Genomic DNA, 109324 nt, shown 5'->3' with positions numbered 1-109324 from the left:
ACAATTGCTCCACATACTGTATTTTCTTTTAGTCTTTGGCTGTAGTAAAGCCCATCAGTGCATAATCCAGTGTAGGCAGTGTTCACAGTTGTACAATAGGCTTAAAATAATGAAAACAATGTGTGGAAATCCAGTTTCTGCATGAGTCACGCACTGATACAACCTGAGCCGTTTTGTTTACATGCTGTAACACCAGTGATGGTAAAATGATTCACCAGGCTTTTAAATGAATCATTAATCTCTCTGCTTATAACTCTGCGATGTGTTCTAGATAACATCTTTACACTACGTGAAGTATTTCTATCATCAGATCCAGCAGAACCAGGAGCTGTTACTTATTTTTAGACATGAAACAACAGAAATTTAACCGTAGAAGCAGGTATAGAAAAGTCTTTATTGCTTGTGTTGAAGTTGCATGTAGCAGTTATTGTGTTCACATTTAAAGAGAGAAACATCATTTTCTACTGCAATAATAATAATAAGGATGATGTAACTTAACAACATGTAAATGATCCAGTGTGCTTCAACCACTGACGTACTCCTAACATTTTAACCAATTCAACAGAATCAACTTAGCTGGACCTCTAATGTTGATGGAAGTGGTTGTCAATAACCACCTTTATAATATTCTACTAATTTCAGAAATAAACATTGGTTACAAAAGTTACTCGAGATCTGGCATGTCTTCATATCCTTCTTGTTCCTCCAGTTGCCTCTGCTCCTCTAGCTTCTTCTCCTCCTCCATCGCCCTTTTCATCTCCTCCTCCACCTCCTTCCTTTTTAAATTCTGCATCTCGTCGTCCTTCTTCTTCTGCTCTTCATTGTCCCTCTCCTCCTTCGTTTTATTCTGTGGGGTGTCGTATGCCCAGTCGTCGTCCGAGTCGCTGATGTCGTCGTCTTCGATGTCCCAGTCGGGCTGGTACGACTCAGAGACTTCGGCAAAAGGGTCCTCTACAGGCTCGGGCTCTGGTTTGTAGTTTGGGTCCTCCAGTTTGCCCCACGACACCTGGTCAGCCTTACGAAGGGTGATCTCCACTTTAGTTGGGACCATGTTGACCGAGCTGTGTTTCACGTCGATCACCTGAAGGTAAGAGAAACCAAAGAGATCAATCAGATGTGATCACATTGTGCTTAATTTGTTTTTGTACAGTTTGTTTTGTTTGAACGTTTACTACCATATTTGTCACTTCTTCAATGCTTTAGTGATGACGCTGCAACCAGATATTACGTTTTCTATTAACACGATAAAGAAAAGATAAGGCAAGGATAAGATAAACTCCAGTATAGCTTTGAATTTTCATTAGGTTTAATAATTTTTTTCCTTAACCCAGAGATATTTTTGTGTTGCCTAAACTTAACTAGAGAGAGTATTATATTCACATGCTTTGTGCGTCCATCATCAAACCCAACCACCTGCCAACCCTAATTCCACTTAAATGTGTTGCTTCATTCAATCAATGAAGTCTCTGAACATAACCAGGGACTATGGTTCACCTAAATGTACTCATTTTTATGGGTAGATGATGTGTTGTTTCCCGTAGACGGTGTTGTTTGCTGACATATTCTGCAGGTACTCACCCCCCAGAAGTGGAACTCTCTCTTGAAAATCTTGTTGTTCTCAAACTGGATTTGACATGAGAGCTACAGAGAAAAGGAAGACAAAGATTACACATTTAAATTAATAAGTAGGGATGGCTTTTAATGCAAACGTCCATCAGAAGAGTTATTGATCTGAGTTAGATCCTATTTAGCTGATTAAGCCTGGAGGCTACACCTGTGCTTAGCCTGTATCCCTTTAAGACTAAAAATTAGCAAAAGAAAATCTCAGTATCTAGGAGGTTACTATTTCTAGCTAGGTTTAGAGAATACATTTTTAGACAGTGCTTTACATTTTATAAAGTTTCTAATGATATATTAGCATTAGTTAACTTTAGCTAAAGAAATTCTTGGAATGTTTTTCTTTTGAAGTTTGTATTGCTAGCTAATCTCCTTTCTATTTAGCTAGCATTAGCTTCCTTATGATTTTACTTTTGCTGTATGAGTTTACTAATAAAAAATAGTGTGCTATATCTATATTAATCATGTTTCGTTTTGCATGGGCAAACAGACTCAAGAAAGAGTTTTTTTTTTGTACTCAAATGTCCTATGGAGAGGGCTAACGTTCTGTTTAGTGTCTTCCATCTTTATCAGTTCATTCTGCTGCCTGTCACTCTGGATCAAGTGTCCATTTGCGCATGCGTGGTGCTAACTGTACTGTACAGCTGCAGATGGGTTAATTGCGTTAAATTTAAGATAAATCATGATGATGGATTAATCCATGTTAATGGGTTAATTCTGACAACTGTTAAACAGTGCCATTTTCTGACATCTCATCTCATCTCATCTTCCGTTCCGCTTGATCCTGCACTTGCGGGGGTTGCTGGAGCCTATCCCAGCTGGACAGGTCGCCAGCCTATCGTAGGGCCATTTTCTGACATGGCACTATTAATTATTTAATATAAGTGGTATAATCTTTAACTAATGACTATTTTTCCTTATACAGCAGTAAGAAACGAGTCGTGTAGGATTTTTTAGCTAGCAAAATGCCTTTATGAAGAACTAAACCTTTCACAACTGGAAAACTTAGCAGAGACAAGCTTCTTGATGTACATGGTGGCCCTACATAGACATGTTCTTGAATGTATCTGTTACACTCACCACCGTCCGGTTGGCCTCGATGCTCGTGAACTCTGGGTTTGCGTTTTTAGCATAAATCGTGACGACTACATTGCTTGCAGTCTGGTGCCAGTCGTGTCGACACGCCACCTTCTTTTTGTCCTGTAAAGAATCACATGATCATCAGTCAGTCTAACCCTAAAACCTTTTACGCACAACCAGATTGGATCCTTTTGAATGAGGGAAGGGACAACAAACGTTTTTCTTGACACACTTTTCTGCAACAGAGAAGAGGTATTTCAGGAACAACTTCAGTGAAGCCAATTTGAGTTTGGAAACACAACATTTTGTTATGGGCTGTCGTATCGAATACCGAGAAAAAAAATATCTCTGCATTCCATTAGATAGTCTTACAACCAATGAGATCGATACTGTGATGAAAATGAACTCCACGGTGTTCAGATGACACATAAAGCTCCACAGGACCCTCAGATCTTTGCTGGAGCAAACGGAGAGGCTCCAGGCCAACTTTCCCCCACTATAGTTTTATGGGTGGGGGTAGTTCTGGCTTGTTTTCTGATCAAAAAGCACAAAATGATTCAGAATAAACCCTGTACACTAAACACTAGGTCTCGTTAAAATGATTCTTGGTGTGTTTCAAAGATATCTTATATTTTTTGGCCCCTTGCTAACTTTAAAGCAGTCTGTCTGCCTTGTTATACGTTCTCCAGGTGATGGTGGAGGTAGTGCATGTACGGTACCTGCTTTGGGACCCAGCGGTGTTTCCCTGTGGTGCAGCCCTTCTGGTCCAGGAAAGCATTGAAGTCTGTCGTCTTTATGCAGCAGCAGCTCCAGTACTTATACCTAAAACAAAACAAGGGTCACACTTTTAACAGCGGCACCGCTCAGGGAACAGAGAAAAACACCACGACTGATCAGCATGTAATTACCCTAACAGCAGATTAATGGAGAAAATGAAGGGAGGAGAGCAGTTGTAGTCTGTAAACGTGTCCTGATCTTTAATTAACTGTCTGATCTGTATTTCTTTCTACATTCTAGCTTTTATGTTTCTTGCTCTGCATACTTCAGACTGGTTTACATTCCATCTTTGTAGAAATCCTCTGATCGTTGTTTGAAAAGGGAGCTGTGCACATAAAAATTGTAATTATGATTTCGCTACAGTGGATTAGACTTTCTTTTTTTTTCAGCAGTGAATGTTTTCTTCTTACCCCTCGTGGAAGACGGGACCTCCGGGGTGGTAGGTGCAGACCTCCTTGTCTGTCTCTGGGCCCTGGTAGATCTGAAGAGACAAACACCACACTAATGAACGCAACGTAAAGACCATCTGATCAATCACGAAGTCCTAAAGATTTATGCCCCAGGCCATCAGTCACATGATAAGGTCACCGGCCAAACGTGATCCTGTTTGCATTCACTGTTTCTCAATCTTGGGATTGTGGGCTTGATCGGGGTCATTTGTTGCAGGGGTGGAGTCAGAGAAGGATTTAATTGATAAAGACGGATTTAATTGTATTTTTTCTATATTTATATGAAGTGAAAAGCTGTCCAGACTTCTGATACCTCTGCAAAGACTATTTATTATTATTATTGTTATTATTATTATTATTATTAATGTTCTTGTGTGTGTACACCAATAAGAGTTTTAACCAAAGATTGGCTGTTGAAATTTGAGCATTACATCTAATATGTTTACACATTTTTTTTATGTTTTATTGTAATTTTTTTTTAATTAAATAAAAAAAAAAATCACCTTATTTATCTATTTAAAGCATTAGAAAATTGGTGATAAATGCAGAAATGGACTAAAAGTGTTGCCTGACTTTTCCACTAGATGGAGCTCTTAATAAAGATTACAGAGACTGGAGCAGCAGAATGTGTGTGTTTACCTGTATGACTGTTTTTGTGAGGACCACTTACAGAGTTTCAAACCAGGACAGGGAGGACACACTTTCTGACGCTGTTTTTTTATTAAAAATGTTAACTACGTGAAGGCGTCCTCACAAAGGTACGAGCACAAACGTGTGCGTGGAGGCGACGTCCGTCGGCGTGGGTGATGAATTTGACGACATTTGCTGATGTCAGACAGTGGACTATTTTGGTCCTCGGCAGAAATACCACAGAAGTTACCCACTCGCACGACGAAGAAACACTCACCGTTTTGCATCCTGCGTTTTTGCAGCGGGTCCCATGCATGACAGTCTGATTCTCTGGTGGAGAAAAGAGAAAAAAGCAAAAATAAAAAACGTTCAGATACCCCATTTATTAAATCAGTTGAAAGTTTATTTAAATAAAAACACTTGAGAGAATCTGGCTCAAAAAATGAACGCTCTGAAAGCAGCTTTCTTGATTTCTGTTCTTAAAAGGTTGAAGTATACTCAGTGCACAATTTTTATGACTTCTTGGGGCTCAATTCTTCACATGGGTGTTGATTAAAAAAACAAAAAAAAAACAGGGCTACTTCACTATTTCTCCCTGTGCTCTGCTTCTCCAAGCTGATCAGCCAATCAGACTCATTTCTGCGGCCGACCTCCTCCAGTCCCCTCAAGCCAGGTCAAGCCGTGAGAGTTCAGCTCTCCTCCTCATTTCCACCACCACCACCAGTGTCTAGACCCCGAGGCTTCTCCTACGCTGAGCACAGCCTTATCTGCTCCACCTCAAACACTGTGGACGTCACGGATGGCTCTAATCTCCAAAGACTCCACATCACGAAATAAACCTTTTCTCGTTCACTCGGAACAAAGTCTCGCCTGGTTGAAATGGACTGAGCCCTCACTTCCGCAGCAAGCATTTACTCCACGTGTGCAATTAGCAAAATCCTATTAGTTGCGGTCTCATGTTTTTAGCAGCGTGAGAAGCAGAGATGCGTTCAAAGACAGAGAGTGAAGTCTGAAAACTGACCTATCTTCTCGTTCTCCGCTCTCTTGCTGATGTCCAGTTTCTCCAGAGCCTGAGCCAAGGACGCCGACACTTTGTGGGGCAGCTTGACCATGGGCTCCTCTGAACTGCACACACACACACACACACACACACACACACACACACACACACACACACACACACACACACATTCATGTTAAACACACATCAGCAACCGGTACATTATCGTTTCAATTATTAATTCCTGGGATGCTGCCGCTGCCCTCAATCTGACCTCTGTGCATGAGCGAATTAATTAATGAATGAATGAATGACTGCGGCGTGCATGCGACTAACAGGGAGGAATACGCAGACTGACAGAGTTTAGGAGAGCGTGTCGTGACAGAAATGAGAGCTGAATGCGAGCTACAAACACACACACCTGGGTCTCTCTTTCTGCAACTTCTCTGCGGATTTGGGGCCCTGGTAGATGATCTCTTGGCCATTGATGTGTTTAATCCCTCCCTTATCTGACGACACCTCCGGCCTCAGAGGCTCCACGGGCTTCTCGTTGCTGTGACGCCCGCGGGTGCAACCCTGAGTTCAAGATAACAGAGGTCATATCAGAGCGGTCGGAGCAGTCAGAAATCCTTTGGAAGGGTTTCTGCTTCCCAGTGGGACACACTCAGGGTGGGACCAGAAAGTTATTTCCTTCAAAGAGGGAAAATAAAGAAGAAGACTGCACCGTCCAATGTGGGAGCTTAATATACACCAATCAGCCACAACATTAGGACCACTGACAGGAGAAGTAAATAACAATGACCATCGTTCAGTGTTCTGCTGGGAAACTTTTGTTTATACTTCACATTGTATGTACCGGTACCATGTACCTACCACCTAGACCAGACCAGATACCCCCACCCCAATGACACTCCTTGATGGCAGTAGGATGCAGCCTGACACAGACACACGCGCACATACACACACGCGCACACACAAAAACACTAACAACTAAACAACTAGAAGAAGAAGAACAGCACAAGGTGTTGACCTGGCCTCCAAATTCACTAGATTCCAAACTGATCAATTATCTGTGGGATGATCCACAGAGGCCCCTCCCCTCAACACATAGGACCCAAAGACCCCCACTAACGACATCCTGTTACCAGACACCACAGGACACCCTCAGAAGACCCATGTCCATTCTCTGATGAGTCACAACTGTTTCGGAGGCACAAAAGGAGACCGACACGATATTGGCAAGGTGGTCATAATGTTATGCCGGATCGCTGTATATTGAGTTGCAGCTGTATACAAAAAATAGAAAACTACACGGTTTAAGATAATAACAAAAGGTTACTCAGAGTAAAATAGTCATAATTGAGTCATTCCCTCAGGTTTTAAATGTTTATGAGCACTTAAATAATAAAAGTTAATGCCTGTAAAAGTCTCACGTTACATTTACGTTTACATGACTATAGATAGATAGATCAACATATTGACGTGGTCATTGTAAGCATAGTTCACAGGCCAAAAGAGTGTGGACACCACTGGAGTGATAAGAATCGATTCTTTTTCTACAAGACATTAGATGAATTTTGTCCAACATCTAAGTATATATTCATCTAAGACACAAACATGTGAACTTTTCCTTTAACTAACTAAATAAATTAACAAGTAATAAACCAAATGACTTCCTGTTCACAACTCTACCTGTTCCTACACTTTTTTAAAAAATTTTATCCATTTTATGATCCTATTTGACACTGCTCACATTGATAGTGAGTTTTGTTTTTGAGTATTTGAATACTGATAATAGTTTTTTTTATTATTATTATTCAGTGAGGAGGCACATCTCTCGTTTAATCGGCTAAGCAGCTTTGATTAAAAAAGCATCAATATTCATATTTAATGATAACACTCAGCTGTGATTTGGCACCAGATCGATCCCCGGCTCGAAATCTAAGAGCATTTTACATGAAATAGTTTTCCTCCGCTGGCTTTTACTTCCACCTGATTAAAGTTTCATCAGAGCAGCTGAATATTTTCCCCCACGTCTCTCCTAAACCGCAAACACTGTGCAGCGTTGGACCATGAGCCCGGTTACCTTGATGGAGAGAAACTCTGAGAAGTCTGTCGTCCTCTTCTTGCAGCAGGACCAACCCTGGAGGACAAACAGGTGAATTATTCTCATGAGGTGGTTTGTCTGCGATCAGATCAGACCCAGAGAAAAGTGGTGATCAGTTTACCTTCAGAGCGTCGTGGAAGATGGGGACTCCCGGGTGGAAGAGGCAGGAATCTATTGGAGGAAGAAGAAACACAAAGTCAGTCCACATATAGACACACACTCAGTCAGCAGGGTGTACCAGCTGTTCACAGGGTCACTGCAGCTCACAGACACTGTCCCATATAAGGAAGACGGTTGCTAGGAGGACAGCCATGTGGCTTATTGTACATGCTATGCTATGCTATGCTATGCTAACTCTCTCACATGGACACACACACAACTTTTTTTTTTTTCGGCGTTGCGCAATTCAACACTTCAACAAATGCAGTCAACAAATCTGGTTCCTGTTCTCAAAGAGTTCTCGGATTAATCTCTAAATCCTAAATGTCTGTAGGTTGCTATGCACATTTAGGATTCAGAGAATAATCCGAGTACTAGTACTTTGGATTAATCCAAAGTACTACTGAACTACTATCTAATTACACTGTAAATCAGTAGAGCTGGTAGAGGCTTTTGTGGTGATTTCTGTCTCTGAAAAACTCCAAAAAAGACCAAAGATTGTCCCCTTCTTGGCTCCTTTTCTCAACAAATGGGGAGAATAATCACCTGAGGGAATCAAGGCCAACAATTTATTTGAGGCTTTTAAACCAAACTAAAAACCAGTGAATGGAACACGAACTGTCCTGAGCTGAATTTAAGAGTATAAAGGGACAGAAATGGTCGGAAGTGTCTCACCATCTTTGTTCTTGTCGGTGTCAAACTTCTCTCCACAGCCTTTGTTGTAGCACAGCAGAGTCATGTCGGCCTGTCGGTGTGTGTGTCTTCTTCTTCTTCCTCGCTGTACACTGTGCACTTGTTTCTTGTGTTTGGAAATCTTCCTCCAAACCAGTAGTGAGGCTCCGTCTTAATACCGTGGGAGGACCTCCAGAAGTTTCTCCAGTGAGGCAGAAAAGAGAGATCCAGAAGGAAGGATCTCTTTTGGAGAGAGGGAGAAAAAAGAAATCCAGAGGGGGGTCTCTCTCTCTCTATCTCTATCTCTCTCTCTTAGGCTCTGGCCTGGCTGAATGAAAGCTAAAAATAGCAGCTCACCTCCCTCCTCTCCACCCACTCTCAATTTACAGCTGTCAAAACTTATCTGGAGGTGGGGGTTGACATTCCTCCTGGTGAGTGTCGCCTGTCACAAACAGGCCCGCTGTGACCTGGCAGCCGCCACAATACGACTGACAGCTCTGGGATTTCTGTCACTTTCTGCGTCTGGATCCTCTGCAGGGTGAGGGAGGTTGTTTTCCCAGGAGCTGCTGAAGATGCTGAGAGACATTTTAATTCCAGGACCAGACACTTATGTGCCAGACGTTACTGGCTATATTCAGGTGAAAACACTGATTGTGCTTCAGAAGAACCGAACCATGGGCTCTGTGACCTCCTCTACTCTCCTTGTAAGGTTTTCTATCAGTTTGCTGAGTCTGGCTGCAGGGGCTAAAGGAGCCAAGGGACCATAAACCAAAATTAAAGGTTAAACAGTTGGTGAATTGGAAAGTCAAAAGAAAGAATCTCCTAATTGCAATGTGTTCGAAAACTGTGTTATAAGAGCTACAAGACTACTCTGAGTAAATGTAAAATAAAATGTACCATATGTTATCATATATATATATATATATATATATATATATATGGTATATTTAATACATATATTAAAAGATGATAAATGTACAAACTTGAGGACATGAATATCCATATATTGTGTATATTTATCAGTTCCCCAATGAGCAGCACAGTTACAGTTCAATATTTGATTCTTGTTCGGTTAATCGGTACATTAAAAGAAATATTAAAGTTATGTTTGAGGTAGTGGTCCAATTGTAAGAAATGCAGCACGTGACAAATTGTTGCTTTTTAATATTTTTCCGTTTGTCTGAAAAACTTAGCTAACATAACAAGTAACAAGTAACTAGTACCTACAGCTGCAGTTCCTCAAATGGCCACTAGAGGCTGTCTCCAAAAGCAGGCCGATCCCATAGACCATATAAATATGGATAGCATGTCCCCACTTCCTTGTGTCGGCCAAACTGATGCTATCAACTGAGGGATACAGCATGGCAACTGGTAGCCATCATGAGGTCACATACAGTTCAGTGTCAAATAACTAAAGTTAAACATATATCAGCATTATATTAACTAGCTAAACTATCCTTGAAAATAAATTATATGACGAATATTTTAGTGTTTTAGTTTACCCCAAGTTCCATCCACTAAGGCCACGTCCACACGTACCAAAATGATTTTTTTTTCTCCAGTTTTCCTTGGCGTTGTTTTGAGAATTTCTCCATAAACATCGACCCACTGCAAATTCACATCTAGTTATAGAAAGGCCTATACGTGGCACTGTTTCTGCTACAGAACTCAGACAGAGGGGGAGCACGTACATCAACTCTGCACCCCGTATACAAATATACAGTCCGGATTACAGGCTGTAATCCTTTTTAGCTCATTGTATTGGTGAAGTAACAGCATATAATACCCCAACAAGGGTCATTATCTGATGCAGCATCATCACAAGCCTGTAGTCCACCACTGATGTGTTGTTGTTATGAGATGTAGGGAGCTGGGGGTGGAGGGGTGGGGTGATGACATCATCATGTTCGTATCAGGCATTCCAGTCACTGAAAAATCCAGATCCATCATGCTGGCTGGCCTAAGCATGCAAAAAAATCGTATTCATGTGGACATGTCTTAACATGGAGGGGTGGAGTTTATGACCTATATTGCAGTCAGACACCAGGGGGTGCTATAGTTGCTTTGGTTTCACTTCTGAGGAGCAGTTTTTTTTTGTTGTTGTTGTTGGTTTTTCTTTTTTTTTTACAGTGTATGGTCAGTCCAAATAGACCTCCATGTTAAAATGTCCAACTTAACAACAGAAATAAACATGTTTACGTGTCGTTAGTAGCAATTTCTCCATTCATGACAACAATCTGGGGGAGGAGTTTTATATAACAGTATTAGCAGTTTATTGAGTATATTGAGACATTATGTCAGAATAATTAAGGGCAATGCTAAACTATGATACTTGCTGCCCGACTTAGCTCCACGCATTGTTGTGCTAGTCTGCAGTTAGGTGGAATTGGACACTGACAAGATGGCAGCCGCCAAAGACACCACACTGAGCTTCAAAACCCCACAGGGAGGGTTAATCCATCTTTACAGTCAGTGGTTCAGACTTAACAAGTTAGGTATGACACATTATTAGTTGCTTTAATGGAGCAGGTAGTGTATTTTATTTTAGAGCTTGCTCTTTTCCTTCAATGCTAACCTAAGACAACTGCCTTCCGACTTCAGCTCCAAACATGCATAACATTGATTTTCTTGCAAAAGAATGACAAATGTAAATGATTTCCTTTATTAAAATCAAATTTCCACAGACATTTTCTGTTTGATTTTGATATTTTGAATTCTGTACAACCATCAACGCACAAGACAGCAGCTGATTCCCTGTAGCTTAAGCTAACATAGTGTTTTTATATACACTTGCCTTTTGTAGTTTTCTGCCAGTTTTCATTCTGATTACATGGAGACGAAGTGCCAGCTGCAGGCAGAACACAATAAATTATTCCCAGGCCAAAACACTTGTTTGTCAGGCATAGGACATTTTGAGCAATAGACATTTTATGGAGGATCACTTTGTCATAAAAAAAAAAAAAAAAACACCACTGAAATTTATGGCCAAATGCATCAGCATCGGAGAGCACACCTTCGGTTTCGTTATTCAGTGCTCAGCAGGGGTCAGGAGGCAGAAACCCGCGTTTAAATCCCTCAGCGTGGGAGTGTTGTTGTAATAACAGAGAAAGGCAGAGAAAAATCAGGTTCATGTCAACATGTCACAACAGGAGGAGATTAAACACATGCAAGCAAACAGGAAAACAGCTAGGAGATGTGTGGTAACTGAATGTTTCCCACGGTTGTTGCAACTCTGGGGTATTTAAAAGGTTCTGTTTAAGTCTTGTTGGCATATTTTGATTAGAGAGGTGCAAAAGAAGGATCAGATTAAAGGAGTGAAAAGTCTTCAGATGGGGTTGTGTTTAACACGAGAAACTTATGAACAGACTCCTGCCGGGGCATTCACAACGTTGCAAGTGGAAATGTTAGATAAGGTCACGAGTTATGACATGTTTGCTGATGTTCTCAGAAAGTGAAAGTGAATGTTCAGCTTAGTCATAAGTTTTCTTTTCATTTTTTTTGTGTCTAAGGAGAATTTGGTCATTCCCAACAACCCTCAGTCTTTTATATTATACTTCAACGTCTCCTTCTTTAAATTTCCCAATTGTTAGCTTGCTAAACTGTTAGCCTGTTAGTGCCTTCCACATGCCAGCAGTTATCTTTTTGCAGATTTCTCATGGCCAATGCTTTTCAATTGCACTAAGTGTACACTACTTTCCAAGTCACAACTATTTGAATGCAGCATTCTTAGTAGGAAGCACATTTAGTAACCATTAAAGAATGCAGTAGATGCAGAATCAACCACAAGACAGCATTGCCAGATCGGGTGGTTTTGTGCCCTCAGCCCTACTGACGCTCTCTTTTCCCATTTTTGTATGCCACTACATCTTGTCAGTGTCTTGTCAGACACTAGGTGTGTTTTCTGAAATTTCGATTAAGTACAATCACGCTTTGTAAGTGTTGCCATTGAAAAGTGTTTTGGGGATGAGCTGTAACTCTCATAACATCTTGTCTTGCAATATCCCATAATTTCACTTTGAAGAAGACTTCAAATGAACTAGTAACATGATCCTGGTACCCCCCGCAAATGTGAAAAAAGTGTTTCCATTGAACTTTTTCAATATACTTTCATATCGATACATCTGAAAAACCACCTCATGAGAGCGTAAAAGAGTTTTACCAATATTTGAGAGGTTTTTGGAATTTCCAGTTCCAGAATTACCAGTTCTTTGTATTCATATTTAGCTTTTGGGCATTTCTAGAGGGAATGGAAATGCAGCACCTGACAAAATGGCCACCGTCTGAGAGAGCACACTAAAGCTTCAATACCATACTTTCAGTACCCTGTGGGACAGAGGCTTAGTCCGTTTTTATTTGGTCAGTGGTCTAGACCAAACAAGTGAGTCTAACATATCAGTTTTATTTTGCAGGTCAAAGTAGGTTTGAATCAAATTACATTCATTCAGTATGAGGCACTACTTGACAAAATGTTGACCTCATGATTTGGATGGTTTTGTTTATATTTTTGCCATTATTTGGACAACTTTTGGACTGGAAGCCATTAGCCATATCTGGCAACGACGCCACATTAACTAATGTAAGCAAAGTGTTTAGCTAGCAAAATGTGTAAACATGTAAATGTTGCAAATCCAGCCCAAAAATAAAGAAATGTTCAATGTAATCATGGTTTATTAGCTGTATAAATCAAGTCATACTTTCCAAATTCCTTTTTTCATTTTGTCAACAATCTTGATAGACACGTTTAGCTTGCTAGCTCCTCTGTTGACCATATTTCCCATCAAATTCAAGGCAACAAAGAGTCCAGTGAAAGCAAAGGCAAGAGTCGTAGATTTATTTCTTTGCAGTTGAACTCTCTTGACTAAGCATTAACTCACAATTGATTTTCCCATGCTAGAATGCTACATAGAACAGCTCTGAAATAATTACTCGCAAGCTAACAACACTGCATTAGTGTATAGAAAATTTGTATGGTATTTGTTTTAAGTGTTGTCAACATGCCAATGCACTTTTTCATTCAGTGAAAAACACAGTGCTTTGTGTGGATATGGGTCGACTAGACAGAGGTAGCTTGTGAATAAGGGTAATTCTAGTTAAGCTAGCTAAAACGATTGTCTTGTAAATCACTCATTTAGAAAAAGCTAAATGATATATGATTTGTCTGTGATTAAAATTGGCTTTAAAGGTTTTAGTAGTTAGCTGACTGTTAATGTGAGCTTTAAAACTTTTTTTTTCCCAAGAATGAACAAGGTTAAAGAGAAACTGTAAAACCAGCTCAACTCAAATTTAAGAAACTTCACTAGTGAAAAATGTTGAATTTTATGCTGGGTGAGTTACAGCAAAGGTTGAGATCTCACTCGAAGATGCTCACTTATGAAAACACATTCCCAAGCCCTGCGGTGCTGCAATTAAAACTCACAAGCTTCACTGTTTGACTTTTTCAAAACTGTGAATTTTTTATAATCCAGAGACTTTGAAGAACATTCGGTGTGCTTGAGACTTTCCGGCAGCTGTCAAGAAAACTCCCAAAGAAGCGGTGTTTAGGAATGGAAAATGACTTTTTATTTCTTCAAAAAAAGAGAAAGAAACAAATCCCTAGAATAAACAAATATACTGCTGTAAAATAAAAGCCTGTGATTTTTGTCAGCTGTAACATTTGTTTGCCTTTCCATGCTTGATACAATCCATATATTTCTGCTTTAAATAAATAGAAAAAAATGTACAAAGAGATGGGGGGAGGGGAGGAGACAGAAGAAAGAAAGAGAAACAGATTAAAATGTGTACTCTGCTCAGAAAAAAATTTGGCATCACTGAGAATTCATGGCTGATCCTGATGTACGGGGAGGTCTGCAGCCCTCAAAATCTGCACCGTCTGCCCGTTTAGCCCGCCCCCACCGATTAGTAATCATACCAATATACTGCTGTAATAACGCTAATATGTTTCATGTTTCAGAAAAATAAATGAAAAAGGTTATGAGAGTATGTCTGTAAGCTCTGTGTTGCGAGTGTGACTGTGTGTGTTCGTCTATGTACAGTATAGTGAGGCAGCAATCCGAGGGTTCTTACCAAAAAACACAGATGTAGAAAAAACGGAACGTGCACAAGAGATCTTTGATTCAACAACTCGCTGACAGGAACAAGGAGGCTCGTCCTTTCAACGGCCTCCGTTCATTTTGCGGGGTTTCGACACGTAGCGCCCACATGGCGGCGCACAAACCTGCTGTCGCGAGTAACAAATGAGAGGTCTTTGGGAGACGTGAAAGAAAAAAAAAAGTAAAGTTTGGCGCTCTGTTTTGCTACAGTGGCTCGTTTGTCGACGGTACGAAACAACTGTCAGATTCACTCAGAAGAAGTGATGAACCTGCTGTCGTGGACGGAAAAAAGTCAGATCCGTTTGTCCCATAATGTCGTAGGGGGTGGTGGGCGCCTGACGGACGATACGGTTTAAAAAAAGGGACAAGAGGAGAGGATTTATCATCATCATCATCATCATCATCATCATCATCATCATCATCATCATCATCATCATCATCATCACCATTACTGTCATTTCATGCTTTTTTGGGAAAAAAAAAGGACAACAAACACCGACAACGATACAACCATGCACTCACTGACCCCGGAAAAGGAGAGATGGCTCTGCTCTCCAAACGTCTGACACACTCGGCCCTCAGCAGACACATTTTAATATGACATCAAGGTTTATCTGCATGTCCTTCTCCAACAAGGTTCATGCTACAACAATGCAGAGAGGCGGTAGCGGCTTTGAAAATTGAGAGAAGCTCCGATACGTAGCCACAAGGCTGATCCCGGACTGAAGCCAGATGCACCGGGTCAGTGGGCAACACCAGAAGACAGTGGGAACGTCTGAGTTTGAGGGAGGGGAGGGCCGAAGAAAGAGCCTGCATGCTCGGCCAGAACTCCTCCCTTAATTACAAAATGACCTACATGACAAAGCTGTGATAATTACTGGCACGCTAAGGAGATGAGCCAGTGACATCTACCCCCCAAAACCCCAGCCATCTCATTTCCTATGCTCACTCAAACATTTTGAAACCACTTCAGACACACAAAAAAACCCGTCGCAACAAGCAGGACTGGATTCCATGCAGACAAATGTTACGTTTCGTAAAAAGGGAAAGAAAAACTAATAACTGAGCATTTTTTTTAATCCTCTCATCCTCACTTGCTCTTCCTATTAGAGACAGTGAGACAGCTGTCCTAGAATAAAAAGAAATCACGATCTGATTTCATACTGGCACCAAAGCGAGCAAATTGCATTTCTTGGTTTTAGAAATGTGCGAAGTGATATTATGATGCACATGTCCACTAGGGGGCAGCCCATCCCAACTCGGAGATCCTTTAAAAAGGAAAAAGAAAAAAAGAAACACCTGAAAGAATTTGGATTTATTGACGTAAATGGACAATGTGGACGCCAATATTAAGGTCAGTTTGGCTTCCTACACTCAGCTAGAAAGTCACTTGTGACTGTTTTGCTGAGATTCAAGAAGTGTGCGTGACAGCTGGTTACCAATAAAACCCTTTAGTGAAGTCTTCAGAAGTCTAACGGAGTCCAGAACTGAACTTCATCTCAACTGTCCCAGAATTTCCCCCATGCCTACTAAATACAATTTCTAAGTTCACTCAAACAAGAGTTGGCTGACTCTTGTCAAACCTTCCAGCGGCTAAACCTACCAGTGTTAAGGTAAAGGTCATATCCAAAAACTGCTTGGACTACTGGAAAAGCACCATTTGTCTCTCCCATTTTGTTACAAAACACCTGGATATCCAGGCACATGATTCGCTCTCTAGGTTTGGTCAGAGACAGTTTGTAGGCTGCTGACATCGTAGCGGGAGGTGGAGATGGATGGACGGTAATCGAGACGGGGGGAATGACGTGAAAATTATCTACCGAACACTGGAGCGATGTTAACAGCAAGAAGAAAGCTTGAGAAACGCGAACCACAAAGCCTGAGAGCCTCTGAAAGGTTTCAACTACAGCTAAAAGACAGAGACATCAAGAGAGAGAAAGAGCTATAGTTTCTAGACACTGGCGGAGCAGAGGACGAGGAGAAAAAGCCTGCTGCCGGAGGTCTTCCACGGGCTTCAGGGGGTTAATATGGAGAGAGGCTAAGCTAACACAAGACGGCAACAAGAAGCTTCTATGAGCATATCTATCCAACAGCGACAGTGATGGTAGGCGCAGACATTCTAGACAGAAAGTGGTTATTATAACTATTATTTTTTTACATATCTACACATACAGTGACGAAACAGGCTAAAAAAGCATTCTAGATACTGACCGACTAGACCAGAAGAGACTGAAGCGAGATTCTAGAGATTTCACAGCAGAATGAATGATGAGTTCAATACGTGACTATCACTGATGGGTGGAGATGCAGGATGGGGACCAGGGACGGGACTACAAAAGAAGTTCTTTGTTAGAATGGCAGGAGATTGAGTTTTAGTTACCCGCCAAAGTGGCTGGTAGATTAGACAAACGTGTTCTATAGTAAAACCCCAAACTATCTCTACAAACTTCAAATCTCTTTCTCAACTTTTTCACACCAGAAAAACTGGAAACAGCTCTACTGACGGCAGGAGAGCCGCTTAAGTGCAACATTTTTTGCATGTGCATTTTTTTGCAACAAAATTTAGATAATTTTTTTTTGTTCGTTTTTTAGAAAAAACTAATCCAAGCACATCTCGTGTCAAACCAGTTGGCTCAAAGTTTATAACGTGACCCTCAGAAATAGCCCTCAATGGAAAAAAAATAAATGTGGACACACACTGAGATGTGTTATGCACACATACACGGACAGTCGAACTCATGGGGACGGATGCTTTGGCTAGGGAGTGACCACGACCTCTTTTGACGTGAGTCATATTTCTTCCCCAGTATTTCTTGGAACCCCAGAGTGAAGGCGATGCCACGAGTTCAGTGTCGTTTGGCTCTCGGCATGGTCAGAGTCGCGCTTGTGGCCGCTCACTTTGATTCAGTGCAATTTAAAGTGATTTCAACTTGATTCAGTAACATTTAACTCAGTCGCTCAGTGCTGCTGTCATAAATCATTGGCACATTACATGGATCTGCCAAAAGCCTGTACCTAATGAAAAAAACTCTTGTTTTAGAAACTCTGAATCTGGTTGGTGAGCTAATGAACACAGAAAAACAGATACACACAGGTCATCAGGCAGTGAACAGGCTTGGCAAAATAGAAATACCCTTTTGTTAGATTTTACCATCACTGAAACTGGCGGCAGTCAAAAACATCAAGGTAAACTTGTATGTCTGACTGGTCCAAGGCCTCGTCACACCAGGATTAATACAGAAACTGCTTCACAAAAGTGGGGATTGGATTGTTGGCCAAAATACATCGCCGCCTTCAAATGTCGCCTCTTGTGGTATTCACAAACTGGTAAATGGAATTCTTCTGTAAGGTCCAGTAAAATTTGTGGGACCTTACTTTTGGCAGAGGTGGATGATAAGTCATACTAATTTTCACCATATCAGATTGTCTTTGTAATTTTAGAATTAGGTTGGAAAATGTTGATATGTTCATATTTCTGAAAGGCTCCGCCTTCCATTACGCGTTTCTAACATTAATCTACCCGGTTGTTAGCTTGCTAAGTGTTAGCCTTGTTGGCTAGTGGAAGCCAGCAGTTGCCTAGAAACAATGTTCTCACGACTTACTGTTGAACATCAAACATTTTGTGATGACACCCATGTCTTCACCACAAGCTCATAAGTTCCATTTGAAGGCAGAATTATTTTCTCTTTGGTGAACAAGCTAAAAAAAAACTTGCAAATAGACAAAAAGCTAGCAATAAAAAAAATTTCTCAACTCATATTAATCCACCCCGAACAGGGACAAAAAGTTACCCTGTGGCCAGCTAGTTGTACTAGCATGTTACTAACTAGCTTGTAGCGAGTGTTAACAGTGAGGGTAGGGTACAGCTTACCAGCTGTATCAAGTTTCCAGAACCAAATAATTCAAATAAAGTATGAATTTTGCTGGGATGCTTTCTGGTGTGACTTGGCCTTGAGAGAAATATATTTTTGAGAAAAAGTTGGGTTCCGTTCTGTGTGTAGCATGTTCTCAGCGCTAACCCCTGCCTCTATGTGTGTATCTGTAGCTTTAGAAGAAGGAAACAATGCAGTATGAGTAACAAAGACTTTAGCTCAAAACCCATAGCAACAAATGCTCAACTACTATTAACAAATGCGTCAACAAATCGCTGTACAAGCCCCGATAACACTCAGGAAAGTTTGGTGAAGAAATAGAGCCTGAAAAATACAAAGGTATCCCAACAGAGCGGAAAATTACAGGAAACACACTTGAGAGGATTTGCCAGTAAAATCTCTCGTCGGGTGGACAGTCGTGGACGCAGACAGTGGACGAGGGTGGGGATGGAGAGGAGGTCGGTTGTGAAGGTATTGTCTGAAACAACTCGCACACACTCATTTTAGAAAGCGCACACACACACACTAAACAAACCCTTGTCCCCTCTCAAGTGCCCCCAAGTTGCAGGCGGACAGTAACCCAGAGAGGACGATATAGCACCAGTATGAAATAAAGCTAATTCTGCAGCAGAGCCTCTCACTGCAGTCAGGTTAAACATCCTGACTGAAAACCAGAGGTAGGATTTCCTCAATCCCCTCCTTTGCTCCTCTCCTCACCTCCATCTGTTCTTCCCCTCTTTCAATCTCATCCATATTCCCTCTCCTGAAACATCACTCCATCAATTTAAAACACAAATCAGACGATAAACATAGAGAAGCAACACACACGCGCGCACACACACACAAGGAGTTGTTTCAGACAACAACCGGCCTGGATGACATCTTCCCCACCGTGTCCCTACATCCCTCCATCCTCCATTTTGTCATCTTCTCCAAATTCCAACGTGAGTTTTGGTGTCGGTCGGTTATCTTGTCGCCTGTCCGTCTCTTTTTTAGCTTGATCAAATCATTCCTCCGTCCATCTGATCGTCCTCTTGTGTGTTTTCTTTTGCTGTTTGTTTGTCGCTTTTGGCACTCTGCTTCCCCCCTGACTGAATTACATGAACTGCATCTGAACAGAGAGAGAAAGAGTGAAAAGCGTGAGTGGGGAAATGATTAGTTTTGATCAGTTAACACCGAGCTCTGCTCAGATGGCAGCAACAACCGTCTCAGCAGGAGTGTACGTACGCTGAAACGCGAGGTTGCAGCTGGGGCAAGATAAAGACACAACATGCATGCTGAACAAGCTTTACATTTGTTTGAATTACGGAATAATTTCATCCCGCCGGGCTTCTTGAAATACCTCATCATGTTTTTTTGTTTTCCCGTTGCCTTCCATTCATTCGTGGCTTTTGATCATTTTCAGTCTGAGATTTTGTACACATTCTCCAACAGCTAATTGGGTTTAAAACATTTCTGCAAACAATTTCTTTATGGCAAAAACATTTGGAGATAATTATTTTACACCCAGCTAATTGATTTGAATAAATTAGTTTGGACTCCAAACACACGCGACTTAACAGACATTTTCCTACAGCTGTCGATAAATCGTCAACATTATGACTTTGTCATGTCTATTAATGCCTGGTAGAGAGCTGTTATAATTGGTTACGAAGTATTTATGATCCAAAATCCATTTACCTGAGCTCCGGGCATGGGTGCGAAGGGGTTAGTGGGTCTGAGAACAGGCTGGTTGTACATCATTGGCTGAGGAGCCATCACAGGTACCCCACCCATCTGACCCATCTGGGGAGGGACCTGGAGAGAGGTGACACACAAAGATACATTTACAACATGGAAGTAAATGGGTTTATTCTCTAATCCGTTTCTGGGTTTATGCTGATGATTACATGGCACTAATAATCTGAATAGGTGTAACCACCTCAGTCAGATGGTCTGATCAGAAGGCAGGAATTGTCAGTCAATAAACATCAGACAATCACAGGGAAAATATTAGCTCCTATGAACCATGTATGAATCCTGATATGATGGTTTCTCCCTGGAGGGAATAAATTCATTCTTTCCACTCGTGTGAATACCAAGTCACCAGTGTCCAGGTATTGTGCTAGATGTTTTGGTGTAAACAAAGACATCCAATCAGCTCTCTTCTATTTAGCGTCCATGTAAGCACTTAAGATTAGTGATGTGCGTATCGATACTGAAATATCAATGCATTTAAATAGCAGGTCTTTATGCTCTAAAATCCATTCTCAAATCAAAATATTGATACTTTTGATACTTCAGTCATTTGAGGTAATGTATATCATTAGTGTGAGTTGTGGCAACACAATAAATCTTGTGAAACACCTCAGGTTAAACCACAACACAGAATACGAGGCGTTTATGATGAAGAGAGCACAGAGTCAGAATTAAGATGCAAGTTTTCATTGTTATAGTAGTTTTGATTAATTAAAAAAAAATGTCCAGACACATTAGGGTGTATGTGAGTGTCAGTATCGGACCTGTGTCGCTGGTACCAGCCTGAATTTTACTACGTATTGAATCAGAAAGGAAATCGGTGGTATTGAACATCACTGCTTAAGATGGAACGTGATCAAAATAATAATTCTCAGGTGAAGGAAATGTTATCTCCGTAAACGTTGCCAAAATTACAGAAAAATCACAGAGATGAAAATACAGGAAAAATATATGAAAGAAACGAAGAAAGGAGCAGAGAAGTAGAAGTAGAGTTGCTCCATTAATGAGTACAGCAGTCTGTGCTCTCGTTCAATGCCACGTTTTTCCAGTGTGTAACATTGCAGACTTGCTGAAAGCTCTAAGGCCACACTCCATGAAATTAATTCTTCTTCCCTGGATCGCTACTTTATATCGGTCAATACACGAAATGCAGGCATCGGAGCTGGTACTGGGATAAGATGAATAGTATCGGAACATCTCCAGTGGAGATGGAGTGCACAGAAACCTGCCATAAGATAAGTGTATACTAGTTTTTAGAATATGCTTGTGCACCTGCATGTTTGCATACTCACCATTCCATACACAGGCACTTGCGGTGTGGTCATGGGGAAAGCCATGGGCGCTGGAGCCTGGAAGAAAACGAGAACACAGGAGTCAAGACAACAGCATGAGTATAAAAAGAAACGCACCTGGCAACCGTTCTATGGCTTTTGTTAGCGACGAAACAGCAGTAAAGACTGAATTTTAGAGCGAGGATCTCACACAATGAATAAAGTAGCAGCAGTCTACTGTATGTGCAAGGAGAATACATTTAATGCCCGACAACGCAGCATGCGGCCGGGGTGCTTAGCGGATTCCCACTGGGAGCAATCATTACCACTGCGTTAAAAGGGGTGGCTCAATAGGACAGCGTCTGGCCCTACCCCGCTTACTTCACAAATCAAATCCACTACGGCTGAATGGGCTCGATTTCAACGTGACGGGCAAACCTAAAGAGCCGCTGTTTACAACCCACGCATATCTGCATCAAACAGACCATTTCTGCCCGGCAAGTTGGTAATTTAAAGGCGTTAGCGTCCGCGGCACATTACGGTATTGGCAGTGGGGGAAAAATCAGTTTACAAGATGAGACGGGCGGAGGGAGCACACAGCGCCTCCGTGCACGACGGGAGCATTGTTATGAGCAGATGTAGATTCGTAGGATCCTAAATGCTCACCGAGTGAGCGTTTGAAGATGTTACAAGGTGACACCAGTGTGACTTTCCCTCACATTTAATTGTGCCCTATTTCTCTCAGTCAGGACGTGCGACCGTCTGTCCTGCAGCAGGTCAGCTTTTCACTCAGAAGCCCCAACGTTATCAAAAAACCCTTAAAATCAACCCATACAAACACAATGCTGCCTTCATGGACCTAATCCATCACTCTATATGAGACAACTGTGGCATTTTAACTTCATATAGCCACGCTCACTGAAGGTAGTATTAAAACTGGGGCTGAATTTCTCCAGATGGATGTTTTGTTCTTTGTTGAGAGTTCAACACAGAGAAAGAAGGCAGCAGTAATTAGTTGTTTAGTAAAGTCATTTATTACCTCAGCAAGATGATGGATTACATTAATCAAGGCGATGCAAAGTGTGTGTTGAGAGTTTTATGGGTAAAACATAAACCTAGCATTATCCTTTAATTGCTACTTATGCCATGACACCTTAATCAATGTTTTCATCAAAGCCGGTTCATACTGGTTGGTTCATATAGAGTTTCAGGACAAAGAGCCACAAGTATTTCTCCTTATTTTCACATAATTAAGCATGTGGTGAAAAGAGACTTACAATTTATTTCACCTTATTTTGTTTACTTTTTGGAAAGATGTACAACTTTCCAACAATAAAAGTGTAGTTTTATTTTATTATTATTATTTTTTTAAACTAGAACCCTAAGAAGTAGATTTATTCACCTTTACTCATGGTGAACACTGGAGGTACGTCATGGACTGTATATAAAGCTACGAAGCTCTGAAGAGACAGTTTGCAGCTCAGTGTGGCGTTTGCGGCTGCCGCCATCTTGGCTGGGCCCGGGTAACTCAAAATTAGCCAAAAGGTGCTTGTAGCTTAAAGCAGCCATGCCCTCAATTATGCATCACTTTTTGCCCCATTAAGAAAGTTGGACATTTTAACCTGGACGTCTATGGTAACTGACTGGCTTTTGAAGGCAGCCTTACGTTTCTGACACTTCATTATTTTTATTTTTTTGGTTGATAATATTACCATTACAGGCTGTTTTTGGATCAGAACACTTCTTTTGATATATACAATGCATGCAATATTGTGATGCTCTGTTAAACCTTGCAGCATGATGCATTGCCTCATTTGGTAGTTTTGTGTGTCGTGTGGGATGTCGAGGACTGCAGCATTTTGAAACCGCTGTAAAAACTGAGCCAAAGCAATCTGAAACACTGTAGCGTCGAAGGGAACATAAGCAGAAGAACTGGTTTTATGCTAAGAGGTGTAAAGGAAAGGTGAACTGATCGATGTGATCGAGCCGCATCTGCTTTTAATTCTGGCCCCTGTAGAGAGAGCTGCGATCATAAACATGGATCAAATTGATCTCAGAGCTGCCAGTAAACAAGACAATTCAGCCAAAGCACGTTCAACGCTCGCTCCGTAATACACCACTCCTTTCACGGTTTTACTATTTCAGAATCAGAATACTTTATTCCTCTTCAAGGGAAACTGTTTAGAACCCTGATTAGAGATTAAATTGACCTTACTGTCATTTTCACCTTAAGCGCCTGTTAATAAGCAGCTGTCTTCAGGTTGTCCTGGTCCGTGTGTCTTTACGGCTGCGACAGTCATTTTGAGATGTCAGAGAGACAAACAGAAGGTTTGATGGCGTTTATGCACCTCTACAGATTCTCTTTTGTCCACCTGTCTCAGCTGTCGACCATCAATGCATCATGCTTCACATGTCGTTTTATATCTGTCTGCCGTCTCGTGGTGTATTCACTTTTTAGATTTCTCCACATCGATCATTCAGAGCTGCACGGCTGAACTTCTGCTATTCCCTCTGCAATCTGCTCTTCTTTCTTCGTCTTCCCTAAACCAAACTTCTGACCTTAAGCCATCTACAAGGTCGAGTGAAGATTAGCTAAGTGAAATGCGTCGCTGCGTCTCTGGTTGACATTTTAAGTATCAAGTCAGCGGAGACTGTTGCAGTCGTTCCTTCTGGCGAAAATCTCAAAATGGTTTACTTAGAATGCGTGATGCATGACAGTGTATTTCTTCTCTGTTACCTGTCTTGTCTTGTATAGTCCTTTCACTCGTTCTTATCACTTATTTATTACATCTTGGCTTATAGAGGCTAACACTCAGAAATAATATCTATTCTTTTTCACACTAACAACTGGTTTTTAATAGTATTCTCTGTCTCTGAACTTTATTCAGTCAAAGCTTTTGTATTTTTTGACTGACATGGCTGTCACCACTGACAACATCATGTAGGGATTTTTGTCTTGTTATTGTGTCATCTTTTTAGTCCCCACACCTAATTCATCTTCTTGGTCATCAGCGAGAAACAAAGTTACAGCCAATGTTGTTGGTTTGGCATTCATTTCACCGCATTGTGGTCCTATTTAAGGTGATTACAAAATGAGCGCACAAATGTGGGTATAGTTTCATTTTGAAAAGGGCTCAGTAACACAGCTAGCAGAGTTCACAGCGCATTTGTAGCACCCTCCGGGGGCTAAAAATAGAGCCGACGCAGAAATGCCAACTACGATCACTTCACCTTTTAAAGTGCCTTTAAACATTTTTTCCCCACAAAGAAGCACTGCTGTCCTAAAAATGAAAACCCCATGAAGCACACAGAACTATCAAATGAGACTGTAAGAATTATTTTAGCATCACAATAAAATACAATAAATACGCAAATAAAGGTGTTGGGCAATTTAACCTACAGAAATCAGTATTTGAAAACATGTAAAGCACGAATCACTTTCATTTCATGCAAAGATACTGTGTGAGGAAATGTGTGCAAAAAAATAGAAAGTCCCAACAAGGACGTGACAATAACTGACCACGTGGGGTCGGCTGCAAAGGTAAGTAAATACCAAGTGGCGACATCCAGCTCTGATAATGAAGCCCATATGGAAGTGCAAAAAACTGCAGTACATCGAGTGGCCTCTTGAGGCTGGCTCCAAAAGGGAGCAAATCCCCGTAGACCCCCATGGTAAAAAGCCCAACGTTACAGCATTATTTAACATGTTTACAGCCTGGTACTGTAAAAATGGTTTGTATGGAGGATGCTTTTTTTTCTAACTCATTTGTTTATTTTTTATAAATTTTTTTTATTTTTTTTATTCTGCATAATTAGGGACGTTCCCGCTTTGAGCTAACAGGTAGCAGAGAGTTGGGTGGGCGAGTCTCAACACCCAACAAGACCCACCCACGTCCATATTTGGAATATCCGCATGTGGGTGGAGTAAAACTCATCAAACATGGCGACCGTGGGCTCCGCCCATTTCGGGCTTTGTTTTCGAGGTTCAGAATCCAATGGGTGACGCCATGATGGGTTTGTGCATAATATATACAGCCAATGATAAATCCCCATAGACGTTCATGTTCAAATGTTGGACTTTAAAGCACAGATAAATATGTTTACAGCCCAGTGAATAAAAAATATTCATTTCTATAGCTTCCTTTTCCATTTATGACTACTGTATGGCAGTGTGGTCTGTTATATCAGACTTTAAATTCATCCATAATTAAGGGTCCTGAAGCTTTGACTGACAGGTAGGTGACTTTTAGGTTGCTGGCTGCCTGCCTTGAAGTCAACCTCTGCTCTCAGCTCCACTCATATTTCCCCTCTTTCCACATTTTTAAACGAGCCAGGAGTTGGGCAGAGACAGGCACGGCCAAGATGGCAGCAACTTGAGGAACCACTTTGAGCTTCAAAAAACCCCTATGTGGCACATACACTATATGTAATATATATGTTATGTTTATTATGTTTATGTGTGTTTATATGTTTATTATATATGAAAGTGTTCTCTTACCTGCCTTTAAACGCATATGAACTTAAGTTACATCCCATTATAATATATGTGTCTATACATATATAAATATATCAATAGTAGTGAGGAAATTTTACGACTGTGCTTGCATCCTATCACAGTACAATGCTGGAGTTCACTGAGCTTCATGCAGCAGTCTCCATGCCTAGAAGCTGGACTGTTTACACATGTGGCCATGGAAGCGATTGGAACACCTGAATTCAGTTATCTGGATGGGTAAGTGAAAGCTTTTGGCAAAACATACTGTATTTGTTGCTACAGGATGCAACAGCGTGGTTTGTTCATGTTTTAACTTTTTGACAACGATGGAGCTCCATGGGATGAAGTAAAACAGGCTCTAGACTAGGCTTTTTTCATTTTGGGGGATGTCACAATCTCCCAAAATATGGGGGACCAATAAAGCTGTTGTGACTCAGAAACATACAGTGCAGAGGAGGCTGAGGGTCGGGCACATTGCACCACGATGTGACTGCCTGCTATCAGTCGATCTGCTTACATAACTAGCAGACACAATTAGCGTGTAGCACAGAGGTAAGGAGGTTATTTGTGGAAACGGGGCGAGCAAAAGCCTCAAATTCTTTTTAAACACATGAATAAAGAGGAGGTGACGGAGCAAAGATGGAGAGCAAGATAGCGAGGGGGAGGTTAGGAGAAGATGTTTCAGAGCAGCTTGTTAAGACTTGTCTTACTAAACAGAGATAAGTACTTACATAACTAGTATAGAACATTCCATTCTGCATCAGGACGCAACAAGGAAAAGGGACAAAAGACAGAGAGAGACAGAGAGGAGGGAGGCAGACAAAGGAGGAGAGACAAAGAGGGAATGAGAAGCAATCGGGACAGGAGGCGAGAAAATGAGAGGGAGATGATGAAAGAGGGATGCAAAAAGGTATGATGAGGTAGGAGACGAGGTAAGAGGGTACAAGAATGGGGGAGGGAAGAAGTTAGGAGAGGATGATGGAGAGGGAAGAAAATAGGAAACCATGGGGAGGAAAGAGTAGAGAAGGCAAGACAGTGAGAGAAAGACAACGGGTAGAAAAAAGTTAAAGAGAGGTTAGAACAACCGCGTAAGCAAAGAAAAGAAAAGAAAAAAAAGAACACAGGGTCACCACACCAACGTGCAGATGTCAAAAGCAGTGCGGCGAAAACAGGTTGAGCAGATGACAACACAAAACCCGAGCCACGGTAAAACAGAGCGAGCAAGGGCAGGAAGGAAGACGAGTGGATGACGGTGCAAAACGGAAGAAGAAAGACACGAAGAGGAACGAGCGGGACAGGAAGGAGAGATTAGAGAGAACGACAGCACGGGTTGAAGGGGGGGCGGCGAGGGAAGAAAGAGAGGATCAACAGGAGAGTGAGAGAAAGAGAGGAAGCGGAGGGTTAGTGACAGTTTGCCGTCGTCAGCCAGAAATTGTAGAGCAGAGATCAGGAGGACAATCAGTAGCTGCCAAGATCAGCACACACACACATCTACAACCACAGACACAGACACACACGCACTCAACCACACACTCAGCATGCACTGGCAGCTATTTACTGCGTCAAGCTAATGTGCTCACACACAGCGGAACTTTAAGAACAACACACTGACATGCACACGGACAACTCCAGGCCTGATGCATTGGCAAGGTGTTTGGAAGCATTTCAAATTCAAATCAGACAGGAAAGTGAATACACAAACATCTGGGCTCAACATTTTAGTCAAACGTGGACAGAACCAGGTTAGCTGTTCGCCCCTTCGTCAAGCCTTCACGCTAGGCTAACCACAGTCGTACATAACTGGAGGTAAATTTTTAAAATTGTTAACACAAAAGGAATTATAAGATGAGTGGTTAATTAGAATTCATAATAAATGGATTGTTTTTAAACATTTGGACAGAGGCAGACTAGCTGTTTTCTGTGACTGTGGTAACCTAAGCTAAGCTAAACTAAGCTAAGCTAACCAAATAGTGTCACGTTTCCCAAAATGTTAAAGGGTTGCTTTTTAATATATTCAACACTAAATTTCCCTTCAAATTAAAGTTTCTTTCCATAAATCTATACAATGTCTCATAAAGATTAACTCAATGGCAATTGAGTCAATCGATTGACTCAACTGAGCCTCGTTTTCATAGTTTTGGGTGGCATTTATGAAATCTGGAACCAGGTGGGCAGCTCGCACACAACAATGGACGTTTAATATTGACAAAATGGATCGTCAGTTTCCCATTGGGTTTGTTTTATCTTCCAAGCAATTAGTACACATACAGATACTGTATTTATGCCAAGGGAGACCTTCAAAGAGCTGACCTCATTAGTGGAGGTCATCTGAAAGGTCTGAGTTGTAGTGCAAGTTGATAAAGTTTCTTTAATGAAAGGGCGAAGGTGAATATATTTGTTGGTACTCTTATATCTGAGGAGAGTGTTGATAATCCCAAAGGTCTCATCCTTTCAGTATGCATTTCCTACATCAAGTTAGCCTTTTGTAAGCTTGCTAAATAGTTAGCATAAGTAGCTTCACTCTCCTAGCAGTGGTGTTCCCATGACTTACAGCGGATGTTACCACTTAAACAAGTATTTTGTGTACATGACTTCCCAAATTCTAAACACAAGCACACAAGTGTCATTTGAAGGCAGCTTAAGTCTGGCTAACTTACATACTTTCCGTTTCATGCTGCGCTAGACATCTTATTACTAATGTAGCAACAGCCATAAATCTCAGAAAGTGAATCTAAAGTTATTATTACTAATAAGTGCGGTGCCCAAACAATGAAGAGAAGAAATTGCGTTAAACCGCAGTTATTTAAGAGTTTGAGGACTTACAAACACCTTGACAAGTTCTTTCTCAGGTTGTGCAGCTAACTACATGTCCAAAGTGCGTCTCTGTGTGCTTACCACATGTGGTACAGGCATGGGCTGTGGGGCCATGGGCGCAGGGCCCCACTGTGTTGTTGACATGGTCTTGTTTTGCCAGTTCTGGCCACCAGTCAGCTTCTTCTCTCCAGGTTGGTTCCACTGCATCTCTGGCCTGCAGAGGACAAACAGAGCAACAGGACGAGCTCACCATCAGGAGATTTCATTTTTTTTTTTTTCATTCATTCATTTCATTTTCACCCGCTCTTCCTGAGACTAGTGATTCTACACCACAAGCAATACTTTTCTTTAAACTCATTTTTTTTAATTCCCCATGCAGTGCGGTGTATCAACAATTTTATGTACTCAGAATATTGCCAGAGCTGCAAAAACACAATGCAATTCTTTTTCCTTTAACCGTCTACAGAAGTACTTTGTCACAAATACATTAAACACTTCATGATGAATTTGATTTTGTTCTGAAACTCTTGTTGCCAGGGAACAGCAGAGGCAAGTGCAACTGGAAGGAGCATATCTTCTGCCACTGCTTAAACTGTCAAACCTGGATTACAAGCGCAACAAGAAAGCCATCATCACATCTCAAGAAACTCACTTTTTGGCTGGGGTCCCACCAAACTGCAGATCTGAGGAGGCGTAGAAACAGAGAGAGGCTGAGTGATCGTGGTTAAAAGAAAGAGACAGGAGGGTGTTTCAGACTACGACACAGTTTTTCTCTTTAAATTGACTTTCTTTGCAACTTTCAGAGGTTTCAATTTAAACTCCCATTTAAAGACAGTGTGAATTTTCACCAAAGAGCACAGATGCTAAACATGATTCAAAATGAGAAAGAAAAAGGAAAAGGTGTAACATAACCATGTAAAAGCAATAAAGATGTAAGAAGTTGTTTTTTGGTGTAGTCCTTTATGTTCTAGCTACATTATGCTCAATAAATAAGAGTAATAACAGAAAAAAATGTGGTTTACAGTTTGTGTACTAAAGGCCAGTCAATGTGTTATGTAAGTGTTCTACTCTGGCTGGTTGAGAGTGGATTTCTCTTTGTTGACACATTCATGTCTCTTCAAACTCACTGCCCACGAGGTTGGCCAGAGAGGAGTCGAGGTCGTTGGCTAGCAGCTTTCCTCCGGGATGGATGGCCATTTGAGGAGGAGGAGGTGCGCTGTGTGTGGGGACTGTAGGCTTTAACAGGTCTCCCAGAGCATCAAAACCTGTGGGGGGAAATCAACTCATGTAAATGAGCTGGGCAAAACAAAACAAACCTGGGCATTTTTGATAAGGAGCCCTGCTCGGAACATTGCAGTGAGAAATTAACATATGGAAGTGTCATGCACACAGAAACAGAGGCGGAGAAAAGCAAGAGAAACAGGTTTCAAACTGAGTTTCAGGGGGCGGCAGACTTGACCGCTCACTAACCTTTTCCCTGAACAGCAACTGTTCAATTAGAGCCTAGCAACTGTAACTAGGCACAGAAGGCTCGCCGAGCTTTGGTTTTATCCATATGTTGAGGTTATTCAAGTTATTCTGCATTAAAGTGCAACATTTATCTGGTTTCTTCTGGTTTCCAAGTTTACTAGCTTAGGTAGTATTCAAGCTATTCTTTGGCTAAATACATGTCACTAGTATGATAGTTTTAAGCTGTGTACGAGGTGGCGCTGAATGCTGCTATCAGCATCCTGTTGCTAATGTAAGCGTCCAATGCTTTATTGGATTTACAGAGGTCAAGCTACTCCAGGCAACATTAGCGAGGACAGTGTTTCTGTCCACTAAATACAACACTGAGTCCAAATTCAAATCGTCTTTTATGTTCATACAGCCAAACTATCATCATGCTATCTTAAAAGCCTAGCTAGCTACAGAGGATATACATGGCTAGTGGCTTTAGATTCTTGCTTTTTACTCTCGGTATGAATCCACGGACCCGATGTTTCAAAAGTGATGGTAAATTTCAAAGTAAAGCTGTGTCTGGTTTTGTAAACTATATTATGTTCCCTGTGACTGGCAACAGCAGCTGATGCTGGTCTCAGAGTACCGGAGTTTCAAAATCTGTTAGGATGTCATCACACACACACAAGCACAACCTTCACAGATATTCTCCCCTCTAATCTAAAACTCGCACACACTGCAAGATTTGAAAAGTGCCAGGTCAGAGAACATTGAATGCACCAGCTCATGTTATCTCGCTGGAAAAAGGATGTAAACAAACCAAACACTGGCTGTAAAGCTGCTGAACCACGCTGGAGTCCAGTAGGTAATGCAAGTGCAACATGGATTGCCAAACACAAATCAAACCAAAGTAAGAGACATGACTCTATGATTTTTTAATACTATGCAGTGAGAAAGAAAGAGAGGCTACAGTTAAGACTGTGGATGGGAAGATGTTTGGGGAGATGCGTCCAACAGGAAAGAGTTTAACAGTCAGAAGCCTGGTAGCCAACCTTAGCAATGTTTAATGTCTGTGAAGGTACTCAGTCATCCAGGTCCTGGTATATCCAAAAAGTATTGCTTTAAAAAAAAAACTAGGACAGCAACTGGACTGGTTGAGTTCTGAGAAGATGTTTCATCTGAGTAGTTTCTTCAGTCCTAAGGGTTTGGTGGAAAGTTGAGGTCTAAATAGGAAACTCTGGGTATAACCTATCAGAAACTTGCTTGACCAAAAACTGGTGCACCAGTTTAGCAATTTTCCACATGATCCATGTCCACGTGAATTCCTTCTTCTCACTGACTATTGTGGAAGAACAAATGTAATCATCCAGATTCTAAATCATAACAACTGTGGACATCCGGGTGAATCTGTAAATGGTCTAAGGGCAAGTCTACTAAAACCGCATAATACAAATAATCTGGGCCAGACTTCAATGCTGACCACACTGGATTGCTACTGACACAATTATCCTTAAACAGTAATCCAAACATACCGTAAGGTACGACAGAAACTTTCAATGGCAATGGCAAGTCTGTAAAAATACAACGAATAAATGCTTGATAAGAAAGTTAGCAAATGCTTCAAAGTTTTCCGATGAGAAGGCATTTAATTGTAACGACGGCCGACTCAATTTCAAATCAGATTTTTCCAGTTTTCCATTTGCAGCTGAAAGATTTTAATGAAGAGGTTTTGATCTGAGAATATTGCTGAGTTTCCTGAATGTGAGCCTCAATCTCACCGCTTGCCTTCCTGTTAATTGAATTTTTTCGGACCTATTTTTAGTGCTTACCTACAGAGGCACTTCCTGTTTAATGCAGACCTGCTCTACACAGACCCTGTTTCTCACTGTCATACAGCCGCAGGACTGTAATCCCTGACTCAGTAGCTTGCAGCAGTCGTTCTAGATGATTGATTTATCTGTTCGCGGCCATCATGTACACACTCCACCTCGGAAAAGTGATTAGTTTTGAACATGTAACCGTGCGACTGTAACGGTGTGCTGTTCGGTAGGTGCAAATGACAGGAGTAATTTCCTGTGTTGGTGTGTGTAAGTGCTGGTGTTAACAACTTCCCCTGTCAGCACCCATTCAGCTAATGGCTGAGAACTACTCTGCAGCTAGAAACCGGAAGGTGTGTGTAAGTGTGCGCAAAGAGGAAGCGGTGAACATGGCTAAACAAAAAAAAAAAAAACAAAAAAAAAAAACAAGTGAGATCGCAGGGGAACGGGAGGTGAAAATGATTTATTTAATGTATGAGTAGGAATTCAACCATTGTTGTTCAAAAATCAATACCTGGAGAGGTGAAGACAGGAGTGTGGATACAGAGGAGGAAAGCAACACGTATGAATGTTGTACTAGTGTAAATGTACAGTGCCTCTGCAAAACACTGGAGAAGGAGATTGGGGGGAGGGGGGAATAATATTTAGTTAGGAAGCGGTGTGTGGGTTTGACAGTGGTGCTGACACAAGAGATTCAGAAAGCACTTTTCCTGCTAGCTTAGCAGATGAGAGAAAAGGAGGGAGAGGTCGGAGAACATACAGATGCAGGAAGAAGTGGAGAAAGGCAGGAAGAAAGAAAGAAGTTAAGGAAGTAGGAAAGAGCCCGTGTTCTGCTCCCTATCTTTTTAATTCTCCTGATTTCTCACCCATTGCCGACATTTCCATTATTGTTGTCACTGTGATGAAACACTTGGCTACGTGGGTGACTTTCCCGCTTTCTCCTTTTTGGTTTCTTAAACCACCGTGTCAGTGAAGCTCGGTGAATTAAATTGAACCCAGAGAGCAATAGAAGGGAAGCAGAGATAAAGGGTGAGGGGGGAAAGAAAAGAGTGGAAAACAAGCTCGTTCAGTAGATCACACATACTGCAGGGCAACGAGGAGAGGGAGAAGGAGAAGAAGAAGCAGCAGAAGAAAACAGGGGTGGAGACGGAAGAGAGGGATGTGGTGAAGCGAGCACTAGGAGATGTATTGAACCGGGAGGATAATGATATCAGTGTTAGCTTAGCTGTTTCAGGGATGGATCTGACAGTCAATAGAGTTTAAGATCAAAGTGAAGGGAGGAAGGAAATCCATGCCAAGGGTTCAACCCCCAGTCACTGGTAGTTGCTACTGACAGATCCAAAGAGAAATTTAAAACAGGTACAATGCTGGCTTCATCGTACATGAGTGTTCCTTTCTCAGTTTATTAAGCTATGAAAAGAGCTCTACAAAAAGCAGCTCTAGTGGAGGTTAACCGGCGCGCTAGTGGGAGCTGTGCTGGGACAGAAGTATCATAGAAGAAGAGGGTGATGAAGGTAGAGAAGTAGGTTTCTTTTTTCTCCTAGCACAATTACAATTTGCTAAGTTATCATGGACAGGTTAAAATATTTGGAAAATCTGTTCATTAAACCAAAGTTAGCTCCCCGGCTCACTTCGTCAATGCACCAGTAAATAACTACTATTCTTACAGTGCATTCACGTGACCAGGTTCATCTTAAATTGAAACATTCATATGTTAAAACTGCAGTTCCTTAAGTGACCACTTGAGGCTGACTCCAAACGCTCATAACCTCCTTGTTGAAATGTCCAAATTCACAGCACACATAACTGTGTTTACAACTGCATACGAAAATCAGTTTTACCTAATTTCCAGGTCACTAACCTTCACTCTAACACATGTAAATTCTATCAAGACGTGACGTTAGTAGTAAATAAGTGTATAAGGTGGAGCTGCCTCCGCTCCAGGCACGCTCCACCTCTTCACCTCAAGCGGCCGAGGCTAGCTGCCAAGCAACCTAAGGACTTGGCAGCAACTTTGGAAACGTAAAAGGCATAACAGGGTACGAATCCCTATTATTCCAGCACCATATGAACGCACTAGTACTACAATCAGAACTCAGTAAAGTTGTTGTTTAATTCTAACATTACCTTCTCTTAAATTCCAAACAGGCAATACCTGAGTGAGGCATTCAACCACAGCAGTGTTGCTAAGAACTTGTCTTAATCTTGTGCTGCTTTTAGACTTGAGAAATGTTACTTGATTAGAGTTAAAGTGATATTGGCTGATAAGTTCTAGGAGGTTTAGTTTTACTGTAATTTCGTCACGTGTTGGCGGGGATGACGGTTAACAGTGAGCAGAGATTGAAATAAGAAACAGAAACAAGCATCTGTAAAAACCTAGGAACCTGAAACCTCATGTGAAAGGACTGTCAAAACACACCAAATAACAGAATACAGGAGACGTGAAGAACGAGTGGCGTTCACTGCCCTTCAGAAAAAACACGTCTCAAGAAAAAAAGCAGAAATACAGGAAAAAAAAAAGTGGAGGAAAAAAATTCAGACAAAGAATGCAGACCTTGCAGAAGGCACAGAAGAAAAAAGGGAAGGACGTCTAATTGTGGACGTAAGGAGGAGGAGGAGGAGGAGGAGGAGGAGGAGGAGGAGAGCAGATGGAAAGGAGTTGCCTGGGTGATTCTTGCCTTGTGAAGTGTGATGGGGAGACGGTTAGGCAGCGACAGAGAGAGAGATGAAATTAAAGAGAGGGAGGGAGAGGAGGAGGAAGGTGGGAACGGTGTGAACAACAACAAAACAAAACAGACGAGCAGAAGCAGACAGATGGGACGGAGCAAAACGGCAGAAGACGCACACGCTCCTGAACAAATATACACCAACGTGCGGGCGCACAAAAATACACAGAGACATACAGAATGTGCGCACACACAAACGCGGGGAGATTTGTGAGGAGCTGCCAGTGGCCCAGATGGTGTATTGGTGGTTGTAGTGGCAGCTTCAACACAAGCTCTATTAATAGACAGAAGTTAGACTGTCCAGAGCCAGAGCGAGGCTGCATTACTGGAGCCTCCGACTGTTAAATGTGAGCGGAGCAGAAGCGGCTGACGGGGCTGCCCGAGACCAGCCAGAAATGAGGCAGACGCCGAGGCCACGGAGGAACACGGCTACGCTGGCACGCGTCTGCAGGAGCAAATATACACCTGTGTAAATACAGCTAATCCTCCAAATTAAATTATTCACATTTCAGATTCATTACGCATGATTCCAAGATCGACTTTCCTCCGAATCTATTATTAATGACCCGGCTCTGAATGGTAATTCTGTTTTGATCCTAACAAGTGCGAGCGGCGCGCGGCCGCCGGCGTGAAAACAGCTGGCCGATTAATCCTGGCACATTTCCAGTAACGCAAATTGATGGGTGCTGTCACACTAGCTCAGGAGGTAGAGCAGTCGGTCAATAACCGGAAGGCGGTTGGCGGTCCGATTCTGCCCCAGCCCTAGTCTGTCTGCTGTGTTCTTGTGAGCTCTCGCGTGTTCTTAACCCACTTTGCTTCCAGTGTGAACTCCACCAGGGTATGAACCATGTTGGGTGGTGGCTGGAGAGGCCGTAAGCACGTTGTCTGCCCTATGGCGGCTGTGGCTACTACCACCACCAGGGCGTGACCGTGTGAGCGGATGAATAGTGTATTCTTTAAGTATTCAGAAAAGCGCTACATAAAACCAACGTATTATTAATATTAACAGCACCGAGGCCTCACTCGCTTGTTAGTGGATGAAAGTAACCTTCATTTTTCAGCTCTAATTAATTCAAATAAATTCAACTTGTTCCCATTTAACTTCCTCTGAGCTCCGTCGGTGTAAACCTACACCTCTTTCTGGATTACTTCACGATAAGAATAGTCTTTAGGTGACCTCTGCAGGCGCTCGCTCTTATCTGCCGCTCCTCCTTCAGCGCTAACTCGGCATGGCTTAAAATAATACGCTTTGCAGGAGCATCTCAGGACACAAAAGGGCTGAGGGGCCCTGAGATTGATTGTGTCAGTCGCTGAGAGGTTAAAAGAAAGTAAGCTAATAAGAGGGCTCGGAGCCAGGGGCTCGGAACCCGCAGCGCTCGAGAGCCGTCAGTCCGAAGCTGTTGCCATAACCACAACAACAGAGGGCGAGGCGGCTGGAGAACGGCTTCCTACACATCGTCTCCTCCGTTCAAGACTTTATTTTGCAGACTGGCTTTAAAGACTTCGGTCGGCCTACAGCTTCCAAGTAACCCTTTATCTTTCCAGGATCATTTCACGAGTGATAATACAGTGAATAAAAACACAACAATTGAATGAAACTGCAGCAGATTGATGGAATATGTAGATTAGTGAAGATCTGTTTGCTCATACTTCAGTAGGAAGAAATGAAGAAAGGATTGGATACCAAGGAAAACCAGGTGTGGGATCAGTTAACTTCATGTTCAAACAAAAGTTATATACTTAAAAGCACTGAAAAACTACTAACAGCTTTCTAGTCTTAAAACTGGCATTTTCTCTGTGCATTTGGTAATAGTTTTTAGTTGGAACTGGTCTACAGGAAGAATTTTCAAGTGTTTTTCCTGAACCTTCCACATAATCAATAACAAATAAGCCACAATCAAGGTTAAGATAGACTTTTAAATTTAAAGTTAAGTGATCCCTTGTCCCTGGGGTAGGAAGTTCTTCCGTAGAGTTAGTGCTACCGTCGTTATAAGAAGTCAAACAACAGGATTAGCATCCGAGCCAGAAAAGCTAGAAACACCCACCCGGCGGCAGGAAACGGCCACAAGCTGCTGGATCTGGTCGGAGGGGTTAGTTAAATGCTACGCTCGCGCTGCCAGCAAAGCCAGAAGGTTTTAGTTTTGAGTCTGGCTCCGTCTGGACAGTTAGAGGGAGAGGGCTTTACCCGCTGCAGGTTGGAGGCCGTTGTTACTGGGCGCGGCCTTATTCCCGAACACGGCATCGAAATCTACGGCCATGGCCGAGGCGGGCTGCTGCAGATGCTGGCTCTCCAGTCCTGAGGAATGCAGTTAAATATGACTGATTAAGGCCCAGATTGAGCTATTTCAGCTGCAGTTGGAGCAGCTTTATGTGACACACTTATACGAAAGGAAGCAGCCGCAGACACATATAGCACACTGATGTTGGAAGGACCAAAGTTGCTGGTGTTTATCTAGCAAAGATTCCGCCACCTCCGGCTAAACTAATCCCGTTAGATTAGGAACGTGGACACTGCAGTCCTCAGAGCGCTGGCATTGTTGTTGCTGAGTAACGTGGGATTCTGTGCAGGATGCTGGGGATGTCAAGGCTTTCACAGGAGCGTTAAGCCTGCGCGCGAGGAAATTCTCCCGTGCACCTTTTGTTTTCTCGTCCTCATGCGCATCCCCGTTGAGGATTAGAGCTCGGAGCCCCGGAGAGTAGATGTCTTAGTGGGATCCACTAAAACAAGAGTACACAGCAAAATCCGCCGCAATCATCGTCTCAAGCCGCCGTTCAGGAAACATGACGTGGATTAAGCCCTTCACAAAGGCATTCGGTGAAAGTTTATTCTCTTGTGCGACGTAGCCGACGAGCATCTCGCCTTGTTTACTTGGGGTTGGTATAAACATTAGTTCTGGGTGATCTGACCGTAAGTGGCCAACTTCCTGCACAACGTACTGACGACACTTTTGATATCCAATTGCCTTTGAACACATTCCTTTTGGAGTGAGAGCACACAATTTGTCCTGGCCACAAGAGTAACACATGAAATTACTGAGTGTGAGTAGAGCGGTGTGTCACGCCATCACAAAATAAGTATCGGCATGTACACAAAGTAGCCATGTCTCCGGAGCTGTTTCTTTCACTGATTTAGTGTCATTATTCCATCGTATGTATGTGGTTCCCACGTCAGATTGGTAGTCTGAACTGACTGCTGACAGTCTGAAAGCACACCGAGGCAGGTCGACCCGGCTCACAAAATCCCATGTCAACCCGGTATTTTCGATGTCAAAGCGGTATGAGAGACTTCACAGCTCATTACACTCCACCTTTTTCTCTGTTTCTATGCACGCACAACAAACAGGGCTGTGGTTCATGGTTCAGAAACGACAGTAGATAACAACCCGTTGTTTTGAGACAACAGCTGTTTGCACGACAATCTAGTAATGTGGGAGTTTTTTTCTTTTCTTTTTTTTTTTACTGAGATAGCAACTTGTGATCAGATCACCCAGAATGCTAAATACCAAATGTGACCAGGGCGACAGCTCTCATGTTGTCTGTGAACGTTCTCAGTCGTCCAGGTCATGGCATATACAAAGACACTGAAGCAAGGGCAACTGCGTTTGTTGGGTTTATTGGTGACATTTTAGCTTTGTCAGTTCTAAATGACATGGGCTGTTGGGGTTCTATTAGGAACGTCTGCCAGGTGTTGGCTGTAGCTTCACATTTCTTGTACAGTCGTTCTCCACCGGAGAGCAGCTAAACCAATCCTCTTGTTTGAAATAGTCCCTCGGACAAAAAGAAATACGTCTCTTTTCTACTGCCAGGCTAAAAATGTCTCCTGCGTCCGAGCTACTGATAATGTTTAAGGCTGATGTCTAAGAAGTAGCTCTGACTGTGAAATCTGGCCAAAGTTATTTATTTATTTATTTATTTTTAAATGGCTTCAGTATAATCCCCTGTCATAAAGCTGTTAATACCGCACACAAACACAGCTTCCAGATACATCTTCGGGCGTCGTTTTGATTCGAGACGGCAGCTTTTTTTTTTTTTTTATTTGAATCGAACCCAAGCGTGCGGGGGCAGGGGTGGGGGTGCACCGTAAAGCCGAAGCCAATGTCGGCGCTCAGAATTTCCTGCCGTGGCCGCGCTTTCCACGCTGACGAAGAGGGAAAGCTCAGAGGATCTCCGCTGACATTTCCTCTGACTGGTTTATTGAGCTGCTACACACAACAAAAACGCTGTGTGTTCTTACAAAGAAAACACCTGCCCACAGACGGGGCTGTCTGAGCGCAACTTTAGCTCCAGAAGAAAAGGGGAGGGTGACGAAGGCTGGATGGATGGCTTACATAAAGACACCAATGAATGGCTGGTTGATTGGTTGGACAGATGGATGGGCAGGCAGGTGAATGATTTATACTGTGTACATTTGAGCCTGTGTTTGTCTAAGTAGGCGCCTGACTTATTGCAGTCATATACTGTAGTAGGCATGTGTGCGTCGCCGCTGGTGGCTTCACATAAAGAAATGCAAATGTGTGCACAGGTTGTTCACTGTGTGTGTGTGTCGGTTACGCACCTCCCCAGGCACTGTTGGCGGTGGAGATGGAGGGAGTGCTCTGCACAGCGGGGATGAAGGCCGGCTGAAGATCAAACAGGTCACTGTTCAGATTGGGCACGCTGCGGAGAGAAAGAAGAGCGAGGGGAGGAGGGGAGGAAGGAGGGAAGGAGGGAGGGAATGGCGAAAGAGGAGAAGGAAACGGAAGTGCGCATGCGAGACAGAGAGAGAGAGAGAGGAGAGATGAAAGAAGCGATGGGGTGAAAAAAAAGAGAAATCAAGTGATTAAGTTGGAGTCGAGGAGAATAGAGAGACACAGAAAGACAGACGGAGGCAGAGTGTTAATATTTAATCAAATGGGCATAAATAGCTAGAGCCGCCACTAAAAATGTGCGTTTGTCACAGATAAAGATTAATCCTAGCTCTCTCTCTGAGGCGCTGTAAAAACCTTCACAGAGCAATAAAACAGTTAGGAGGCAGTAAATCCAGAGTGTTACAGTGTGTTGAGTCGAAACTCTGTCCTGATTATCAAGAATTAATAGTCTTCCTTAATACCGCTTTTTTATGTAGGAGAAGAAATCTAAAACACATACTGACTTTACATCTATTTTTATATATATATGCATATGTCAAGTTTCATTTTAAATCATCCCACGCAGCGATCGTAGAGTTAAAGCTTTTGTGTGCACCTGTTGGTAGACAGCGTGGAGCTGAACAACTCTTGAGCTGGCGTGATGTGGTTGTTGTTGTTGGCGCTGCCTATCGACTGGCTGCTGGGGGAGGCAGAGGGTGGAGTCTGCATGCTGATCTCCTTCAGGCGCTGGTCCTGGAAAACACGCGCAAAGCGGCACAATGCGATCAGGAAGGTGATGGGTAAACAGGCGTTTCCCAGTCAAATGAGGCACACTTCCAGTTAGGCCCGGATCCCGGAAACCGTCACGTTACATACAAAAACACCTTAGAGCGGGCATGGAGACAAATCAGAAAGGAAATAGCAATTCAGACGCATAGACCCATTTAATTTCCGTGTTTAGAGCACTTAAGTTGTTTGGAGATTCCAAGTGGTGAGTCACGGTGAGTAAAAAGACACAAAGGAGACGGTTACATTATCTGTAGCCAAAACCTCCCTGACTCGTGGAGGCATGGACTCTTCTAGACCACTGGGTGTACTGTGGTGTCTGGTGCCCAGACGTTAGCAATGGATGATTTTAAATCCTTCTTTGTCCAGCACGTCCCAAAGTTGCTTGATTGGACTGAGATATGGGGTGTTTGGAGGCCAAGTCAAGACCTAGAACTCACCTTGTTCCTCAAACTGTTCCTGAAACGTTGTAGCGTTGTGGCAGAGAGAATTATCCCGCTGAAAGAGGCCACGGCCGTCAGGGAATACTGTTTCATGAGGGCTGTACGTGGTCTGCACCAATGAGACCCATGGTCTCCCAGCAGAGCATTATACAAAGCACCACACTGCCTCTAGTGGTATCCTGCTTTTCCCCAGGTACGCAACGCACACCCAAGGAATTGTGGGTGTGTTTTAAATGAAGACACAGGTCTTCTGAGGGTGTCAGGTAACAGAATGCTGTTGTTAGCCTTAGAGTGTCATTGCTATTGGATGGAGGTGCCTCGTCTGGTCTAGGTGGGTGGTAGCAACATCCACAGGATTGTCAGGCCTAAAAGTTTTCCAGCAGAACCCTGAATTGTCACAAGATGGTCAATGATATTTACTTCTTCAGTCAGTAGATTTAAAAAATGCCAAAGATGCTTCATTAACACAAGACATAATGAAACTTAAGAACTAACATCAGAATCTTTTTTATCGACCTAATGCAAACCAGAAAGCTGACCTTGGTTTTCACTGTGTACCACCCGCTAACAAACAAGAGCAGCAGGAGTATTTACTTGGACATGCTGCAAAAAATACAGTCTAGCGGGCTGAGAAGTAGTTCATTAGCCACTGCATTTAACTGAGTGAGTTGAAGAACCCATGTAAACTTATTGTGAATAACTCGATGCTAAAGGAGAAAGTTGTCCGCGTTTTGGTGATATCGCATTACTTTTAGGCAGCAGATATACGAGTCAAAGCCAGAACAAGCCCTAACTGAATTTCCAGAGTCAGTTTATCGGTTGGTTTCGCTTGCCAAGGTTGCCTGATGGTGTCGGATGATAGACCATTAGTTTAAAACTAATAAGGTTTCTGGTGCATTTCTGTTGTGAAGCTAAAAACCCATCTGAAAACATTTGACCCCAACCTGCCGAGACCCAGGTGTTTGTGAAATGCCGACTAGTGTTTTCTCCGGTGACAGGTTCACAAACATCGGCAAAGTGCAGCTACACCGAGTCAGAAAGAAAAGCAGCAGCAGGCTTTGAATTTGCTTTTAGTTGATGAGTGTACCTTGGAATGTCTTTTATTTAGTTCAGGCTAAAAGCTGCTGATGTTGGCGTGACGACTACCAGGTAGGAAGCTGAACTGTATAATACGGTGAAAACACCAGAGGTTATTTTAATTGCTGCTCCAAGATCATCACTGAAGCACTTTGAAGGTGCTCCTACACATTGGTGGCAGCAGAAAATCTCTTCGCATCCTCCTGACTTTCATTTCTTGCATGGATTTAAACATTTTTCTCCAGGGTCAATGCAACGCAACGTCTCATTTGATTCTGTAAGACACCTTTTTTTTGTTGTTGTTTTTTTCTAGCAGTTTGTTATAGAACTTATAGATTTCTTATAGATGTTTAGCCTGGAAGCATTGTTTGGAATCCCACCGCTTAACAGATTTTGACAATTTCTGTTGCCTTCACTGCCTATACTAGTTCTTCTTATCTGCTGCTACAGCGACCTAGTTTCTCTACAGGGATCAATACATTTGTGTCTGATCATGTGGGAATTTTGGAAATTCCCCCCTTTCAAGGCGTGGACTGTTTTGGTAGACAAGTAGCTTATGGCAGTAGCAGTTTATGGCAAAACAAAGGCGTAGGTGGTTATTATAATAGACGGCTACAGAGGTGAACAGAAAGCTTCTCACGGTGCCTAATAGGCAGTTGAGGCTTCTGTGTCAATTTGACGGCATAGCTACACCAATAGCCCAGACAAAATGCAGACCCTAGCGCCCCAGAAATGTAAATACGTGTTGTGTTTTTCCGCTTCAGTATTTCCAGCTGGTTTTCCATCTCCGCAACTTTTTGAATTGACTGTTTTGAATCAATGCAGATGGAACACATGGAGGAAAGTTTAACTGAGGAGGTGCAGGTCTATGGCAAAAGTTCAGTGAAGGCTTCAGTTGCCATTGTTAAAAGTAAAGCAGGAAGTAGGAACAAAAATTAAATGAACTGGAAAAAAAAGACACAGCATGGACTAGTGTTTGGGTGGCGCTTTTACACAGCAAGTCAGACTGGCAACTAGCACCCAAAGTACAAATGGCTCGTACCAGTGTAGGCTTTGTAGCCTACATATGTAGACTACGTATGAAGGTTACACCATCTAGTCCCGCAGGCTACATACGTAGGTTTTCGTAGGCTACGTACGTAGATAACACCGTCTAGTTTCATAGGCTTTCGTGGGCTACGTACGTAGGTTACGCCGTCTAGTTTCGTAGGCTTTCGTGGGCTACGTATGTAGGTTACACCGTCTATGTTTCGTAGGCTTTCGTGGGCTATGTACGTAGGTTACACCATTTAGTCCCACAGTACTTTAATGGAACCTTTAGTCTTTTTATTTACGCATGGCCACCCTGGTATTTTAATTCTAAACTTTAAGGAAATATTCCAATTCACTTTAACTTGCACCGTAAAAGGATTTGGGGGCTTTGAGGAGATTAGTAAACAGAATCTGGTTCTGCAGCAGCCTCAGCCAGGGCCCTCTTCATTTTAATTCTGACAGCGCAGTGAAGGAACAAATGGGAACTGCCGTTTTTGTTAGGGTTGCAGCCCCAGCTGGACAGTAGCTGAGAGTGTTTGCGTGTCTACGTGTGTGTGCGGAGTCCATATGGATGCCAGAGAGCGCAGACAGCCGGGCTAGAGTATCTGGGCGACCCCTGCTAACCCCAGCTCGCTCGCTCTCTTCCTTACTCCGCTGTGTTCTTGGTCTCGCTTTATCTTCCCTCTCCTCTCTAACTAAACCCAGAGGTAATCAGCGGACCTTGGCAGAAACAGGGGCAACCAAGGGCACAAAGTAAACACTGCGCTAAAATCCAATCAGACGCAAACAAACACAGCAAGGCAACACGTAGAGCGCCTAATCTGTCAGGATATACACATGCTTCATAGACACACACAAAGCTTTACAAGCGATACCGGCATGAACACATCCTGTAGCTCTGCAGCCAGGATGTCACCACGCCAAACCGAGCCCGCCGTGAGCCTGCTCTAACTCAATTACAGTTTGCTGGAAGGCAGGACTCCCAGGGAGCCGGAGCAAGAAATGTCAACACATTTTACACTTGACTTTTCTATTGCTCGCCTTGCCGCCGAGACTCTTGGCCTTTATCCTCAACTGGAGTTCACGGCAACATTGCAGCGCGAGCCGTCATCAGTCGCCAGCGTCATTTTCTCACGTCAGCGAGGGCTCGCGCCACGGCAGATTCGCAGTTTATTCTATCTCTCTCTGTGAGCACAGTCACAGCGTGGTCTTAATTCTAGGGCAATGGCTACAGTTACTCTTATCATGTTGAGCTGATTTTTATGATTTGAGAAGATCCCTGCACACACGGCTGCTTTTCTTCCATTATTATTATTACTATTTTTTCATAATGTTAATTTAATCCTTCCTTTCTCTTTTCTTAACAAGACAGTTTAACTAAATAATGAGTTTACACAGAGTTTGACAGCACTTTTCCTTTATAGTATGGCCAAAATCTTTATTAAGGGTGCTTTAAGCTTGCCGTCTTGTAAAAATGCTAAATTGCCTAAAATGGGGAATAAGGTAAAATGAAATGATCATCAGAAACCCTTTTTATTGGTCCGATAAAAAGGAGAAAGCTGACTTTGGCTTTTTCTCTGCGCAAAACAGCAAGAATATTTGACATTCTGTGACAGATTAAAGCTAGCAGGCTGACAAAGTATTTATCTACTGCAGTGAACTGGGGGTTGATGAACCCTGTAACTGTAATGTAATTGTGGATTAGGGAAAATCCACACTGATCAGCCACAACATTAAAAACCACTGACAGGAGTGCGATTCAGTGTTCTGCTGGAAAACCTGAAATTAATTTGTTAGATGTTACTTAGACACAAAAACATGAAGAACAGCACAAGGTGTTGACCGTACCTCCAAATTCATGAGATCAGAAACTGATCAAATATCTGTGGGATGATCCACAGAGAGCCCTGAACCCATAGGACGCAGAGACCTCCCACTAACAACCTCCTGTTTCCAGACACCACAGAGGACACCCTCAGTAGACCTATGTCCATTTTCTGGTGGTCTTTGAAGTCCCAAGGTGGTCATAATGTTAAGCCAGATCGGTGTACATGTGGAAATGTGTGCTGATTCCAGAGGTCTTGAAGAGAACTGGTGAATATGTGGTAAAAGCTTTCCCCGTCTCCAGCGGGAGCTGAGAGGAATCTGATAAATTGCCTGAAGTGATGCCACTTGAAAAGTAGTTTGGAATAGGGGAGAGGCGCTAAGTACTTGAACTGCTGCTGCCGGCCTTTCAGTTTGCTACAGCTCACAGTCTGACCCCCCGATTCTATGGCGATTTGGCCAAACGGGTTACCTTGAGAGCCTGCAGCCTGGCCTGCTCCTCCTCCAGGGCCTGCTGCTTCTCCTTCTCGTCCATGCGGCTGAAGGACATGCTGGTGGAGGAGAGAGATGAGACGGCACTCGACAGGGTGGATGCTCTGCAACACAGGAGACGAGGGGGGAAAGCAGAGCAGATGTTTCTCTTTTTGGAGGGGTAATCATGAAAAAAAACAACTGTAAAACATTTCCACATTTCAAATATGGATGACTTAAGATTTTGCGTAACGCTTTCGGTCTAGTAAAATCTGATTCAACTGGCAGGCAATTAAAATGTCTACCTGGTGTCTGCATTCAGTTCCTTAGTCTTCTTTCCCTCCAGGGAAGCCAGGTGCTGCTCTAAAGCCTCCAGCAGGCTGCTGGGGGCCTGAGAGAAGAAACGAAAGGTATTCAGCTACTTTTTTGAAACTCCCTCTGCATTACTGCTCCTCTCACACGCACAAAAGCCCGCCTACACGTACAGTCACACACACACAAACACCGAACCCAGAGTTAGCTGGTCTCACAGGAAGGTAACAGAGTGCATCAGGCTCCAAGAATAGCCATGGCAACATGCAGCAAACACTCACACTGTTAGCAGGAGACTCAAAGGAGTAGGGGAGAACAAAGGAGGAGGTTGAAAAACAAAGAGTGAGGGAAAAGGTGGAGAGCAGAGGAGAGGCCGTGCCTTCTTCTCCTGACTTCACACGAGCACCGGGTGATTATTCCCATGCCGTCTCTTCCCTTTGCTGCGTTTGCCTCTTTGTGTTGCTTATCTCGCCGTGGCCCCTCACTCTGTGAGGTCCTGTCGTACTTGCAGAGTGAGTGTCAGGATGCACTCATCACCTATGATTGGTCCTAAATCTCTTTGGATTTATTCAACAGGGGTTTTGACATTACACTCTTAGCCTTTTCCTAATTACTTGGGGAATAGGAGAACAAGTGAGACCGGGAGTGTCTAAAAAGCTCTTTGTTGTACGATGACATCCGGCGGCGGACCTAAATTTGAGCTCAACTGTTTTTGGAGTTAGCGAGCAGGTTACTTAAGGATCGTTGCTACGCTACTAAAGATAACACAGTTCAGCTGCAGATTCAAGTTCAGCTCCGACTCTTGTCTCCCGCCCTCGTTAGGCGCCTTATTAATGCTCAGAGGAGCACGGGGAAAGAAGAGGGCCGAGGGGGAGCCAGACAGCTGCATTATTAAATGTGCAATCGGTGGTTTTCTTATGCACCTCCACAACTTTACAGAAACAGCTCAGCTGGCTATCGGCTGAAGGGAGAGGTGGGGAGAGTCTTCCGCTGTGAAAATATGACAACGTCATGTCTGACTCCCCATCCGCAAAAATGCGGAGTGTGCTCGCGAGCACGGCTGCAGACGCGAATGCAAACACACACACATATTTGGGAGGCGCTTTGGCTGCAGCGTCCGTGGCTGGCTAGACGGTGGGCTCTTGCCAAGCTGTTGCTTGGTTGTTAAAGAAACAGCAGCTCGCAGAAGAGAAAGAGCCCGGCTTTAACTGTCACTGGGTTTGAATAGGTGCAAAGAAGACCTTGTGTATGCCCCGTCAATATTAGCTCACGCACACACAGAGCACGACCAGACTGGCTCCTTTTGTAAGAAACCGAGCGTACCATCTTAAGGAACTTCACAGCGATCACTCTAACTTCGAAAGGCACAGAGACGGAGGAAAATCCATCACAAAAAAATAAATAAATAAAAGGCGGTATACGGTTTTTCTCCTCTCTCATGCTTCCTTTTGTGGCAGCGATTCCCCCGTAATGCTCGGGTCATTCGCTATTAAAGCACCTCCGCCATGCAGGGTGAAGGAAAGATGCCGTGCATGACAAATATGAAATAAACAACATCCAAGAAGGACGGTGGAATTTAAATGAACCAGTCGTAACCCCGGTGCAGGGATTCTTTCATGCAGATGAAGACTGAGGGGCGGGGGTAGCGAAGCCTCATTTTCTATTCATGAGGTTTCATGGCCTTTCGCTTGTTGTGCCGGGGCTCTGCAAGGCAGCCACCTGAGGCCGACACACACATGTTGTATTGAGTCGACACCAGATTACTCCTCACCGGGAAATTAAAAAAAAAGAAAGAGAGAGCGAGAGCATGCCTTTGAGTGCTCACATTATGAGCGAGATGTTCATGCAGGGGGGTTAAGCAGGTTGAAGGAGGTAAGCAGTACAGTGTGCAACCCACCACCTACAATGTATGATCCTTTTGTTTTCTGCGACAGCAAAGGGAGAAGAAAAACGTCTGCTTAAAGGCTGGGCAGTTTTTTCAGCAACCACACAGTCCATCCACAAGCTGGTAACTCCCAGCTTTACACTCTTATAGTTCTCTAGTAATGCATGACCAAGGTCACGTTCCACTGAGGAGCAGACATGTATCCGTTGGTGTCTGCGTGTGGGGGGAGTTTTTACTTTGAGGCAGAAACGCACCAAAGCTGTCAGCTACGTGTCAGAGTTGTCAATCGATGGCTGCGGATAATGATTATTTTATTATCAGCTAGGACTGCAGCCGGGGAAGCTTTCCCTCTGTATCCCTATGCCTGAGCGACTTCAATTCAAACTCAACGCATCTGCCAATACATGGTAATGATATTTGAACTCTCTGGCAGTCACTTGATCTGGCTGTCTGAGGCATGGCCCAGACAATGACACTGACAAAGAAGCTGCATTAAATTTGGAACAGGCACATATTGTGGCTGTGTATTATGAAGTAAGTTTGCAGATCTGCCAGTTCCAATCACTGCATACCCAGGTATTATTCTGCTGTATGCGTGGATGAAATGACGATTTAACGAGAATTAATTAGCATAGGCATGCTAACATGCTAATATTTACCAACTCAGTTAAGCGTACTAAATTGTCAAATTATCTAATTAGAAATCAACCCACAGTATTTAACAGATTGTACATACTGACAGAATCAAACTGGAAAAAGATGTCGGCCAGATGATGCCATTACATTAAGTTAAGGGATCATCAGTGTGATTATAATACATCGTCTGGGACCATGAATATTTACACCAAATTTCATTCCAATCCTAAATAAACAAGCAAGCACCGAGGTCAGTAGATCTTTCAGGTCCAATCAGTGCATACCCAGTTATTATTTTGATGTATAAGTGGATGAAATAACGGTTTAACAAGAGCCTTTGAGAAATATTAGCATAAGCATGTTGCCATGCTTATATTTACATCTCAATTTAGTGTGCTACATTATTATCTTATTAGATAATTAGCAACAAAGCCAAAGTACTTAACAGATTGTACATACTGACAGAATCAAAATGGTATCGAGACAGATCAATCAAAATGTCGGCCTGATGATGGCGTTAGACCAAGTTAAGGGATCATCATCAGTGTGATTAGAATTCATCCACTGGGGACCGTTAATGTTTGCACCAATTCTCATTCCAATCCTAAAGAAACAAGTAAGCACTGAGGCCAGTAGATCTGCCAGGTCCAGTATCATTTGGACAAATTAGTCTGTGAAATACCAACGAACTGATAAACAAGAGCTATGCTGTACATTGGAATAGATGAGCTTTGAGAAAATCAAATAGAAAGTTCCTAAGATTGATCATATAAATTTAGCATGTTAGCACCCTTCTTCTCCAAGTCCAATCTGGCCTATAACTGCTGCAAGAAAGCAAGAGGACCCATTGGCTTAAAAGGCAACTCTTAATTTCATACACCCCAAGGTGATGACTCTAAAGTGCTTGTTTTATATGAGCACCCAATGGATAAGTTCACAATGATGTAAATTAGATATTAGCACAAAATAATCACATTTTAGTAGCTGGAAAAGTATATTTAACAAGCTGTAACAATTAGTTGAAAAATCAATTATTTGTGTGATTGGTGCTTGAAGCAAAATCATCAAATAATCTCCAGCTCCAGATTCTCTAATGCAAGTTTTTGTGACTATTTCCCCGCTTTATACCAGTCCTGAACAGTTGGTTGAACAAGATAAGACATTTAAGGAAGCTACCTAGGGCAGAACTTTACATAAATTAATTAAGACAACTGAACAGATGAATGGATAATGAAAACAATCATTAGTTGCAGCATTGTTGCTCAGCCATTTCGGTCCGCTGACTCCAAGGACATGGCTTCTAATTTATGAAAATCAAAGAAGAGAAAACAGACAAAGCAACAAATAAAAAGTCATTAAGCTGAATTTTAAACGTGTCTTGGACATTTTTTTTAGCCTCTTGTGTAACTTCGTCTGTCAGTCTTACACAGAAATTGCCTAAGAGTCCATGTTCACGAATGAACCATGAGCTTCGAGCAATTCCAATGAATTCACAAGCGGATAAAAAGGCATCGTTATCCTTGGCGATTGAAAGTAATGCTGAAGTTTATTCCATTGAAGGGTCTTGTTTTTTCTGTCTTTGTTGTTGCAATTATCCTTATTTTTGTGGATTCAAGGTCTAACCAAATTAATTGTTTGCCTTTGTTGAGGGTTTTTACAACTACATGATCGGGCCTGCTGATGGTGCCGTGTCTAAGCAGACCAGCTTAACAGGCCTCAGTCTGTTGTTGGATCCATAATGACCATTTAGGAGGTGAAAGAGAAGGCAGGAAGGCAAAATCAATCAAACCAGAGGGGAATTGCTGAGATTCCGAACAGTAAGACGAGGTTAGACGAGATGTTTTTTTTCAAATAAAAACGAGAGTGAACAGGAAGGAATGAGTGAACGATTTGTAAGGCAGGGAACACAGGTATAATGTGAGGTGGAATGGAGGTGCGGAGTTAAGTGTGAGTCAATGGATGGATGGATGGATGGATGGATGGATGGATGGATGGAAGGATGGATGCACAGAGGGAGCACATGTACAGCTGAGGGAGAAAAGGTGAGTAGCAAAGAGCTGGAATCAGAAAGAGAAGTGGAAGGTGAGATGTACACTGACCTGTGAGAGATCTGGGATGTCACCCTGATCTATTCCAACTTGCTGTCGTCAAAACCAAACAAATCAACAAAATAAAAATAAAAAGGGGGGGAGGAAGGTAGGTGGGATAAAATGGAGAAGAAAAAAAAACAAAAAGAAGGGCAGGGTCCAATTGGAAATAGAAAAGATGAGAAAACAAACAAACAAAAAAAAAAAAAAAACAGGGAGTCATTACTTCATGCAGTGGCAGCGTCAACATAAACGACAACAGAAATAAACAAGAAAAAGTTTGACATCTGGATTGGCTGCTGAACCCGAACCAATCCTCACAGTGAATGACGACAATGACTGCACAGTGATAAATATGTCTGACCGATGATGGAGAGCGGGCATGAGGGATGGCGTGATAACGCTGAACACACTCATAAAAGGACAGTTACTCGGCAACAGATAACATTTGTGTCAACATTTTGACTTTTCGGGACACTGATGAAGAACATCCCTAGCTAAATTAATTAATTAATGACCATCAACGCGGCCTTGGTCTTCTTTCTGAAAACCTTTATTTTCAGATTTATGCTTAATGGCTGGTAAAAGTGTGCTCCTATTACTTTAAAGATGATTTTTTAAAGATCTAGCTTTTACTTTTTAGGTCTATGGATGGATTTCTAAGTATCCACATAACATTCATTTGTCATTTATAAGGAAATGACACAACAAAACACCAAGGACACATTTTCTTTTGTGTGAATCCTCCTCTCTGATGTCAGTAATTAAACATCAACCATGATGAGAAAAGTATTTAATCAAGGGAAACATGAATTAATAATAATAAATGGTCCTTTTCACTGCAAACATTTTGACACATCACAAAAAAGCTGGGGCAGCAGTAATGCCAGCTAATTCAGTTTAGCTCCAGTTATATCTGTACTGGTACGGCTTAAGACACTTAACTCTAGAATGGAGCCATCGTCAATCAAGGTAAGTTACGGACACACCAAACTGGCATTCAAGAACAAATGCCAACTGCATCGTATAACGTTTCCTAACACCAAAGCCGGACGTGCACCTTCCACTAGTATTTCCGGCTTCTTCCGCAATTTTTTAATTGATAGTTTTGGATCAATAAAGATGGAACACGTCAAGGAAAGTTTAGCTGAGGAGATTCGGAGATACAGACATTTGTATGATTCATCATCTGCAACATTTCGGCAAACCTTTCAGTTCTTCAATTTTTGAAAGCGAAGCAGGAAAAAAGACACAATGCTGCCTAGCGTTTTCAGAGCGCTAGCCAAAAGATTATATCATCTACGTCCCGCAGAGGCAAAAAACGCGCTAAAGTTCCTATACCTGCGTGAAAGGAAATAATTCTCTGCACCAGCAGGTGGCAATAGTCTTAATTCGGAAGGGGAAACAGGAAGAGGTGCTATTAGCTGCGAGGCTAGGAAGCTAAGAAAAAAGCCACCAACCGTGATACTGAGCTGACTTCATTCTAGATGATCACATTGTTGAGAAATTATTTGTTAATGTCCAAATAGGATAACGACACCAATTGAACAACATCAACTGGGTGAAATGTTGCAGACAACTAATGCAAACAGTACAAGACACAGCAAAAAAAAACTATGGTTATAGATTCTAGCCCAACTCTGGCCAATGGTCAACCGGTGTTTTTCTACTTGGAGTCAAAATGTCTGCAGTGAACAAGGCCCCAAGAGTCAAAGTTTCTCTTGACATGGTGAGCAGTCATCTAAAAACAAGCCTGCAACACCAATATCCAATTAAACTCAAATTTGTTAAAGCATCCGTATAACGTATATGTCTGGGGTCCTAAAATGATGGCAAATAAATGGTTTATCTGCAAAACTGTGCACTATGGTACAACATTTATTTAGATGACATTTTATAGATGTCCTTTAAGACTGTGGATTCTTTTAGGGTTGAGTTCTGAGAGGTCCCTACGACTGCCAGTTTCCAGATTTCAAAAGCCCTTGACATGTGTGAGAAGTTTAACAAACAAAACAAAAACAACTCATTACTTATTCACAGAGTGCATCTGTTTTTTAATTAAGGGCCCTATTTTTCTTAATTGTATGAGTAAAACAGACAACACTTAATTGTCCAGGGAGCTCTTCCAGGCCTAATTATAAAAGACAAAAGAATCTGATCGGGACTATTTATTTTTCTAATGCCGAGAATGTGAAAGCGGCAGTGTTTTCTTTGCTGAAGTTACAGTAGCCGAACATTTCAAGACTGCTGAAATAACGCAGGATTGGGGTGGGGGGAGAGGGCACAAGAGGAGGCGGAGAAAAGAGGGATGATCCGTGGGCGCTGGGAGAAGGGGAGCCACACGAGTATCCATCTTTGTCAGGGGGAGAGGGAAGAGCGAGGGAGAAGAAAGGATTAGATGGAGGAGTGTGGGGAGCAGAGGGAGAGGGAGCTAGCGGAGCGGCTAACCACATCCTCCATCTTAGGGTTATTTTGGGTGCATATATATAGATGTATGTGTATAAGTGTTTGTACAGCAAATGTGAGACAGTGGGGGTAAGTTGGGCGCGCTTGTTTGAATGTAGCATTGTAGCAAAACGGTGGCAGTCCTATTAAAATACACTGATTCTGAGAGATTTAGCGATACTGATATTTCATATCATATAGAATAAATGTGGAACAAGTACTTTTTTGGGGGGGTTGCAGATAGTACCTTTTAGTCCTACTACTTATAAAGACTTCTATCAGGAAAAACATAGAGAGAAGCAATTACTCTCAAGAAACATCAATAGATTACTCGTAGTTTGTTTTGAACCTGTGTTTTTATGCTTTCTATGGCAGCTTCGTGACATGCCACGCCAAAAGACATTTTAAGGAATTGCAGAAGATGCTTCGATAAGATGGATAAGGTATTTCCACAAGTGAGCAAAATGTTTCCATTTCCATACACATATATTGTGTTTTTCTGTTGGCCTTCTTTTGTAGATTTGCTGCCCGGATGTGACAATGTCGTCACAAAAATACTAACTGGCAAAGACTGAGAAGCATCGACAGATCGAACAAATCAACAGTGAGTGGCGTGAGGGACTTCAAAAACTCAAAAGCAATCCTTCAGGCTTGGTTCATGCTCGACTGTCGTCTGGGGCCGAGTTGTTGGTGAAGGAAAGTGACATTTCTGGGAAGGTGCAGGTAATGCTCTGCACCCTACAACACAGCCTGGTACATAACTATACATCGACCTTTAGTTCTTGCCTCCTGATAGTCACACAACATTAGGCTAGTGTTAGCTGGCTAGAATGTTACCTAACACTGAAAATAAATCCAAATCAGAAACTATTTATAAATGGTTAAAGTCATCTTCAAACTTCATGATACTGATTTCATGTTATTTATACAAAGTTCTGTTTATGTCATATTTACCTCTAGATACACAGAACCTGACTGGTCTTCTTGGTGCGTTCATTTAAGTGTTTATTGGGTCCCAAAGTATAGTAATGAATAGTAGTAATAGTAATAGCTGCAGTAATAGTAATGAAACCTACGGCAAAGTTTTACATGCATCTCCCCAGAAACATAGGTACATGTTGCAGCGATGCAGGCTGCAACTCCCTAATGCGTCTTAGGGTTTCTTCAGACCTTCCATTAAGATTCCATCCGGGAGATCCGATCACGTTAAAGACGGGTGTGAACACCCTCAGGACGCATTTGAGAGATCTGATCTCTGACCACATTTGGAGGTGGTCTGGCATGCGTCGACATTCCTCTGGTAGTGTTAATGCTGTGCGTCGTAGCTCATGTTATTTACCTCACTGACTCAGAAAAAAAGGGCCATTATTTTTGAATGATGGCCTGAAAAGGAAAAAGCATATTCTGGCCTTGTAGCCGTCATAAAACAGCTCTGTGGTAGAGATCCATTAGAGACATCCGCTGCTATAATATTGTACTGCGCCCAAGATTATGTCCAAGTTTATTTATTTTTTAAAATGCAAAACTGAGTTCAGATCTGGAGACGCATGTTAATGACAGATCTGAACACATGTACCTGAAGCTGCCCACTTGTGATCCGACAGCCCAGACTGGATCTTAATGCAAGGTTAGAGCAGGCCCTCAGTGGCCAGGCAGTGATACCAGCGCACAGCTAGCGTAACCACTTAGAGCACACGCTCTGTGTAGACTCGCTGTGGGAGTATAAACCAAGCCTGGGTGCGATCTGGACAAGAAACTGAGAAAAACACTTTGAAGAAAGGGGTAAATCTGATAGGGAGTTGCTTTCCAAAAATGAATTCTGAGGGCAAAGTACTTAAAAAAAGAACCTAAAAAATGTATTTACCTCGAGTGTGTGTGTGTATTTATGTACGTGTGTGTGTGTGTGTGTGTGTGTGTGTGAGCGGGTGAGTATACCTCCGCCACTTTGAGGAACTCTGACAGCTTCGTCATCCTGTAAAGAAATTTCTTGTAGATGTCCAAGGCGTCTTTACACTGGTTCTTCTTCATGTCAAAGTATTTCTCTACAAACAGACAGAGAAAGAGAGCGAGAGAGAGCGAGCGAGAGAGAGAAATGTAAAGATTTAAAAGGAAAAAGGGGGTGGAAGCGTTCAAAGGAGGGAATGAGGAGGAAGGAGAGAAGAGGCGGCAGCAATCAGAACACCATCAGGTGGAGGCGATCAGAAGCATGTGGCAGCTACATGACAGCCTGTCAAAACCTACTCTGCTGCCGTGACAACCAGACTGCGTGTACATATGTGTGTGTGTGTGTGTGTGTGTAGCTGTCGGGGTGAATGTGTGGACACTATACTTACACCTCATCATCGGTGACACATCTAGGAAAGAGCGCGCCGGTCTGCTCCGTGTTTACCTGTGAGTGTTCCTATGTACTGAGACTGTGCGTGTACAAGTGTGCGTGTGTTACCCAATAGGTTGATGACCCCTTCGTTGTAAGCGGCAAACAGCCTTATGGAGTCTTTGAAGAGCAGCATGAAGGCCGAGTTGATCACTCCGTTGGTCAGCTCGTTAGGGTTGGCCTGGAGAGAAGAGAGGCAGAGGCAGGGCGTGAGGAGGGAACAGAGACGTCTTTCCAAAGCTTTCGAGAGGAGGAGAATATCTCTATCAAGCACAAACATCCCTTCCCCGACACCTCTCCCCCTTGGCACGAAGCAAAAATATCATCACACACGGAGCAAATGTCAATTTAGTTTAGGTGGGAAGAAAAACATCCAAACACACACAGGCCGGCTCTGAAGTGGAGCAGGCATTCAGTCTGCATTCCAATGAGAAACCTCCATCAACATCCATTTTTATCGCTCTGGCACAAACCACAGTACACCCACCAATTTCAACAAATCCCCACCCAGTCCCAAGCACACACAAAAGGGAAATCTGTGGCCATAATGTATCTTGTTATACTCCACCAATGAGCGCAGGGTTCTAACTTTTGCGAAGACTTGTTTCAATTTCCGTTTTGATTGGAAAGCGAATCAACCACAGCTCCGACAAGGTACGCGCACGTGTGCGTGCGTGTGTGTTAGTGTGTGTGTGTGCGTGCGTGTGCGTGTGCGTGTGTGTGTGTGTGTGTGCGTGTGTGTGTGTGTGTGTGCGTGTGTGTGTGTGCGTGTGTGTGTGTGTGTGCGTGCATGTGTGTGAGTGAGACGCGCTCCCTACCTGGAAATCCAGCAGAGCATCCAGCTGGTTCTGGATGATGGGCAGCGTCTTGATCAGCTTCTCTGTGTTCATGGTACGCATCACGCCGTCAACCCTGACAGGACGGGAAACAAGCACACACACACCGTGAAGCCGGGCACCTGGCGGAGGAGCAACCTATGCAAATCTGGATGCAATTTAGGGACGTTCACAATAAAGTAACCAACGGAAAAGCTTGTAAAACTGTAGACATTCACCACTTATTCAAGTGCAACATTTATTGTCGCCTACTGTGCAATCTCCTACCTGTACTTGTCACTTTGGAACATGCCAATTCCTGCCTATTATTGTTCTCTCAATTGTAAATAGCCTTCTAAGTTTTTAAGTCTATTTTAAGTTTTAAATTAGTATATTTCTATTTTGCGTACCTTATGTTTGAATCCCAGGCATCTAATTGGTTTGCTCCATCTGCATGTCACTCTACTTGTACACTGACAATAAAGATACCCATCTAGCTTTTCAGTTCCAAATGCATGGTGGGAAGTTATTATATGACATGAGAAAATGCGCATCTGACCAAGTACAGTCCAAATACCCAGACGTGTACCTGGTCTGCTCATTTTATTGAGGTTATGTTAGAAAGTAACTTTGTTGGACCTTTCGCAGCCAGAATGCCTTTCACGGGCTGCTGAGTGTACACCGAGTACACCATTCCTGAGAATGTACTTCGGAATGAGAAAAGTCCAAGCTTTTCTGTCTCTACCGAGTCATTCAGGCAGATGGGTCCCTCCATATGAGTTGGGTTCTGCTCAAGGTTTTTCCTTGCCACCGTCGCCCTCGGGCCGAGTTTCACACCTGATTTTATAAAGTGTCTTGACACAATTTGCACTGATGCTACGTAAGTAAAACTGAACTGAATTTAACTGACTTAAAATGAAGCTAAATGAAGCTAATTTAATGAAGTGCTCATCTTTAGTACTGATAAACACCCACATTTTTTATTTGAAACATCTGTGGATGGTGCCTACCTGACACTAGGGTCAGTTGCCCAGTGCTCACTTAAATTAGAGGAAGTTGTTCAGATCTAAACAAGACATAGACGTGGATAAGTAGTTCTATCCATGTCTGTAATGAAACTCAAACAAGTCTAATTGCTTTTGTTTGGTTTTTCGACACGCGCCTCCAAACCCAACCTCCAGAAAGGAAAAACTATTGGAAAGCAATTTCCAGTTGAAAACAAAGGCTGTGTGAGGAGGCATCGTCATAGTTTGATGCGTTTAAAACATTATGTTCATGTGCTGCCTGCAACGCTGTCATTAAATATTTATTTATGTCATTTTTTAGACCAAAGAGTTAATACCACTCCCTTGGTATTGTACAAAACTTGAACTAGCTGCTGGTTAGCCTAGTTTGGTTTAGCTTAGCTTGAAGATTAGTCTGAACCAATGGTCAGAAAATCAGCACCTCTTAAACTTCCCAACTGACATATTTGTTGATTTAATCTGAAATCACACTTTAAATGAAGTTCTAATATAACTGGAATATATGGAATACTACTACTACTACTGTATAACTTACTGGGATTATGGTAATGTTTAAGGCATTTTCTTTACATACATATTTTTAGAATGGTTCATTGTTTGAATGCTTGGATTGATTGGATGGTGCATTCACGTGATTTTAGGAAATGTGGAAACAACGCTACAAACTAAATTTTATGTTTTTTGCACAACGCATTTCAAAAACTAAATCAATAAATATTTCTTGTATAAGCACAAAGAGCAAACTGTAAGAGGCGGACATCTTGCACCTTGTAATTGACTAAAAGGTTTCAGGAAACTGTGGGTTACTTATGGTGTCAACGTCTCTGACGATCATGTACCGAAATTTTCCCAGAAATTTTTAGCTGTTAATCTAACTTGTTCGTGCAAATTTTCAGTCAGAAATAAATATTTTAGACTGTGACACAACAAACAATCACACCAATGTGAAATATGTCCCATTTAGTCTGGAATGCCTGAACACAATACTGTAAAAGGTGACGTGAAGTTTAACATCTGCAGCGAAAACTACTGAAATCTTTCTGTGTTTATGTCTATTGCATTCTCTGACTGTAGTGCCAAAAGATAACGACTGCCTCCCACAAGACGAGTGTGAAATGTCGTCATTTTGTGAGTGAAGTTGACATTTTGTGCGTGTCCACCCCTACCCCCTCTTCATCTTGGTGAAATCCACAGCCACCAGTCTGTAGGACATGGCTTTCTCGTTCAGGTAGCGACTGTATCGTCTGATGAAGGTGGACATGTCGTAACCTGGGAGAGAAAAAGAAAAATTGTATTCCCTGTTTTGGCTTTTAAATCCTTCCCCTTAATAGTCCTAAACATTCTGGTAATGTCCCTTGGAGCAAATCTGTCCCATCTGGTCCTTTGAACACAAATGATGCTTTGATTATCCTTTGGAGAGTAAAATGTGAAGGGGTGTTATGCGTGGTTTACCTTGCAGAGCGCCCTTATCCAGGAAGTTGTTCAGGTTAAACAGAGTGTTTCTGGAGGCCAGGTACTGGATGAAACGCTGAGATAAGAAAGAGAAACGAACAAAAGTTAATGCTTCATCAAAACAAGGTTTGGAGAGCACTGATCCAAAATAAAGTACACATTCACCAAACTAATGAAGCCTAAAATAAACCTGAATTTATTGGATGATGCAACTTTTTCAAGTAACACTCTCACTCTCTCTCGAGGGACAGAGAGTGAGTAACCGTATACAGTCTGAAAAAAACTCACATTTTCTTCTTTTAACCATTAGCAAAATCAAGGTGACAGAACACACAAAAGGCATCTATTGTCAAAGTAGCAATGTCAAAAGTCTGTTATTAATTACCATCTTAATTTAGCTTGTTTGCATGCTAATATAATTTATACATATTATAATGTTTAATATATATAATGTATTTAAATACAGCCAAGGCGGTTTGATGTGTTGTAGCGTTTGAAGATATTTGGTCGTAAACCAGGTTTACAAAGTGAAACGATTATTCTGAACGCGTGTCTGTTCGCCTTCCTGCAGTGATCAGGTCAGCTGCACAACAGCTAGGTTCGGTTTCTTGATCCAACACACCAGCAGGGTGTTGCTGCTTTAGATGGTTTAACTTCAACTGCTTGCGTTACCTCAGGCTGTGCTGTCTATGCTTAAAAATTAACTTCTCTCCTGCTGCTCATTTTCCAGTCATTCATTAAGGCTCCTTTTGCTCCCACCGAACTGGTGAGGGAGGACGAATGGCAAACCAGACAAAAAATTAATTAACCTTTGGGAAGCGGGAGAAGACGGGGAGCTCAATATAATACGTTATTATGTAATAACACCTTGCAAATGTTAATGAGATCAAATGTGGGGCTGAAACTTCTGTACAGAAAGTGAGTATTTATGTAACCGCGATCTTTTACAGACTTTTTGACAGCCTTGTTTATATTTGAACATATTTCCACTGCGGTGTGACAGAACAGAAACCGGATCCCTCTGCTCCTTCCCTGCCAACTCTTAACACTAGTTGCTTGTTCATTTTGACAGATCTGATGTCACAGAGCAGGTGTTGGAACGGATTTACTTCCTATTTTCCAGGGAAGGTTTGCTCAGTATGGCTGTTCTTTTTCAAGCACAACCTTGCATACATTTACACATCCTCACACTGTTATTCTGGGAGGGGGTTCGGAAGGGGGGTTTGGGTCTGTGATTTACTGTTGGCCATTGGTCAAGGCAAAGTTTTTTTCGGAGGAAGTTTTTATTTGTTTTTTTGGCAGGGCTTGGGAGCACCTCAGTGTTGAGGTATTAATGATGGAGACCGTCTTCGCTTTCTCAAACTCGGAATATTCTGGCTAGAGCTGGAGGTGCAGAACTTATTCAGGCCTTAGGGAGGACCACAATCCCCGAGCAGGTGCTGGTAGGCCACGCACAATTCCAGAAGAACCACATTTGAGTCTGCAACTGCTGTTCTGTAAGAGACGAGCTACGAAAAAGACGGCAACGAGAGAAAACCTGGCGCCACGAAATACACCAAGTCCAGACCAGTCAGGTTATGGCAAAATTACTTTCACTATTGAAATATTTAAGATGCGAAATGTACAAGAGAGTTTCCTAGGCAACCAGAGCTTGAAATGTCCACTAGCCACCAACTGTCGGCTTCAAAGAGATGAGCGACAACTTTATCACCTCATTTGTGGACATGGCTTAAGGTTCTGTCAAACCAAGCCATGTGAAGACGTCCCCCCACAGGTACTAGTACGTGAATAACAAATAGCGTTTGAAGTGTTTATAAAAACAATATGTTAGCGAGAAATAAAGCCTTTGAATTAAAGACCTTGGGCTGAGTAGAAAAAAAAGCAGCACTTTGTGCAGAATATGGAAAAACGACCGAAACCCTCACATCATTCAACTGTGTGTGCATTTGGAAAAACATCCACACGAGTGCCAGACAGTGGTAACTCAACCCTGAGCTTTCTCCACTGGCTAACTGAGAGGGAGAAATGCCAATATCCTTCAATAATGTGCCAAACAAAATCACCATTTAAATTATGTTAAAGTATCTGAGAGGGACGTCTTCTAAAGAGATGGTTTTTACAATGCTGTGAGGCATTTTCAGCTCACATAATTTGTCAAAGGGATCCAGCAGCATGCCGTTATTCATCATATTGTAATGACTAAATTGTAGCTGCTCCCATTACCAGTCAACAGTCAATTCTGTTGAGTAGTAAATCTGATTTTATTGGTGTTTCATATGACTGAGTGAGAAGTAGGAAGCTCAACACTGGCTAAAACATTAAAGAAGAACATAAAGCTCAAGTCTCTAGCTGCTGCTAATTACCTCCATACACACTGCAGCTGATACATTTATATCTAGTCTTTTCCTGGCCGTAAATCTTTTCAGTAAGTGTATACGCTTGAAAGTTTCTATATTCATTTGTAGGTCCAAATATTTAACTACTAAGAAATGTTTTTAGAGAATGACTGCTGTAATTTAAAGTAAATACTGAACACAATACAATCCAACTGCAGTAAAATTCCATTATTTCCAAAAGTGTAGAGAGTAGAAACTTGGTCTTAAATTTGGACTGAAAAGACCTGAGATTAACCTGGGCTCTGTCTCTAATGACTACACGTGAACTTGCATGCAGCTCCCATATCTCAGTGCAGCGGGATGTGTCTTGGCTCTCATCCATGGTTCTGGGAACTCAGGCCTCGGGCTTCCTAAAATCATCTTAACGTTAAGACCATCTCTGTTCAACTGACTTAAAATGATCTGAGATTTGCCAGTTTGCCAATTCCCGATCTGGCAGAGAACAGCATCAGAGTATCTAAGAATGTGTGTGTGTTTGCGAGCGCGAATATGCTTGCGGGCATGAGTGTTTGCTTCAGCAGCGCTGACGTTTCCAAGGCCTCTGGGACTGTTTAAAAAGGAATAAAAAATGTGATTTTGCTCTTGTCCTTTTTTTTGTGTGCATGGAAACACATCGGACTGTTAAACTATTCACACCGTCTCAAACAACTTCTCCCATATATGGTTTAAATGTCTGTCCACAGAAGGCTGACCGCTGATTTTTATGGGTTTTCAGACGAGTGGGGCTTAGAGTTGGGGCTCGTTCGATGCACCGCTGCACGTAGACAACGTAACTCACGTACGTAGCCTGGGCCAGTGAGAGCCATTTTTACATGTCTGGCTCGTTCTGTAACATCACCACCAAAACATGAGTCACACTGCCTTTTTTTGCCAGTCGAATTCATTTTTGTTTCTACTTCCTGCTACAGCTTCTACTTCCTGTTTCACTTTAAACTACGGCGAGTGAAACTTTCACCGACAAGCCATACAGATGTTTGCATCTCTGAACCTCCTCAGTTAACCTTTCCTTGATGTGTTCCATCTTTATTCATCCAAAACAATAAAGTTGAAAACTGCAAAGATGGAGACGCAGCCGAAACACACTTCTACAAAGCGGTCCAATCACAGCTCTGGAACTCATTTCTGAGAAGGTGCACGTCATTTACGGCGCTAGGGCCTGCGTATGTGTCTGCGTCAACTCAAAACTATTTGCAAGTAGCAGCAAGCAGCATTGTTTAAGCTGTTTAGTGCGTCTGAAGATTAATAACGATGTAATATTTCACCAGCTACTTCAAATGCTTTGATAGATAGCACATTCTTGGTTTATATTAATATGACTTTAAAACAACTGGAGGCACTGCCGATTGGTTACAGATGTTCATGTTCCTGTTGAATTGTCTGAAGAACAAATGGCATGTAATTTGCTGTCAGGTTCTGCTACATTTAAGGGTAACTAGAAAATGTCAGCGTGCTAATATGCTGAACGATGAAGGTAAACACGGTAAACACATGCAAAAATCCAACGCGTTAGCACTGTCAGTGGAATTTACGTTGCCATGGTGATGTTGGCTTTCAGATTAAAACGTGTTAGTGCTTAGATAGAGAGTCAGAGTCACTTTCAGCGCTGCAAAATGTGTCTTTTTGCTTGTTAAGTGGCTGTTGGTATTCATTTGGCAATTGGCAAATGCTTGCACCCTTTCATCTGAATGTGAGTCAGACATTGTCTGAATGTTCAAGAGTGTTTCTGAGTCAAAATAAAAGCCCTGGTGATAACGGAGGAACTAAGACACGAGGGTCACAGATAAAGAGAGGAAACAAAAGCAAGAAAAAGAGCTCATAAACTTCCTAAGCTCTTGTTCTCTGCCTCTTCTTGTGTGCCGGCTGCTCCGCTCCTCATCAAAAGTCCATCTGACGAGAGCTAGCGTTCCTCCCGCTGGTCTCGCACTCCGAGGCGGAGGCAGAGGGAACCCACACAACACGCATGGATATAGTTAAAAAGGAGAAAATCTACAAAGGGGCAGAAACACTTGGTGCAGAGCGAGACAGGGAGGGAGGCTCGGAAACCATCTGAGCTGCAGATTATTCAACAAAGGCGCTCCCGAAAAGACGACGTTGCGTTGAGAGGAGATTGAGATTTTGAGAAAGGGTCTAAGAATAGAGGAGTGAAAGGAGGAGACAATGAGAAGATGTACAGAGATTGCGGGGAGGTAGGCGGAGGTAGAGAAGCAGGTCGGCTCAGCTTGTCAAATAATTCATGTTAGCATATCGGAGAACAACCTCATGTATTATTGATACATTTAGATCTTGCCTCTCTCTCACCCTCAGCTGTGAAACACAGCTACACATCTAGCTACCAGCATCCGGCTTTCACCCATCCTCATCCTCTTCTTCTTCTTCCCTCTGTCTCTCCACGTCTTTCTCTCATAAGTGCACAAGTTGGTGGTTTCCCTAGTAACCGATCACCATGGCCTCAGCACTGACCTGCAGTGATTTTCTCTTACTCTATTAGTTAGCGTATGCAGAGGAGAAGCCAAGGCTGGAGCTCCTTAGACTGCAGCAGAAATCCAACAGCAAACGGTGGGAGGACTGAAAACCTGAGCGTATGTTACTTGGTAGATTTCTGTGCTTCTTCTTTTCTAACATTCTGTGTGTCCAAAAGTATGCAGCCAGCCATGGCCATGACCACCGTGTTATTGGTGGCTCCAGCAAGGGGAAATCTTAGCTGCCATGCAGACTTAGAAACAGCCCAGTGTTAAAAAATGTAGTGGGTTGCAAGGGTGGGTTTTCAGACACTGGACTCAGTCCACAAAGTTTTCGGTTTGAGGAAGAAATCCATGAATACGAAGCAGGATCCACGGTGAAACAAGCTGCATCAAGTAATTAAGAATGGATTAAATTTCTCACTATAAATTGGATTTCAACATTTCAATCGAGCACAACTTGAGGCCTAAGTGTCAGCGAAGTTTGGTTGAACAATGTAGTCTACTGTTGGGCGTTGGCACAGTGACACTTCGGTAGGCAGGGACAGTGAACCAAAAACCTCGCGATTAGTTTACAACCCACTAAACCTACCTGATCCACAGCCGCCCTGGCCAGCGTTCCATTCAGATCTTACCCAAAATTTGAACACATTTCCAAAAAAACTGCCAAAAAGGCGTGAATATTACAACATGTTTCACTCCATTAGCACTGGATGGAAACCGTGCTCCTCCAGTCACGCTATTTCCCGTTAATTTGTCAGAAACAGAAGTGTCCTTGAGCAACACTGAATCCCACGTTGGTCCCACTGGTGTGTGAAGGTGTGAGTGCTTTATGCGAACGAATGGTAGCTGCGTCTGACTGTAAAGCGCTGTGAGTGCCAACAGGTAGAAAAGCTCTATAGAAATAGAAGAGCGTTTACTCGGTTCTGTCGGAATTTGACTGAATAAAAAACCCTGAAGGAGTCAGTGCAGAAGTTATCAGTGTTTCAACTGAGGCACGGTAAGAAATGGCGTATTCAAGCCCCGTAGCATCATATAATCCCTTGGGAAAACACTGCATCGAGTTCCTTTAAAGTAGTTTGGTATCATTAGAGCCATTATCTGTGTACCCAGATCTGACATTTTCATGAGAATCAACTATTAGTCAGACGTTTGCGTAACATTAAGTCAGATTTCCTTTGTGTAAGCAGAGTCCGTTTCCAAGGACTCCAAGGACCACGCCACCCCCTGTCAAGCTGTTATGTGCTATTTGTTACACTTTTTTTGTATGACAAAAACACGCAAATGTAAGAAGAAGTGACAGCCACATCGATGTGAAACTTTAGGGAAGGAGCGGAGGATCTCGCTAGAGGGGAATTACGCTTCACAGGAACGACGGGGAACACCACCAACAACGCGTTGGCTGTTATTTGAGAGCTACAAAAGTATTTTCGGTTCGTTATGACACCACGGCAGGGTAAATTAGACTGTGGCAGACTGCCATAGTCTTGGCAGTTACTGGGAAACGCCGCAGTTGATTGCTTTTGATTGTGAAAGTTGTCGCGTAAAGAGTGAAAACGAAAGAGTCCACAGCTCGCCCTTGGGCCCATTGCTGTGAGTTTAGGAAATATGGAAATAATGCTAGACGTGACGCCAAATGCATTATCAGAAAGAGCGTGCCATCCGCCAAAATAACTTCCTAACTTTTCCTACTCTTCATCCACATTTTTGTTCAACCAAGTGAAAGTAATGAATGATTATTACTAAACACAAGCATGTAATTTGCCCACAAAAATCGGCACTGCCTCCATTTGGATTCTTTTCATCTCTCCTCCCTTTGGTATAAAAATCCCAGAGCAGCTGAGTCAGTAAACACGAGTGTGCCGTGTGCAGTCCTCCTGACGTCACATTACATGATATCTGGGAAGCTACTGCTCAGCCCTCTTTGGACCTGCCAACGTGTCCACAAAGTCAATGAACAACTACCAGCGTAGGAATTATTGATCCTGGTAGGGAAACTTTCCCTGAGCTTACACAGATTGTGCAAATAGCTGCAAGTTTTGGGACTCACTGTCTTGCCTCAGGATATTCCGGCGGGGAGGGGGAAGCATGGGACCTCTGGTTAAGGGGCTCAAATAACACGTCATGTATCTTCTAAAGTCGCAGAATATTGTAAACACCTGTTTACAGGAATAGAGAACGGTAGGCTAGGGCTACTTATCTCCCAGCAGAGGTCAGGGAGTGCACGGTGGAATTATTTTTGGCTACAGTGCTGGACTTCTTTCCCTCACACACACACACACACACACACACACACACACACACACACACACACACACACACACACACACACACACACACACAGACAATATCGTTAGAACTGACTGCAAACCGAGTTCCAATGTAAGGTGGTGAGTCACACAAAAAGAATGAGTCGTGATCGAGCCATGTTGAATGAAAGCAGCTCTTATGCAAGCAGAGAAGCACACACAGTCACACTCGCACACACACAAGGAAGCAGGCATGTAGACAGACACCCATATGCGCACGCAAACTGCATTCTAATAGTTTAAAACCTGCCTAGGAATCTACCCCCTTCTTCCATTTTTTCCTCCTTCTCCTCTCCCTTTCTTCTACTGCACATTTCTCCCACTCTTACGCAATCACACATTTAGCCCCTGAATCCAATCAAAGTGTGAAAGAAGCAGGCTCAAAGAGAAGCTGGGTGGGCGCAAGGACGATGGGATTAAATAAATACGTCTATATTTTAAATATGTGTGTGTGTCTACAAGGTGACGAGGCTAATAGTGTGTGGGCTCCTGTTCTCTGGGGAGCAGTTGTGTCTGCGAGGTCAACGATGCAGCCAAGCGACGTGAGTCATCATTTAAAACGCTAATGTTCACACACACCGTGGGTGTTTTCTACCTAAAGCCCAGAGGCTCTGGAAAAGGAAACCAATCCAGGAGCGTTGTTCCTCAAATGGCCACTTGAGGCTTGCTCCTAAAGCGAGTCAGTTGCCACAGGCCTACATGTGAAAATGTCCAACTGTGTAGCATAAATGCGCAGGTTTACAGCCTGGCAGGGTTACAACTTTTCGTCCATTTTTGGACTAGCTACGAGTTACGTTTAGTGCCTACTAAATGTACTGCAGGCTACGCCAACTTGTGCGTTGGCATTTCTGCATCATCGCTTAAATGTTAGGCCGAGGCTAATCACTTGTTAAGGCATAGGCTGTGGCATAGGGAACAAAGATATGGTGTCCCTACAGCATAAATCTGAGGCAGAACCATAAATCTGGCCGAGGGCAGAGTCAGGCAATGCCAAGATGACGACTTCCGGAGCTACCACCTTGAGCTTCAAAACTGCTTTTCGGGGAAACCTTCAAGTGGCATCCCTGAGGATTCGTTAATCTTTAAATGCAGTCAGTGCCAAAAGAGTAATGTTCATGTTTGTAAGTACACATTTGATTCAGATATGTGTAACGGTCCACCAAAATCTTTTGGAGGCATTGAAACCTCAACTCTCATTAGCATGTCAGTTAGCAGAAAATGTTCATTTTGGAAGAGCTGGGTTCATCTGGGTCATCTCTAAATTCTGCAGCAAATTGATTAAGAATCGGCTTCACTTCCGATGTTTGACATGATCAGACTTTGTCTCAGGTTTATCGGTACTGTAGTATTAAGATAATTGGATACTGTCCCAGAAAGAAAGTAACAGTAATTAAGACCTATTGCCTTAATACACTGTAGATCTACTACAACTATTAACTACCTACAACAGAATGGAGTGCAAATGTACTACAATATGTTTGACAACCGCGTAACTAAACCAATATCATTATCAGCTTATGTATACATGGATGCCATAGGTTTATTAAACACTGGAGCACAAAACTGTGCGTGTCCTTCTCTTTTATTTAGCTCGACTATATTGGAAATCTGAAAAAGAGAAAAAGAAAAGAAAACCACTTTGGTAAAGATAAATAAAAGCTTGGGGGTCATGTTTCCACTGCTTTTCTATTACTGGATCCCTTTTAACCAGGGATCAAAGACAATTAATTGCAATGTTTTACGTGCAATTGTATAGACTGGTGGCACCAGCAGAGTTAATTACAGTTCAACTAATTAAACTCGCCACTTGAAGGGGGAGACTAGCAGAGGGGGTGAAAAGTCTGCTCGCAGGCACAGAAAAGATGCCCAACAATCACAGAATCGCCTTGTAACAGCACGAGGAAAGCCGAGCATCAAAGTCGCTGTTCCGCGTGTGCGCATTTTGACAAACCGTGGAACATTAGGAGCTTCACTAGTACTTCGGCAGAAACGTTGTATCACCTCCCACGGAAAACACCACCACTGTGAGTGAATGGGACGCTACAAGAGAAAAAAGGCCTCTCGGGATGCACTGGGGACGAGCTTTCACACTTTGGGAAAATAGCTGAGACGTGCTGGTTGTAAACAAACGGGGTCTTTATTCAACCTGAAACCCCACGAACTAATGTGCCGCTGAACACCAGTTGGACAAAGCTAGTTAGAAAAACAAGCCGAAGATTGCATTTCACGTCCAGTCCAATAGAATAAATTAGCCTCCGGACCTTAGGAATTCAAACCTCAACGCATCTGCTGTGTCTAGTTAGTTGCAAAGCTATGACTGGACAATCCCTGCACTGGGGATGGGTCAAATTAAAAACCAGATCAGTATAATTTCAGGAAATCAATAACCAGAATCAGTGCAAAACACAAAACAAAAAAATAGACGCAGACACCCCTGACTGGGAGAATCTCTCTTGAGCTCGTTGTACCCTGTAAATTTCTGGTTGACTAAGCCCGATGAGCACAGTAAGACGGCCACACACAGATAAAACCGCACACACACGCACACACATTACTTTCATCTATTGATCTCACAGATGCAGCCAATTTAGTGGAGTTGGAAAAACTTGTTTATCTGCTTGAAGGAGCATAAGGAAGTGTGCAGCGACTGTGTCAGCTCATCGCGGGTCACCCTGGAGTTTTCACTTTTCAGATAGGATGTTTGGGTATCCGAGATAAGCCAGGGCCCGTCAGAAACACACACACACACACACACACGCACACACACACACAGGTCAGAGATTCCGCCGCAATCTCTGCCTCGCTACTAATCATCTTTACGTCTGCACACCGGTAGCTGATAGGAAGCACATGTGCGGTGACTTTGTGTACGTGTGCAGTCAAGCTTTTCAGATTATCACCGGTGACCCCTATCAGAGTCGCGGCGACCTCTCCGACACATGCACACAAATGACATCCTCCCTGCCCCGCGATCCCTCGGACGCAGCGCTTGAGTCAGCAGCTTTCTGCACCTCTCTTTTCCCCTCCGCTCTTTCCCTTTCCTACTCGCTCTTCCCTTTCGGCCTGCCCTCGGAACAGCTCGCGCTCAGATCTGTGCCTCCGTCTGCGTCCTCACCCACCCCGGAGGTGGCGGTGGCGGTGGCGGCGGTGGACGGGGGAGTGCAGTGATGAGAGTGATGACAGTGCTTCGGTGACGTCACCGGGACTAACGGGCCGTTTGCTATCTGGGACAGTGGCGGCGGCGGTGGCGAGGAGCACCCGCGGGGCGGCGACTCACGCTGCAACTTCACGTATTCGAGCGCACAAACAGCACACCCCGCTGTTCCGCCCGCCTGCCCGCCCTCCCTCCATCGCTGTCCATCCCTCGCACGAACAAAAACACTCACACAGAGAGAAAAGGAAGGCAGCGTGTCCTGCCGCCGTCAGCACTTTCGGCGGCGTCCTCGCCACACCGTCCCCGACTCCTCTCACGTCCTTAATGACTCCCGCACTCCTCCCTCCACCTTTCCATCACTTATTTGATGCACTCCATCGTGTTCCCGTGCTCAGTTTTGAGTCGCGGCTCTCCATCCTGATTCCCGACGCGCTGAGGTACAATCAATCAGGCCGTAATTTTTCCTCGCTGACACTTACAACTCCGCCGCCCAGAAGAAGAGGGGATGATGGGTGGGATTCCTGAGTGCACGGCGTCCTTGAAAACAAACTCCCACAAAGAGGGTTTCACAGCGCCGTGCTAGCGTTTTACCTTGGGGTCTGGCAAACCTTTAGGCTGTGACATTCCTCGAAGTAACAGCAGTCTGAGGAAAAAGCTGAAAACTATGAGGGCGCTTTAAAAAGGCTGCTGCTGCTGGAAAATACTCAACAGGCTACGGTGGCAGGGGTTTGATTTTTGGTGCTGTTCAAATGCCAATTTATTCTTAGTTAACCCAAAACTAATCTGCTATTGATTTGTCACGACTGCACAAACTCAGTTATTAGAGTCGAAATTATTTTATCTATTTATTTTTTGTCAGTGACTGTGGTTAACAAAGATCAGCTATAAAAAAAATCTCAAATTATATTCATGTTTCCTAGGATACGAATATTGCATTGCAGCAATGCCTTGGCTTTTCCCTCTAGGACTACCATGAGGCCAACATTTTAGTTTTTTTAGCTAGTGACTCAGCAACTACATGTGTGATTCTTTTTAAACAGTTCGTAGTACCTAGAGAAAGCAATCCTAGGGAAGTTTTATCTACATAGTGTGAATAACAATAGAAATTCTAGAGCTGCAACAAATGCTTATTATTTTCCAATTGGTTTATCTGGTGATCATTTTTTTTATTAGTAGATTAATCTGCCAGTAATTATTCTAACCATAGACTGTATAAAGAGGTGGAACTGCTCCTCAGAAGTGAAGCCAAAGCAAGTAGAGCTGAATTAAAACACTAAAATACACGTGAAATTATCTTTTTCCAAGGACGGTTTCAGACACTTTAGACAGTTAATACGATGCTGATGCATGTTCAAGTGTCATTTTATTGGATAAGTTTTGTTTTAGTTGGTTATTAAATGCTATGGAAACAGGATTTGGTATAATGGCAACTACCAGTTCCCATGCCAACCACTCAGTTTGTAAAAAAAAAAAAAAAAGAATTCAAAAAAGATAACTACAGTGGGGCGGTGTTTAGCTCAGTGAGTAGAGCACCCGCCCCATGTGATAACTAAGTGTATAATTGGACATCTCCTTGGAACTGTTGGGGGCAGACCTGAGCCCACAAAGTGTTAAAGGAAAACGTGAGTGTGGGCAGGTGATCGATAACACGGCTCCACGTGGCTCCACTCTCAGACCAGACTCTGGCTCTAAACTCACAAGATGCCGCCATCCGCACCCCCAGGAAAATAGCATCAGTCGGGCAAACGCCAGTCCATGATTTTAACTGATGTGGATTAATCTTTTGGATAACTACTAAAATATAGCAGAACCTCCTATAAATGTTATTTATAATGCCATATTTGAACACTTAATCTAAAACTTAATGATACTACTAAACAAGAGAAACAAATTGCTTACAACTTACACTAGAGAGCAGCGCTACCATGCTAGCGATTAGCACAGCACATGGATAAAGTGAACTGTAAGAATGATGTTGTTCATCCAGTTTTTCTTCTGGCATGAACAGAATATTACCTTTCTGCTTTTAATTGAAGTTTCTCAATAATTACAGTGATTGTCATTAAATTTGGTAAAGATGTTATCAGTGGCACTTTACCCATAGCATTTACATTTGTCCAAAGCACCAGCTTTTGACTAATCATCAACTTAACACTGTGTGTTTATAGTGAATTAGTAAATGTTAGCATGTTGGAGAACGCCTTCTACAATAATTCTTATCTCCAAATTAATATTTTGCAAATGTGGTGTCTGTCCAATGCAGGTATACATACTTTTCTGTGTTTACAAGTAGATTCCGCTGTTTCCAGGTGATTTTATGTTGAACCGAAAGCGCCGCCACACATTTAAGAAAATTAAATTTAATATCTTATTTTATGATTTAGATCGAGAACAACTCCGCTTACAGGAAACAAAGCTAAACAAAGCACCACCAAATATCCCATTACCCACAGAAAACGCGTGGATCTATAGTTCTTGCGGAATCGGTTGCAAGAAACGCCGGAGCAGAAAAGAGAATCAGGTGGATTATGTATCAGAAACAGATTTGAAGAAGTGCTTAGCCTTTCAAAAAAAAAAAAAAAAAAAAAAAAAAACGATTTTTAAAAAACTTCTACATGACCCTATTTTTCCATTTTCACAAGGAATGGTTTCTCGTCCCGTCATCCGCTGGATCGCTACCCAACGCTTGTAATTCCTCAAGCAACTCCCATGTTTTACTGCCATGTCTCCTGTGCTCCCTCTGCCTGTCTCTGTTTAAAGCCTAGACCAGGCCTCGGCTGGCCTGCATGGTCAAAGCATACACTCTCCCTGGGGAGAAACCCAGCAGCCTCCCCAGAGGGACGGGATGAGAAGAGGTGGAAAATGTCTCTCTCAGTCATTGTTTGGTGTTTCCTGCTGGGCTGTTTTTGGTACATATTGGCCTACCGTACAAAGCCGAGGCACACGCTGACAAATGATAACAACCCAGACAATGGCCAGACGTCGAGCCAAGGGTAGACATCCCTGACTGCAGCTAAACCTCATCTGTCGGTGAAGCTGGAAAGTTTAGACTAGTGCACTTGAAACTAAACCGATGAGTGAAAACTCAAAAGCCTGCAGCTGTGTTACTTTGGCATGTGCTCCCATAAAAGCTTTGTGGCAGGACAAAAGTGAAATAGTGATCAAATATATTGACAGACTCTTGATCTCTCGCAAGATTCACAGTGTCATTGGGGAGCCGGCCAGGATTGCTTCTTGGCAGGGAGGGAAAAACTGGAGGTGAAGAACTGAATGAGCATCGATAGCTGCCGCACACACCCGCAGAAAACGTTCTATTACTCTAATCACGATCCTGAGCTCTCTAACAAATATGGCAGCTGAGGGGAAGAAGAGATATTAAAAGTTAATACACATGCTGTTTGCTCTGAATGGTAAATTCCCACATTTGATTTGAAAGCGGGGGCTGAATATGTGCGGAATAAAATGGACTGCGTTTAAAATGGCTGCGTTCTGCTGACATCCAGACGAGCCAACGATGAATGCCAACAGCGCAGCTCCATTTAAACGTGTTCAGATATCATCGTCCGATTGCCATTCGGTTGTTGACCACAGACTTGGAAGCACAGGGAGGAGAGGAGATGCAAACATTTGCAGTCGACATGCATTTCACCCCAAGCACACGGCATTGCTGCAGTCCTCCCTCTCAGTGAATGTCTGATGACATTCTTAAGGTAATAATACTTGTTCTCCACCTCCTTCCTTCTCTGCCTCCCCCTTGTTTCCTTACCTCCTCCTCTCGTTCCGGTCTTTTTTACTTCTGTAAACAGCTTGGATAACCTGGACATTTTTATGTCCTAAAACATATTCTTTTTATTTTAAACCCAGAACACGGAGTCCTTGGGAGACAGAAACACCCTCATGAAATAATTTCAGGTTTTAGTGGCTCTTTAAAGCAAGGTCACCCAAGAAAATATGGGTTGTAGCATTTATCTTGCTGAAAGTGATACAGGAGTGCTTTGACACATCATAACCGTCCGTCAATCTGCTTATCTGAGGTTGGGCTGTAGGCTAAGTGCGGTATTCCTGACGCTCCTTTATCTAGCAATGTATTGGGAGTTCATTATGCAAGACGATCCTAAGTCAGACAAGCTATATAAACTCTCCAGTGGGTTCTGGCTCTTCAAAGGGGGGTATCCTCACCAGATGGATCAACTGGACCCCGTCAATGCGAAGGAGGAGCAACTCCCTGTGAATGTCCGAGCTCTTCACCCTTTTCTCTAAAGCTTTGGTGGCAACCTGCACCCGGTCTATACGGAGCCGACATAGTAGGGGCTCATGCATCTGAAAGCATTACTACCCAGGAGCTGCTGGGTCCGTATTAAAGAAAACTAGATGGCGACTAGTAATTGAGTTGAGTTTCACTCTGTACTTCACCTCATGTTGGATTTTAAAGTAATAAATGTGGATCAACAGTTACTTTCACTGCAGTCACCGCAGAGACGTCTGAGTCGATGGAGTGTAGGAGGATAAACAAGGGAAAACTTTCTGCACTCGACCGACTGCACAGACGCGTAAGGGAACCTGCAAAAATCAATCTCAAACTGGTCTCAGATGCAGGCTGTAACAAATACGCAAATGCGTATGATTCGTGAATTTGGGTGGTCAAAAATACGCGTTTTAATTCACGCCTACCGACCAAGCAATTTTGAATGTGCGAAACATATTACAAAGAATACTATAAAGCACAGAAGTTTTCTGGTGGGTTGCTAATTAAGGCAGTCGACAGTCGTCACATTTATCTGTGAATGGAATTAACAGCTCAACAAATGTAGCTAGACATCGTCATCCAGCTGTAGCATCATCATGGAGTTGGACATACTGACTTCAGACACATATACACATATGTACACGTGACTATGTTGAGTTCAGTGTTGGTGTTTAATATAAAGTGATGAGTTATCAGCAAAGATGTGTTTCCCCGCCAGGAATGATATATATGGATATATATGACTTAAAGCCTAGATAAGCCAGTTACCCAGTGACACCTAAACGCATTTGTGGATCTGCATGTCTCGCAGCGTGGAAACAAGTCTCAAAACTCTGTTCGTGTGTTGCCCGATCTGATCCGTAAAAAAATCCCCACAGAATAATACAAATATTTACTGACATTGCCATGGGCCCAGATGTGAAATTATTTTGCACATGTTTAAACTCCTCAGTAGTTACACGTGAGTTAAAACACTCAGTCGTGCCCAACTAAATTCCCACACGTGAATGGTCTGACGTCTGTCATCTGTATGGGAGATTGTCGCTCATGCAGATAACTCATAATGAAAGATGGTGTGCTGTGACAGATTCCCCGCACCTGAAACGCTGCTTTGCAAGCAGCTGTCGTTTGGGACTTGGCGCATATGTGAAATTATTTTGCATGTGTTTAAATTCCTCAGTGTGTCTCGGATGAGTGGCGAGACGTCTTCTCAAAACTCTACGGCTCATTTTGGATGTACCACGACCTGGATGAGCTTCTTCACTGGTGGAACTGACAGAAAGTAACTGCATCGCGGATAAAAGCGGCCAAAATGACCTTCTTCCGTAGGGTGGCTGGGTTCAGCCTTAAACGTAATTTGGTTACAGCGTGGGTTTCAACACTTGACTGTGTGTTTTCGCCAGACACTGAAGAAGCTACTCGAATGAGTGGTGAAACGTCTCCTCAAAACTCAAGTCTGTAACTTAAAGGCCGAGGCCAGCCACCCTACGGAGGAAGTTCATTTTGGCTGCTTTTATCCGTGACGCTTTTCTTTCAATTACCACCCAAAGCTCATGACCGTAGCTGAGCACTGGAATGTAAACGGACCGGAATGCAAAACTTTGCTTTACAGCTCAGCTCTGTCATAACGTGAACCAACGTTCTTCAGTAGGCCTCTGTGACAAACGGCAATCTCCCTCCGTGTCAATCACCACAGCCCCTGCCTCGCGTTGCGCATGCACAATTGTAGTTGAGTGTAAACCTTCTTCGCTGCGAGAGCATTCATCAGCGTAAGGCCGCCACGCGCCGGCCAAGATGCAACCGGTCAGTGTGTTGATCTGAAAGGGAACGTACAGTCTATTGACCCCAATTCCGTGGGTCTGTGGTTTCTAATTTTACGGCCAGATTTCTCTCAGCTCTGACTATAATGGATGGCACGGCCACGAGGGAGCAGGGACACCTGGCCGCTGAGCCTCAGTCAGCACCAGCGTCCTGACAGGCCTGATGAATGCAGGCTGATGAGTACACACTCTGGCTCCGCTACAGCCCGGAGCCTCGCTCCGCGGGGCGACAAGAGAACGGCGCCCACTGTAACTCACCGTACGGATGTTTGGATTTCCATATGGGCGTCGCGCTTTGTTAGGTTCAGCATTTTATACCCACTGAACAGCAGCATATTGGCAATAAAAAATTGCATTTTAAATATTCCATGAAGTTGAATTATTTGTGACTTTATTGCCCGCTCTACGTTTTTAATTTGTAGAACAAGATTACTGTGTAGCGCCAGACACTGACTTATCTACCTGCTACAGGCAAACGTGAAATATATAATCTAGCAACCGGCGCTAATAGTAAATCATTTCTGAATTGCACAAAACACAAAGAGACTGTTTAAAATAACCACTTTACAAAATAGTGGAAATGCAACAGAGCTATATTAATAGCCGTAACTCAACTAGAATTCGATTTTTTCCTTATCTGCCTCAGCAGAAAACACAAACACAGTGATTGTGAGCCGCTTGTCGGCAACGCAGAGATTGGGAGGTAGCATAACGTCGCTGCGGATAACGCCGCAAAGCCACTCCAGGTGAGACATCAACTTCACAGGGGTTCAATCTGACAGCAACAGCAAGGAGATGAATCAGCCCGGAGTTCGGGAATACCTCCCAACCACTTCTCGCTGCTCTGCAGTGACCTACTTAGCATGATTTGAATCATCAAAACGCTCGCAGTTGCTCGGGGTCTCGTTTAGCATGGAGTTACCAAATGATCTGAAGCCTGTCAGCGGCGTGCGAGATCGCGGCTCACGCAAGTAAACTGATTATCAAAGATGGCAGTTTGTCTCTCTTGCACCAATACCACTAACATAACGTCTAATTTAGCTGTGCTGCGACGGATTCTCTGGACCTGAAACGCTGCTTTACAGGCAGCTGTTGTTTGGGCGTCGTTGTGCGTGGATGCTTCTATAGTACGCCACGGTAAAATGATCACACACCGAGCACTTCCTCTGAAGAGAGGAAGTTTAGATTAGTGCAATAAACAATGAACCACCAAAAGGAAGCGTTACGTAATGCCATCACCAGTGATCTCAGCTCAACGGGGAAGTGATGCTTCCCTATATCGACGGAAATTAAAAGGAATGTTACTCAGGGTGTGTCAGCTTTCGGCTATGTTTGGCTATTGTGAGAATTCAGTAGTACACAATGAAATATGCACTTGAGCTTAATTCCAGGCCCTTTCTGAGCTCATTGTTAGTACATTGTGGTTAAATTAGTAAATGCTCTGTTTTATTAAAATAGAAACGACCTTGGCGAGAGTTGGAGAAGACTGACGCCACTCTGATGCTAATGGAAGTGAGTGGTTAGCTTAGCTTCAACAAAAACAGAAAGCGGGGGAAATGCTGTGTCCAAGGGTGACGAAATGTAACAATAAACATCTCTCATGCCGGGCTTAGATTACAGGAGTTCTGGGCTGATTTGTTCCTCGTTTCCCGACAATCGCCACAGAAATCTGTCCTGGACTTTGCTCTGTACTGAACTGAACCATAGATTATCAGACGATGGGAGGGTTTACAGATCTGTTCCTAAACCTTAAACCCAAACTGCTCCCACATTCATCAGAGACGCCCCATGTAAAACCAGTTCGGTAGGTAGAAATTACAGGTTAAGTTATGACTGTGTTGGTACTTTAACAACAAGTAAGGGGATTAAAGGCAAGTTGGTGTAACCTCGCTAACTGAATCTGTAGCTGAATTTTTTTTTCCCCACCGCAAACCATTACAGAGTTACAGAAATTTTTGTTTTAGCCTAATTGCTGACTGACAAATTAGCCTACAGGTGCAGCGCTGCCACCTACTGAGCTGGAGTATGGCTCAGTGTATTTATAGCAACATGGTTCAGTGCTCCCTGATCTGGCTCGATCAAAAGTGTAGTGTGAGCAAGCTGGAGATTTGAGAGAGGAACCTCTGTGAATGATTTTTAAATTTTGCAAATTTTAAGTCAGGAATTTAAGGCGATACTAAATAGATTTAGAGTATTTAACTATATATTAACAAAACTGGCATGACAGCAGGCATCCTGATGCACATGTCCACTGCATAACATTTATACAGTCATACATTTTTATGTACGTAGAATTCATCTCACAACAAAGCACAATTTGTTTGAACGACTGTACTCACGGAATATGAACTCAAAGGGCACGAGTCCATCAGAATATCAAAGTACACTTTCATGTAAAAAGGTATTGGGTTCTATCGGGAATGTTTTAAAGCAGATAATATATGAATTATTGACGGCCTACAGACTAGATGATCAGCGCTAACTAGAGGAGCGTATTTGAAGAACAAAGCTCTGCTTCTAAGGGACTACAAATGAATAAAACTACAAAGAGTGAAACTACAAAACTCTCCCTGTCAAACGCTGCCTATACACCGAGACATTCTGTTGACACGGTTGTTGATCAGACCTCATCAGAATCAATGAAAAAAGCCAACCCCCCAACAAAGCTGGAGTTGTTTCAATTTTAATTTCAGATTATTGCCTTTGAACGCCTGTAAATCCATGGAGGGACTGCATCATTCTTCCAGCTACCAACCGTGTTTTTATTAAGTTAATTTATTTCATTATTCATTTGCGTCTATCTTTGTCCCCCATCTTGCCTCCAGCACGTACCGAGCTAATTAATTTCTCCGCGCTCCGCAGCTATTTCAATCATTCACGCCTTGTGTCCAATGTGTACATCCTCAGTAGATGCCGTTTGCATTCCACATACATCAGTGGCCGTCCCACTCCCCTTATTGTTAATCCAAATGCTGATTAGGCCATGAATAAAAGATCCAGTGCGCATGTTTGTATTTATGAACGTGCGGGCGAGACAGGGTCGAGCAACAATATCACTTATAGATGTAGCCCCGATGGCCTGGGGGGCTTTTGTGCGCGTGACTGTGTGTGTGTTTTGTGCTGCCTCCTACCTCGTTGCCGTACATCATGAGGTGGTGGGTGGTGATAAGGGCTTTGAAGACCACCACCCAGCTGGAGTTGGCTGTGCGTTCAAACAGCGTGTCCGCCAGCTGGGGAATGTTCACGTTCATCTCATTGGTGCAGTGGATCAGATCTGGGTGAGGGGAAAAAAAAAAAAGACGACAGAGAGTTACACAACAGCAGACAACAAAGGGGCGGTGGTGAGGGAGGCTCCCGAAAGATAACCCAAATTCCAGCTGGAGGAATGTCTGCAGAATTCTCCATAAATTTCTCGTCTTTCAGTCAACTCCAGCGCTCTCTTAAGGGCGGACACTCAGGTGGCATTCATCCATTCACCCAACCTGGAGGGAAACGGAGCCTTCTGAGCGCGTGGATGACGAGTTCCGAACGTGGCAGACTCGCAAATCAAAAATAGGGAGTGCTCACTAAGATGTCGTGACATTGAAAAGTCTTTAACAGCATTTTCTGTAGCACAGTACACCGGCGCCTTAGCTTTCAAGTCATGCTGATGTATTGATTAGAATTCAAAGCCAAGGCCAGGGGTGTGATCAGGAGGCAATACTTCATTGGTGTTTAACGTTACAACATTACACATTTCATACTGTCTAAGGATTGACAGAAACTACAATGATTAACAAACAAGGAAGCGGCTGTACGTGTGTCTGGTGGTCGCATTTGCCAGGGTTCCGAGGAAGTTCCGTGTCGAGTTTTAATTCCCTTGACATATTTGGACTAAAAGGTGTTTTCTGTTAGGCTTTCACAAAAGTATGCTTTCATCACTTTTTGCTTATTGTATTTCCTTAGATAAAATCCACCATCCACCCTTTCCCAAAGGGCATGATCTCTACACTACACTCTAAATTCTTATCATCTTCCGGCTTTTCGCTCGATCGCGCCATCTTCCTCCATCGCGCCATCTCCCTCTCTTGAAACACGTTGGCAGAAGTCAACAGTTCACCAACTGCTGGTTCCAAAGGTCAAAATAAAATGGCTTATTCTGATTATTCCCTGGGTTTCTTAAGCCTCATCCACACATTAAGTTACGCACTCGTTGCCAATTAGTTGGCAACTGGCGGATGCTCGAGGTTCCCAGTCCCTAGGTAACACTCTTGCACATTTCCCACCCTAAATGTTTCCAAATTAATCTAACAGAGCATAGAAACACTCTTACAGCGCACTGGACAAAGCTAGTTTATGCTTCAGCAATGACAAATCAGCTACTAGTTCACAGACAGGCCTAGGAGTATTTCAATCAAACATTATGGATCGCCAAGAAATAGATCTTTTGGCTGTATCACTTTGTGAAAATACTTTCAAAGTTGTTGTTTGCATTAGAGTTTACATAGCCCTCCATGCCAATTATGAGCATCAGTATGGTGGTAGGAACCAAAGCACTGGGCAACGTTTCCTCAAGTTAAATGTTTAGCGAACGCTATATTTTTGCCATATTTCCGTCGGTTGTACGAATCCTGCCATTGGTCGTAACATCACTACTACCTAACTTAACATTTCACAGTGTCTTGGACGACGTCACATCATTGCCCGTCTATTCCTGCGTGTGGCTCCTTTTGTCTACTATGAAAGCAAATGGATTTCTGTGATGTTGGACTGCAGAAGACATTGCCATCACTTGTCGAGCATTTTCAATCTTTGAAAAATTTGTCTCAGCTGGAAGATTTGCTGACATTTTGTTGACTAAGGGACAAATTGTGCACTGGAAAGGGAAATAACAGGTTGGTCACAGCCCAACGACAGCACCACGCGGTACCATTCATTCATTGAATCTTCACCCAATGCCTATGAACCTCTTGGACTGTGTCAAATATGATCTGACCAGATACTAACAACTCTTCCCCACCTCACTGTTCTCACCACTTTAATGGAGATCGATCTGAAGTGTGCTCAGGTCCCCCAGCTTATTATAAAGATCCAGTCTCTTCACTCTCCACATGCAACACAGCGAGCCTCTCGAGCTAAGACATCAATACAGATTCACATGGCAAAATTGCTCATTCACACCAGAAATCAGGTGTTTTGGGTTTTTTTTTTTTTTTTTTTTGTTTGTTTCTTTTCTCCAGCGTCCTCCACCCATTTCATTCCTTCGTCTCTACTTCCGGCCCCGCTCTCTCTCCCCATTCTTTGTTCCTCACCACAGGAGATTATGAGCTGCCGACTCTCGCACCTGGTAACTAAGGAAACAGCTTCTCATTAGGCTACCGGAGAACTGTAGCAGAGAGGAGCCCGTCGGGAGGCTCCATCATCATAATCAGGTGCGAGCACGAACACGAGCGGACGTACACACTCATTCAATGAAGCCCATCTTCACTCTTACCCTCACTCACTTAATGCATTATCTCAAGTACGTTGCCCACACACACGCACATACAGCAACAAACACAGCTGACTTCCAGTCCGGTATTATTCTCAATCATTCATCGTGGCTCCTTTCCCTGCTTCCCCGTTGAACACACACGACAGGCGCTGGGCTATTTAGTCAATACAAATGAGCGTCCAGAAATGTACTACAAAGACACAGTACAGAACAATACATCCATTAAGCCGTGTTTAGCGGCGTGAATGACAGCAGAGCAGAGCAACGTTTAGCGGCTAACAGGGTGTATCTGAATTTCAAATGGCTCAGTATGTTGAATGAATCCTTTCAACGGCAGCTCTGACTGTTAGCCTCGCCAGGCCCTTCTGCCGCTCCCCGAAACCCTTCCCCTCGCCTACTGCATCACTGCATGACATTATGAACGCTGATTGGAAACAATTAATATCTGTGAACTGGAAACGGGAAATACGAGCGACTGGTGGCTTTGTTAATGAATTTGCCGGCTCACTAATCGCCTGTGTTCTCCGTCTTTTATTTCTTTGCCGCCACCTTTTTTTTTTTCTCCCCCCTTACGTTTTCCACCCGTCCATCGCAGCTTCTTTTTTAGCAGAGCTCATGTTTTTTCATTAGGTCTGGAGATGGTGGGAGAGAACTAAGAGAAGGACTGATGAGGTCTGGGGGGACGCGAGCGAGCGAGTGTGTATGTGGGCAAGTGATAATGTAAAGAGGGTACATGTGCGGACTTAATCAGGCAGAGTGGGAAGCATCAGATGCCACTGATCTCAGAGCGGCCAGAAAGGAAGGCGAGGCAAACTGAGACAAACGGGCGGGGGGGATAAAGAGATGGGGTTAAGAGAAGGAAAAGGAAAGGCCGGTGACAGTACAACAGAGAGGTTTAAAGAGAAAAACCAAGGTGAAAACAGACAGATGCCTGATCAAAAACAGACGAATAGTAGAGCGGTAGACAAATGAGAAGAGCTAATAAGACATGTGAGACATGAGTGTCTCTTCATCCAGACAATTTGCGGGAATCCACACACAACTCAGCCATCTTCCTCGGCTCGACTTATCTCTGCTCTCCTTTCCTAGTGTGGCCCGCCGCAGCAGAAACACAGCAGGGAATGTAATTTCTTTTTCCCTCACACACACTGGGCAATTATTCTGACCGCGAAAAAAAAGAAAGAGAAAACATACATGAGATTCACTCTAACAATCCTCAACTCAGCACACTGAGAGCAATTACTTGCAGCTTCACAAAAAAATCTCACCCGGCTGATTAGCGCTCACACGAGCCACACAAGACAGACAACAGAGGACCATGCAGGCAGAGACTGGCTGCATGGGAAAACGCTACACACTGTCAAAAGCCTTAACAAGTGTAGCAGTCCGGAGACAGCCCTAGGAAAATTTGGTTGCACTGTATGGACACAATTGGCTTGCTTTGCATGAGGTTAGCCAAGTACTGTTAGAGTTAGCCTGGGGATTCTGTAGGATAATGATACGTCGTTACACAACATGACTTTGGTGTCAACAGATGATAGTTAACCCACATGAATCCCAAAGCCTTTAAAGGGCAAGGAACCATATTTGGTTACTTCAGAACATGTTTTAAATTGCTCCCTGTGTGTCTGAGTGAGGTTAAGAACCATGTGGTTTTCATTCAGTCAATCAGAGAAGATCAAGGAAACATCCTCAGATCAAATGTGGTCTACAAGGCCCACCTCCGCATGAACCCTGAGCATAACGACTTTATTAAGTACCATGAAGCAGAGGCCTAGTTTTGTCTAATGTGATAATGTGCATGTTGTGTTTGAATCATGTTTACCACTTGAGGGCACAGAGCCATTATGTTTATTAATCTAGACTTTTTTACGCAAAAATGTAAAGATTTGAACAATTTCACAAAAGTGAAACAGTCTTCTTACACCTTACAATAACACTACGGTTGAAAATTAGAATTTCCAAGTATTTCACTGAGTGCCCTATAGAGGGTTAAGTATGAATGTGTATGATGTTGATTAGAGTGGACTCATGATTATGGAAGTAGCAAGCATTGTCCTTAAGCTAGCTTAGCTCTGAATACAGTCTACAAGTAAGGGACAACATAGCTACTCTAGCTTTCCTTCAAAACTCACTAATCATCACTGCCTTGATTACTACTAGTTTCCTTTGAATTTACTCTAAACTAGCTAATGAGCTTTAGCATCATACTTAGCATGCAGATGAATGAGCGGTATCAGTATTCTCAGGTCTGAAGCAAACAAGCGACTTTCTCAAGATTTTGAACTAATATCTTAAGATGTTGATGAATTGGATTTTCGAGTTGACAAATAGCCAACCAAGCATAAAATACGCTCACCTGGCTCAATCTCCAATTGTGGGAAACAAACTCAATTTATGAGTTTTAATCTTGTTTCTTTGATCCTTATGCTGAGTTATCTTAATCATCACACTTAGCATTACATTTCAAACAATTGTTTTAAAATGTTGATGAATTGGATTTTATTTTATTATCAACAAGAGTTGTCTATATTCAGACACTAGATTATCTTATCATATAACCCAGCTGTGAAAAGATAGGAAAACCCATTTCCTGGCTATTCCACGACTGTGAAAGACATTTTTTTTTTTAAAACACAGTAGTCTCACTTTATATCATGTAAAGGCCTAACTTCTATTGTCTTTGTGATAAGCTAGCTGCCTGCTAGATAGCACGCAGACATGTAAGTAAAATCAGTTTTCTTGTGCAAGCAGCAAACAAGCAAATTAAAAAACAAATCTTGAACTATTCTTGCATAAGGTTTCAAGCACTGTCCATATGCAGGTACTTAGCTTTAGAAACTTTAGCAAAACACTTTTCCTAGCTCTTCTGTAACTGCAGAAACATCCACTGCTATAGCTCACAATATTTCACTACGTATCCCATTTACCTCCAGCTTCCATCATCTTTACGCTAAGCTAGCTTTGAACTAAGCTAATGAACATATCTTGATGAATTAGATTTCATTAAGGAATTAACTTATGTTGCATTGATTTGGTCAGATTTTAAGTGTCTATGTTTCCTTCTTAAATTAAGGAGGACGGTTGTTCCCTTGTGCCCATTAGCAGTGTGACTACCTAAGTGGCACATTCACACACATACTGTACATGTTGGAGGAATGACCGCTGAGTAAATGTGATCTCATTCCTAACAATGCCCTCCTCTCTTCCCCTGTGGTCTGAGGTCTATTGTTACTAGTCCACTGTCCTCTGTGGCCTTCGAGCGAAGCACAGCCGACCAGAGACTTCCTGGTACCGAGGGACCAGTGGTAGAGCTGTTGGAATCAGGCTCGGGATCTGATCAGGGTATGTGTGCTTGCCACGGACAAAGCGAAATCTGTCGATATTTTGTAGTGCAGTCATTTAACTTCTGTGAGGTTATTTTGCCAACAAGCATCTTCAATCATGAACTGCAGGGAGCTCTGAGAGAAGCAGGTGGTCAGATCAAGCAGAGTAAGAAAGGTAGTAGGAGGAGGAGACGGAGATCACATCTGCCCAGCTGGCTACCTCCTTTCTGTGCTCTGCTCCGGTCTCTTGATCAACCTTTAAGTCCCGCCATATCCACCTGCTATCAGCGGAGGCACACATATACTTTCATCTCTTCTGATCTTAACTTTTTAAAACAAGTTCTCTAATTACCTGTTTGTGCTTTTTCACTCACTCTGGTTTTCACTCCGAGCCTCTTCCCTCTGCTCTCCAGCTTTAATTTAATCCATTTCAGCCACTCTGGATCAGATGCCAGGCTATGACACAATGTGCCGGAAATGGCTCAGAAATCCCAACGGCCCACAAGTATTAACTTCAGTTACCTCAGTCATCTGAATCACAAGAAGTCATTATTGATATTGATGCAAACTAGCACAGTCTTTGATTACATGGTGGATCTTTTCCCAACTGAAAGGCATCATCAGTCTTTTTTCTGCAGCCTTCTGACAATGATGGTTAACTGAAGACTGGTTAACAATGCCTACAGCATTCGATTGTTGGCATTTGTGTCTATTGCTATTCTGCAAACACATGGCAATGAATAACTATGAAATGAGCAGACATTTGTGTTTTAGCTTTTTGCTAGCTAGCTACGTAATACCGCAAAATTAGCACAATCATTTATATGAAGAATTTAAATATGGATAATAACTGATCAAAACCAATGATTTGACAATAAAATGGTTGCTGCATCGCCTTCTTGACAGGAAGGGGCATGAGTGCCTTGCTTCCGGTGCTTGACACGGTTTGATCTCCACAGTTGAGTCCCTCCAGAGACCCCAGAAGGAAGGTCAGGTTCACATAACTGGAATTCCTGGACGAGGGTTATCTGGACAACTCCTAAGGGGAGATTTTAATCTTTTAAGGAAGTGTGTTCATAGGGTGCTCGGTCAAAAAATACTTAGAAAGGACACATGACTGCTGATGTAATCCCTAAAAACAATGCTGCCCTACCGGAAAGTGATGTTTGCAGAGTTACTACAACAGCAGTTAGTTTTTTAGTTTAAACAAAGAGATATAGACACTTAAATCACAATTTTTTTCTATTTACTGATCTCATGAGAGATTCATTTTAAGGTTTCCGATTTTACCAAGGTGTTCAACAATATCACATCTGTCTTTCAACGTCTTCCTCAAGACTCAGGCAGGGGCCAACAGCGATGTGGCAAAGACATGTCACAGAATTGAAATGAGATTCAGAAAAGACAGACAGAACAATCTTCTGAGACAGGAAGTGCTAACCTCAACTTGAACGATTAACCAATGGGAGCAACTGATAATTTTGATCCACATATAATGCAAATACAGAGTTCTCTAAGGAAATGCCGTCCAAGACTTTGTTTCCTACTAGGAATGACCCAATCTGTGTTGGGCCAATCAAGGCAATTAAAAAAAAAAAAACAGTTGGATCGGACCAGTTTCAGGTTTCAGCCAAGTCCATAAACCAAAACCACATCCCGGTAGCGTCACAACTTCTCTAGCAATATGTTCATACTCTGCTGGTATCACCTAAAAACCTAGGCAACCAGAAGAACGTCCAACTGTCAACTAGAAAGAGATGGACGACAATTAAACTGCTCTATATGTGGACGAAACTTTAGTCATCCACCTGAAGGGCGATGCTTCGAACTACTCAGCCACCCTGCAGTCCACAATAGGGAATTGGGATTAACGAGGTTTAACAGCACTGTCAAACGACCAAGGTTACTGCTGCAAAGTTGACCGACCTTCATTCAAAACCTGCACAGGTACGGAGTTAACAGGATGATGTACAAGCTGATGAAAAGACACAGAAGGCACCATGAGGAGTGCGGCCCCAATCTGTTAAAGATTAACACTTCGCAGTATCAGCACCTTGTCTGGCATGTACTAGTAATCTCCTTCTCTCCTCTGTCTGTCTTTGTGTTAGGGACTGTAGGAACGTGTTTGCCTCAAAAGAGGATTCCCCATCCACCCCTCCTTTGCTCTTTCTTCCCCTCTCAAATCCTCTTGATAGGGAGGAGAAGGAAGAAGGAGAGAGAGAGAGAGAGAGGGAGAGGTGTGAAGAATTGTAAGAGAACCGAAAATCTGCTGAATTTGAAAACGCATTTTTTTCCCCTTTCCCTTTTGGCTTTACAACCAACTAGGCCAGCATTTTTAAAACCGAAACCTCTACGAGCGCTTCCTGTAAACACACGTAAGAGTGAGTGAATATAGAAAACACCAATCTCATTTTATTGTGTTGACAGGGGAAGAAAGGCTTCTCCATCACATTCAAAGGCTCGCTGTCGCATTCAATTCTTTCCATGATTGCTCTCTTTATCGCCGATGTAGCCAGTCACACAGCCGGCGTCATTCCATTGATCCGTGTTGATGCCGTCGGAATTATGCTGTGATTTGACCGACCGCCACAGTGCAGCCACACGACGAGTTACTGTTCCCTGTAGCTGTGAGGTTTCATTTATCCCTGTACAGAAATAAAACAGCTGGACCCTGGTTTCCAGATAAGGCTGCTTGAGAAGGACCCAAAAATGTGGTCTCGGGTCTTTGTGTTTCCCCGTCGTCAGCGTTGATTTGGCCTGTTGTTGAAGACATTTCCAGAGCATTAAAGTCCTGTAATTGACTGCCTCAGAGTAACAGCACAGGAATGGCACTTCACCTCGGTTAACGGGATGCATTTATGAGCCTCGGTCGAATCAATCAATTTAACTGTCATTGTTGAACCGTCACCTTACAGGGAAAAATACACCAGAGGCTCTAAACGCATACAAGGCAGCAAAGGCTGTGACTGTGTCTGTCTCATTAATAGAAGAAGGGGTTTGAATATTTGAGGAAAATAAAGAATACTTGGATTGCAGAAATGTTAACATGTATTTGGCGCATTTGTTTTTATTCACCTAAGAGTGGACTTCTGCTTTGTCTTATGTAGTTGTGTTGTGAACAGCTTTGGTAATAGGACAGAAACACATTGTGATTAGAGTGTTTATCCACCTTTTTAAGGCTCTTTTAAAGTACCACTGGACACAGAGAGAATAAGCTACCCACGTAGCCTACGCCAGTGCGAGTCATTTATGTGGCTCACTCTGTAACAACGCCACCCAAACGCTAGTCAGCGCTGTGTCTTTTTTGTTTATGCGTCCTGCTTCGCTTCAAGAATAGCCACGGAAACTCCTGCTTAAAAAAAGAAGGACAAGTCGCAACACAGTTACGTTTCGGGGGAGATGCTACGGCGTTAAGGTCTGCGCTGACATTGTTGCAAGGCCGTCCAATTAAGTATAAAGCGCGCATTCAGTTTTTCTAGCTTTAGGCTTTTGGATGCTGGGAACACCATTGGGAATTCATCGCTGTTGAGCGTTTCACTGTCAATATCTTCACAGACGCAACAGTGTAATCTTTTATTGTAAACAAAACCGACTCAGATGACGTATATGACGACGTATGTCGCAGTTACTCATTTGGTCCATCGCCGAATAAAGCCCGACTGCCGGATTTCACTTGGCATAATTAATTCTGAACTCCACACTAAATTCCCCCACTAACATTTGGTGTGCGGAGGAACTTCTGGCTGGCTTTTCAGACCATACAAATAATGAATTATCGGTGAAAATCTGGAAAATATTTGTAGTTGCAGTTAGATACTCTAATTAGAACCTTGTGTCACTTCCAAATAAAGAAATAAGGCAGTTAAATTGTAAATCATGGGAATGTGTACCCAGAGAGGAGTCACATTGATGCAAGACTTACATGGGAAGACAAGGAGGACATATGAAAGAAGGGAAAAATATGATACACATACATATGGGAGGAAAGGAAATGTAGAATTACAGGGGAAGTGCAGAAACTAAGACAGAATGTCACCAGGAGTTGGTCTATTAATAGACTAGGTCTGGTTCTACAGCTTTAATTCTGCCCTTGAGGTCTTAAAGAATAGCAGTTTCTCCTCTCTTGTCTATGAAAAAGAGACAGGAACAAACTACTTCCTTTCTATTTTCCAACTGCACTGTTTCCATGGGGGGATTCAAAAACTAATAAACTGGACAGAATTGGAGTCTCAGAGAAGGAGAGAGAGAGCGTCTTCGTATGAACGTCTTAGGGGAACCGGTTTCTGTCAGGAATAAAACGGAGTGACACCAGCGTGGAGAATGGCAGGCAGGTACACAGACAGATGTACATGCACACAGGTAGAGTACGGGAGGGGAAAATAAGCAGCTGAACTCAGCCAAAGGCTCCTGAGAGAACACGGCTAAAAATAACCAGACATCAGAACGGGATGGGAACAGAAGCACTGAATGTTCCCAAACACGCAAACACACCAACAGGCCCATTACAAACCATGTACTACCATTATCTGATACATTAAATGCGCTGTAAAATGAGCTTCCAGTGTTCACTATGAACGGTATAGTGTACAGCATTCATCAAGTGTCCCCCATGAGGAGGGCCGTACAAGCACCGTTACATTTCCCTGGAAAAATACAGGTTAATAGGAACTTCCTTAGGGTTGAGGTAACTACAGTTTTTTTTCTTACCATCTAATGGATGATACTCGTAAAATTAATTCTTGAAATAGTACGGGCTACTAATAAACCACGCAACAGGAACATTTTATTTTCGATAATCCAGGAGGTTTTCACTACAGTTCATCAAGACAAAAATGAGTGAGGGTTTATTGTTCCTCTCACTGTTAAATTTTAATATAAATGTTGGTTGGACAGAATAAACGAACATTTCAATACAACCCCTTGGACTCTGGAAAACTGTTTGGGGAAAATAAGTTTTAAATGTGATAACTACTAGGTGTAACCCTAGTTTCAAAAGTGTTTCAAGACCTTGATAATGTAGAATTCTGCGAGCCCACCCACCAAATGTTCTTCAGATAAGGCACTGCCACATTTGTCTGTTTCACACTTTTAAAGCTGCAATCCTTAATGGAGTAGAAACACCATTTCCTTAAAAAAACTTTGAAAGGCATGGAAACATAAGCAACTTTATATAAATGCATATAAAGAAATCCAGTGTAAAGACTCTGCGTTAACATATTTCCTTTTAGCTTTTGGTCTTCACCACCTCCCAAAACATATTGCTACTTGATTTTTATTATTATTTTAAGAAAGCTTATGAAGAACATCAAAACATCACTTCTATACAGTCACCTTGAAAGGCCATACCAACATATCTGATTGTTAAATTTTAGATAGCTGCTAATCGACAAATCCAACTTAAAGATCCCACACACGCTCTTCTTTTAGCTCGGTTTTGGTCTCCACCACATGCTCAAAAATATATTTTGTGCCCAGGTGCTGGTGCAGTTCTGTACAGTGGGTTTATCAAATCAAACCTTTTTTTTCCCTTTGAGGAACAGTGACAGAAATTTGGCAGAAATGCCAAAACAAGGCATTTTAACAACATGGGTGTCAATTCTCAAATCTTTAGATTACGTGCAGGAAGTTAACTAGGCACTAGTTAATCAATATTGACCTCAAGGGAGCATTTATAATTCAGGTGTACATGTATGGACCAGTGACGTTTTTTGCAGAGGACTCAGTGACAAGAAACCTTGTTACAAAAGTCTGCCTTCAAAATTAACAGTTAACCAATCAGGAGATGACTAACTTGATTATTTCCACAATAATAAGCACTAACATGAGGGAGGAAATGTGTGAAACACAAAAGAAAATGAATTACGCCAGGAATAACATGGTTAAAGTAATAAAACATACCCAGCCAATCTAAATCCAATTAAGGTTTTAAGTAATGTGACAAATATTATGTAGGTCCTGAATTATGCATTTCAATCTTAAGAAGCAGGCTTGCACTGCTTCTCTTCCGAGTTGTGTTATAGCAAGATTGATAATGCAAGCGCATGCTAAAAGTGCTTCAATGTGAACTGTGCCGTGATATTTGCTCACTCAATCACTACTTGAGCGTGCTGTGGGTATTACAGACGATGTACCATGTTTGCAACCGATTCCATGCGCACTCAAGGAGACGGAAGCACTGCCTCAAGACTCAGACACCATTGCAATTTCTTCCTCTGCCCACACACACACACACACAATCACACACGCTCTCGACACTTCGCGTCACATGCATTCCCCTGGGCTTGACTTGAAACAAACGTACCCAGACAACAGTCAGGAGTACGCCGTTTTCCTGCCTGGTAGTCTAAACTGGGCCTATCTCTGCTCTGCAGCCAGGGCGGGGCTGTCCGCTCTGCTTAGATAGCATTAGACTCACCTACAATCACTTAAAACACAGGCGACCCTACTAGGCTGCTGACCAGCTACACCCAGCAGCGGGTCTATCAGGGCTGGAATCAGTGTAAAACAAATAGCAGGAAGTAAGCTAGCCTTTCTTTCTGGAACTACACTGAACCCTTTCAATTCTCTGAATACTTTCGTTAGTGGTATTCAGTGAATGGCAATAAATCACTCCATGTGTGTACGCTGTTTCAAGAGAGCAGAACAGGACAGGATAGACAGGGCAGACTGACAGCTTGAAGGTCACACTATAGGAGGAATGAAAATTTTAAAGTAAATAAATTGATCTTACAAGTCAAACTATGAATGGAAAAGGACAAATGAACTGAAATGATACTGTAGCTAATGTCAAAAACATATTGGACATATTTGTGGAAACAATGTCTGAGCTTGAGGCCAGACACATGAAGTTCACTTCAATGTGTACGACAGTGTGGAATTTCCTCCTTTTTTCTTTCTTTTCCTTCCTCTTCCAACAAGCCATCACAGCACTGTATATCAACAACATAGTGTAGTTAGCTTAGGTGGCTAACCTTAGCACCGATTCTCTTAAATGTCATCTCAAAACCTGCTAATGTTAGCCTAGCTGGCTTATTGTAAGGGCTGATCGTATTAACTGTCATTTTAACACTTGCTAATGTTAGCCTAGCTCAGGTAATGCTAGCCTAGCTGAGTAATAATATGACTGATTGGCTTTAAAGTAAAACCAACACCTCATTATTAGCCTAACGATCCTAATGTTAACCTAGCTGAACTAATATTAGGCCAGTTGAGTTAATGTCACTTCAACACTAGCTGATGTTAGCCTAGCTCAACACCTAATGAACGATTCCCTTTCATGTGAATTCAACAACTGTTAACCTAATTACCTAACGTTGGCCTAGTTCAACTAATGTTGCCCATTCTGGGTGCCATTAAAACCAATTGCTTTTAATGTCACTTGAACACCTGCTACCGTTAGTATAGCCAGATAGCATTTAAAGTGACTGACAATTTGTTGGGCTTATGTTGGAAACCTGTAACAATACAGTCTAAAGGTAACATGAAGCTGAGACAGCTAATGTTAGCAGAAATTACTAGTTTGTTCATAATGTTTACCACACTTGTCAGGATTACAATTACCAGTTTCAACATTCTTCTATAGCAATGGAGCCGTACATCTATCAACAATAACATAGGACGTTGGGACTTCACAAAGGATAGGGTAACCCTCTAGTTGGTGAATGGAAGACCAATCAGAAGGGCAATGAAGGTTCAGTTCTCTTTAATGTCACTTCAACGCCTGTTAATGTTAACCTAGCTGGCTAACGCTGGGACTGACTTTCTTTAATATCATTTCAACACCTGTTGAGTTTCTGGCAGCTCTTGTCAACCCTGTGTTGTGTTTGTCCAATACAGAAAAGAAGGAGCCTAGTTAGCAGACATCCCTGCTCCTTAATGGTCTAGTTTTTGTAAAACTCTTGCCAAATCTATGTTGCCTCTTCAGTCACACACAAGCGAAAGATATTAAACTTCAAACATCCGACACAGTCCACATAAAGTCAAACTCAGTAAACTATTACTATTCCTAAACTTCACCTGAAAAATCCTGTCTGTAGCCCAGACAGAGCCAGTCAAAGTGTTGATGGGGATGGCTACACTAGCACCACATCAATTTGTCATGTAAGTGTAACCTAGTTGTACGGTCTGGCTAAAAACAGCCTGACACAACATGAAGTCAAAGGACATGTGGGCAAGCAGCTCAGCCAGCTGGTAAAACTGCTGTGGCATGTTGTATTAAGCTACTATGAGCTTAGCTGCTACTGAAAATGGACTCAATAACAGGAAAGAATGACTAAGAAGACAAAAAAAAAGCTGTGGGTAAGAATTGTTCTAAAAAAAAAAAAAACTGCCTGGAAAGGGCGAAGTGACTACATGAACGACCAAATAGTCATTTTGACTTTCAGTAATGAGTGCTTGACATTTTGCCATGTCATCAGCAACCTTTGGAACTGTTATTATAGTATGAAAAAAAGAAATTTGGTCATTGCCTGTACCTATGCAACCTGCTGAAGTCTATAGACATGAGGAATCTTAATCCATGTGGGCAGACTCCCAGTATAGTATTAAAAAGAATTGCTGGCATATCCATTGTCCATCTTTATGTTTGTATTAGGGTTGTGACACACCAAGCAATTGCCACTAACCCGCAGTTTAAGCGTCTGCGTTAAGCTGCAGAGCTTACGCAGAGCTGCGATTGGTTTGCTTGGTTGTTGCGTATTTCCACTTAGCATTTCCAGCTCTCTCTCTATCTCCAAGACGTTTTGGATCAATAAAGAACCGGTAAGGTTAACTGAGGAGGTTTGGAGATACAGACATTTGTACGACATCGTGTTCAGTGAAACTGTGACGTAACTCAACCAAGCGAAAGTTTAAGCGAAAGTTTCAGCTGCCATTGTTGAAAGTGAATCAGGAAGTACATACAAAAAAGACACAGCACTGACTAACGTTTGGCTGGTGTTTTTTCAGAGCAATTGTAACGGACGAGCACACAAGTATAAAAGGCTCACACCGACGTTGGCTATGCGCAAAGGTTTCCGTGTCTAGCTCCTGAAGTACTCTAAAAGCGCCTTAATTGGCCAATTCATCATCTTATATCAGTGGCAGAGTGCATCAGCGGGAGAGGCGAAGACACAAGAGTCAGTTGTCATCTTTGTGGTGTGATCAAGTGAAACTTTTTAGTCCAGACAAAGGCAGCTTTAATGGTGGTTTGGTCCGTCAGGCCTTTAGGCATATCTGGCCTTTTGTCGGTTTTAAATCAACACACTCACACCAACTAAACTGTCCAATAAAAAACAGTCAAAACAAGACACAAATTAGTTTGTACAATTGTTGTCCAGCCATCATCTAAACACAAGCACAGGAATAGCCACTGGTTAGCCCTTCTCACATTCTCTTGCATATCAATTGTGTCATTGTGCGGTTTATCAGGCCTGGAAAGTTCCCAAATCTGTCAGACCCAACACTTCCATTTCTAATGTGGGAGTTTGTTGACCTAGTTTCATGAACTTAAACTTAAAGGAGCTTCATCTTCTTCTTGAAACTTCTGTTTTCATACGCTCTCATCGGGTTTACCTATATTCGAGATCGTCCCTTGGGTATTTTCTCGATCACAAAGCCAGTTGGCCCGTTGACGTCCCCTCAATTCTCGTCTTCTTTCCGCTCATTTGAAGAAAAGGAAAAGCAGACGTTTTGGCCATGGAAGGCAGATGTTCTAGAAGAATCTCATTGACAGTACAACAGCTGGGAGCGAAAAGAAGCGGGGACTGCTGCATCACTTAGCAACCATTAGTTCATTTACACCTCCATTTATGAGACTCCAATGACTCTCACATGACTACCAAGTGGCTCTCATGTGATGTCAAGGTGTGAACTGTTCAGAGTGAACGGGGGTGTTGGAAAAACTTCACCCGAGTCATCCAGGGAGGCTGATAAGAGACTGGAGCTCAAAGTAATTCGTCCAGTTGGCATTATTTACTATTATTAGACAGACTATGCTACTGCCTGAATTACTAGGAACCTTTACTAGAGTCTTAATCACTACTTCTAAGAAAAGCTAAATAAATATCAAGCACTGGACTGCATGAACAAAGGTTGTAAAAACACCACCAGTCGATTTCACCATCCAACTGAATTCCACTCAACACAAGCCAGTTGGCTGGTTTGCTGCCATGACAACAGAGTGCCGGTGAAGGGGAAACTAGACCCGAGTTTAAATGTCACAACTTCTCTGTAACAGCTGTACGATGGGGAAACAATCAGCGTCTCAATGATGCTAAGGAGGAAAGAAGTGGCCTCCCAAGTGTGCGTGCATGTGTGCCATGGCAATCACTTAGCAGCTTGGAGCGGCTGGACTGAACGCACAATATCTCTCACCTTGACGACCTGCAAAATGCACGCACAAAAATTACATATCCCAACACAATGTGAACCCTCCTCATTGACTTTTATGACGATAATCTCCATAACTAGAAGAGCTTTTATTAAAACGGATGGGAAGAGCTCGTCATTTTCGCCACTGACTCACAGCTGAGGTTAATTGAGGTGGACAGCCCCCACCATAACGCTAAATGGCTTTAAAATGGCACTTATTTTCACCAGTGGTGCATGAATGTCACGGCTGCTCCGGCTAACAGCCCGCCCTCCGCTCCGAACCCTCACACGCTCACTACTGGGAGTGCTGAAAGGCGTCTGCCAGGGTTATTTGGTTATTGGGTCTAGATGCAAATATGCCAGTGAGATCATTCGCAGCTTGCTGTCAGACAGCCACAGCTGTTTGCTGTGAATATGTGCCAAGACGAGAGCGATAGAACACGGGTTCATATATGCGTGTGTAGGCAGGGATTAGGTGCGTGAACGATAAAATACAACAGATACAGTGAGCGACAATAACACAACTTAGCAGTGTGAAAGCCTGACAGGTTCGCAGTTTCTCCTCTAACCACCGATAACTGGTCCAGTAGGAACACAATTCACCAGCTAACAAACGTGTCAGCTGTTAGCTGGTCGGATGGCTGGCTCACCCCCAATTACCCTCCTGCCCATGCTCAGGCCTTGTTCAGACCTGCAGCATCCCCATCTAGCCTACATCCAGCTAAGATGCAGTCATCCTGGATGCCTTTTAAATACATCATTAGTGGCAGTCTGAGATTAGATTAGCACAGTGCCGCAGACTATGACAGTTATTTAGCAACTCCCCATGGTTGCAGATTTTGAAACTGTAAGGGTTGCAGCATTTGGGTGGAGGTCAATGACTCTTTCATACTGACTAGCTGTTAGGGTATGGATTTTAGTAAATAGACACCTAGTCCTAAACTAATGAGCCAGATAAAACATCGGGGACCTGTGGTTATTTTTTGTAACTACGGCAGACAACAAAATGAAGTGATTAAATCTGATAACTTTACTTCAGCCTACTCAACCTTTGCCTAACCAATCCTAATTGGGAAATGTAGGACTTGTCTTGACTCAAGTTACACCCTGATTGTTATTCATGATTTTGTCACATTGGTTTATTACTTATGTTTAAGTAAGTAAGTCTTAACCAATAAGGCGACTGACAGATATAGAGTACACAACTACACATTTGAGACATTTTAATTCCAGACATTATGTGGTTTCTGCGTCTTGAACGAACAGATTTTTTGGTATTTCTCTGACGAATGTCACTGTAAACCCAAAACGTTTCCGGTTTTGGACTCTTGATCAAACAGAACAAAATATCCAAGGACACTACAGTTGGTATTTTTGACAACTGATCGAGAAAAAAAAAAGAAAGAAAAAAAAACTGGCTGCGTCATTATTTGCTATTCCGGGTTATTTGTGTATGGCACACATTGTGACCAATTCATGGAGTAATGGACGTCGTGTCAAGGACTCAAATGTGGACCTTGACACTATGCCTACACTACACCTCCCACTCAGCCCCTCCATATGTGAACAGACCCTTTGGACAATACATACCTGTTACGGCCAGCTCATTAACTTAGTGGATACTTGGATCAGCTAGTTGACTCAATAGTGATGGAACACACTCCCTGCCGGCCTCCTATTCTTGCTAAGTGACCGACAAATCGACAACCAGCCCGGCTGACAAACATACAGTATGACCTGTCTCCATAACTACCAACAACACTATGAAGCTGACAGCCTCACAAAGCTGCTTCTCTCATTGCAAAATCATCAAAACGGGCAAACAACATAATCAGACCTTCATGCAATGCGCCACTCACTGACTGTTCCCCCCCTTGAGGTTGTTGCTCTCACAGAGAAATCGATACCATACAATGATTAAGCTTGACATGGCGCATTGGCTGCTAAGGTCTGGCCGGGTTCACAAAAGAAGCCAAGACAATGCATGACTTTTTGTTGAACGTCAGCAGCTGAGCCACGCGAGTGAGGAGGAGGAGGAGGAGGAGTTGACGGGTACGAGGCAGCTGAGCCGAAGCATCGATCAAACATGTGCATCCCGATGCCGACCACGGCAGTTTCCCAGAAAGAGAACTTCAGCACATTCAGTCCCCATCTGAGACAAGTAGCATTAGCAGTGTACTTATGCACTTGTGACGCATTCTAATTTTTTTTTTAAGACATCAATTCATTCATTCTTTCACTGCTGTTGGACCACACGCATCACAGCCCGCTTCGGCATGACTCAAGTTTAATTTGAGTGGGCTTTATTGGCACTGGCACTGGCACACAATAATCAACTATTTATAATCAAAGTAGGATACAAAACCTAAATGAACCACATGGAAAAATTACATTCTACTCTCTGTTGCCACCGCTTAAAGAGGTTTTTAAGAGGTTTTCCCAATAAATAAAGGCCTTCAAAAACGTTGTATGAGGAAATGTGGTGTTCCTAACATAATCTGCGGGTCTTTATTGTCTGTCCTCGGAAACAAGCGAAGCACAGGGCGTCCTTCCCAGGCTGCAGGTCTGATGAAAGACCCACGCTCTGTTGCTTCTGTCACTTATTCTGTTATCTCCGTCTGCGACTTGCCTTGAAGTCTGTACAACAGGAACCCACTACAAGAGTTTTGTAACCGAGCCAGGCCCATAACACTAGATGTTTTCCCACGGAATGCATGTAGCGTGTTGCTGGTTACAGCTACACAAATCAGGTTTTTCCTCTGCTCTGCAACAAATTAGTGCGGACGCGATTAGGCTGTTGACAAAAGCGTTAGCATTAATCATTCAGGGGGTTGTTTAACACCTGACAAACAGAAAAGGCAAACATTTGCTAGCTTCTGGCTTGTTTTTCTACTATTGAACCAACGAAACAAACATGTTAAAGAAGAGTTAAAAATGGATCTGCAATTTGTCTGACGGTCAATTTATTTTATTTCCCTCTTTTCAAGCAAAAATGTAAATATTCTCCACTTCCATGAAATTGGAGAGTTTTGTGTTTTTGGTTGAGTTGAGACTGAGCTGTGAGAAATAAAGTGTCACTATTTTAAGATGTCAGAAAATACCAGCTTTACCAAACAGCTGGTTGGTAAAGCACTTTTTAAACACTGTAGAAACCAACACAATGGATATCTGCCATATCCCAATATGAATAAACCTCTAGGATACCTAGACCACAAAGGTATCTGGAAATTTAAGTTTTCTTAAGGCTTCCCAACATCCAAAACAGAAATTAATCCAGAACCTGATTTCTGGGCAAACACCAGATCTTAGGCCTGAATGTGTTCTGATCATTATCCGTCATCACCAACCATCATGGACTCTTCAGGCTTGACAAGCTCTGCTTTAGAGGAAAGGCAGAGATAATTAATGATATCCTGGGGAATACATTCAGTTTGATTACAGTTACATTAACCATAATTTGAAGACAGCGCCTCAGGCTCTGGAACATTATGTGTTGTAGTTTAACTATTTTCTGACAAGACTAGCCAATTAATATTAGACTTAGGCTGGTGAGGAGATGGTTATTACTTGTCCTTCAGTACATGACAGTCACAGATTAGAGTAAACGGAGGAATATCGATAAGACTCGGGTAATTTATGTCACTCATTGGTACAGCCTATATGACGAACGTGTGAGTGGTCGTATGAAAAGCATAAAAGTAGGAATCGAGTACACCTCAGACTTCAACTACAACAGAGTCATGTCATATGCGTAGGTTCACAAATGACACTGCAACAGTGAGATGTATCAGGAAAGGACGAGAGCAGAAGAAGAAGAATCTGATGAACAACTTTGTCTCCTGATGCAGAGTGAACTACCTTCAGCTCAATACAGCTAAAACCAAAGAGATAGTAGTGGATATCTGGAGGTCCAGGCCCCACCTGCAGCCTGTAACCATCAACGTGGAGCGTGTAGAGGTGGTTCAGCCCTATAAGTACCTGGGTCTACAGCTGGGTCACAAACTGGACTGGTTGGCTAACATAGACTCAGTAAACAAAAAAGCTCAGAACCGTCTCTATTTCCTCATGAGCCTTTTATCATCTGCTGTAAGCTGCTGGACATGTTCTACCAGACTATTGCTGCGGTGTGCTAGGGAGGCACCACTATGAAGAAGGGCACCTCACGTCTGGACAAACTGATACAGAAGGTGGGCTCTGTGGTATGGGTAGAGCAAAAGTCCCTGACATAGATGACAGATGCAAAGACCTTGAACAAACTCCGGTCCATCGTGAACAACGTCCACCTCCCTCTACACAACACCACAGTCAGGCAGAGAAGCTCGTCCGGCGCCAGGCTGCCGTCTCTGTCCTGCTCCACAGACAGGTCGAGGAGACAAAACATTTCCTGGTTAAAATGACAATCCATCCAATCTTGCTTTATGGCCACGTCATCTACCGAACTGCTTCCAAAAATCTTCTCAACAAATTGGACGTCATCTACCATACTGCTATCCACTTTGTCACCGGCGCTCGCTTTAGTACCCACCATTTCAACTTGTACTCCCTTGTCAATTGGCCTGTACTCCACTCTCACAGATTGATTCATTGGTACCAGTTCATTTACAAAACCATAACTGGCATGCAGGTCTACCTCCACTCCCTACACCCCCAGAGCCTGCACCTCTTTTGGCTGTCTCTCATTTCAGTTTGCAGCTTCTCATGACTGGGACCATTTTCAACAGGAACTAACTCAGCTCCTTCTGGACGTTCTCATCATTCACAAAAATGCTGCGTTCAAACTGTCCACGACATTCGTTATCGTTTCTGATCGCCTGAATGTTCTCACATAGCATACTTTCAATTTTCTTTTAATCTTGTAATGAATTGTTTAACTTCTTATGCGTATATGTATTTTCCTGTTTGTTGCCTCTGGCCCAGGCCGTCATTGCAAATAAGACCTTGGTCTCAATTGACACACCTGGATAAAGAAAGGTGAAATAAAGGTATTATTATGATTATCACATGTTATTATTATATTTTATTCTATGTGATGAAGGTACTGGACACTGAATTTCCCTCGGGATAAATAAAGCCTCCATCTAATCTAATCTGACTGTGCTTCTGAGGGGGGCGCGGGGACGCGGTCCCAGTAGCCGGGCGGAGTGAAGGAATGCGGGCATGGCAGCCCTGACGCACGCCGGTGCGCCTCGCCTGGTCTGACAACGCACACGAAACACACAACTGGGGGGGGATTGGGGGAGGGGGGCTGTAGGCAAGCGCACACTCACAGTCGAGGTGTTTCTTCTTGGGTCCGCTGACTTCGTGTGTGGTGGCTTTGCACACAGCCTTGTTGATAGCGGAGCCGGTCATGCTGTGCTGCGCCGCCGCGATCCGATCCGTAATAGACTGGCCCGACATCTCCTCTTCTTCCTTTTATTGATTTATTTTGTTCGGATAAAATATATCGACTGAGATCCGATCAATGGATCAACCAGAGCTGGGATCTCACGCCCCGAGTTTGTCCTCCAGGTGTATGCAAAACCTGTGCAGACTGGTCGGCTACAACAGCAATACTAACAGTACTAAATCAGATCGGCTAATTCAGAAGCTAGTTATCAGGTGAATTGTTTGGCCACAGTTCAGTCCGACTACCTATCGATCTGTCCACTAAATAAAACACTCTAGCTAGTCTGTGTTAGCTAATGTTTCCGTTGCAGTACTCGAACCAGGAAAGAGTCCCGCTGAAGAATCTGGAAACACTTGAGATTACTTTCTGGCCACAAATAAACATAGCTAACTGACTAACTGGCTGCTCTGTAACCCGGACGATTTGTTTTAAGAATCGCTGAAGAGACAAGTCCACCTCGGGGTTGAGAAAAAAATAATAATAATCCTTTATGACAATCGCAGTTTTGTGGAGATCAATCTCAACAATCCAGGGGAGAAAAAAAAACTTCTTCTTCCTCCTCCACGTCAACTTGTTAGCTCGGGCTGTTTAGCTATCACTGTCGGCTTGGGGAAGTGTGTTTTAAACCGCCCCCAGGATGGAAAAAGTCACCCAGGATTGAGCAGCGCATCGTTTTAAATCAGTGACCGGGTGGCGTGGCAGTGACAGCCGGGACAGGTGCAGTTTCTCCCGGGAAGAAGCGCTGAGAGGAGCGGAGGGTGGTAGCGGAGCGGCTAGCTGGGTGAGCTAGGCAGCCGGGGAGTCTGTGACCGGAGAGAGGAGCCCAAGGAGCCGTGCAGTTACCAGTGACAGCTCCAGCAGCTCGGTCGCTTCCGTTAAAAGATCCACGGGTTCAGTTGGTGGTGTCCCTCGGATGCCGACACCGCATTATCGGCTCAGTTCTTTGAACCGACAGTCCCGTCCAGACGCTGTGTGAAAAGTCTCGCCAGTGGTTTCTCTTTACGGACTGACTGACTGGGTGCTCCTCAGCCGGACAAAATGGCAGCGTTAAAAATCAGCTGATCTCACAACTGTGCTGCATTTACGTACCCGCGAAAAGCTCGGACTCATAGCTATAATCTCACGTTTTCCTTCAGGTTTATTCGATTTACTATATTTTATTTTTTGATTAGTTTATTTTTTTTTTATTAAGGCCTACACTAACCCTGAAATGATTAGCTAATATCAGTTGAAAAAAAATTACGGTTTCATTCCTAACATTTTTTGTTATTATATTTTATTTACATAGCCAAATTGCTGCTTTAAAGGCCTCTTCCTAATATTTATTCAAATTTAAATTCAAAGGGGAAAACACTTTTTTTATTTCAATCTTTGTATATTTGGTTTTTGAACTTGGGTTTGGAGTAAATAGGCAATTTAACAAGGATACAGCATATGTTTGTCACTTTTTTAAAACAATTTAATACACAGTATGTAATAAAACATTAAACGGATGCACTTCTTGGCACTGAAAATAGTCTTTGTTAGCTGACCAGAAGTATTATCATTTATAAAGGTATTTTGCCTTTCTAAACTGCTGACCAAACTTTCCTTGGTCACAGAGATGGAGAAAACGATCAATTTAACAGAGATACGGTGCACATTTCTAACTGTTTTGGGCAGTTTGGTCATAAAATTTGTAACAAAATCTTATATCTATTTTATTCTACTGAGAATTCCTCAATACTGGAAATAATCGTTTGCTTTTGTCTTGCTGCTCAAATGTTTTTTGGATCCAGAGGAAGAAAAAACATACAATTTAATGATGATAAAATAAACGGTTGACGGTTGAACGAATTGAACGGTTTGTTGTCAAAAGAGGTGATAAAATGTTAAACTGGCGTATTTCTTAATATTTTAACAGTTTGTTAGTCTGTCACGAATGAAATCCACATGTAGTATTAGCGTTATGACGTGCTGAGGACAAAATATAGGCAGGCAGGAATGTTGAGTGGCAGCATAACATATATAACTGAATTTATTTATTTTATTAAAAAAAAAAAAAAAAAAATAGAAGAAAAATTCTACTTTTTTTAGAGGGTTCATGTGAACTCACTGATTTAATTTCTTATTTCCTAATATCCTACCGTCCCTGAACACCTCCGAGATCTATTGGCCAGGAAGTGAGGAGTGAGTGTCTCCTTTTAAGGTGTCTCGGTTCAAATTGTAGCGGAGTGCGTGAAACAATCGCATCAAATTTCACATTTTTCCGATTGATGAACATTTTCCTACTTCGATGCGAACGTCGGCCCATTTCAATCTGCGCGAGCTCGGTTTGTAAAAAGCATTTACGGCGGCGGACCAAACCGCATTTAAGGTCGTATCAAATAATTCCACAGACGCCGTGTCCTTGTTTGACTCCAGACTATATGGAACACGGTGTGCTGAGGAATCAGTGGGAAGCGCTCATGCTGCACAGCGCGCGGCCCGGTGGGGATCACACCGGATCTGAGAGCTGAATAAATCAAATAACTGTCGGCTGTCGACGGGATTTCACACACTGTATACCACTATAAGGATGTAATCACATCCCGAGCTGCTGTTCCCAGCCCAGCTACAGATGTTTGCATGCAAGCAGTTTGTCTTAACATAACCAGACCTAATAGACTAAAAAAACAAACAGCTTCTACACTCAAGCTGTCAAATCCTTTACACCTTCAACCTTTTCTCCATATACTGCTGTGCAATAACCCCTATATTTATTCTCCAGTCCACCTATGCTCAATAGGCACATTTGGTTATTGACACATTTTCTGCCAAACTGTATTTTGGCGTTTTTCACTAGACAAGGAAAATAACTTCTTATTCTTAATTCTGCATCCAATCAGATTTTTGTGCAGACATGGCTGCGTACGACCTGCAACCACAGTGCACTGGGGCGTGAGATGTGCCTGAGTGATACCTTGACTCGCAGATGGGGAGCCAGATGACTGTTGGTGATTTTCCTGCCTTTTTCAGACAGTTTCGGTTTCAGAGAACTCGTCGCAGTTTGCAGAATTTCCCATCCAGGTGAGAAATACTGCAAACAGGCCCCGAGGAGCAGGAGCAGCGGTGGGTGGATTAGTGGGAACCGCCACTGTTCAACCTCTGCTGACCTCCCAGCTCCTCTCCTTCCTGATAGGGAGAGAAAAGACTCTCTCGAGGTGTCAATTCTTTCAACTGCTAAGAGTGGATGAAACAGAAGAAGTTCTTCTGCAGCTGTCAGCCTGGCTGGGTTTGAACGCTGCTGCAGAGAAAAAGGAAATGTAACCACAGTGCATGGAAGTGGTTAGCGCAGCTCACGCCCATCGACAGAGCTCGGTTCCTAGGTTTCGATGGCCTATGTCACGGCTGAAGGTACGCCAACACGCACATTGTGGGGGAAAACAACCCTCTTCGCGTCCTGCTGGACTAAATCAACAGATTTCCATGCAGAATGTCGTTTTGTTGTCATTTTCTTGCAGCAGTGACACTCCTTGAAGTCATTCTCATGTCAAATCCAATGATGCATATCAAACAAAAATACAATAAATGACCAGTGCACATGAGGAATTGATGTACAGCTGCACAGAGATTGTCGGGCAGACAGTTACACTGACACCTGCAGAGAGTTGTCTCCACCTGACTCGCATGAAACTGAAAGTCGGTGCAGCGCCCAGAGAGACGAAGGTGAACTCAGGGTGAACATGCAAACCATTAAATCAAACCAACACGAGCCATTTCATGTCCTCTAAAGACCGTCTCCCTCTCTACTCGGAGTACAGTGTTGCCATCTGCAGGCTGAAGTCCTGAACTCCCTATTTCCATGGCAACTGCATGTGTGGATGCCCCCCACTCCTTCTCCCTCTCCCTCGTAGCCCCTGGCAACAAGCTCTCGGCCTGGATGGAGCCCTATCAGCAGCTGCCAATCACTGGACGAGCCGATGCTTTGCCCAAGGCCGTGTGCTCCAAGAGATGTGAATGAATGCATTACCGGAGAATCAGCAGGGACAGCAGCGGATTGACACATGGTCGGAGACCAAGACGGACAGCAGAGGACCCAAAAGTGCTCACAGTTTATCTGTGGTGTGTAAATGGACTGCGGAGGGTCGTTTTCACCTCGATTACAATGACTGAGATCGATGGCAATCGAGATGTGATATGTAACGACAGCTCTGGGTGTCTTGACCTTTACAGCTACTATTCATGTGTACTCACAGAGGGTCAATTCTAAGAAGAGCTGAGGGCAGTGCTTTTATAGTTCCTAATGATTCTTGGTGCACATCCTGTAGTCTGCCCTTCATTACATATCCTCCTGATCTCAGTTCACTCTGTGCAGGATGGGGCACACTCTATAATCAATCGAGCTGCATTTGTACTGCACCTACTGCACAAAAGGAAATCTGAGTCCTCTGCAAACGGCTGACAAGATGATAAGAAGATGGGAAACACAATAATTATAGCAAGAGAAACACATTTGCATGAGTCGAAACTGCCACATGTGAGCCTGGAACATCCAGACCTCCTCAGGTGTCCAGATCCACTTTGAAGAAGTCCAGTTTGCCCGGTTGATGATCTAACCTTGAATAGTGTGTAAAGACACAGGTGGTGATGAGAATAAGAAAATGCCAGAGATGTGGATGGCATGAGGAGTGAAATTTTTGATCTGGACCCTGCATGTGAAGGCTGTGGGTAAACAGGTGGAAGAAGAGAAGATGTTAAAAGCTTGATGGAAATACACGATAGGCTGATAGTGGATCATGGAGCTGGAGGCTGCCATGGTTAGCTGGTTAAAGAAGCTTCAATGAGGCTTTCAGTGATCTCCAACCTTATTGAAAACACCTCTTAATACAATTGGCGTATATATGGCAGTGGCGTCATACGGATCATACGGATACGCAACAAAACAGGACATTGCATTATAGGTATCTCCTAGATGAATGCCATCACTAAAGCAAGAAACTCATAAATAGATGACAAAATGTTAACGGGGACGAGTTGCTTGTACAGCTCACAACAGATGAACACGAACCGCTAGCTGAGCTTAAACGGAGCAGTTCTTTGATCCTCCAATCAGACGATGCCAAAATGCTGACGTCACCTTAGGCCACAGAGACGGCCTAAGAATATAGGGTGACCAGGTAGAGTTTGTGAACCAGCCGAGCCAAAAGCATGGACATTTCTTCTTCAATTCATCTGTGAACTCACACTTACATTTCGGCATCGCTGGAGATGAGATGCTGGGCACGTGTGCCGTGCTTGTGGTAAACAAGGAAGTTTGCACTATTGAGGTTTAGACCAATTAAATGATTAAAAAGAAGGCTATTGACCAATAACAGCAACTCTACAGTCAGACCGTGCAATCCGGAACTTAACTTCACCACTCTATGCAAAGCGAATAGAACTGAGTAGGGGGTGGGCATGACGAATTTGTGAACGCCTGCAGTTTTAATTGTGAAGGCCCAGACAGATTTCTTTGATTCCAGCAACATATGACGGAAATATGACTGGATAAAAGCTCTAATTCAAAGTTACACTCCCAGAAGACCCGCAGCCGAGAGACAGACAAGCTGGAAAATGAAAGGAAAAGGCTATTGGGAATAATTGGTAAAATATTGAAATGTAGCCCAGTGATTTTGATAAAATTTGGGCCAGCAGAGAAGGCTTTGCTGGCCCTGACGTCCCACCACTGGTGTGAGGATACTCCGTCCTGATTGAACCTATGCTAAGCTTCATTTTTATTTGAAAGTATTTTGGAGAATAGGTGAACAGTATTTTGCAGAAAAAAACATCCAAACTCTGCACTAAAGTTTAATCTCTCTGATTCACTCTGGACACTTGAAATAATCTTTGACAAATTAGACACAGACCTCATTATTTGTGTAGAGAGCAGCATTCTCCTGCCTCTTATTGACTCATCATGACAAAAGTAAACGTTGATGCACGTCTCTAAAGGCCTGGGGGCACCAAACTAATGCCAAAGAACACTGACGAAGAAGACAGACTGTGACGTCGCCCTCGTCTCCTGTGTTTGGACTACACGGTAAATAAAGACAGTCAAACTAGGCAATTGGCTAGGGCTCCGACCTGAAAAGGGGCCCCCAGAGACGGCTGATATTGGTCCATATCAATGACAATGATGGAACCCCTATAGACGCTGCAACAACAGTAAGCTGGGAATCCCTCCTAATAGTCGAGTTCTAATCGAGTTTGCATGTTCTCCCTGTGTCCACGTGGGTTTTCTCCAGGCACTCCATTTTCCTCCCACCTCCAAAGACATGCTCGTTAGGCTAATTGGTGACTCTAAATTGAGTGTGAATTGTTGTTTGTCTCTGCGATAGACTGGCGACCTGAACCCCGCCTCTCAGCTGATGCCAGCTGGGACAGGGTCTAGCAACCCCCGTGACCCTAGTGAGGATAAGTGCTAGTAGAAGATGAGATGATTAAACACTGATTAAACCAACATCAATTCTGCTGTTAGTAGATAACCTAATGCTATCCAAACTACGACTATTTTGTATTTAGAAGAGGAAAATATTACATATGTCCATGAATTTTCTAGTAGAAAAGTCACATTAAACAAAATATTAACATGAAGCATTGAAGTTGCCGCTGTTGTCCATTAATTGTTTAACTATGTGGACAAATGCAGACAAAGAAACAGGATATGACATCACGTTGGCTAACAGTTCCCATGTCAACTGCTCCATGAAGCAATCCTGTAGTACTGTGAGAGTTGGAATGAATAAATAAATAATAAGTGTGTATAAGAGTGTATAATCCAATGTTTTCTTGGTAGAGGTAGAGCAGAGTGCACTCTATTAATTAAACGAAAACACAAGTGAGACTGGAGGTGGTAATATGGGCGGGTCATAGAAATTGAGGCTCCGCATGGCTCCACTCTCACACTGTACTGCTCTGACTCTCGCTCCAATATCGCACGAATACGGGCAATAGCAATTTTATTTTTATATTATATTCTTGGGAAAAGGGGCTAGTTTGATGCAAGGGAGACGGGACGTGTTGTCCATGTTGATATACAGTCTATGGACTAAATGGACTACAGTTTTAAACCAAAAATTTGCACTTGACCACACCGCAAAGACTACAGCTAACGGCCAGCTGACACATTCGTTCTAAACATTGTCATCACCTGGCACTAAGGGAGGACAAAATGTAGAGTCCAGTCATGAATCTTTCAAATAAATTAGTTTTATTATGCATTCAGTAAATAAGTAATGTTTGTAGTGTGTGTATGTGTGAGTAAGTGCAAGAATAAAAAAGCAAATCCGGATGGTAGGGGGAGCAGCCTCATCAGGGAAATCCAGACAGCCCTATCCCCAGCCACTTCCACCAGCTCCTTCGGAGGAATCCCCAGGAGGTCCCAGGCCAAACATAACCCCTCCACTGTGTCTTGGGTCAGCCCAAAGCCTCCTTCCGGTAGGACAAATCAAAACTCAAATCAAACCAAAGAAGAAAAAGAATGAGAAATGGCTCAAGACACCTGTAGATGAAGGGTAGTAATCACATCATCCCAGGTGTCAGCTTTTACTCATAAAGAACCACTCCCTGAACACGACAACAACAACAAATGAGGACTTTGATTTTGAGGCCTGAAAGACGTCAAACAATGCATTAAAGGGGAAACGGGAAAAGCTACTAGCTAGGGTACTAGGAAGAGCTACAAACTGTCAAACAGAGCTGGCCTCTCCTGTGTCATGCTGATAGGTTGCTCTTCAGTTCATTCTAGATATATTGTATTGTGAAAATATTTGAGGATTTTAATATTTAGATGACCAGCCAATCAGACTGATCTCTCTCACCACAGCTCCACCAGCGATTCAACAAGCTGAACAGCACCCAACACGGTGCGGAATCCGCCTCAAAAGCTAGGGCCACAGACTGTCACTGACACCAGCAAATAGCCGTCGGTCAGCTAGATGCGTCATGGCTTTCAAGTGCGACACAACAACAAATTCATGTCGGCCCTCCTAATTATCTTTCCCATGTTGCAGCCCTCTGGCAGAAACTACCTGCTGCAATGTTCACATACGTCTGAGTGCTGCTGAGTCTGTCAGCCATGTCAGGCTCATGTCAAGAATAAGTGAAGATTTCAGATTAGTCTGGGCTGTGAATGTTGAAAACTCTCTGAATCAATAAAGGCTGTCAACGCGGAGCTTCAAAAAAAAACTCCATTCATTAAAGCTGTGCTCCACATCTGCTCCACAGATCTGTTCTCCAGTCAACATGTGAGCGCTGAGAGAGGCGAACTTGCATGTATAATTCCAGGCTGGAATATCAAACGCAGCTGCCGCCACAGCCTCTTGGCGCAAAATTCTCTCAGATCAGTTATTCATCCTTCCAGCTTTTAGGGGATATGACGCTGTTGAATTACGAGAGTGAGCAAATTTAAGTGGATCTGTTAACGTGCATCTTGATAGCCTGCGTCCTGAAGAGGCACTCTGTTCATTATTCATGTAGACTGTGAGTCATCTTTCATCTGAAATGTTATTCTCTTATTTATTCACAGATAGAGGCTGACAATAGTGGAAGTCAGATAGAGTGGTGCTGAGAGTGTGTCGGACTGATTTTAAATGAATAAATATAGGGAGACTAAGTGCGTGGAACAGAGTACAAGAAGTCGCTGCAATATGTATGCGTCTGCAAATAAAGAAAAGCAGTGTAACATCATTTTACATATTTCTTTATTCATATAAACAAAGATTCTATCTTTAAATCTTAATTAATGTACAGTAAAAAGAGATGATGGATTTGATATTTTTTGGTTCTGACCCATAATTGTGAAATCAATTATCACAATATATGTGATTTTAGTTGATGTAGGGGTTAATGGCTCATTTTAATAAAGCTTCACAAACAGTTTCATTTTCATGGAGATGTTAGTAATTTGGAGCCGTCAAACTAGTCAGTTACTGAGACTAACTGTTTCTTGTGGCTGCTTCAGTTTGGAAAGGAAAAGGTGTCAAAACTGGCAGTTCCTGCAATGGCCAGAAGAGGCTGACTCTAAACATGAACCAATCCCCATAGACCTCCATGTTTAAATGTTCGACTTTACAGCAGAAATATAACAGAAACACATTTACAGTCTGGTACAAAAACTCTTACTGAAATTGTTAGTAAAAGCTAACCTCTACATTTATGACTGAATGTATGTGTGTGTTATGAATGCAGTCCTAGTCCCAGTTTCAGCAGGTTAATACGACCCCCTTTCCATTTGACCTATTACATCATAAAATAAACAAGAGTCATTCATGTGGCAGACATGGCATTTCAAACAACAACAACATGGATAATAGTGCAGCTTTTTTAATCTTGTACGTAATGTGCGCACTACTTATGGTGGACATAAGATGATGCTATTCCTCAGGTAGTTCTTCTAACCGGCTCTGTTTACCTTCTTCTTCTGCATCTGATTTTCTTGGAAGCTTTTGTTCTGGGGTCATATGTCAGCACAGCAGTTGTGGGACTTGAGCACACAGTTTGTCTAGTTTAACTCTAATTAAGGCGTACATGCCAGAGAAAATCAGCTTCCAATCGCGTTATATGGGTGTCTTAGTCAGATAAGGAGAACTCTGATATTAGTCAGAGTAACATGTTTACATGCGCTAAAGTTGTCCAGTTAGAGTCGGATTAAGGCAATAATTTTTTCACATGCATGTAAACATACAGACTGTCCATCTCTGAATTATCTGGGAGATAGACAGAGTCAGGCACTGCCAAGATGGCGACAACCAGACACACAGAGCTTCAGAACTACTCTTCATCAAATGTACAGGTGACGCCATAGGGTTTATATATACCAAACTCAAAAGATTATTTCTTCATATGCACAAATATATGTCCTTAAATATAACTTCTTTATGTACAGTATGTACAAAATAGGATAGATTTGTTATTTTACCTGGTACGCCATGACATGTGTAATACCATAGACTGTATAAAGATGGACACGCCTCTTCAGTGAAGCCAAAGCTAGTAGAGCTCCCCCTGGTGTCTGGCTGTAGTATAGGTCATAAGGTCCACCTACTCCATGTTGGTGGAAGGGACTTGGGCCAAACTAAAACAGTAAAATACATGTCAAGCACAATTTTTTCAAGGGTGCTTTCTGTCATATCAGGTAGTTAATATAATACTGATGTATACTAAAGTGTCCATTTTTCTGATAAGTTTCAGTTTAGTTAGTTATTTGATGCGGTCCTTTAGGGCAGTGAGGGTTGGAGGGAAAAAAAAGTACACATATGCTAAATCCTAGGACTAGAAATAATAAATCCACATTGACATATTAATATTTTCAAGTTTCCACACTTGTTACACTCAAGTATAAGTTAGGACTATAAATGAAGGACCACATGAATAATTAAAGA

General features: G+C 42.8%; 2 protein-coding genes across 7 annotated transcripts; both read right to left on the bottom strand.

Moving 5' to 3' along the window:
* Positions 1–375: 375 nt before the first annotated feature.
* Positions 376–8781, bottom strand: zgc:92429 (uncharacterized protein LOC445063 homolog). The gene is made up of 11 exons (XM_047573230.1): positions 8495–8781; positions 7782–7831; positions 7640–7696; positions 5975–6129; positions 5575–5678; positions 4831–4883; positions 3885–3955; positions 3417–3519; positions 2698–2817; positions 1579–1641; positions 376–1081 (listed from the first exon to the last, which is right to left on the bottom strand). The coding sequence occupies exons 1-11, from the start codon at positions 8556–8558 to the stop codon at positions 665–667; spliced, it is 1257 nt and encodes a 418-aa protein (XP_047429186.1). The 5' UTR covers positions 8559–8781; the 3' UTR covers positions 376–664.
* A 5246-nt stretch (positions 8782–14027) lies between these two features.
* si:ch211-200p22.4 (phosphatidylinositol-binding clathrin assembly protein) lies at positions 14028–100249 on the bottom strand. Of its 6 annotated transcripts, none has more exons than XM_047590144.1 (20): positions 98824–100249; positions 77539–77681; positions 58024–58099; positions 57738–57840; positions 55550–55643; positions 54801–54912; positions 54293–54399; positions 47209–47229; positions 45298–45383; positions 44994–45117; positions 39976–40112; positions 39308–39408; positions 36938–37048; positions 29897–30034; positions 29422–29479; positions 28851–28983; positions 26687–26710; positions 21482–21538; positions 20133–20249; positions 14028–19563 (listed from the first exon to the last, which is right to left on the bottom strand). In XM_047590144.1, exons 1-20 carry the CDS (start codon positions 98951–98953, stop codon positions 19549–19551), a joined length of 1887 nt encoding a protein of 628 aa, XP_047446100.1. In that variant the 5' UTR covers positions 98954–100249; the 3' UTR covers positions 14028–19548. The 6 variants fall into 6 exon arrangements, with proteins under 6 accessions (XP_047446100.1, XP_047446093.1, XP_047446116.1 ...); XM_047590137.1 differs by lacking the exon at positions 47209–47229 and adding an exon at positions 49925–49966 and having other exon boundaries at positions 98824–100242; XM_047590160.1 differs by lacking the exon at positions 47209–47229 and adding an exon at positions 49925–49966 and having other exon boundaries at positions 29422–29452; positions 98824–100204.
* Between the last annotated feature and the right edge of the window lie 9075 nt (positions 100250–109324).

This window comes from Mugil cephalus, chromosome 1 (genome assembly GCF_022458985.1).
Source record: "Mugil cephalus isolate CIBA_MC_2020 chromosome 1, CIBA_Mcephalus_1.1, whole genome shotgun sequence".
NCBI classification, from domain to species: Eukaryota; Metazoa; Chordata; class Actinopteri; order Mugiliformes; family Mugilidae; genus Mugil; species Mugil cephalus.
The sequence above is the reverse complement of the archived record's forward strand: the minus strand, read 5'-3'. Positions and strand labels throughout refer to the sequence as shown.

Coding starts and splice junctions, on each gene's coding strand:
- zgc:92429 (XM_047573230.1), bottom strand. CDS start 8,558: ATGACTCTGCTGTGCTACAACAAAGGCTGTGGAGAGAAGTTTGACACC. Junction 2,818..3,416: donor ACCGCTGGGTCCCAAAGCAG/GTACCGTACATG, acceptor GATTCTTTACAG/GACAAAAAGAAGGTGGCGTG. Junction 1,082..1,578: donor GAGAGTTCCACTTCTGGGGG/GTGAGTACCTGC, acceptor TCTTACCTTCAG/GTGATCGACGTGAAACACAG.
- si:ch211-200p22.4 (XM_047590137.1), bottom strand. CDS start 98,953: ATGTCGGGCCAGTCTATTACGGATCGGATCGCGGCGGCGCAGCACAGC. Junction 57,841..58,023: donor GGATAAGGGCGCTCTGCAAG/GTAAACCACGCA, acceptor TTTCTCTCCCAG/GTTACGACATGTCCACCTTC. Junction 20,250..21,481: donor AAGTGCCTGTGTATGGAATG/GTGAGTATGCAA, acceptor ACCTCTCTCCAG/GTCCCTCCCCAGATGGGTCA.